We start from the raw sequence: 144,179 nt of genomic DNA, 5'->3' as shown, positions 1-144,179 counted from the left end.
AGTGGACAGCAAAGAAGATTACCTCAGATTAGAGGATCTTGATCAGATGGGCCAATGGGCTGAGGAGTAGCAGATAGAGTTTGATTTAGCTAAATGAAAGTTACTGCATTTTGGAAAAGGACAGCAGAGCAGAAATTATACACTTAATGGTAAGGTCCAGGGAGTGTTGCTGAACAAAGAGACCTTGAAGTGCACGTTCATAATTCCTTGAAAGTAGAGTTGTTGAGAGATAAGATAGTGAAGAAGGCATTTGGCATGCTTTCCTTTATTGGTCAGAGTATTGAGTACAGGAGTTGGGAGGTCATGTTGCAGCTGTACATGACATTGGTTAGGCTACATTTGGAATATTGCATGCAATTCTGGTCTCCTTCCTATTGGAAGGATGTTGTGAAACATGAAATGGTTGAGAAAAGATTTACAAGGACATTGCCAATGTTGGAGGATTTGAGCTGTAGGGAGAGGCTGAACAGGCTGGGGCTGTTTTCCCTGGACCATTGAATGCTGAGGGGTGACCTTATAGAAGTTTATAAAATCATGGAGCGCATGGATAGGATAAGTAGACAAAAGTATTTTCCCTGGGGTGAGGGAGTCCAGAACTAGAGGGCATAGTTTTAGGGTGAGAGGAGAAAGACATAAAAGGGAACTAAGGGGCAACTCTTTCATGCAGACGGTGGTGTATGCATGGAATGAGCTTCCAAAGGAGGTAGTGGAGGCTGGTACAAACCCCTACCTCAAATTCACCTGAACCATCTCGCAAACCTCCCTCCCCTTCCTGGACCTCTCCGTCACCATCTCTGGTGACTGACTAACCACGGACATCTACTACAAACCCACCGACTCCTACAGCTGCGTAGACTACACCTCCTTACCCCAACCTCCTTGAAAAACATCATCACATGTCCCCAATTCCTCCGCCTCCACTGCATCTATCCCAGGATGACCAAATCCACCATGGAAAATAAGATGGCCTCCTTCTTAAAAAATCGCAATTTCCCCTCCCACGTGGTCAATGATGACCTCCACTGTATCTCGTCTATTTCCCGCAGCACCGCCCTTGAACCCCACCCCTCCCAAAGCAAAAAGGACAGAACACCCATCGTCCTCACCTTCCATCCCACCAACCTCCGTATACATCACATAATCTTCTGCCACTTCTGCCACCCACTAACAGACCCCCACCAAAAGGGATATATTTCCCTCCCCACCCTTATCAGCATTTCGGAGAAACCATTCCTTCCATGACTCCTTTATCAGATCCATGTCACCCACCAGCCCACACCCCACTCCCAGCATCTTCCCCTGACACCTCAGGAAGTGCAAAATGTGTACCCACACCTCCCTCCTCACCTCTGTCCAAGGTCCCAAAGGATCCTTCCACATCCATCAGAAATTTACCTGTACTTCCACAAATGTCACCTACTGTATCCGATGCTCTCGATGTGGTCTCCTCTGCATCGGGGACAGGATGCCAAGTTGATGACCATCTCAGAGAACATCTCTCGGGCACCCAAACCAATCAACCCCCCCACCCCATGGCTGAACACTTCAACTTCACCCTCACCACCAAAGACCTGCATGTCCTTGGCCTCCTTCATCCCCAAACCCTAACCACCTGTTGCCTGGAGGAAGAAAGCCTCATCTTGGGACCCTACAACTACACAGGATCAATGTGGATTTCAACAGTTTCCTTGTTTCCCCTCCCCCCACCTTATCCCAGTCCCAAGCCTCCAACTCAGCACCGCCCTCTTGACCTAGCTATTGTCTTTCCGATCTATCCGTTCCACCCTCCTCTCCGACCTATCACCTTCTCCCCCACCTCGCTCAACCTATTGCATTCTCAGCTGCCTTTCCCCCAAACCCACCCCCTCTCCGATTTATCTCTCAGCCCCTTGGCCCACACGCCTCATTTCTGATGAAAGGCTTATGCCCAAAACATTGATTCTCCTGCTCATCGGATGCTGCCTGACTTGCTGTGCTACTCCAGCACTACACCCTCAGCATTTAAAAGACATCTGGTTGGATATATGAATAGGAAGTGTTTAAGAGGGATACGGACCAAGTGCTGGCAGGTGGGACTAGATTAGGTTAGGTTATCTGGTCGGCATGGACGAGTTGAACCGAAGAGTCTGTTTCCGTGCTATACATCTCTATGACTCCAAAAGAGGTCTGTAGATGTTGATGCTGTTCATTGCATTTTACTTGAATTTGTTGTGCAGTATCGATAATAACCATGGAACATCTCGATGGGTGAGAAGTTCAGTATGATAAAAGAACATTGTTGTATTGGTTCATCCTATGGCTTACTGGAGGGAGATTCCTCAAATTAATTTGCCTCCTTGCCACAAGGTAGTCACACCTTGAGACTCCCCAGCATGCAGATCTCCTCTGAAATATAGGAAATGACTTTGAGCAGGCAGGGCAGGAGCGTAGCTCTGCTGTGTTTCAGAATTTCAACAGGCAGTCCATCTGCTTCGGAGGCTTTGCTGTTGAATGACTGTTTCAATTGCTCTTTACATAGAAACTTACAAATAAGAAGCAAGAGAAGGCCATTCAGCCACTTCAGCCTACCGTCCCAGTTCATAAGGTCACAGGTCATTTGATTGTGGCGCAACTCTACTTTCCAGTCTACTTTTAGACTCCTAATCAGTACTGCTCCTGTAGGCACTCACTTCCTGATGGTATCTATTACAGCCACATGTGACCAGCATTGAACTCACACTTCCATGAAATCTGTAATAAAAAGCTTTGCCATTGGGTGCAATTCCTTTGTTGTTAATCATTTTACAAGTTTACAGAGGCTGATTGACTGATATCTAACTGCATAAGTAGTTCATAAAACCATAAAGTCTTTAAAACTAAATCTCCAGTCCTTCTGCTGCATATACTGGAATTCTCTGCTCTTGAGTACATTTAAATACTCACCATTCTTACCTTGTGTATTGAGCAACAATGCCCAATGCTGCTCCTGAAATGTGTGAGGTACAATGCTAATCACCAACAGGTTGTCATTGGGGTAGTCTGATGCTTTTTTTTCTCTTTTTTTGACTGTATCTAAGGTTCTACTTGATTTACAGTAAAGTAATGTATCTTAATGAGAAGAGGCAAACAAGGTTTAGCCTGTTGCATGATAGCAATCAAACACAAGTTACCTAAAGTGGATCAGTTAGCTCAGTTGCCTGGACATCTGGTTTGCAATGCAGAACAATGCCAACATCACAGATTCAATTCCTGTGGTCATCATAAAGATCCCATCTTCTCAGCATTGCCTTTCACCTGAGGTGTGGTACTCTCAGATTAATCCACCACCAGTTATTTCTCTCTGTTGAGAACGAAGGCCTATGGTCTACTGGGGCTACAGCAACTGTACATTAGTGAGTTAGAAATTGTTACTGTGGCCGTAAGGGGCTCCACTGATAAAGGTCTTCACTCCACAAAATCTGAAGCTGTTCTGCTTTTACCCACCCAAGTCCTAATGACATAACCTAGTTGAGTACATTGTAATGCAATTAACTTTACACCTTTCAAACCCATTACCTCATCCAGCATTAATTCAAAGCAAAATCCCCAGTGTTGGCCTCACTGATATCTGATTGTTGTATGATTTGATTGGCCTTCCCTGAAAGAGGACATGCAATCTCTTCAGCTGGCTGCTCATGCCTTTGCTATTCAGCAAGATCCTGCCCAATCTTCTATGATACGTTTGCTTTATTCATATGTCCTCCACATAAAATGTGACATTGACATGTACTTTGTGAGTGATTTACTGAGAACATAATTAGCTGCAGTGTGTATCGTAGGGTTTCTGATGGCTTCTTTGTTTCGACTGAACTGGTTGTTCTGTCAGCTATAGACAAACTTATTGTCCCGATGAAACCTGTGCTTCGATAGTTCACGGTTATCTGTAAATGTTAGAAGAAATATAAAACCCACAGAGGAAAAGGGAATTCAGATTTCGAAGATCAGCATTTTAATTAAAACCAAGTCTGCATTGAGAATGTGGCCAATCTAATTAAACTCATTATAGAAAAAAAAAGTTGGCAATGCGACAGCCATTCGTATCACTTTCTACTGAGGCTCCTCTTTGGTCCTGTGTTAGACGTGTAGCATTGCTGTTTGCAATAACACAACAGTTCATCAGGAACATGTTTACTATATTGTTCCAAATAGTGCATTTGGCAGTCTTGTCCTATATTTCTTCATATCAACTACTTAAAGGCAATGGGCAGAGTCTTACCTTTGTTTGATTAAGTACTGGTTACATCAAGTTTTTGGATGGTTTTTGACTGTGAGGCTTAGTACGTTTTCTCACTATTATCTTACCAAATTCATCTCATTAACTACCTACCCACCACTAAAGCATACCTGTCATCTGATTCTAGCCTTATCTTTGCACATGGTGTGCCCAGAACAACTCACCACTGTCAGAATGTCTTGAATTAACCCACATCCTTGGCACTAGTGCCATCCTTTGTGGACTTGGACAAGCTCTGTCAGTGTGGAGCTGCTCTGCACGATTCGTGATCCTTGCTCCAGAGATGACAGATTTGGTTCCCTGCTTTGTAGGCATTGTGATACATAGGGAGAAGTCTTCTCCACCAGAACTAACAGAGGAGGCTACCCATCAAACCATCCAAGCCTGGTCCAATATTGCCTAGGAGAAATTGAGGTCTGCAGATGCTGGAGAACAGAGCTGAAAAATGTGTTGCTGGAAAAGCGCAGCAGGTCAGGCAGCATCCAAGGAGTAGGAGAATTGACGTTTTGGGCATAAGCCCGAAGAAGGGCTTATGTCCGAAACGTCGATTCTCCTGCTCCTTGGATGCTGCCTGACCTGCTGCGCTTTTCCAGCAACACATTTTTCAGCTCTGATCCAATATTGCCACCTAGCTCAGTGCAGTCTCGAACGTATGAAGACTGTCAGCATAAGTAGTACCACTTTCTCTCTGCTACCTCACACGCACTCGATCTCTGCTACTCTACTCACCTCCCACCAAGACTGATGCTCTATTATTCTCAGTATTTCTTGCGACATCTTCCCTCACTTGCTTTCAGCCACCCCATCCCCAATGCCACTAGTCCTAGCTGCTCTCTGTGCTCAATCAGGCACTACTCCACCTGCACCAACAGTAACAGGAATGCCACCCACTTTCATCTTCCTTAATACCTGACTCTTTATCTCATTCCGGGAGGGAAACAGCCCAACAATTGGGGAGAAAGAGTCAAGACTGATGGTGGGTGACCTATATGGGAACTTCATTCCTTATGTGGAGAGCTTCCTGGCTCTGACTGACCCAAGCAGTTGACTGTGCGTGTGTTCAAGACCTTGGACTGGTATTTGTGGCTGCTCTTGACTTGGTACGTCAGCCAAAGTGAAGATCCTTTGATCTGAATTTGCCAGGTACCTGATCTTACTTCCAAGTTGAGATTTCTTGATGTTTAGCTTGTCTGGTATGTTTGGTAAGATAGGAAGCTGAATATTAACAAGACAAGTTGCGGCATTAATAAGGCATCCAATAGATCATAAGTTGAATTCATAACAACTCCTTGAATTTTATGGGCTTCTATGTGATCCACTTCCTTTTAAAATTCAGTGAATATATTCCTAACCAGTCCAATCCTTTTCATCTGTCAGTCCTGTCATCACATGAAGCAGTCTGGTAAATCTCTATTGCTTTCCATTCATAGCCAGAACATCCTTCCTTGTATAAGGACACCAAAGCAGCACATAATATTCAAGGTATATTTAGGTAGACTCACCACTGCCTATACAATTGCAGTAAGTCATTCCTGTTCCTGTACTCAAATCCACTCTGTAAGAAGGCCAACATACCATTTGACTTCTTCACTACCTGCTTAACCTGCATGCTTACTTTCAGTGACTGGTGTACAAGGATAACCAGGTCTTGTTGTACCTCCCCCTTTCCTAATCTATCATCCTTCAGATAATAATCTGCCCTTCCCACTTTTGCTAACAAAGTAGATAGCCTCATAATTATCCACATTATCCATCATCTCCCATGTACACTCACTGTAGCATCTCTGTATCCTCTTCACAGTTCACCCTTTCATCTGAAAACATGGAGATATTCCATTCAGTTCCCTCACCTAAATTCTGAATATATATTGAGAATAGCTTGGATCCAAGCACTGATCCCACTGGTCACTGACTGTCAGTCAGAAAAAGATGAATGAATTCCTCCTCTGTGTCCCGTCTGCATCCAGTTGTCTATTTGGTTCTCTATTCCCAAACAACCAGTTCTCAACACATTGCATTGTGTGCAAAACTAATTATTTCCACTATGTTATTTGGCGTCACACCTATGTGTCATTAATATAATTTTCTATTCCTTTCCCGCCTGTTGCAATGCACAGAATTACCCTCCTTTGCAAATGATATGCGAAGGGACCCTGCTCCTGATGAGAGGCTTTGCTCCATAAAGTAAGCCAATGGCCCTGGACATTTGGTTGGTTGATCCTGGGGAGAATGGTTTTTGGATGAGTCAGGTATATCAAGGATCTTAAATAAAGCAAAGAACCGTGCATGCTGGAGATCTGAAACAAATAAAAAGGGATTTACTGGAGAAGCTTGGCAGCATCTGAAGAGAGAAAACAGTGTTAACATTTCGAGTCCAGCGATCCTTCTACAGAACTGATAGCAACTAGGAAAAGGTTTCCACCTCTCCATCTGTCTGATCACTTCTTCACTCTTACCCCATTAAATGCCAACTTTCCTTAGCTTCTATCTCCCTGTGCATCTGAACAAAGTCCCCCATCACCAAGATCTCAGGGCTGTCTCTTGCTGGTGTTCAGAAGATGTCTGGTCTCCATAGTCCTCCGATTACAAGTTGACTGGGGAGTTCCTCCCTCAAACATTTGTGGAGCTGTTTGTGTGTCTTCCCTTATGAGCCAACTGAGATCTCCACATCTGTGCTGCTGGGGCTTCCAGGAGGCAGAATAGACAATGGTTTCTTCAATGTGTCTGCAATATTATCCAGGGAAACTCTTCTCTGGAGGAGATAAGGTGATTCAACATTGCAGCCATTGGTTAGTTATAGCGTTAGATGCTTGGTTAATGTGACCATTGCAGTGAATGACACATGTTACTAACTGGGTTGTTGAGGCATGGATGTCACTGCATTCCTACTGAAGCAGTCCCTGACATCTCCTGCAAAGAACAAATTCTTTCATGACCACATGATGAAGGAGCAGCGCTCCAAAAGCTAGTGCTTCCAAATAAACCTGTTGGACTATAACTTGGTGTTGTGTGATTTTAATTTTGTACACCCCAGTCCAATGCCAGCATCTTCACATCATTCTTTGGAGAGGGTGAGGATCTGGATACCCTGGATATCTCTGCCTGTGGGGTATTGTTCAGTCTGGTATGGGCTATCTTCTCCTGAAATTACCAAGAGACACCAATTGAACAAGGTGCAACTGGGTGGCTCAGCTATTAATACTTAATTTCAGCATAAAATCCTTAATTGAATGCTTGCAAAATTGCTTTGACTTCTCTTTTGATTCACTAACTTTAAGTATGTGTGAACTGTGCAAAAATATCTCAAGCTCCTCCCATTCCTACCGTGCATTCTTAGATCTTATGTTGACTGGTTTGAGGACAATAATAGCTCATGTCAATTTGTTTTTACTTCTTCATCCTCAATCCTCCACCAATAATTGAAACTTAATCCCTTCCTACCCTCTCCAATCACCCTCCCCAACATTCCAAATTCTCTGGAGATGATCTTCTTGTTTTCTCTGGTGTGCCCTGTGCCATGCTTCAATCTTCCTCTGTTATTTATTGTATTCATGAATTCCCTTGATCTTCCTGAACTCTTCCAGAGCCCATGCCCTCTAGCTCCCCATTCCCATCGGTAGTGGTCCCCCACTCCTACAAATCACCCGTTCCATGATTCTCACCAGTGTATCTACTGAACTCACTCTGTTTCCTATTCTCAAAAGACAGCACCCACTCACTGTGATTCACTTTTCTTCCTTACAGTTGTCTACCTCCATTCCCCAGAATCCTTTCAGTATTCCAAACAATCCTTTAAGTTTTATTCCTGGCCGTACCATGCAACCTTCCCAACTTTATCTATGAGTTTTGTTTTGAGCCGTTTCTGTGTTGAGCCCCTCACAACTGGCCAGTGCTACCACTTAGCTTGGGCAGATTGAGTGGGCTGGACATTTTGAGTCCTTTATTCTGTGAGCAGGAAACAACATCAGCACATTACAAGACCAATTCTGAATGAGCCTTCCCATGAGCTGTATGGCCTGGACAGTCTGCACCCATCCACTCTATTAGTTCAAGTAAAGAATTGCCTTGATTATGAAGGACCCAGGCTAATGAAGAATTGTGTACTTAGGAGAGCTTCCAAGAAAAGAGTCTGCCTCATCAGGTACATTTGTGAACATGCATTTTTCTCATTTAGTTGAATAAAATTGCGATGATCACTATAATTCCATTGAGTAGAATGTTAATGAGCATTCATGGCATGCTAATGAAAGCAAAAAAGTTTCCCAGACATCATAGCTGAGATGGCTAACCTGCCTGAAAGGTTGTAAGAACCATTCAATTAAGTTTCCTACTGCCTTTCTAAACATTGCCCAAAGATTCCACTCCAGTTTGTTCATACATATCTAACACCTTACCCAAAGGTGATTTTCAAATATATCATGCATTTATTTTGAGTTACTTCACTGAAGGATTTGTTTCTACTCATGATTGAACTGTAACTATACATATTGGTGTACTGCTGATTTACCAACAGCTTCTTTCAAAAGTCTCTGCCATTTGAGTGATTATTGGTAACATAAATGCAGTGCAGCCCTAGCTTCTCCATGGCCCCCTAAAATCTTTTCAAAATTGTGAACTCCACCCGTTTGCTTTCTCTGTTTTGCATTTCCACTAGAATATGCTCTTTTTCCTACCTTGGTGATCATTCAATAAGCAATTACATTATGGCTTATCTTTTGGGAATGAAAATGTTTTGTATTTCTATGTGCGCCTAACTTGTGATGTATGGTTTCCTTTAGGGTGATAGCAAGTCATTAAATCTCTTAGAACAGTACTTTTCTGTCAGGACTCGCCCCCTTAGACTTGGAAGAAGTATTCTAACAGGATATAAAAGCTGTACTATCACCACTTGCAAAGAATAAAGTTTTAGACCATTGTTTTATACATGCTAAAAGCAATCTTACATGATTGCTGAAAAGGAAGGTTATGCAATCTTATTAACTTCTCCTGGTTTCTTTCATCCACTATGACACAATGAACCTGTTTTGTAACGTATGGTCTAAGAAAAATATTACAGAAGTTGCAATTCAATGATAAATGGTTCAGTGCGCAATGTACGCACCCACTGTTTTGGTATTTGTCTAGATAATGTTTCCAAGTTTGTAGTTTTCTGCGATTTGGACAGGTTTAGGAATACAATGTTCCTTTCATTTGATGACAGTTATTTTGAATTGTACATTTTTTGCCCTGTTGGCAACAAGAAGATTGGTTGGCATGTCATATGCTTCTGGGCCAAATCCTCTCTAGAAAAATTGCTTGTTGCACTCAGGAATTTCCTAATTCTGATTCTAAAAGTTTTCACTTTTATCTTTGAGTTCTGATATTTTACTAACTGTGAAAAACATATCAGTTCTTTCGAGTAACTTTTTAACCTCACATTACCCTGACCACCATCTCACCTAAATATGGAGACACATTGCATTGATCTTCACCTACAACTGTGATACCTGAATCCAGTGATTACATCTTAATGATGCCCACCTTGCTCCTTTATACCCTCTTATGTTGTTTTGCATACCCCTAAATGCCTTGAGTTTCCACCATCACTGTTCTTATCCCTACTCTACAAATCCCTCAGCTTTCTGTCCTCAGCCTTGACTCCTCCACCTCCTCTGCTCCTGCTATTCCTACAGGACCCACTTTGAAAAAATCAACAGATGGACCCACAGGATTATATTTACCCCTGACCTGTGAGTGACCTTAAACCCAACATATGACAGCTGACCTCTGTGTTACATCTCCCTAATTGCAATTCCCCTGAATGCTTGTGTTGACATGGCAGCACTGTTGAACACACCCCATACTTTACTGGGGCGGATGCCCTGACTGTGAGCCTCCAAATGGATGACTGATTGTGATGAAGCCCCTGGGCAATGAACGGGCTTTGCCTATTACAGATGGTACAGGGACCCACTGACCGACTACAGCCTCAGAATGAGGACTAGCCTCCACCGATGTCCTACATGGCCATTGGATGAATGAATGTGCAGTGTATTTGTTGTGCAGAAAGCTAACACATGCTGTAAATGTTAGATTGATGTCTTGGTTTGACCTACACTGACATGTCAGCCTCTCAACCCTAGCCAGGACCCCGATGAGAAGCAGCCTGCTGAGCATGGTGGAAGTAACAACACACTAACACACATGTTACCAACACACTACCAACACACATGGCAAAGTAATACAAAAAGCATGGATGATGTGAATGGACAGGTCGGTGCTAAGTGAGTGAGCTAATGAGTACCCTTTGATGCAGCCTGCTCCAATCCATGAGCCAGATGCTTGTCCATGTAGGTAAGGTGATCCTGCTGCAGTATTTCAATGCAATTTTCTGGTGCACCCTGCAATGCAAGTCTGTGTTTTGTAACCAGCCTGCAAGTCTATCAAGGTGGTGTCTTGATGTCTATGATGGGTTGACAGATCCCAAGTGCCAATAATGGGGATGAAGGGTCTGTGCAGCTGGGACTGTAATTTGCTCATGTGCAACATGGAATCCATTTGGAGAAAGAGGTGAGCTGAATCTACCAGTAATATACCCTGATTTCCATTTCAAATTTTCTTAACATCTAGTTTCTTTGGCTTGTTTGGTAAGATAGCAAGCTGAATATTGAGTAAGTCAAGCTGTTAACAAAATATTTCACAAGTTATAATTTCCCTTAATTGGCAACTCATGGCTACATAGCCCACAATCTGTGATTAGTTTGGAAAAATAGAAGTGGGAGGCTAAAGCTGTGGTTAATTCAGAGAAACAGAGCAAAACTCATTTCTTGTTTAAATGATCTGCTTTGCCTTGAATGGAGTTAGGCTACTTTAGTATTATTACATTGGATTCACTCAGACAAGTGTAGAGCATTTCATCAAACTGCTGACTTGTTCCTTGTTGATGGTGGTCTTACCCTGAGAAGTTAGGAGGTAAATTATTCATCGTAGAATTTTCAGGTCTTATCTACTCTTGTAGCCTTTAAATAAATTACCCTTATTAAGTTTCTGATCAATGCTGACCATTAGGAGATAGTAATAGTAATGTCACAGAACATCAAGTGTTGTTGGTTATATTTTTTTAAATGGTCATTGCCTGACACTTATGTTACAGCAATGTCACTCACCAATTATCAGTCCAAACCTGAATGTTGTCCGGTTCTTTCTGCAGATGGACATGGACTGCTTTGCTCTCAGAGAAACTGTGCATCAAACTGAACACAGTAGTCCCCAGTGAACGTTCCTACTTCTGACCTTATGGTGGAGGGCAAAACATTAATGAAACTGTAGAATATGCTTAAAAATGATAGCTATTCATTTTATGTCTTTGATTTCTTATGCCATAACTAAATAGGATATGTGACAACCTATTTGGTATAATTTCAAAAGGCATAAAATGAATTACTGACATAGGTTTTGGGTAAGCCTCTATTATGTGTATGGGAATGCAAGCTTGTATAGTCGCTATTAATAAGTGTTAGTTCCATTTAGAGTGAAGGGTGGCATGGTGGCTCAGTGGTTAGCACTGCTGCTTCACAGCACCAGGGTCCCAGGTTTGATTCCAGCCTCAGATGACTGTCTGTGTGGGGTTTGTACATTCTCCCTGTGTCTGTGTGGGTTTCCTCCCACAGTCCAAAGATGTGCAGGCCAGGTGAATTGGCCATGCTAAATTTTCCTGTACACACTTAACAAATTTCTCTCCATCTAAACCCTTATCACTATGGCAGTACCAGCCTATGTTTGGAAAGTTAAAATCCTCTACCAGAACCACCCTATTTTTCTTACAGATAACTGAGATCTCCTTGCAAATTTGTTTCTCAAGTTCTCTCTGACTATTAGGGGATTTATAATACAATCCCAATAAGATAATCATCCCTTTCTTATTTTGCAGTTCCACCCAAATAACTTCCCTGGATGGATTTCCGGAAATATACTGTCACAGTACAGCTGTAATGCTATCCCTTATCAAAAACATCATTCCACCTCCACTTTTGCCTCCCTTTTTGTCCATCCTGTAGCATTTGTAACCTGGAACATTAAGTTGCCAATCCTGTCCAGCGTGAGCCATGTTTCTGTAATTGCTATGATATCCCAGTCCCATGCTCCTAACCATGCCCTGAGTTCATCTGCCTTCCCTGTCAGGCCTCTTGCATTGAAATAAATAGTTTAATTGATCATCCTACCGTGTTCTCTGCTTTGTCCCTGCCTGCCCTGTTAGACTTGCTTATTTTCTCAATGTACCAGTCTCAGATTGATCTCTTTTCTTATTATCACCTTGCATCCCACCACCAAACACCTCCCCCCCCCCGCACCCGTTTAAATCCTCTAGAGCAGCTCTAGTAAATCTCCCTGACACTATATTAGACCCCTTCTAATTCAGGTGCAATCCGTCCTTCTTGTACAAGTCACTTCTATTCCTGAAGAGATTCCAAAAATGTGAATCCTTCTTCCAGCTCCTCAGCCATGCATTCATCTGCTCTATCCTCCTATTCCTGCCCTCACAAGCTCGTAGCACCGGGAGTAATCTAGACATTGCTACTCACGAGGACCTCCTTTTTAAATTCCTGCCTCTCTATATTCTCTCTTCAGAATCTCATCCTTTTCCCTTCCTATGTCATTGGTTCCAATTTGTACAATGATGGTATACGACTTTACTGAAACATACTTTGCATATATTGAATACATCATCTCATCATGGAATTCTCAATTTAGAAAAATAACATTAATTTTGCTAAGAGGAGACACAAAGTTGACACCTTTTGCCTTGTACTCTTCAGGTTTCAGAAGCAAGAAACAACCATTAGGTTGCTATCACCAGATCAAAAGGTGTGCTGTCTGCCACACAAACGAGTAGTTTAATATATGGGTTTCAGTGATGTTATGATGCCAGACATGTAGATTATATGTCCCAAAGAATGGCAGACCATTGTCAAACAACATGGCCTGTTAAAGATTCACAGCAGAAAGCATATTGGTCATGTTTAACCAGCTTATGTTTACATGCCTCTGAACCCCATGCCTGACATTGGATATAATGCTGCTGACTGGGCAACAGTGGCTATGTAATCCAGACACCATCACCCAATGTAAGATTATCAGTTGGCCTTGAGGTCTGATGCATTTGTGCATGTTAAATATAAGGTTCTGTTTTATGTAGACAAAAGGATTTAATGCATGTATTGCAACTTATTCTTGAAAACGAGTTCACATGGACTGCCGATTTCTTCTGCATTTCTATGGCAACACCCTGACCAGGTATAGTCTACCTCTCAAGTTTGATTTCTTTATTCTAGTTCTGTTAAATACAAGATGAAAAGCTTTGACTTGGGTTCGTTTTCAGGAATGGTTAGGTTCCGTACTACCAAACAATAATTAAACATCGACATGTCCAAATGGGCATGTCTAAGTAGGGAGCGACTTTCCTTTCTGGCAATTTAATTAGAATGTTATTTTTGGAGGTGTGCATTCATAAGTTAGCTGCATAAATTTTATGATACAATAGACATAACAATCTTTGTAGCAATATATGCATAGGCTTTATTCCAGATATACCATAATAAAGTTTTTTTATTCAACTTTTCAATGTTTACACTGATTTGAAGCAGTTTTCCTTTTTTATTCAAGAACACTTGTGACATTAAAACATGAATGCAAGGTACATAGTAAATCAATCATCAGTACACATTTTAAAGGACATCCATTTTGGTAGCTTTCTCCTAATCACATGATTTCACCTCATTTAGTTTAAAGCTGGATGTATGAATTCATGAGAGCACTTTAATACATTGTTTTATACTTTGGTTTCAAGATTGTATTATAAGTTAGCTTGCTTAGAAATAAAAGAAATACTACCTTTTTCAAATACATTCAGGCTTTTATATCAGTTGAAGTGCTGGTTCAGTATATTGGGGTCATAGCAATAAATATAATCACTAATCCACAACTGTAACATTCATTGCTATTTCAGGAGGAACTGCAATTTACAAAATATTTCCTTCACCCCAAAAATCTCACATTCTACCATTTATTTGCCCACTTAAATATTTGTACAAGCTTTAGAGCCAACAGTTCTGCTTCAAACACCATAATTACTAAATTCATTTTGTTAATTTGAATTTCAATACAGAAAATCTTCATTGAAAATTAAATATTATATACAGCAATCTGATTAAAAATCATTCAAAGTACAAAAAGCATATTATTTTAAATAATTAATTCAATTAAATCTTACAATAAAAACAAAAAAAGAAAATCACAGCATTACATGACACAAATTCAATCTGCACTGTTGTCAAATCATTCATGATGATCACTAGAATTATAGAATTGATGATGATAAACTGACTAAGACAAAATATTGACCTCCTGTTAGAAGACCTCATGTCTCCCTCCCAAGGCAATAAGCGAAGTTTTCCCAATTCTACGTTTCGAGGTCGACTGGAAGTGAAATCTGAACTTAGCAATTTGGACCAGCTATGTGACACATTCCTGTCTTCAAATGATCTTGCTGGAGGTAGGGTGAAAGGCAACTGCAGACAGCCAACTAGGCCCATAATGGGTCAATTGGAAGAAATGTAATGGCGCCCTGGACACTTACCAAGACAAATGGCTGCTTTGCAGAAGTCAAAGTCTGGACTTTGTCTCAGTGAAAGCCCTTTGACAATGAACCCCTGACAGTAATGCTCATGAAAAAAACATCAATGTTGAGAGAACCATCATTTGAGGCAACTTGATGGCATCCAGCCTGATTCAACTGCTCCCATATCTCTTGGTATGGCTCCGGACTGGGCAGCAGGCTTCCTTCTTCGCTGGTTTGCACATCATGCTTAATTTGATGGGGTTCTTAGAAATGGCATTTTAATTGATTGCCTCCAGGATTTGAGCAAACAATGTCAAGCCATGACTACTTTTCAACTCCCAGCCTAAAAATGTCATAAATGAAATGACACGTCTGAAAAAAGCAACATGTTTATCACAAGTTGTCACATTACTATTAAGATTCAGAGTATGATTGACATATAGCCTCTCGGACTGCTTTCCATCCTCAGTTTTGTTTGAGAAAATGAGGTAATACAATGAAAATATTGATGCAGTACTTATTGCTCCCTTACCTGTGATATCTGGGTAATCCTTATTTTGATGGGAGCTTTTATATGACTGAGAAAGGTGCCTGTGGAAAACAGGGAGGTAGGGTCTCCTTCGTCAATATGAATTGTGATGTTACAACACACATCGGATCTAATGCAATGTTGAACTATGCACCGGACAGAATGCAAGCTGCACAAGCCCTGCCCAGCACTACTATATGTACAAAGACTGAACAAATGTTCTCAAAAGTTAAGTTAGTGCTTACTTTTGAGTTCCATTTCAGACTAGTGCTCTTCCAGTAGCAGGAGACTTAAAATAGTTCATTAATGATTTACAGCAAGAGGACTATGGTAACACTTCCTTGTTTTAGGTTGTGCCCTATTTTCCCATTTTTAATAATGTAAGAGTGAAGGAATGGCTAGAGCTCACAAGGTTGAGCGAAGCTGCCACACTAAATAAATAACACACTTGAAAGCGACAGTGCAGTAGTACTGACTACTGAGTTAATGAGCAAGGCACTAATCAATTCTTGTTTCTTGAGTGTACACTCCCAGGAATTTGGTGAACTTTGTCCAAAAAAGCTATAGGCATCCTTATGGAGATGTGATTGCTCGGTGCTGATGAAGCATCAATGTTGTCTGTAACCTTTCCAAGCCGAGATATTACTCAAGTTCTGATCTAGGGTGAAATGGGATGCTTGAGAAGAGCTGCTGGTCAGATCTTCGAGGCCAGCAAACAACCTCACTTCTGACCATGTAAACATGAAAGATTGTTAATGAAGTAGCAGAAAATGTTTGGTCAGAGGATGTTATTCTGAAGAACATCTGAAATCATGTCCTAGGACTGCAATAAATGGCCTTTTATGATCCTACTCATTATCTGGCAGAGTACAACCTCAACAACTCATCCATTAATTCACTGAATTTTGTCATGTATCTTTGGTGCTATAAATGGTGAAATGCTGCCTTATTTAGTGGAGTAATGCTCATCTCTCACCTGGCATTCCAATTTGGTATCCATGGTGTTGAAAAAGAGTTAGAGCACAGTGATTGTGGCAGACCCTAATTGAGATACAGTGGACATTCTATGGTAACTTCACAGTAATGCTGGTGCCATCTGCCATCATTTTGTTAATTGTTAGGAAGAGACTGATAGGAAGGTCATTGGTAGGCTTGAATGTGTCTTGAGATTTATAGATTTAAATATTAAATAAATTTTCACATTGTGTACAGCTGCAGATGCTGTGCCTGGATAGGAATAACTTGATAGGGGACCAATTAGTTTCAGTACAATATGTCTACAGTATTACAGCCTCAACATTATTGTACATATAAGACAAAATTTTGTCACTTGCTATTAAAAGTTTATTGATGGGTATGTTCACTGTGTCCAACTCAACATGGCCTGGAATGAATTTTCTCAATCTTTCACACTTCATTAATTATGAAACTGAGCTCTTGGATACATTTCTCGAAGAATCACGTGGCTGGAGAGATCTGATTGTTTGCCGCTGGCCAGTGATTCCAGTGTACATGTCTCTGGTGCCATATTCAATGCCCAGCTGCACTCCACTTCTCATGCTGCAAGCTAGGAATGGCTCCTCACACAGTGTTATTCAATTACCAATATTGAAGACATGTCTCTGAAGCAAGACAAGCTAGCTCCCTGCTTCATGGACAGTGTCCTGGAGGTGTTGGTGAATGGGGTGGTGGTGACGTGTGCAATTTTTCTCACTCTCAAATATCACAGGAGGCCATACCACTAAAGCAAGCCTGCCAGAACATAGATTACAACACAGGTCAATGCCTTATCTTGAATGAAATTCAATGCCTAGTAAAGCAGAAATAAGATAAATAATCTTCCACACTCCACAAGACTAAGTGTCACCATCTTCTCCCTGCTAGCTCACAGTCACGGGGCCATATCCAATCTAAATCTGGCAGTACTTATGCCTCTTACCAATGCTCAAAGACAGCAGGTCTCAGTATTGCATGCATCATATCCTCTCAATTGCTGTCACCCACTTCATCCTCTAGAATAACTAAAGCTACCTGGCCTCTGTGCTTCCTTTCTAATCACTGGGGACCTCACCAGCTATCCTGCTCACGCATGATCACTAATTGCATCTGCATCCACTTTCATCTATCTAATCCCTCGTTTTGTCTCATTGCAGGAAATTTTGGCCTAACCTCTGGCCTGATGTCATAACAGTTCTCCAACTTGACTCAAGTGTGAGCCCAAAGTTGAAAACTATGGTGCTGGAAAAGCACAGCAGGTCAGGCAGCATCCAAGGAGCAGGAGAATCGATGTTTAAGGCATAAGCCCTTCTGTGAGCCCAGATGTTGCACTTGATCTGCAAGACTAAGTGTGGCCAAATCTCGAGACTGCAAGCACACAGAACCACAGGTCTGATAAGACCAAGCACCTAACTGACCATGGTCCCATAGTGTAAACAGATTGACTGACTGCAGTGTCCCTTCATCACATTAGGTCCTTTGACTTTCACACATAACCATTTACTTGAAACACATACAGTTTTAGGCACTGAAGCTGCTTGCACATGCTGTAACTTTGATATTGATGCAGCACGGTACTGCACGATGCAGCACTGTACTGTCCATCTCTCTCTGACTAATAGATTGACTTTTCACTGCCCCTCAACCCCATGCCTACAACCATCACAAACTGCCTGCCTCTCCCTCTAAGTGAAAAAGCATTGCATGTCACTGAGGCTGGCAGCCTGGACTGAGCACTAAAGACCTCGTGTAACCTATAAGTTAATTGAAGTAAGAAACATACATTTAAAAAAAAATGAGCCACACAGGCAGTCTCCAAGTAAGTGCTACAATGAGTGAGCTATTAGAAGGTAACCTAAGAGCAATAAGTCTGTGTCCAAACAAAAGCAACCAGTATAGATGCACAAAATACATGTCTGTTCCTATCCACAAAGTGATGTGGTAGAAGCATGCAAGCTATAAGTGCTGCAAAGAAAATGTTGAAGGCCTAAAAACAGACACAATGGATGGATTGCCAAACCTATCTTACAAGGAGGATGGTGGCCATGAAACATGAAGGAACATCTGAAGACACAGTTCAATAATGGCCAGGACAATCTTTTAGACAGCTGCAGCCACTAAGTGACTGGTGTCTTTTACCTCTCTGGAATTTGAATCATCTAATTTTACAGTAGAAGAAAGGACAATTAGAAGTGGCCTATAAGTAAGATAAGTTGTGGTTTTAATAAGATGTAAATGTTTGGAAATAAGGTCATTACTGTTCAAAAACAATATTCTAAAATTACAATTTAGGGTTTGAGGGGAAAATTGGGAATTTTTTCTTGACATTGAGTCTGAGTGTTCATTCATATCATTTTTTTTCCATCTTTCTCATCATTACACTCACCATATTATAGAAGGAAAGTTTTGTCCATGGTGTTTCTCATCAACTACTTCCTGAGTTATGCAATAAATCAACCTGGCTGAACAAAGGTCTGAAATCAATATTGAATCCTTGCAGTGTCAAACATATCTGACTGGAGATCACTGTTTCCCCTACATTGGTTTTGTGAATGCCACTGATGAGACAAGACGTACCATGGGGCAGTAACAAAGGAGAATCGAATATAAACTGAAAGGTAGGATTCTATGAATATTATAACATTAGGCTGCAGCTTCATTCATTTTAGATGATTATAAAATTTCCCAAAATAGGCTTCACTTTCTAATTAAGTGATGAGGAATTTGTAAGACCAACTGGTTGGAAATATCTGAATATTATTTGTGCTTTGTCAGTAAGTCTGCTTTATATTTGCAGTTTTACACTGCTGCCTTGCAACTGAGTAACTAATTACCCCACTTCAGGAACTATATGGAGTAGGCCCATTTGACTAGCAAATTCATGAAAGAATGCTGGAAATGCAGTTCTTTATTAAATGGAAATTATAATCTCAGGGTTATTAGTGCAGTATCATGACCATAAAGCAATGCACAAGGCTACCACTGTCTTTAAAAATGTTGTAAATCTCTTCTGATAGGGAGTAGCTATACAGGGAATAATGGAAGCAGACATTCACTGTCAAGTTCACCTCCTGTAAGGCCCTTCTCTCAAAACCAAAAGAAAACAGGATGAACTGTGCCAAATATCAGACAGTGACATTTCAAATGATAAATCTTTAGTAACCCGCCCTCAATCTCCCTCAATTTGTATACTGTTTATAGGTATTAGGTGCTAAGATTCCTCAGAGTTCATTATGAATATATATTAAAGAAGTGCTGAACAAAATTTAGCTGATTCTCTGTAGAATTATATCTTGGACAGAAGTGCAGTTTCAGGGCTATGCTAGTTTATAAATCTATCACGGAGAAAAAATATAGCCACAGAAGTGAATTCATTATTGTTATGTACTGTAATTTTAATTGCAATTTTAAATAAATATACAACAGAAATGTTTTAATTCTACTTTCCCTATCTTTATCCCATTCTATTCTTTCCTAATTCTTATTTCCTGCCTTTATTACTTTAAGTTGTACATTACCATTTTGTTAACACAATCCAACCTTCTCTTTTAGATGTTTTTATAATTTAAAAAAGAACTTTGAATGTTTTACTTGTCATATTTGTTTGTCTTACTTCTTTCTCCTGACTGTCAAGAATCCTTTTGATTTTACAGCCAATTGAAAATATAAAGTCTAACACACGTCAAAGCAAATTGAATGGCCATTACAATTGACTGTCCTGAGACAGTCCATAACTCATGTGTCACATGATAAGGATTAATTTGAAACACGCTACTGTAAATAATAAGTAAACACACAATGATGGAGAAACTCAGTAGTTCGAGCAGCAGCAGTGGAGAGAGAAACAGAATTAACATTTTGACTTTGGTTTGAAGAAATCATATCTGACTTAAAAACATTAACTCTTGTTTTCTCTCTCCCCAGATACCACCAGACATGCCGACTTTTTCCAGCATTACTTGTGTTTGCTTCAGATTTTCAGCACCATCAGTATTTTGCCTTCATTCCACTATCGTGAATAATATTGCCAACAGCAATAGAATATTTAGTTCAGTACAGGCTGTTAACGTTAATATTGTGAACAAAGGAAATAGGAGTGTGGAAGTATATAAGTTTGAGTATGCTCTGTCATTTAACTAGTGAAGGGTTGATGCTGAAAGTCAAAGCCGCTTTCTCACACTATTCCCATGATATATTTGATATCCGGAAACTTGTCAATCTCTGTACTGAATATAACTAATGGTTTGGGGTCCACAGCCCTCTGGTGTACAGAATTTCAAAGACCCAATATTATTTGAATGAAGAAATTTTCCCTTATCTCAGTCTTACGTGGCCTCCCTCTTATTCTGAGACTGTGTCCACTGGCTCTATAACTCTCCCACCCCAGAGAAACATCCTTCCTGTTCTACCTTGTCAAGCCCGGAAAGACTTCAGTGAGATCATCTCTCATTTTTCTAAACTCTTCAAGAATATTGGCTCAGTCTCCTCAATCTTTCAGCCCAGACACCCTGAACCACATCCATTTTGTTTTTAATTGAGAAATCAAGATGAAAGATCAATGTCTGTATTACAGGACAAGGTTGAACAGTATGAAAAAGTCGACTAGGTAAAACAGCAAGAATGATTAGGTCAACACAAATCACTAATTTCATAAGCCTAAAGATTTGTAAGAGGAAAGAATGACTAATGAAAGAAAGATATTCAATCTAAACTCATTGTTAATTTTTTTTTGCTTAGAATGGTACTAATGCTGAATGATGCCAATTTCCCTGATTCACCAGGTACAGAGGAACTTTGATTATCCAAAGAACACAGGCAGGGAGTATTTCATTTGAATAAATGAATGCCAGATAATTGAATACTGGATAACACAGTTTAGTCAAGCAGTGGGTCCTTGCAATCTTGTTTGGATAATCGAATGCTGGACAATCAAGGTTCCTCTGTAACTTGAAGCCTGGTAGTTTGTTGAAGTTAATCCACCTAACATATAGCAAAAGTATTGCCCTTGACCTTAAGAAGCCCATGATCACATGAGATTTATTTCAACACAACAAAACAAACTACAGTAATACAATAAACCTGCAATTCATACAGAATGCCGTACCATACACCAAACCAAATTTCTAAAATCACTTTTGAAGTGCTTTGAATTATGCTAAAGATCAACAGTAGAGAACACAGCTATAGGCTAATCTCTTGTTTGAAATATTAGCATATGGGAGAAAAGTATATTGTTTCTCAGTTGTCAAGAGCTGTAATGAACAGGCGATACAGAAAATGCTGAAAAGTAAGAAGAATGGAATGAAGGGATTTGACTCACAGTAAGAGTGCAATTCATCAAACTAATGTCAAATTCGATGTAAACACACACAATTATCAATGATACACACTAAATTCCTGATGTTCAAATATAATTATATGAGAGCTGTAATCATGGGATGGCTTATTCTAAACTACATACTGCTTTGAAGATCAGGGAATGTGAAATGAGGTTTCAGTTGAGAAACTTCTTCTTGAACTAGAAATCTAAGGAAATTTCTCTAGCCACTTGATTGTTCAGAATTTAAATAATACTGAAAAAAGTTTGTGAGAAGATTTGTAGCTCGGGTGCTCGTTGTTGTGGTTCTGTTCGCCGAGCTGGGATTTTGTGTTGTAGACATTTCATCCCCTGTCTAGGTGACATCCTCAGTGCTTGGGAGCCTCCTGTGAAGCGCTTCTGTGATGTTTCCTCCTGCATTTATAGTGATTTGTATCTGCCACTTCCGGTTGTCAGTTCCAGCTGTCCGCTGCAGTGGCCGGTATATTGGGTCCAAGTCGATGTGCTTATTGATTGAATCTGTGGATGAATGCCATGCCTCTATGAATTCCCTGGCTGTTCTCTGTTTGGCTTGTCCTATAACAGTAGTGTTGTCCCAGTCAAATTCATGTTGCTTGTCATCTGAGTATGTGGCTACTAAGGATAGCTGGTCGTGTCGTTTCATGGCTAGTTGGTGTTCATGGATGCGGATCGTTAGCTGTCTTCCTGTTTGTCCTATGTAGTGTTTTGTGCAATCCTTGCATGGGATTTTGTACACTATATTGGTTTGTACACTACAATGATTACCTTTGTAATCATTAAAAACACAGAAATAGAGAACACACACCGGATCATCAACACCACACTCATAGGAATCCGATTCACTAGAGAGGAAGAAAATGACAACCAACTCCCATTCCTAGATGTGATGTACAGAGAACACCGAACGGAAAATTCACCACAAAGGTATACAGGAAAGCCACACACACAGACCAAGTCCTGAACTACGAAAGCAACCACCCCAACAATCACAAAAGAAGTTGCATCAAGACACTATTCAAAAGGGCCACAACACACTGCAGTACACCAGAACTGCAAAAAGAGGAAGAAAAGCACCTATACAATGTATTTGTCAAAAACGGATACCTCCGCAATTTCATCAACAGATGCTTAAGGGAAAGACAACAGAATAAGGACATGCCACAACCCAAAGGACTAGCCACACTACCATACATCAAGAGCATTTCCAAACTGACAGCCAGACTACTGCGATCACTAGGACTCATAACAGCACACAAACCAACAGCCGCTCTCAGACAACAACTCACCAGGATGAAGGACCCGATACCCAGCATGAGCAAAACCAATGTAGTGTACAAAATCCCATGCAAGGACTGCACAAAACACTACATAGGACAAACAGGAAGACAGCTAATGATCCAGATCCATGAACACCAACTAGCCACGAAACGACACGATCAGCTATCCTTAGTAGCCACACACTCAGATGACAAGCAACATGAATTTGACTGGGACAACACTACTATTATAGGACAAGCCAAACAGAGAACAGCCAGGGAATTCATAGAGGCATGGCACTCATCCATAGATTCAATCAATAAGCACATCGACCTGGACCCAATATACCGGCCACTGCAGCGGACAGCTGGAACTGACAACAGAAGTGGCAGATACAAATCACTATAAATGCCGGGGGAAACATCACAGAAGCGCTTCACAGGAGGCTCTCAAGCACTGAGGATGTCACCTAGACAGAGGACGAAACGTCTACAACACAAATTCCCAGCTCGGCGAACAGAACCACAACAATACTGAAAAAAGTCATATGTTGCCAAAGCTTTTCATCTTGCGATCATCAGGACAAACACAATAATGCTAAACTTTTGTTACAGATATTTAATATTCTTGCATTCGTACTGATGAGTACAAGATGAAAAGCTTTACCAGGTGTCTTTCATTTCAGCGTTGTAATTCTATACTCAAAGAGTGGTCAGAATATAAAACCTACTAACAAAGGGAATATGTCAGTGAATAGCATAGATGTATTTAAGTGGAGCCTAGATTAGTGTATGAGGGAGAAAGAAATAAAATATTTTTTCAATAGGTTGAGATGAAGTAGAATGGAGGATGGTTTAAATAGAGTATAAACACTAAAATTGATGATGGGGGGGGGGGTGTTCAATGGTCTATTTCTGTGTAGCTATTTCTATGCAAACTGGGTGTGCTATGTTCTTTCAGTATAATGTATTTTAAAAATGAGAACAGAAGATTAAGCTGCATGACAGTAAATTATTTTAACCACAGGTGTTAATATGCAATTGTTTGCATAACTTTTCCACTGGGTAAGTACTCTTTTACTTCCAGAGTTACATGAAACTGAGTCCAAATACCCTATATGCAAATAAATTGTAATTATTAAATTTGAATTGAGCCAGATTACAATTGAGGCTCACATTTCCAGACAATATTGGGTGCCATTAAGTTAGTTTGCTGAATATAATATTGATGTTTTTGAAAATAAGTGGCTTTAAACTAGTTCTTTTTTACAACCTATATAATTTAAAAAGCAATAATGCAAATTTGCATTTAGTCCTGCTGAATAATAATAATGACTTGGCCTGAAGTTTTCTCCTTTAAATATTCAATGTTATTTTAATTTGGCAAGGAAGTGCACATACATACTGTTCATTGAACACAGAGGCAGTGCTTTTAAAAAACTAGTCTTCTACTACATAAAGAACTTAATCTAGCATGTAGCCTGGTACATTTATGAGCCATCAACCAGTACCAGCCTGGCAAATTTGGTGGACTTACTCTTTTAAGGAAACTGAGGAATGTGATTGTTTTTCTCCATAATTATCGATCTGCAATTTAAATTCAGTAGCAGGATGAATTGGGGTACTCCTAATACTCAATGTGAGGTGTTTTACAAATCTCACATTCAATCTCGACTTACCAGTAAAGGCGGGACAACAAATGAACAGTTGTCCCAGTACCCAAGAAACAGGATGTCCACTTAATAATTACATGGGGCTCCGACTCTCACGCATTGTGGGTTTAACATGGATGGGCAGATTTTCTAGGCCTCAAGGGAAATGAGGTCAAGGAAATTGCCATTACAAAATAGCTTGTGGGTAGAGGAGCAGGAATGCTTTCTCTTGGCTTAGATTTTGCTCAGCATTATACTCCTACATTCAATATCAAGCCTGAATGCTTCTAACATACATGTTTTATAATGTGTTTGTAGATCACTAAGTTATGAAGAAAAACAGGCAGTCTCCCATTCTGTTTAGAGAACTGAGAATTCCCAAATTGAGATATTTCTTTAGGAAGATCATGCCTCAGTATAACTTAAAAGATTGCTAATAGCTTTATGTCTTAGATGCTCCTCTAAACATTGCAGTGCAATTCCATCGACTTCTGTGTCAAACTTATTGGCAAATAGGTGATGTTGCTGCAACATCCATTTCAGATCCCCTGCTCCAAATACACATACTGAACGGACATGTGCCCCAGTGCAAGGTGGATAAGGTGCTCCTTTGGAAATATCACCCTCAAGATAACTCCATTTTACTAGCCTTGCTAAAGAGTTCATGTCGGAGGTATCGTATTTATTATTAACAGGGACTGATCCAGGCATATCAGGCATTCTTTGCAGTGTTGCCCACATGTGTTCATCTGGACTGAAAGTATCCTTTTCCCATTCAATAAACTTTTGTATTTTAGGGCTTCTAAATAAATATTCCACAAAACGTCTACTGACAATGAAGTAGGCACTTCCTGAAAACATTGGTGTTTCAATTGGTGGAGCATTTTTATTCGTCTCTGTGTCCTTTAATTTCCCATTCACCACCTTAAAACTGTGTTTCCATCTCTTCTCTTTATGTGGTGCAGTCTTCTCTGTTTCTAAGCTGTTTGCCCCTTTTAAAGCCTTGAGTTTTTCCACCATTTCCAAATTGGTTTTTAAGGGAAAATCCATGCCACAAAGATTGATCAAGTATTTCCATGTTGAATTCTTTTGAAGTAGATCTTTCATGCAATTTACATCGGCCTGAACCCTGCTCCAGGATGCATAGGTTACATTTTCAAGCTGGCTGGCAACAAAAACATTGTCAAAGCAGGAGGCTATGCCCCTGACTGCATCCAAGAAAGTTGGAGATGACTTTTTATCAACGTGAATACAATAAAAATTTTGAGGTGCATATATCAGGCGTAAAAGTTTTCCAAACATGTCAATCCTGTGATGGATTACTATTGAATATGCTAATGGAAATTCTTCTTCCTCTTTGCTAAGTGGAAATGTGATATACCTTTGTAATCTGGTGAAGTTGGAGCAATGTTTGGTCATGTCTATGTAATCTTTCTCATTCAGCACAAGACGTTTTTTGTATATAACTGAGAGTGTCTGAAGTTTAGCCAGTTTTATTGACTCTTCATCTCCATTGATAACACCAGTGCAATTTACATAATATCTGGGGTCCTCTTCAACAAGCTCCAAATTTTGGTGCTCATTCACAGGACTCTTGTCACGTCTTATAAGAAATAGTAAGGTTATTGAACAGAAAATTCCTGTCAGCACCCATCGAAATTGCCTGTATCTAAAATATCGCAGTCTTCGGCACAACATTTCTGATTGCTTAATGTATCAAATTTTATTTCCTGCTCATCATCAGTTTCCTTTCCACTTAGCCAATGAAGCCTTCGCTGTAGAACATCATCTTCAATCTCAGATGTATTGATTCACATGAGACAGACTGAGACAACTATAAGAAAATACAAAGAAAAAGACAATCAATTGTATGTTCAATAAATAAGTGAAACTGAATTGTTGGGAATTCTAAAACTCTCTACACTGTAAAACATACACTGTAATTCTGACATTGAAAACATAAATAAAATGCTTTGAGAGAATTAAACACAATCAATAAGATAAACACTTTAACAATCCGATTACGTTTATAGCTCTAAGACTATTTTAATTCCTTGTTGTGATATAAAAATGAATAAGTATCTGTAACATTCCCATTGAGAATAAATATAAAATAACAAGTACAACAATAAAGTGACAAGTAAACTTAAACCTTCAAATAGTATCCAACCCTCAAAAAATTGTGAAGAACATTTTCAGCTTTGACTGCTTCAGGCTTGAGCTCTTCTATAGATACAAAGACATTCTTGATATACTTTTGAAGATAGATACTCAGAATGTAATTTTAATTATTAGGCAAAAACATGATGGATAGAACTAATTCTGAGTGTTACTCAGATAACATGAACAGTTGCTGCCTGTGGTGGTTCCCAATGCTATGTGACATTGTGGAAAAAATGTATTTATGTTTAATTTTGTAGGTTTCAGGCCACTCACTCCCACCATTCCAATTTTTTTTCAGTTCTGAAGAAGTCATACCAGGTTCAAAACATTAACTCTGTTTCTCCCTCCACTTATTACCAGACATCCATTTTCTCTATGTTTGATTCCAATTAAATATTGTGTTCTAAAGAAATATTCATTTAAAATGTATTGGATGAGGACAGCAAGTCTTACATGAAACAATGACAATGACTTAGATTATAAATTATTTCCACGTTGTGATGTGGATACACATTGCACTCCAATGAAATGGAGATGCATGGTCTATGAATTCCCAGCAGAGACAATGATTTTCCCAGAGACGTAAACAATTTCCTTATCACTTTGTCAAAAATACTTCCAATGGTCTACAGACTTGCCTCCTTCCTCAACACGTGATAAACGTAAGTTCAATGCATTTCCCCAATTCGGATTTCTACAACATTTTCATTCTCTTCATTATGCTTAATGTATATCTAAATGCCATTCTGAATTACTTTAACATTAATGAATATTGCATCATTAACATTCAAGAATTTGAGATTGTTTTCCTTAAAAGAGCAATTGTTTGTGTTAAAATGTTTGATCCAATTCTTTCATCAAATACTATGAAGTCAGATTGCATATTCACAATGAGCCTACTTCTGTGTTTTCCACAGAATCTTTCCACAGAATTCCACAATATCTTTAAGGTCAGATTAAGGATTAAAACTCAGGTACATTAACATGGCCTTCTTGAAATTTTACTACTCTTCAACTGCACAATACACACAGAGATTTAACTGATTGCTAATTATTAGGAACATCGGAATACCATCGCAGTACATTGTGTTCGAGAAGTATAAATCACTCAGAAATACATCTGAAAGTGGTGTTATTTGCATAACTGAGATTAACAAAAAGAGAAAGTGCTAGAAAGATTCAGCAGATTTGGCAGTTTCTGTAGACAGAGAAATGTTCATAAGTCCAATATTACACCTCTTCAGAACTTTTTCACTGAGCATGCCTATATGCTGAAAGTAAACAGCTCTCAATTGGCACATACAGAACAGTGGACAGCCATCCCTCAATTTAAGTTTGAAATCTACTCAGGTGTATATACGTTTCTGCTCTGGCTCTTTGATAGAATTTCTACAGCGTGGAATCAAGCCATTCAGCCCATTGAGTCTACACCAACCCTCCGTAGAGCATCTCTTCTATACCCACTCTCTACCCTAAATCTGCAATTTCCCATGGTTAATCTACCTAGCCTACATCTCCCTGTACACTATGGGCAATGTAGTATGACAAATCCACCTAACCTGCAGATCTTTGGACTGTGAGAGGAAATCAGAGCACCCGGAGGAAACCCACGCAGTTGGGGGACTGGAAAGCAGGGTTTGCTTCCTTTTATTTCCTTCTCTACTGCAGCTCAACAATGTCATTTAAGATAGGGAGGACTTAATGGATACATATTGATCGAGAGCTTGATTGAATTCATAGAATCCCTACAATGTGGAAACAGGCCCTCTGAAGAGTATCCCACCCATCCATTCCCCAACCCTGCTATCCTATATTTACCCCAACTAATACATCTAACCTAAACATCCCTGAACACTATGGGCAATTCAGCATGGCCAATTCACCTAACCTGCACATCTTTTTGATTGTGGGAGGAAACTGGAGCACCCAGTGGAAACCCACGCAGACACGGGAACAATGTGCAAGCTTCACACAGACAGACAGTTGCCTGAAGCTGGAATCAAACCAGGATCCCTGGTGCTGTGAGGCAGCAGTGCTAACCAGTGAGCCACCATGCCGCCTCAATTGAAGAATTGAATTGAATCAGGTCCTCCACTGATGTCAATTTTACCATGCTTCATGTATAATAAGATCAACCGCAGCAGGAAATGCCACCCTGACCCACTTGCCACATTCCCATCTACCATTTCAGTCACCTGCCCCATCCACTTGCCAGCCCACCTACCTGGCAGTTACCCACATATAACCCCATCTCACTCATCTGCCCCATTCATCTGTTACCTCACTCAACTGCCAACTACTCACTTACCATCTCACCAACCTGCCATCTCTGGGACTAGAGGGCTTGGGTTATAAGGAGAGACTGGATAGGTTGGGGCCAAGATGGAAGGGATGGAGTCGAGAGAGGACAAGATGTGTTTATCCTCTTGACTCCATCCTCTTCCCTTGGTTCAGTCACTTCCCACCTCTATGGGCAGCACGGTGGCACAGTGGTTAGCACTGCTGTCTCATAGCGCCTGAGACCCGGGTTCAATTCCCGATTCAGGCGACTGACTGTGTGGAGTTTGCACGTTCTCCCCGTGTCTGTGTGGGTTTCCTCTGGGTGCTCCGGGTTCCTCCCACAGTCCAAAGATGTGCGGGTCAGGTGAATTGGCCATGCTAAATTGCCCGTAGTGTTAGGCAAGGGGTAAATGTAGGGGTATGGGTGGGTTGCGCTTCGGCGGGTCGGTGTGGACTTGTTGGGCCGAAGGGCCTGTTTCCACCCTGTAAGTAATCTAATCTAATCTATATCTGTGACATCAACCACACCTGCCACCTCTTCAATAACTTCCAGTTCCCCAGACCCCTGTGCTTTATGGATGTGCAGTCCTTATACATGTCCACACCCTATAAGGATGGCCTCCAGGCCCTCAGCTTCTTCCTCTCCAACAGACCTTTCCAGGCCCCCCTCCACCAATACCCTCCTCCACCTTGTCGAACTAGTCCTCACCCTTAATAACTTTTCCTTTAACTCTGCCCATTTCTTCCAAATCCAGGGGTGGCCATGGGCATTCGGATGGGGCCCAGCCACACTTGTCTCTTTGTCAGCTGTGTCGAACAGTTCCTCTTCAGTACCTACACAGGCCCTGTGCCCCAACTCTTCTGCTGTTACATTAATGACTGCATCGGTGCAGCATCTTGCAGCCAGGCTGAACTGGAGCAGTTCATTGACTTCACCCACAACTTCACTTGTTCCATCTTGCACACCTCCCTCCCCTTTCTTGACCTCTCCATTTCCATCTTCAGCGACAGTCTACAGACAGACGTATACTATAAACTCACAGACTCTCACAACTATCGGGAGCACACTTCCTCTCACTCAGCATCTACAAGAATTCAATCCCATTCTCCCGAGGTCTCACCTCTGCCGTATCTGCTCAGACAAGGTGACATTCCACTCCCAAGCATCCCAGATGTCCACCTATTTTGAACAATATGCTCTGTCATCCAGACAGCCTTTTACCGCATCGCTTCCCCTCCTCGTTCCACTGTTCTAATCCCCCCACCTTCAAACGCAATAAAGACAGGATCCCTCACCTCCCACCCCACCAGTCTCCACATCCAATGCATCGTCCTTAAACAGCTCTGCTAACTCCAACTTAAACACATCAGCCATTGCTACTTGAAGACAGTGAGTTTGGTTTTACTGTTCGTTGCACTCTGCTCTGGCTTTCCAGTCTGCTGGCTATACCACTCCATTCCAGGTCTGCCAGCCATCATGCTCCGCAATGGTATGACAATACAGGGTGACTGCCATATCCATGGAGTTGGTTTCTACTTTTTCAGTTACCTGTGGTTTACTGCGGCCCGAACATATAGGGAACGTTCCAGAACCAAGGACCAGGCCCGAACATACAGGGAACGTTCCAGAACCAAGGACCAAGGGGTTTCCGGGAAGCTAAATTTCCCATTTAAATAATTGGTTTTGCTTCTAGCTGTGTATTTGGACTTCCGCAGTAGGTCTTGGAACTTATCCTCTGTGGTATGGGGGACTACTGTACCATTCTACTGTACCATTCTACTGTGGCAGGCAGAATGGAGACAGTTTGTTTGTCGATATATATTCAATCATGGACATAATTCTTTTTCTTTTTGTTGTTTATTACTTGATATGGAGATCTGACTCTTGTTTGTCCATTTTTTTGAATCATACCAATCATGAATTTCATCCCCTTGAAAACAATACCTTATCTATTGGTCGACCCCTAATTTCAGCTTAAAAAAAACTTCAAAATTTGACCGACACATGAATATATATGATAGTGCTCTAACAATAGGAACAGCATGCCTGCAAGTGCCCCTCAAGTGACACACCAAGCTGAACATTATTGCCATTCCCCCTTCATTTCTGGATTTCCAAACCCAACAGTATTGTGTGATTCAAGAGGAAAGCTTCCAGCTACCTTCTCAAGGACAATATGGGATGGTAATAAATTCCTGCCAAATAAGTGGCATTCATGTCTCATAAATGAATAAACCAAACTCACTGTCTTCAAGCAGTACTGGCTTATATGTTTACATTTAATAAAAACAAAAGATTTAAGTTCTAAGAAAAAGCAATTGGACCAGAAACATTAACTTTGATTTCTCTTCACAGATGCTGCCAGGCCTGCTGAGGTTTTTCAACAACTTCTGCTTTGGTTTATGTTTATGTATAAATAATTTGTGGCCTGTGAGCAATTAGCAAACCATCATATGTGTAAAAACAGTTGTTTTCAACTGCAAATGAATTTAGCAAATGTATTCTCTTAGCTTCATGACAAACTTGTTTGCACAGTGTCCTTTTCTCTTTCCCTCTGTAAATCAATTTTAATAGCTATTTTTCTTTGAAACTGGAAGGATCATTAAGTAGACCTCTCATTAAAAAGGTAACTATCACCTCCAATCATCTACAAATACTGCAGGATTTTGATAGTTATGAATCATTTTCATTTCTAAACCCAATTTGAAAAGTAGTCTCAGCCAATACTGCATTTTAACCTAAATCAATGTATTTCCAATACTTACACATGCTAGTCACTGATACATGCCAGTCACTGACAGTACGAAAAGGGAGGAGGTTGGTAAAGGAATGTACAGATTGCATTCCTAAGCACCAATAATCAGCAAGAGGATACATACTTTTCATGGGAGTCAATTCCATTCTCAGTGAAGGGAGAAGAGTTAAGTGACAAGCAGGGAAGAGGCTCCAGTCGAAAGAGCCAGCTAAGGTAATTTATTTTGATTCTTTTAAAACAGAAGCCTTCTGGTCAGCATCAATTGTCAAGTAGTGCTGTGGCACTAGAGCATTTCTCAGGCATTTCAGTCAAAATGTAATCATTTTTAAAGACATCATGAGCTCGTTAGTAAACTTTCAATGGACTTTGTGTTTTGAACCACATTGGGCTGTATTGCTTTCATCAGGCATATTGAAGATCTTAGAACTCCACATTTGATAACACAGGCATGCTTTAATATATCTGTTCCTAAGCATCACATTTGATATTCTAATCTATCCAAAATACAATATTTGTACCTTTATTTCTGTTTTATATTACCTTAGTTAGATAAACATGTTGAATGCTGTAAATAGTTCTGGCCTCCAAATTATCAGTAGGAGGTGAAGAAAGTGCAAGATATATAGAACATCTGCATAGAGCATACAGCATAGAACATAGAACATTACAGGCCCTTCAGCTCTTGGTATTGTGCCAACCGTTTATCCTATCCTAAGATCAAACTAACCGACATACCCACCATTTTACTACCATCCATGTGCTTATCCAAGAATGGCTAAAATATCTCTGATTCTACTATCTCTACTGGCAGTGCATTCCATGCACCCACCACTCTCTGTGTAAAGAACCTACTTCTGACATCTCCCAAAACCTTCCTCCAGTCACCTTAAAATGATGACCCCTTGTGATAGCCATTTCAGCCCTGGAAAAAAGTCTCTGGCTATCCACTCTATCCAAACCTCTCATCATGTTGCATACCTCTAACAAGTCACCTCTCATCCTTCTTCACTCCAAAAAGAAACCCCTAGCTCCTTCAACCATTTTTAATAAGGCATACCCTCCAATCCAGGCAGCATTCTAGCAAATCTCCTCTGCACCATCTCTAAGGCTTCCACATCCTTCCTATCATCAGGTGACAAGAACTGAACACAATATTCCAAGTGTAGTCTAACCAGGGCTATACAGAGCTGCAGCATAACTTCGCGGCTCTTAAACTCAATCCCCCGCTAATGAAAGCAACACACATATACCTTCTTAACAAACCCTTTCAGCTTGGGTGGCAACTGTGAGATATCTATGGATGTGGACCCCAAGATCCCCCTGTCCTTCCAATAACCCTGCCTTTAACCCTGTCATCTGCATTCAAATTCGATCTTCGATAATGAATCACTTCACTCTTTTCCAAGTTGAACACCATGTGCCACTTATCTCCCCAGCTCTGTATCCTGTCAATGTCCCATTGCAACCTACAACAGCCCTCCATACCTTCCATAACTCCACCAACCTTCATGTCATTGGCAAACTTACTAACACACCCTACCATTTCCTCATCCAAGTCTCTTATATAAATCATAAACAGCAGAGGTATTAGCACAGATCCCTGCAGAACACCGATCTCTACACTGAATATTTTTCATCCACTACCACCCTTTGGTCTTTTTGGGCCAGTCAATTCTGTATCTAGACAGTTATATTTCCCTGTACCCTATGCATTCTTACTTTCTAAATGAGCTTATGATGGAGAACCTTATCAAACACCTTGCTAAAATCCATATACACCACATCTACTGCTCTACCTTCGTCAATGTGTTTTGTCACATCCTTAAAAGATTCAATAAGGCTTGTGAGGCATGACTTGCCCTTCACAAAGCGACTTCTAATTAAACTATGCTTTTCCAAATAATCATCAGTCCTGACCCTCAGAATCCTCGCCAATAATTTGCCCACTGCCAATGTAAGACTGACTGGTCTGCAATTCCCAGGATTACCCCTTTTCCCTTATCTTAAACAAGGGAATAACATTTGCCACTCTCTAATCATCTGGTACTACTCCAGTGGACATTGAGGACACAAAAATCATCACCAAAGGCACAGTATCTCTTCCCTCACTTCTCGTAGTAACCTTGGGTATATCTCATCTGCCTCAGAGGACTTACCTATCCTCATGTTTTTCAAAATTTCCAGCACATCATTCTTCTTATCAACAACCTATTCAAGCATATTAGCCTGCTTCACGCTGTTCTCACAAATGACTAGGTTCCCTTTCACTAATGAATACTTGAAGCAAATCAATCATTAAGGAGCTCCCCTACTTCCTCTGACTCCAGGCACAAGTTCCCTCCACTATTCATGATCAGCCCTATCTTCACTCTGCCCATCCTCTTGTTCCTCATATAAATGTAGAACACCTTGGGGTTTTCCGTAATACTACCTGCCAAGACTTTTTCATGCCCCTTCTAGCTCTCCTAAGTCCATTGTTCAGTTCCTTCCTGGCTACCTTGTAACCTCTAGAGCCGTGTCTGATCCCTGCTTCCTCAATCTCAAGTAAGCTTCCTTCTTTCTCTTGACTAGGTGGTCCCAATCTCTTGTGATCCATGGTTCCTTCATCCTACCATCCCTTGCCTCAGTGGGACAAACCTATTCAGCACTCACAGCAAGTGCTCCCTAAACAACTTCCACATTTCCCTGAGAATGTCTGCTCCCAATTTATGCTCAACAGTTCCTGCCTAATAGTACCATCATTCCCTCTGTCCCAATTAAATATTTTCCCATACCGCCTGATGCTACCTCTCTCCAAGACTATTGTAAAGGTCAGGGAGTTGTGACCACTATCACTGAAATGCTCTCCCACTGAGAGATCTGACACCTAACCTGGTTCATTGCCAAGCACCAAATCCAATATGGCCTCCCCTCTAGTCGGCCTATCTACACATGGAGTCAGGAATCATTACTAGACACATCTGACAAAATCTGCTCAATTCAAACTACTTGCACTAAGGAGGTGCCAGTCAATATTAGGGAAGTTGAAGTCACCCATTAAAGCAACTCTGTTACTTCTGCACCTTTCCCAAATCTGTCTCCTGCTCTGCTCAGTGTCTCTATTGCTACTGGGACGTCTATAGAAAATTTCCAATAAGGTGATTGCTCCTTTTCTGTTTCTGAGTTCCACCCATACTGACTCAGTAGACAAACCATCCTCTATGACCTCCCTTTCTGCAGCTGTGAAACTACCCTGATTAGCAATGCCACTGTCCCACCTCTTTTACCTCTCTCCCTATTTCTTTTGAAATGTCTAAAGCCTGGAACATCCCAACAACCATTCCTGCCCCTGTGATAGCCAAGTCTTGAAATGGCCACAACATTGTAATTCCAAGTACTGATCCATGCTTTAGGTTCATCCCCCTTATTCCTGACACTGCTTGTGTTAAAATAGACACACTTCAACCAATCACACTGACTGCAACTTTGCCCTATCAACTGTCTATCCTTCCTCAGAGACTCTCTGTATGCTGTTTCTGGCTGTTCACCAGCTACCCCATCCTCTGATCTGTAGCTCCAGTTCTCATTCCCCTGCCAAACTAGTTTAAACCCTCCTGAAGTGGTCTAGCAAACCTCCTGCCCAAGATAATGGTACCCAGTATATTTGTTACAATCTTACAGTGCTGAGATAGTTATCAGGAAAATTAAAAGCTGTGCAGTCTTTCTTGAAAATGTTGGATATTTTAAAAAAAAACTCATGTTTTTTATAGCTTTTGTGTGACCATCAGGTTTCTTCAAGCACTTTACTGCCAATGAAGAGGATTCATAGAGAAGCTGCAGGACAGAAAGTCGGCTTCATCCTGTCACATCATTGCTAACATTCTCCTGGCTTTTTTCCCAAAGCCGTGCACATTGTGGCTTTTCAGGTAATGATCTGATTCCCTTTGATTGCCTCGATTGACCTGACCTCTACCATACCCTCAGGTGGTAGTTTCTAAATCCTAAGCATTCTTTGTGTGAATTCTTTTCTTCATTTGCCAACATTGATTAATTTACCTATTAGCTTGAATCTGTACCCTCTGATTCTTGACCCTTCACTAATGGGACCAATTTTTCTGTATCTACCTGGTCTAAAACACTCATGATTTTGAATATTTCTATCAAATCTCCTCTGAACTTTCTCTAAGGAGAATATTCTAATCCATCCATGTAGCTAAACTTCCTCATCCCTCGAAATATCCTGGTGAATCTTTTCTACGGTCTCTCCTTCCTAAAATATGTTGGCCAAAACTAGATGCAATTCTACAAATGAAGTCAAATCAGTATATTCTATAGATTTAATAAAAGTTTTTTTTTATTTTTACTCTGCCTCAAGTTGCCATTTGATTTATTAACCGCATTCTCAACCTGTCCTGTCGCTTTCAACAATTTATGCGGATATAAATTCTGATTCTTTTGTTCCTACACCTGATTTATAATTATACTTTTTACTTTGCATTGTCTCTCTGCATTCTTCCTACCAAAATGGGGGTTGCTTTGTAATGTTGGTTTGTAATGCAAAGTAATGTCAACAGTGTGGGTTTAATTCCTATGCCAGCTGAAGTTACCATGAAGAACTCAACCTCTCATCTCGTATGAGATGTGCTGATCGTTAGGTTAAAGTCACTATCAGACTTTTCTCCCAATTGAAAGAGTAGCCCTAGGGTCTCGAGAAACTATGGTGACTTTACCTCCCAAATTAATTGCTTTATGCCTCCCTTCATTACATTTAATCTGATACTTGTCTAATCTTTCTATTACCTTGTCTACTTTCATTAGAATTTTGACATCATCGCCCTGGTGATTCACAGCACTTGCACATTTTATATCATCACAGTTTTGATACTGTCCCCTATAAATCAAGGTCTGGTACATGACTAAGTAAGAAGGAAGAGCAGCTGTCCTAAGTCTCATGGGAACTCCAGATAGACCTTTCTCTAGTTTGAAAAGGAACTCTTCACTACTACTATGTGTTCATAGTCAATTCTATATGCCTGTTACTCCTGGTCTTTGTAGTCTATAAACTCTAACCTTTCATATTCAGATAATCACTGTTATTTTGTGATAACCAATGCAGTGGAATTGATAAATAACAAACTCCCACAAGCAGCAATCTATTTTATGTCATGCCAATTGTGAAGTAATCATTAGCGGAACCTAACAGTTCATTTTTTGAAATACCATGGGATTATTTACATCTATCTGATGCAGATAGATAAGGCCTTGATTTAGTATCTCACCTGAAATGGTGTTTTGTCATTGCAGTACCAACAGAGGTCTTTGTGCTCAAGACTTGAACTCCGTACCTTGTAATTCTGAGACAAAACTGGAACCTACTGAGCCAAGGCTGACAATGATTTTGATGGGTGACCTTTAAGTCCAAGGAAGGAATTTATCGGCTAAACACAGGCATTTGTTGCTAAGTATAAGTTAAACCCAAAGTAGAAGTCATAAAAATAAGATCCTATCCTCAAGTTACCTCCCTGAAGGCAGGTTTTGATGGTTAATCAATAAACCATGGAGAGGTTGAAGAGGCAAGCCAATGTGTACCTCAGCCAGAATGGGGATCAAACCCGATGCTTTTGGCATGAATTTTAATCTACATGCCATGTGTCTATTCTTAGATAACCAGCCTTGATACAACTCACAAATGTATGATAGTAACACATAAACTCATGACGGAAGTAAGGAGAACCTCTACGCTTAGACACAGTGGTTACACTTTGAAATTTGCTTTCATAGAAAACAGTTGAATGGAATACCATTATATATTCAATGAAAAGCTGAAAATATATTAGCGAGAAAGTAATAGAGATATATATTGTTGACTTCAGACAAAGAGAGGTAGGAAAAGGCTTATGTGGAGCATGGAACTGTTGGACTAATAATCTGTTTCTGTGCTGTAATGCCTTGTAATATTTTTCAACATACTCAGTCACTTTCAAACAAAGTGATAGATTTCACAGGAAACAGTTACCACAATCCGATGACCTTTTCTGATGAATGCTTTTTTAGGGTTTCATCAACAAATAGTACAGTTATAGCTGTTGCAACAATGACTACTTTCAATTTCACGCTTTACCAAACAATATGTGTGTGGTTATCAAAGCCATGTAATGAAAGTAGCAATTTATAACTTCTCAATTCAAAAATGGAGCATGACAGAAATCAGAGAATTATCTGCTAGTTAGCTTGTCATCTGTCATGGAGTAGGTGTTAGAATCAACCATTCAGGAGGTTACAGCTGAGAACCTAGCAAAGTTTGAAGTTAGTGAGAAGACTCAGCATGTTTTTTAATGAAAGAAAAATCATGTTTGCCCAGTTTACTGGAGTTCTTTGAAGGGATAACATATGTTTTGGATAAAGGGAATCTTGTAGATGTACTACTCTTGAACTTCCAAAGCAATTGACAAAGTGCCACACAAAGGTTACTGTGCAGAGAAGTAGCTCATGGTTGGAGGTAACATATCAGCATGGATAGAAGATTGGCTGGCTGGCAGAAAACAGACAGTATGCTTAAATGGGTTTTTTTTTACAATTGGGAGGTCGTGACTTCTTTAGCTTCATGTTGGACTCAATATTTAACTCAATTTTTTTTCTTTCCATAGATGCAGCCAGATTTGGTCTGTTTCTTCTGAAATTTCTGTTTTTCATTCAGATCTTCAGCATTTCAGCATTTGCAATATTTTGTATTTATTTCAGGTTAGAATGTATGTTGGGTGGATGACATAGGAGGTTGCAGACAGTTATAGATAGATTATGTTAGTGGGCAAAGATCTGTCAGATTAAATATAAGGCGCAATATGTAAAGTTCATTTTAGCAAAATGAATAAAACAGCAGAGCATTATAGAAACAGAGAACTGTTGTGGTTCTGCTCGCCGAGCTGGAAGTTTTTGCTGCAAACGTTTCGTTCCCTGGCTAGGGAACATCATCAGTGCTGTTGGAGCCTCGTGTGAAGCGCTGCTTTGATGTTTCTTCCGGTATTTATATTGGTTTGTTCTTGCCGCTTCCGGGTATCAGTTTCAGCTGCAGTGATTTGTATGTGGGGTCCAGGTCGATGTGTCTGTTGATGGATGTTCTTGCCGTTTCCGGGTGTCAGTTTCAGCTGTAGTGGTTTGTATATGGTGTCCAGGTCAATGTGTCTGTTGATGGAGTTTGGGGATGAATGCCATGCTTCTAGGAATTCTCTGGCTGTTCTCTGTCTGGCTTGTCCTATGATAGTGGTGTTTTCCCAGTCAAATTCATGTTGCTGGTTGTCTGAGACTCAGACTGCTGCACTTAGACAACCAGCAACATGAATTTGACTGGGAAAACACCACTATCATAGGACAAGCCAGACAGAGAACAGCCAGAGAATTCCTAGAAGCATGGCATTCATCCCCAAACTCCATCAACAGACACATTGACCTGGACACCATATACAAACCACTACAGCTGAAACTGACACCCGGAAACGGCAAGAACATCCATCAACAGACACATCGACCTGGACCCCACATACAAATCACTGCAGCTGAAACTGACACCCGGAAGCGGCAAGAACAACCCAATATAAATACCGGAAGAAACATCAAAGCAGCGCTTCACACGAGGCTCCAACAGCACTGATGATGTTCCCTAGCCAGGGAACGAAACGTTTGCAGCAAAAACTTCCAGCTCGGCGAGCAGAACCACAACAACGGATACCCGAGCTACAAATCTTCAATCAGATTTTAAACAGAGAACTACTGTTGAATTCTGAGCTGCAGAGGAATCTAGGTGTTTCTACAGCATGAGTCACAAAAATTAGTGTACAGGGTAGAGCAAGTACTTAGGAGGCCAATGAATTATTATTTTTTATTGAAAGAAGAATCGAACATTGGTGTTAATCCTCAGTTATACACAGCATTGGTCAGACCAAAGCTGGAGAGGGTGTGCAGCTTTGGCCTCCATATTTAATGAAGGATGTAATGGCGCAGTGGAACCTTGACTGGGAGGCACAGGTTCAAGTCCCACCTGCTGCAGAAGTGCTTAATAACGTCTCTAAGCTGGTTGATTGGGAAAATAGATTAAGGTAGGATGCAAATGTGTTAGACATGGTTCTCAAGTGTTTTACTTGATTTATACTTGAATGAGTAGGTTATCCATGAGAATAGGTTGGACAGTTTGGGCTTATTTCCATTGGAATTTAGAAGAGTGAGAACTCACTTGGTTGAAACATATAAGATCCTTAATAATCTTGACAAGGCAGACGTGGAAAGGACGTTTGCTCTTGTGGGTGAGACTAGAACAAGGAAATACTATTCAAAAATTACAAGTTGCCCTTTAGAGGTTGTGTGACTTTGTAACTGTCTGCCCCATATTGAAATGGAGGCAGAGACTGAGAGATTCTTGATAGGTAAGTGAATCAAAGATTATCAAAGGGGTAGATTGACAAGTAGAATCAGAAGCAAACTGATCAGCCATGATCTTGTTGACAGCAAAACAGGCTCAATGGGCCAAATGGTGTTCTGAAGTTCAAGTTTGTATCACCATAGTATATACCCTCTGTGGTGATTACTAGCAATCTGTTCAAGTTTTATTTTGGGTACCTACTGCATATAATTTAATAGCATTATATTACTGCAGTTTGTAAATGATATTGAAGCATATGTGAAATGAAAGTGATCTTTTGAGACAGATCACAAGATAGATGTTATAAACCATTGCTCTTATTAATGGGTCTCACGTATTGCAAGTGTACAATGAGAACTTGGTGCAGAGGTCCTCTGGGCTTTTACTGCCTGTTGATATGTTTGGAGCACAATTCTGGAATGAATTTAAGCTGGCACAGGACAAAATTCCACAACAAAACAAACACAAGCCCCAAACTACAACAGGACCTCCAGAACAGAATTTCAACAAAATGTTCAGTGTAAACTTTGGGTACAAAGGGATATTTCTGTGATTTTCTGTTTCCTGCTTGTGGACGGAGTCTGAGATGGTGCCTGCCTCTGAATCATAATTTTTAACAGAGCAGTATTCTAGTTGGAAATGCAAAGTTTACCCAAATACTCACTTTGCCCGAGGGTGCTCTTCAGACCTCAGGAATAAACATGATCTCCAAGAGCGTGGCACATAAACTCAATTATTGCTGGATTCTTCCAAACACATTCTGATCTTTCTCTTCAATAATAGAGCCATTTCTTAATGACTGATTGCATATTCAATACAAGTTAAATGTTTTCAGATTTAATGCCGGACCTGCAAAACTTTAAGTCTATTTACTTTGTGAAAGTATTTTACATATTTCCACTCCTGTCTATTTTATGCCATTATCATCCTTGGGCTTTTTTTTTCATTCAGCTTTAATAAAGAATTGTATTAAAAACATTAATCTTGCTTTCCCTTTCATGTCCTAACTCATCCGTTAAACACCCTGCAGTTTAATGAACATTTTTAACTGAAAAATACTACATTTATTTGAATAGCATTATTAGAGATGACAACAACAGGAGTCAAATAGGGTGACAAAGTTAAAAACAGCCTGGTTGAACCAGTGACAAAATGGTTGAGGAGGGTATACAATTCACAACAGAGACTGAAGTTAAAGGCCATTATCTTCGCCGTGTTTAATAGATGGAAATTTTGGCTCATTCATAGTAAGAGCTGAAAATGTGTTGCTGGAAAAGCACAGCAGGTCAGGCAGCATCCAAGGAGCAGGAGAATCGACGTTTCGGGCATGAGCCCTTCTTCAGGAATGAGGAAAGTGTGTCCAGCAGGCTAAGATAAAAGGTAGGGAGGAGGGACTTGGGGGAGGGGCATTGGAAATGCGATAGGTGGAAGGAGGCCAAGGTGAGGGTGATAGGCCGGAGTGAGGGTGGGGGCGGAGAGGTCAGGAAGAAGACTGCAGGTTAGGAAGGTGGTGCTGAGTTCGAGGGATTTGACTGAGACAAGGTGGGGGGAGGGGAAATGAGGAAACTGGAGAAATCTGAGTTCGTCCCTTGTGGTTGGAGGGTTCCTAGGCGGAAGATGAGGCGCTCTTCCTCCAGCCGTTGTGTTGCTATGGTCTGGCAATGGAGGAGTCCATTGAGCCACAGGATGGTTGGGTTAGTTGGTCTGGGTGTCCGAGAGGTGTTCTCTGAAACGTTCCGCAAGTAGGCGGCCTGTCTCCCCAATATAGAGGAGGCCACATCGGGTGCAGCAGATGCAGTAAATGATGTGTGTGGAGGTGCAGGTGAATTTGTGGTGGATATGGAAGGATCCCTTGGAGCCTTGGAGGGAAGTAAGGGCTTATGCCCGAAATGTCGAATTTCCTATTCCTTGGATGCTGCCTGACCTGCTGCGCTTTTCCAGCAACACATTTTCAGCTCTGATACTCCAGCATCTGCAGACCTCACTTTCTCCTCCAGCCTTGGAGGGAATTAAGGGGGGAGGTGTGGGCGCAAGTTTTGCAATTCTTGCGGTTGCAGGGGAAGGTGCCGGGAGTGGAGGTTGGGTTGGTGGGGGGTATGGACCTGACGAGGGAGTCACGGAGGGAGTAGTCTTTTTGGAATGCTGGTAGGGGAGGGAAGGGAAATATATCTCTGGTGGTGGGGTCCGTTTGGAGGTGGCGGAAATGATGATGGATGATACGGTGTATATGGAGGTTGGTGGGGTGGTAGGTGAGGACCAGTGGGGTTCTGACCTGGTGGCGATTGGAGGGGCGGGGCTCAAGGGCGGAGGAGCGGGAAGTGGAGGAGATGCAGTGGAGAGCATCATCGATCACGTCTGGGGGGAAATTGCGGTCTTTGAAGAAGGAGGCCATCTGGGCTGTATGGTATTGGAACTGGTCCTCCTGGGAGCAGATGCGGCAGAGACGAAGGAATTGGGAATGTGGGATGGCATTTTTACAGGGGGCAGGATGGGAGGAGGTGTAGTCTAGGTAGCTGTGGGAGTCGGTCGGTTTATAGTAAATGTCCGTGTTGATTCGGTCGCCCAAGATAGAAATGGAAAGGGGAGGGAGGAGTCTGAGACGGTCCAGGTAAATTTGAGGTCGGGGTGGAAGGTGTTGGTAAAGTGGATGAACTGTTCAACCTCCTCGTGGGAGCACTAGGCAGCGCCGATACAGTCATCGATGTAGCGGAGGAAAATGTGGCAGGTTGTGCAAATGTAGCTGCGGAAGATGCTCTGTTCCACATATCCTACGAAGAGGCAGGCATAGCTGGGGCCCATGCGGGTGCCCACGGCTACTCCTTTGGTTGGAGGAAATGGGAAGATTGGAAAGAGAAGTTGTTCAGGGTGAGGACCAGTTCAGTCAGTCGAAGGAGGGTGTCAGTGGAAGGGTACTGGTTGGTACGGTGGGAAAGGAAGAAGCGGAGGGCTCTGAGACCTTTGTGATGGGGGATGGAGGTGTACAGGGACTGGATGTCCTTGATGAAGATAAGGCATTGGGGACCAGGGAAGCAAAAATCATAGAGGAGGTGGAGGGCTGAACCTCATTCATACTAGGAGTCAACAAGCATTTGGAAAAGTCAAGAGAGGTGATTAATTGCTAGAGATGATGAGGTAGTAGAGCCTAATGCCAGGAACATATATATGAAAGCTAACCTGATATATATGGATCATGTCAATAAGAACTCGTACATGAGAAAAAGAAATGGCATAATTAAATCAGAATTGCTGGAATAGTTCAGCAGGTCTGGCAGCATCTGTGAAGCGAAATCAGTTTTAACATTTCGGGTCCAGTGACCCTTCCTCAGAACTGATGAAGTGTCACTGGGCCCAAAATGTTAACTCTGACTTCTCTTCACAGATGCTGCCAGACCTGCTGAACTTTTCCAGCAATTCCTGTTTTGGTCTCTGATTTAAAGCATCCGCAGTTCTTTCCGTGTTTATTTGGTATAATTATATCTTTGGGAGAACCCAGACAAAATGGTGCAGGTGAAAGGAAGAAATGTCAATGCTAGAGACACTATATGACTGGCATGTTCTTGAACTGAGGGCTATTAAAGTGTGTGATGTTTCACCACAGGTGTTGATTGAGAGAAAATCTAGAACACAATAAAAGATAAGACAGTATGGACACCAAACAATTAACACTTCATACAAGAGTTCCAAGCAAGATTCACTCGTCAAAATATTAACTCTGGTTTTCCCTCCACAAATGCTAAGGCAGTAAAGTTTGCATTATCAGGAAGGAGAGATCACATTCACAATGAGGCACAACATGAGTGAATATATGTATTTCTGGGATATTGGAGCAGTATGGGAATTCTGTGCAGAGGGCGAGAGATGCTTTTTGCCTGCTTTTTAGGTTCATAGACCGTAAGTTTTTTTTTAACATGATAAGTTGGAAGCCCAGGATCAGGGGCCCAGCATAATACACAGGAAAACAGTACATTCATTGGTTGGTAATAACTGCTAAATTGACTATCATCATAAGACCATAAAATCCTAAGACATAGGAGCAGAAATTAGGCCATTCAGCCCATTGAGTCTGCTTTGACACTCAATCATGGCTGATGAGTTTCTCAATCATATTCCCTTGCTTTCTCCCTGTCACCCTTGATCCACTTTACAATCAAGAACCGATCTATCTCCGTCTTAAATTTACTCAATGACCTTGCCTCCACTTCTGTGGTAGTGAATTCCATAGATTTACCACTCTCTGGCTGAAGAAGTTTCTCCTCATCTCCATTCTAAAAGGACTTCCCTTTTCCCTAAGGCTGTGTGCTCAGGTCCTAGTCTCCACTACCAATGGAAGCAGATTCCCAATATCCACACTGTCTAGGACATTCAGTATTCTGTAAGCTTCAATTAGATCACCCTCCCCATCCTTCTAAACTCCATTGAGTATAAATCCAGAGTACTCAAATGTTCATCATATGTTAAGCTGTTCATTCCTGGGAATATTCTCGTGATTCTCCTCTGAATGCACTCCAGGGCCAGTACATCCTTCCTGAGATATGGAGCCCAACACTGCGCACAATACTCGAAATGTGGCCTGACCAGAACCTTATAGAGCCTTGGAAGTACATCCTTGCTTTTATATTCAAGTCCTCTTGAAATAAATGCCATCACTGCATTTGCGTTCCTAACTAATAACTCAACCTGTAAGTTTACCTTGAGAGAATCCTGGACTAGAACTTCCAAGTCTCTTTGCACTTCAGACTTTTAAATTTTCACCCCATTTAGAAAATAGTCCATGCCACGAATCTTCTGACCAAGGTGCATGACTTCACACTTTCCCATGTTGTACTCCATCTGCCACTCCTTTGCCCACTCTCCTAACCTGTCCAAATCCTTCTGCAGGAACCCCGCCTCCTCTATACTACCTATCCCTCTACTTATTTTTATATCATTTGCAAAGGTAATCATGTGTTATTTTAAAAGAGTTTTTTTTAGGAGAGATGTTTTACTGTTTAAAAACTAAGAGACCAGTAGCAGGTAAAAAACAAAATAAATTGAGAACTAAGTAAATACAACAGGATCAGACGATGTGTTGTATAATATGGGAGCTACTGAATCTCATTGTATTTCATAGTAATTACATTTGGGGCAAGCTTTGGTTGCATATGGAACCCCAGCTCTGAGCTGGTGTCTAAACTTTGAACATTGCATCATCTCAGGGAGGGGAGAATTATGTGGATGCAGTGTTTCATGAGGAAGTGACATCCTTTAGATTAGATACCTTATATTCTGTCAGTGTGCACACAGGGGGAAGGATGTGACCACGAGCGAGGCAGTTAGAGGGTACCAGGAGCAAGGCAGGCAGAGGATACCAGAAGTCTCAGCTATTCAGCTTGTTTAACAGGTTTGAGATCCTTGCTCCCTGTATGGAAGAGAGTGCAGGCTGCAGGGAAGATGAGTAAACTAACCATAGCACCATGGTCCAGGGTGAAATTCAAGAGTGAGAAGAAAAGAGCAATGTAGTTGTAATCAGTGATAGTATAATTAGGGAGTAGCTACTGTTCTCTGTGGTCAGGATTGTGAGTCCCAAAGGCTGTGTTGGCTGCCTGATGCCCTGGTTCATGATGTCTCATCTGGGAACTTGAAGTGTGAGGAGAATGATCCAGTTGGCATGGTTGATATAGGTACCAATTGTATAGGTAGAAAGAGGAAAGTGGTTCTGCTGAGGCAGTATGAGCAGCTAGGAGCTAAATTAGAAAACAGAAATAATAAAGTTAATAATCTCTGGAATACTACCTACACCATGGGTTAATTGGCATATGATCAACAAGATTGAAGAAAGCTGAAACAAATGTTGCAAAGATTGCTGTGGGTTCAAATTCATGGGACATTGGCACCAGTACTGGGAAAAGAAGGCACTGTTCCAATGTCATGGGCTCCCCCTGAATCATGCTTGGGCCAAAGTCCCGTGAATTGCATAATTACACTATGGATAAGGTTTTAAACTAAACAGTTGGCAGGGTGGTGTTCAGTTGCATGTAAAATTAGAAAGTTAAAGGTAAATGAGAACGTAAGACTGCAGATTATGATGAGGCTGATTGTCTACAGAAAACAAAAAGGTCCAAATGTGTGAATATCATATTATATACCAAGGAAAAATCAAAGTGTAGGGAATTGGATGATAGAATAAACTTAAAAGCTTTGCATCTTAATACACTAAGAATTTGGAATAAGGTTAATTAACTAACAGTGTAAATCAAGGTAAATTGATATGATCTCATAGCCATTACAGAAACATGATTACAAGGCAATCAAAACTGGGAACATTACATTCAGGGATATTTGACCTGTCGGAGAGACAGGACAGATGGATAAGTGGTCATGTAGCATTATTAATGAGATATTAAATGAGGACAATTGTGAGAAATGATCTAGTTTTGGATGATGTAGAATCCACTTGGGTGGAGATAAAAAACAGCAAAGAAAAGGCAACATTGGTAGGTGTAATGTACAGAACTAGGAGAAAGTGAGGACTGCAGATGCTGGAGATCAGAGCTTAAAAATGTGTCGATTCTCCTGTTCCTTTGATGCTGCCTGACCTGCTGCACTTTTCCAGGAAGGGCTTATGCCAAAACATCGATTCTCCTGTTCTTTTGATGCTGTCTGACCTGCTGCGCTTTTCCAGCAACACATTTTTAAGTAATGTACAGAACCCCAAACAGTAGGCACACTATAGAAAAGCTATAAATCAACATATCAGAACAAGTAAAAAGAATAGAGCAATAATTATGGATGACTTTAATCTTCATGTTGATTGGATTAATTAATTTAGAAAGGGTAGCTATGACAAAAAATTCATGGAGTACAATAGGGATAGTTTCTTAGAGCAATAGGTCATGGAATCAACTCGGGAGCATGTTATCTTGGAACTGGTAATGAGTAATGACCTCAGAGCAAAATATCGTTTGGGAAATACAGAGGAGCCACAATTAAGCGAAAGACACAGGCGGACAATATTTCGTTCAATTAATCGAATTCTGGATAATTGAATGCCGGATAACATACCTTAGCCAAGCTTCAGATCATTGCGATCTTGCCAGATCAACCGATATTAGGATAATTGAATGCTCGATCATTGAGGTTCCTCTGTAGTGATCTTAACATGATAAATTTGAATATTCAGTTTCAAATGTGAGGAACGTGAGTCAAAAACAAATGTGTTTCACAGAAATGAAGGGAATTACAATGAAATGATCATAGAGCTGACAAAAGTGAATTAGGCCAGTAGAGTAGAATTGAATGGCTTTCATTATCACATGCACATGAATGAATGCGGTGAAAATAGATTAGCTAGAATGACAGTTAGATATGACTATAGGAGATATAGTTAGTAAGTTTGCAGGTGACACCGAAATTGGAGGTGAAGTGGACAGTGAAGAAGGTTACCTCAGATTACAAAGGGATCTTGATCAGATAGGTCAATGGGCTGAGGAGTGGCAGATGGAGTGTAATTTAGATAAATGCAAGGTGCTGCATTTTGGAAAAGCAAGGGGATCTTCGAGTGCAGGTTCAAAGCTCCTTGAAAGTGGAGTCGCAGGTAGATAGGATAGTGAAGAAGGTGTTTGGTATGCTTTCCTTTATTGGTCAGACTATTGACTATAGGAGTTGGGAGATCATGTTAGGACATTGGTTAGGCCACTTCTGGAATTTTGTGTGCAATTCTGGTCTCCCTCCTACTAGAAGAATGTTGTAAAACTTGAAAGGGTGTTGCCTGGATTGGAGGATTTGAGCTATAGGGAGAGGTTGAACAGGCTGGGGCTGTTTTCCATGAAGCATCAGAGACTGACAGGTGACCTTATAGCGGTTTATAAAATAATAAGGGGCATGGATAGGGTAAATAGACAAAGTCTTTTCCCTGGAGTGGGGGAGTCCAAAGCTAGAGGGCATAGATTTAGGGTGAGAGGGGAAAGATATAAAAGGCTCCTAAGGGGCAACCTTTTCACGCAGAGGGTGGTGCATGTATGAAATGAGATGTCAGAGGAAGTGGTGGAGTCTGGTACAATTGCAACATTTAAAAGGCATCTTGATGGATACATGAAGAGGAAGGATTTGGAGGGATATGGGCCAAGTGCTGGCAAATGGGATGAGATTAGGTTGGGATATCTGGTCAGCATTGACGAGTTGGACCAAAGGGTCTGTTTCCATGCTATGACTCTATGACTCTATAACTCTATGATAGTAGTCAAGCAGTAGCAGATATTTAAGAAGGTAAGTAATGATTCTCAGCAAAAAATACATCCAATTAATAAGTAAAGATTCTAAGAGAGAAATAAACCAACCATGGCTAGCCAAGGAAGTTAATGAGAATATTAGTTTCAAAGAAAAAGCATATAAGGGGATAAATTCAGAATCTAGCAAAGGAGGACTAAGAGGATAGTAAAAATAGAGAAAATAAAATTTTGGGGGCAAACTATGAGAAATGTAGAAACTTATAAGCACTTCTGTAAATTTATAAAAAAGGAACAGAGAGGTCAAAGTGAACACAGGTCCTTCAGAAGATAAACCCAGGGAATTTGTATGGGAACAAGGAAATGGGACAGGAGTTAAACAAGTACTTTGCATTAGTGCTTATGGTGAGAGATGACTTGAACGTTCCATTAAAAGTAAAGAATACAGGGGAGGAATTAAGTAGCATCACCATCACTAAAGAAATCGACAAACTAATGATGCTAAAGGCAGATAAATCCCCTGGCCATGCCGGCTTGCATCCTTGGATCCTAGAAAAAGTAGCTATCACGATAGTGAATGCAATGGTTATAGTTTTCCAAACTTCCTTGGATGCTGGAGAAGTGCCAAAGGACTGGAAAACTACTAATATGACATCCCTATTCAACAAGAAATGGAGACAAAAAGTGGCATCTAAAGAACCATCTGTGTTGGAAACGTATTGGGATTGATTAATAAGAAAGTAATAGCAGAACATTTGGAAAAACACAATCTAATCAAGCAGATTCAGCATGGCCTCAAGAAAGGGAAATCATTTCTGATTAACTTATTAGCGTTTTTTTGAAGAAATTTCAACCAGGGTGGCTAGAGGGAAAGTTGTTAATTTTGGATGGGAGAACAGAATATTATTTAAATGTAGCAAAACTGCAGAAAGCTGCAACACACAGGAATTGGGGGAATTTGTACATGAAACACAGAAAACTAGTTCAAAATGTATCAGATGATCAAGAAGGCTAATGGAATGTTGGTACTTATTTTAAGGAGGTTAGATAGTAACAATAGCAAAGTCCTACTGCAATTGTACAAAATGCTGGTGAGACCATATCTAGAGAGCAATTTCGAGAGTCCCCTTATTTAAGGAAAGATATCATTCAAGTGGAAGCAGCTCAGGGACAGTTCACTAGGGTGATCCTTTGATCGTCTTATCACCAAAGGCTAAACAGTCTGGGAATCTACTCACTGGAGCTCGGAAGAATGAAAGGTAATCTCATTGAAAAATATAGGATTCTTAAAGGATGTGACATGGTAAATGTTGAGAGGAAATTTCTGCTCATGGGAGAGTTTGGGCCAAAGGGCATAGTCTCAGAATAAAGGGTGCCAATTTACGGTGATATGACGAGGAATTTCTTCTCTGAGAGGGTTGAGTGTCTTTGGAACTCCTTACCATAGACAGTTGTGAGGGCAGAGTCCTTGTGTTTACTTAAAGCTGCGCAAAAAAAGATTTTTGATCAGTACAGAAATCAAGGAAACCATGGGGGAAGGGCAGGAAAGTGGATATGATGAATGTCAGATCAGTCACAATCCTATTGAATGGTGAGTGAGGTTTTAGGTGTTTGTGGTCTAACATACGTAAGGCATGCCTTGGCCGTCCAAGGTCAGCCACACCGATTGGAGAGAACATGTTTGCTAATTTTAGTTCGTCACTTTTGGACACTATCTTAAGCAAGGACATTGATAAACTGGTATCCCTCCATTGTTTTGTGTTTAAAATTGTTGCAAGCTAATATTCTCTTTCAATTTGTATCCACCTACATGTTTGCAAGCATGCCTGCTTTGAGAATTATGCCCTCTCCCCTACTAATGGCATCCATGAGTGTGTGAAATAATTGCCACTGTTGGTTTAACTTTATAATACTTCTGTTACAATTTTTACAAGTCAGAGTTCACCAATAGAAGAATAGGAAACATAAAATAATGTTGTGTTAGGGAGGAATATGCCATTCAGCCCTTTCAGCCTGCCCCACCATTCAATAGGATTGTGGCTGATTCTCTATCTCAGTGCCATATTACAATTTCTCCCATACCTCTTTTACTTTTAAAAACTAGAGTTTTGCTTGTCTCTTTCTGTGGTAGAGAATTCCACTGGTTCAATACACTCTGAGAGAAGAAACTTCTCCTTCTATCAGTTCTAACTGGTCTCCCCCATATCCTGAGACAATGTCTCAGGAAAATAAACTACCACTGTTTAAAAAAAAGGGTAAAAGTTAAATCATAGTCAGCTTACGGACGGTTGGTAAATATATGAAGAAAGATTCACTTTGAAACTCACACTCTATCTATAACAAGAGTTATAACATTCACACAAAAGTTCTGTCAAAAATGGACAGGAGTGGAGGGAACATCCCCTAATTACTATGCTTTTGCAACGTTATAAACATATGGGAACATATTCTTTATTTGCTAGCAGCAGAATGTTTGTGCACCATGGTAAGTTCAATTCTAGAAACTTTTCATCCATGGTTACAATGTAACAAGAAATGTCCCATAGTCAAGTGAGATTTTCTGTGTTGTAACAAAACTTGTACTAAGGGCAATTTCGCAATCTTCCTAAACCTAGTGACCGCATCGCTCTCATCCCAAAGTTGTTTAACCTTTTGCTTTTTTTTAACCGAGACTTACATTCACTAATCTTTGTAAATTAGCTACTTGCTTTTTTATACTAAATTCTGAAGTACCAATACTACAACCATGCCAGAAGGACAGCCACAATTCCAACAGGCAGCTGGACATCACTTTGTCAAAGGCAATTAAGACTTGGTAATATGAGATGCCCACATTTAATTAACAACTAAAATCGAAGATCTTTGACTTTTGGGGTTAACTAATACTGTCTTTGGCAGATGGGATTAACTCGGTCTAGATCTTTCAATCCATAAACTGTTGGTTCATGAGTCACTGAAAGCTGAACTGCATCCAAAATTTGTATACTAGGTGACAGTCATTCCAAGTCTTTATCACCTTATTGTATTATTTGCTTAATTTAACCTTAAAAAAACTGAGCTTCTTAAACCTAACTAACAGAAATAAAGCTTGAAACTTAATGAGCTTTGGATTAGACAGTTTAAATTCCCATGGCTAATTCCCTTTTGTCCAATTAGTTGGCCCAACTGTACCAAGAATCGGATAGTCCTTACATATTTTGCCAAGAGATTTCCCTCATGTTCTCCCAATCTCTCTTTGTATTCCTCTTGCCTCCACATTAAAGGAAGTCAAACCAAAGTGGTTGCATATTGTTTGCCTGCAGCCTCAAAACACCCCAAAGCCATTATTAAGCTTGCCTGGCTCAGGTATCATAAAGCATCAGTGCTATCAATGTCACACTGAGATTACTTTCAATTTAGAAAGTGTTACAATGGTCTCATGAGAACAGTGACTGAATATAATTGTTCACATTTCCATCTCTCTCACACCTTCCACCTTTCTCTCACTGGTCTCAATAATCTTTCAGCATCTGAGATCAAGGCCATACTGCACAGCATACTTTCTAATTCGAGCACATTTTACACTCTTTGCAATGCACACTAGCTCTATTTTCTTTTTATACCATAATACAAAACAACTCTTTCTATTACTCCTTCCTCTTTACATATGAACACAAAGATTAGGAACAGGAGTAACTCATTCAACCTTTGAGCCTGTTTCATCACTTAATAAGCTCATGACTGATCTGATTGTAACCTTAAATCTGCATTCTCTGATTTACTTGCAGCCCCTTCCTCATGAAGAATCTATCTGTCTGTGCATTAAAAATATTCAAGGATTCTGCTTCCATAACCTTTTCAGGAAGAGAATTCTAAAAACTCCTGGAGAAAAGAAAATCTCCTCATTTCTGTTGTTTAAATGGGTGCTCTAGTTTTTAAACAGTGACCCCTAGTTCTAGGTTCTATCCTCCCTACAGCTCCCCAATCAAGACTGTTGAGAATCTTACACATTCAACATGTTTGCCTTTCCATTTACATTCCCCCTAGTGTGATTCCATCTTTTTTTCTTCTTCCTTTCAACATTTGCATGAGTAAGCCATAGATATCTCCATTTACCTTTTCAGAGCTTCTCAACAATTCTCCTACACTTCCCTCAAAACAAAATACCAAGCAAAGGAAGATAAGCTTAGGAAAAAGTATCCAGCATCAGAAGCCTCATCCAAGTAGATCAGAGGAGATTAGAGCCCTGGCATAACTACGAATATCAGAAAAGACATGTCAGACAAATTATCTTATCAGGTGTCTGCATATTATTTTTAATGATTAAATTAAATCACCTTTGTCACATTCCAAACTTTAATCAGCAGTATGATTTATAGCATTGTCAGTCTGTCATTGGTATTGAATTTGGGTCAATGATTTAAATATACTTAAAAGAAGAATGGAAAATAAGTCTGCTAATATCCTATGACAAACAACTACTCATTAAACCTCCCACAGATAATATCTGTGCTGCTCAGGTGTATGCAGTGCAGAGGGATATAATGACTGTCTCATTTGATTCCCAGTTAGCATCAATTTTTTTTAGATTACTGATCATGTGAGAAATGTTCAGAGATTTTATTGTGCTAAAGGCTTTAATTAATGCAAATAATTGCTGATGATTCTGCTGCTGCTCTTTCCATTACATTTTTCTTCATCTAAATTGAGTAAGTAATAATTACTTCCATGTTCTATACAAGAATATAACTAAGGTCATAGGTAATAGAACATGTGAAAGAAGCAAACTGGAAACTTTCTAGTAAACTAGATGATCCATTGACACACAAAAGTATCCCTTTAAATCTAATTTGATTGACATAGAAAAATCATTCTCAGAGGATTTTGCAGTTTTAATATAAAATTGAAGTCGTAATTGTATCATAGGATGTATTTTAAACTGTAATTTAAACTCTACTCCAGAACTTGAATTGAAAAGAGACATATATATTGCCAAAGCTTTCATCTGACACTGATTATGACCAACACAAGAATGCCAAATTTACAATAAATACAACAACTTTAACACACAAAAAAGGATGCTGATTAGTTAGCAAGTTGACTCTGATTAGCTGAGGCATTGCCATGGAAAAAGCAATGCGGAAGTTTAAGTTCTCCTAGCCCCTGGGGAATTCAAAAACATCTCAAGCCTTGAACATAATCCTACTGCTTGTGGAGAATGGCTTCCCATGTATAGAACATGTTTTATTAACTGGCACCTATGAAAATCGGAGTATGCCAGTTGATCAAATATTCCAGTTGATTAAGAGGTCTATAATTAATGTAAAAACACATACTAAGTAATAGAAATGTAATGCAGAGGATATACACATCACTGTTTGAACATTGCAGAGATTGTGATAATACAATAAATTTTTGGCATTTGAGATATATAATTTTTGCTGGTTTCCAAGAGTGTCAGTTCATAATGTGCCAGTTAAATTAAAGTTTACTGTATATTATTTGTTGCAAGTATAAATGAGTTACTTTATGAACTTGACTGATTTTCTTAAATATCTATATATTAACACAAAAGCAAATGCTGTCCAATCACAGAAACACAATGAATAGTCAGTGTTTTGCTCTGGGTTTTACTAAGAAAGATTGGTTGAGTATGGTTTGTACTCTACCTATGATGAATATATGGATGTGATCTATATGGACGTCAGTAAGGCGTTCAACAAGGTTCCCCATGGGAGACTGATTAGCAAGGTTAGATCTCATGGAATACAGGGAGAACTAGCCATTTGGATACAGAACTGGCTCAAAGGTAGAAGACAGAGGGTGGTGGAGGAGGGTTGTTTTTCAGACTGGAGGCCTGTGACCAGTGGAGTGCCACAAGGATCGGTGCTGGGCCCTTTACTTTTTGTCATTTACACAAATGATTTGGATGCGAGCATAAGAGATACAGTTAGTAAGTTTGCAGATGACACCAAAATTGGAGGTGTAGTGGACAGCAAAGAAGGTTACTTCAGATTACAACAGGATCTTGACCCGATGGGCCAATGGGCTGAGAAGTGGCAGATGGAGTTTAATTCAGATAAATGTGAGGTGCTGTATTTTGAGAAAGCAAATCTTAGCAGGACTTATACACTTAATGGTAAGGTCCTAGGGAGTGTTGCTGAACAAAGATACCTTGGAGTACAGGTTCACAGCTCCTTGAAAGTGGAGTCGCAGGTAGATAGGATAGTGAAGAAGATGTTTGGTATGCTTTCCTTTATTGGTCAGAGTATTGAGTACAGGAGTTGGGAGGTCATGTTGCGGCTGTACAGGACATTGGTTAGGCCACTGTTGGAATATTGCTTGCAATTCTGATCTCCTTCCTATCCGAAAGATGTTGTGAAACATGAAAGGGTTCAGAAAAGATTTACAAGGATGTTGCCAGAGTTGGAGGATTTGAGCTATGGGGAGAGGCTGAACAGACTGGGGCTGTTTTCCCTGGAGCGTCGGAGGCTGAGGGGTGATCTTATAGAGGTATACAAAATTATGAGGGGCATGGATAGGATAAATAGACAAAATCTTTTCCCTGGGGTGGGGGAGTCCAGAACTAGAGGACACAGGTTTAGGGTGAGAGGGGAAAGATATAAAAGCTAAGAGGCAACATTTTCACGCAGAGGATGGTACATGTATGGAATGAGCTGCAGAGGAAGTGGTGGAGGCTGGTACAATTGCAACATTTAAAAGGCATTTGGATGGGTATATGAATAGGAAAGGTTTAGAGGGATTGGGCTGTGTGCTGGCAGGTGGGACTAGATTGGGTTGGGATAACTGGTCGACATGGACAGGTTAGACCGAAGGGTCTTTTTCCATGCTGTACTTCTCTATGACACTATGACTCTAACATCTAAGGGAGTATAACATAGCCATTCAATGGGATGTATGGCTTATGTTTGAAGTTTGGTATTGTTGCATTTTTCCCCATAAATGCATGCCAAAAAATTTGGCAATATGTTACTCTTTTCAGCAAGATCCTCGTTAATATATTCATGAAGTCCCTGCCTACTCTTGACATGTGCTAGTCCAGATCAAGAAAAATTAAGATGAACTTGGAAAGGAAAGTATTGGAAATGCATCCAACTTTGTGATTGCTATTTCAATGACTTGCCTTCTTACTAGAAAATCAGGGCTTAAGCTTTTGAGCAGATATTGACTTTGCAATTTTGTAAAAACATTTAGCGTCACTCCATATATTTACTTTGATTTTAATTCATTTACTTCTCTGTATTTCACTGACATCCCTATTTTCATATTATAATTTGAACATGTGCAAATATCAAGACATTTACCCACTTTTAAAAAATGGGTCACATTCGACAGAATAACAAATAGGAGCTTGCTTTGTTTATGTGGAAAAGTAATCCATTATTCATAACAAATGACTGCCTTGGGACTTGGGTTTTAAATGTCATTTGCCTTTTGGCAGAAACACTTCTGCACCTTACAAACTGTATTCACTTTGAAAGCTGAATGTTAAATAGATTTATGACTGACTGAACAATACTGCTGGCACCAAAGAAATAAAGGCATGATTGTGTGAATTTTGAGTATGTTGTACAGTTTAACACGGAGAAGGCAGTGACATAGCAGTATTGTCACTGTAGCAGTAATCCAGAGACCTAGGCTCATGATCCAAGAATGTTGTTTCAAATCCAAGTGTAGCAGTGAATTTTAAATTCAATCAAGAAATCTAGAATTATTGGCATAGTCTAACAATGATAATGCTAATGATCAATTGTTAAAAGCTGGTCTGGTTCACTAATGACCTTCAGGGAAGCAAAATTCACCTGACTTGGCCTATATGTGATTCCACATCCCGTCTGAAATAGCCTGGCAAACCTCTCGGTTATACCTAAACATGATAAAGTCCAATAAAAGAAATGAAACTGGACAGACCATCTAGCACCAACATCAGAAGTGACAAGGAGGTGCCAGTGTTAGACTGGGGTGGATAAAATTAAAAATCACACACCACTGGGTTATAGTCCAAAGGGTTTATTTGGAAGCGGCGCTCTGAAATCTAGTACTTTCAAATAAACCTATTGGACTATAACCTGGTGTTGAATGATTTTTAACTTTATCAGCAATGACAGCAGCAAACTGTTGACCCTCCAACATCCTCCAGATTAGTATCTTATGCCAAAGTGGGAGAGCTGTCTCATAGATTCATCAAGTAGCAGTCTGGCATGGGCATACTCATGGAATAATATCTTAGACATTACAATCACAATTCCTGGAAAAATCCTCTCCCACAAACAGGATAGACACACTAGAGGTGGAGGCACAGAGATAAACAGTAAGGAGGGAGCTTCCCAGGAAATCCTTAACATTGACTGCAGATGGCATAAGATTTCATGGCATTAGGTCAAACATGGACAAGGAAACCTACTGCTGATACCTTGTAACTACATGCCCTCAGCTGATGAGTCAGTACTCCTCCAAGTTGAACACAACTTTGCAGGATGTACTAAGGGCAGCAAGAGCACAAAACATACTCTGGGTGGGGGTCCATCACCAACAATTACTTGGTAGTGAAATTACTCCACAGAGGCTAGTATCACATTACCAAGTTGCCCTTTATTTATGTGCAGAGAGTCCTTGACACTGATCCAGCTCCCTCACAGCCAGCTCTCAGAGCTAACAGAACCTCAGACACTCTTGTTCCTATCTGTAAGCCAGGGCTCCCTGAATGGACCAAGGTTAACAGCCCCAACTTATATTCTATGAAGGCCACTTGGCTACTTCATTAAAATCATTACAGGTAGCACCAATACTGACCAAGTTCTAAAGGATAAAACTGTCAATTTGGGCCTGCAGCCTGTGGTAAAGGAACCAACAACAAAAAGAGGAAAGTACACTTAACCTCATCCTTACCAATCTATTTATAGAAAATACATCTGTCCTTGAATATTTTGGCAGGAGTGACCACTATGCAGTCCTTGTGGATTGAAGTTCTGCCTTCACTTTGAAGATAGCCACCATCATGTTGTAGGCACTACCACCATGTTGAAATGGTAGAGTTCAAACAGATCAAGCAACTGAAGACAAGGCATCCGTGAGATGCTGTAGGTCATCAGCAGCAGAATTATAATCAACAAGATCTATAACCTGCAATTATCACCAAGGTGATCAATCCTCATACAATGAAGGGTGCAACAGAAACAATATTAGGTATTCCAAAAATGAGGTGTCAATATGGTCATGCCACAGAACAGGACTAATTGCATGCCAAACAGTATAAGCAGCATGCAATACGCAGAGCTCAGCAACACCACAACAAATGGATCAGATCTAAGCTTAGCAGTACTGCCACATGCAGTCATAAATAGTTATGGAAAGTTACCTAACTCACTGTAGGAAGAGCTGAAAATGTGTTGCTGGTTAAAGCGCAGCCTTCCTGATGAAGGGCTTGTGCCCGAAACGTCAAATTTCCTGTTCCTTGGATGCTGCCTGACCTGCTGCGCTTTAACCAGCAACACATTTTCAGCTCTTCCTACAGTGAGTTAGGTAACTTTCCATAACTATTTATGACTGCATGTGGCAGTACTGCTAAGCTTAGATCTGATCCATTTGTTGTGGTGTTGCTGAGCTCTGCGTATTGCATGCTGCTTATACTGTTTGGCATGCAATTAGTCCTGTTCTGTGGCATGACCATATTGACACCTCATTTTTGGAATACCTAATATTGTTTCTGTTGCACCCTTCATTGTATGAGGATTGATCACCTTGGTGATAATTGCAGGTTATAGATTTTGTTGATTATAATTCTGCTGCTGATGACCTACAGCACCTCACGGATGCCTTGTGAGGATGGGAATATTAATTGAGGCTCTTCCTACAGTGAGTAAAAAGTGAGGTCTGCAGATGCTGGAGATCAGAGCTGAAAATGTGTTGCAATAGATCTGAAGATATACTTCCAAACTAGGCAAGCTGTGCTAGTACAACCCTGGCATTCACCCCGTAATATGGAAAATTGCCCAAGTATACTTGTCCACAAAAAGCATGATAAATCAACCCGGCCAATTACTGCTCCAAAGTGACAGAATACTCAACCAGAAGATACTTACTGATGTTCAACTTGGACTCCACCAGACCCACTCGGCCATGACATCAATACAATCTTGGCCCAAACATGAATAAATGAGCTGAACTCAAGAGGGTCACTGTCCTTAGCACAAAAACATTATTTAACTGAGCGTGGCATCAAGAAACCCTAACAAAACTGGACTCAATAGAAATTCGGGGGAAGCTGTTCCACTAGTTGGAGTTATACCAACTACAATTCAAACTCATTATACTTGTTGGATATCAATCATAGAACATAGAACATAGAACATAGAAAAATACATATTGGTCATTGCTGGAGATCCTCAGAATAGTTTCCTGGGCCAACCACCTTTTGTTGTTTTATCAATGCCTTATATTGTCATGAAAATCTTCAAGCAGATAATAGTACTCTTGTTACACATACAGCACTCTTATTACTAGCAGTGCAAGGGACACGTCTTTAAAGGGTCAAAGGTTGCCCTTGCCTAGAAAGTCTGCCTTTTGGCGGTTACAAATGTCAATTTCCTCTCAGTAGTGAATACTGAAGAAAAGTACTCACTAAGGATTCCCCCTACCTCCTTTGACTCCAGGCATAGGTTCCCTCCACTGTCTCTGATCGGTCCTACCCTCACTCTGCCCATCTGCTTATTCCTCACATAAGTGTAGAATGCCTTAGGATTTTCCTTAATCCTACCCATTAAAGCTTTTTCATGCCCCCTTCTAGCACTCCTAAATCCATTCTTCAGTTCCTTCTTGGCTACGATGTAGCCCTATAGAACCCTGTCTGACCCTTGAGTGGGAGGTTTGCCTGAGCTCTTCAGGAGGTTTTAAACTAGTTTGTCAGGGGGGTTGAAACCAGAGGAAAGTATCTGAGGATGGAGTAGCTAGTGAACAGGGAGATACAGCATGCAGAGATTCTGTGAAAAGGGATAGACAGTTGATAGGGCAAAGTTGTTGTCAGTGTGATGGGTTGAAGTGTGTCTATGATAACGCAAGAAGTATCAGGAATAGGGGTGATGAATATAGAGTGTGGAGCAGTATTTGGAACTATGATGTTGTAACTATTACAGAGACTTGGAAACAAAAGGGCAGGAATGGTTGTTGGATGTTATATAAATGACGAAGAGCAGTGGACCCAGCACTGATCCTGCGGCACACCATTGGTCACAAGCCTCCAATCTGAAAGGCAACCCTCCACCCTCTGTCTTCTACCTTTAAGCCAGTTCCGTATCCAACTGGCTAGTTCTCCTTGTATTCCATGAGATCTAACCTTGCTAACCAGTCTACCTGATCTACTTCAATATCACTTTCCCACACTATCTCCACAACCATTTATGATAGTAGTCTTCAGAATTTAATTGACTTCTATCTTTAACAAGTTTACTGATTGAATTTCTCCAGCCACCTGGAGTAGAGTATTCCAAAGTCTCTTCATCCTCTGAGTGAAGAAATCCTTCTCATCTCAGTTTAAACTGATTCCTATGCCTTATGCTAAGATTATATCCCCTGATTTTAGATTCACAAATTGGGGAAACATCTAATCCATATTTATCCTTTAATGTCAGAAGTTTCAATGAGGTCACCCCACTTTCTTCAAAGCTGAAAATGTGTTGCTGGTTAAAGCACAGCAGCTTAAACCACTTTCTTCAAACTCAATATTACATATCCAGACTCCTCAATGTATCTGCATAAAACAATCTTAACATCTCAGGGAATAATCTGGTGAACCTCTCTTACATTCTCCCTATGGCCAGTATATTCCTACTTACATTAAAGGACCAAACTTTACACAATATTCTAGGTGAGGTGTCAACAAGTCTCTATTCAACTGCAATAAGTCATTTTCAGTCATGTACATAAATTCCCTTGTGGATGAAGGCAGACATACTACTTGCCTTCCTAATTGCTTGCTGCATTGTGTGCGAGCTTTTAGTGACTCATGAACAAGGACACTCAGTTCCCTCTGGACATCTGCATCTTCCAACCTCCCATATTTAAAAAATATTACATTTTTCTGTTCTTTCATTTTAAAGTGATTGGCTTAATCTTTTATCACATTTTGTTCCATCTGTTATGTTCTCTCCTATTCACTTCGTTTGTCCAAGTCTTCTTGAAGCATCCTTGCATCTCCCAGACATTAACATTCCTGCCCAAAAGCTTCATCAAGTTTGTTCAACATGGTTTCCCTTTCAGCTCCATATTGGCTCTGCCAAACGTTACCAGCTTTTTCTAAATGTGCATTGTCTCCTATCAACTTAATCAAACATGAGGTTAACCCTGATTACTTCCTTTATTGATGTCCACATGCCCTCCTTATCTTCTCCTCCAACTCCGTTTCCTTAATCCAATGCAGATTGACTTGAATGGATTTGGTTTAGCCATTCACTGGGGGAGGCGATGGCCTAGTGGTATTATTGCTGGACTGTTAATCCAGAGACCCAGGTAACAGCCTGGGGAGCTGGGTTCAAATCCTGCCATGGCAGATGGTGGAATGTGAATTCAATAAATATATGGAATTAAGAGTGTAATGATGATCATGAATCAATTGTCAGGAAAAGAAACCCATCTGGTTCACTAACATCCTTCAGGGGAGGAAACTGCCATCCTTACTTAAGCTGGCCTAAATGTGACTCATAACAATTAGGGAACGGCAATAAATGCTGGTCTGGCCAGTGATGACCCCATCCCCTGATTGAATTAAAAATTTACGTAAAGATATATTCAGATCCTCATTGTTCTAGGATCATTATGTACTGCACAGATAATGCCCAGCTTCTTATGTTGACTGAAAACTGGCTTTTTCACCCTCACCCCCAACAACAGACACCTTGATGACCCTGTCAAATTACTGATAGGTCAGGAAACAGGTTTGATTCTGGAAAGTCTAAAATTCAGAGTTCAAACATGCCATGATTAGCATCTTAACAACCTCAGCTACTTTCTAATTTGTTAAATAGTAGATAGAAGGGACTTCTATTAACTTTAATCACAGTTTTTCTTTCCTGGGACACGGCTATTACTGGCAAGGTCAATACTTATTGCCCAGCCCAATTAAAGTGATGATAAGCTATTACTTGAACCACTGCACTCTATGTGGTGTAGAATACCCAAAGTGATTTTAGGAAGTGAGTATCAGCATTTTATCTTGGGGAAAATCAGGACAAGACAAGATCATGTTAGGATCCTAATCCAAATGTTGTTCTAATCCCTTTAGAGAACAATAACATGTTCTAGAGATCATAAATTTGAGCCTCCAACTGATGATATGACAAGATTTCGCATTTTGAAATTCAGTTCAGTAAATAGCACTATTAACTAAACACATTTTTTATTGGAAACTTGTTTCAGGAAGGTGGAAAGAGAGAAATCTGAAACTTTTTTGTAAAATAAAAATATACATAACTTTTTTTTACAAAGTAGATTCTGGCTGGATTGTAAGATGGCTGTTATTAACACAGAACAGTCAAATTGACTGCTTTTGGAATTATCGGGTAAAAAAATGAGGTCTGCAGATGCTGGAGATCACAGCTGAAAATGTGTTGCTGGTTAAAGCACAGCAGGTTAGGCAGCATCCAAGGAATAGGAAATTCGACGTTTCGGGCATAAGCCCTTCAGCAGCATCCAAGGAATAGGAAATTCGACATTTCGGGCCCGAAACGTCGAATTTCCTATTCCTTGGATGCTGCCTAACCTGCTGTGCTTTAACCAGCAACACATTTTCAGCTGCTTTTGGAATTATTCAATAATTACCAGCACAAAAACAAAATCAGCACCTCCAGCCAAATTAAGACAAAGGACTAATAAATGCAATCTCCACTCAGCTAGTTTTGAACAAAGGAAACCATCAAAACCCATTCTGGCATGACTTGGTACAAAAGCCTCTACAGTTACTACAAAACCACAACAGTTTCAGACAAGAGAATATCATGACCACCTGATTGGCTAAGTGGCTTAGCCTGAATCCCAGTCACATGACTGAATCTGTTGGTTTGTTTGAATCATCTTTAATTCTATAGCTTTGACCTTTGTTTCTTCAGTCAGCTTCCAACACCTGAATAGTAAGCAGCTCCAAGTTTAGCTAAACACCTGTCTCCAATATCAAATTCTCTGAAACGTCTGATTTCTGAAAAGAAACTGGTGTCTCACCTGCAAAGTGAAAAATTCCCAGCTAATGGGCTCTGCACTCATCTCAGCAAATCGTATAAATCTGAGCTCCTGCAAAAGTGACTTCAGTGCACAGTGAACTGAAACAACCAACCAGACATCACTTACTGGACACTTTCATTCATTTGACCTAATTCCAGTATCTTTGAACTTAAGAAATTTGCAAATTGTTACTTCTCTCCATTTCTTTCTCTTTCTTACTTAGAAGTGTGTGCATGAGAATGTGTCCAATTTTAATGTAACAATAAACCCTACTTTGTTTTAACTTTAAAGCCCTGAAACCTACCTTTCTAGCTCATCTTCCTAAGATTTTCATAAAATCTATCCTTGGCCGTCTCTTCTAATATCATCTCATGGGGTCACTGTCAACCTTTTATAAATTATGCCTATGTAGCCTTTTGGGATGTGTGTAACATTAAAAATACTTCATATATTTATTGTCATTGTTTCAAAGTTCAACTCCTTTGAGAATAGCGCCACCATCTTGAAGGGATCTTATCCATTTAAGACAATACAATCTGAGTGTTCAAATTTACTTCCCCTACTCTGCTATATTTCAAGCCACCTGGGAGGTCTCATTCTTACTTCCTGCCTAGAGGAACTTGTGCTGGGACCGTCAGAAGCAGAAACAGCACTTGAACTCTACATCTAGTAACCCATCTTCTGTCTCCTCATAGTCTGTCCACCATCTAAAACACACATGTCAGGATTGTGATGGAATACTGTCTACTTTCCTGGATTGGTGCAGCTCCAACAACAATCAAGAAGCTTGATGTTGTGAAAGAAAAGCAAACTGGCCCAGTTGATTAGAATTCCATTCACCCCCTTCAACATTCACTCCCTTCATCAGGGATACATAATGGCAGTGTGCACCATCTATAAGAGGAATGTTCAATAGTCAGACCATGGATCACAATATGGCCTGCCAAATATCCTTTCCAGCCAACCACTGCGGTTCTTAATAGAGGAACTAAAAGCCCTGAAAGTAGCATTTAAGACTGTAAATAGGGGTGCCCTGGTGTGAGGTGGGCTTCATGAATGAGGAGGAGAAAAGGAGTGTGGGAGAGAGAGAGATGGTGAGGTAAAGTGAAGGTATATATGAGTAAAGGAATGCATGAGTGAGGAAGGGACCATGACTGAGGAAGTGACTGGGTAAGAGAGTGTATGTGCATGAACCCTGACAGTGAGGCAAACATACACCACCTTTCACTTCTATCTTCATAAATCTATCCACAAAGCAAGCTACAAGAGGAATAAAACCCAGACTGGGAATAATCCATTTTTATGTGAATCCCCTGAGGCCTACTCGGTGTGTATACTAACAAAGGAATGAAATGTCAGTGTTCATTAAACCCATCTGAGCTTGGCAACCATTTCCACCTTTCCCAGATGATCCACACTTGGGGCCTAGTCTCATCTTCCTCTTGCTCTGCTTTTTAACTAAAAAGGCCAAAAGGTGGTTTTATTAATTAGCTCAACTGTTTGGCCCTTTTTAATGATCATTTTTATTGAATTAAGCTTTTTTTCATACTTGCTCATGCAATTTGTGTGTCACTAGTCAGACACATTTATTGCCCATCCTTAATTTCCCCAGAGGGCAATTAAGAGCCACCCACATTGCTGTGGGTCTGTCGTCACATGTAGGCCAGACCAGGTAAGGATGGCACACTTTTTATTTGTAAATGGATTCAATTTTCACCATCTGCCATGGTGGGATTTGAACCCGTGTCCCGAGGACATTACCTGGGTTTCTGGATTAATAAGTCAAGAGTGTGGTGGGAGAAAAGCACAGCAGGTCAGGCAGCAGCTGAGGAGAAGGAAAATCAGGCATAAGCCCTTCATTATGAAGGGCTTTCTGGATTAATAAGCCAGTGATAATATCACCAAGCCAATCACCTCCCCCTCAGCTGTTGATTGATTCCTTAGGAATTACTTATCACAAAATTTAATCTCTTCTGTTGAAATTTGTTCAATAGCGCCCTGAAGAAGAGGAAAATTGAAATCTGGCTCTCTGAGTGAAAAGGGTGGGCTACTGTGATCTACAAGATGCACTGGGCAATTCACCAATACTTGTTGGATAGCACCTCTACCATCAAGGAGTTGCATTGTAACTTCATCACCTGCAAGTTCCTCTCTAAACCACAAACCTGGAACCATATCACTGTCCTTTCAGCGTCATTGGGTCAAAAACCTGGAATGTCCATCTTTCCAGCACTGCAGGTGCACCTACACCAAATGGACTGCAGTGGTTCATGAAGCCAGCTCACCAGCACCTTTGCAAAGACAATACATGACGCCCAGTCAATATCCCAACCCATGAACAAATAATTTTTAAAAACTGAAATGTGGTACAAATAAAGGATCTCCTCAATGCACCTTGTAAGAGAAAAAACTTCAAAAAGGTTGAACACAGGACAACCAGTTGAGAGACCAAACCTAGATTATCTGATTGGAATTAGAGTGAAGGACAAGCCAGTTTCACCAGCATAAATGGCACCCTCAATATATTTTCCTTTCTCAATGTTTATAGGCAACAGCTAAAGGCCTCATGAAATCTGAAGGAGCAGGCATAATCATAATATGTTGTATGGTGTAAATAAATCAGGCAGAGATCCCTCATGTTCTCAGATTTTAAAATGAAACTGTAAACAGCAGTCTGCATTGTTACCCTTAACATTAAAATTAGTAAATCACAAAGGCATCAGGTAGTTAAAAGGATGAGAAACCAAGGAAGGAAATTGCAAAGGAACTAGCAATGCTTGGTTAATAACCTCAGTTGTAAATTCTTCATTTAAAAATAAGTTGGAATGGTGAAATATAAGTTGGCTGAATTTATACTGCCAACTGTAGCTGGGAGAAATACAGAATACTGATGAAGTATGAATGTCTTGGAGTTTGTGGGGATTACCAAAATTGGATGGTGTAAAGCAGTTAAAAGGGCCTGATAGAGTCATAGAGTCATAGAGATGCACAGCATGGAAACAGATCTGTCGGTCCAACCCGTCCATGCCGACCAGATATCCCAACCCAATCTAGTCCCACCTGCCAGCACCTGGCCCATATCCCTCCAACCCTTCTATTCATATACCCATCCAAATGTCTTTTAAATGTTGCAATTGTACCAGCCTCCACCACTTCCTCTGGCAGCTCATTCCATATGCGTACCACCCTCTGCATGAAAATGTTGCCCCTTAGGTCCCTTTTATATCTTTCCCCTCTCACCCTAAACCTATGCCCTCTAGTTCTGGAATCCCACACCCCAAGGAAAGGACTTTGTCTATTTATCTTATCCATGCCCCTCATAATTTTGTAAACCTCTATAAGGTCACCGCCCGGCCTCTGATGCTCCAGGGAAAACAGCCCCAGCCTGTTCAGCCTTTCCCTATAGCTCAAATCCTCCAACCCTGGCAACATCTTTATAAATCTGTTCTGTGCCCTTTCAAGTTTCACAACATCTTTCCAATAGGAAGGAGACCAGAATTGCATGCAATATTCCAACAGTGGCCTAATCAATCTCCTGTACAGCCGCAACATGACCTCCCAACTCCTGTACTCAGTACTCTGACCAATAAAGAAAAGCATACCAAACACCTTCTTCACTATCCTATCTACCTGCGACTCTACTTTCAAGTTACTATGAACCTTCATTCCAAGGTCTCTTTGTTCAGCAACACTCCCTAGGACCTTACCAGGTCATTCCTGCTAAGATTTGCTTTCTCAAAATGCAGCACCTCGCATTTATCTAAATTAAACTCCATCTGCCACTTCTCAGCGCATTGGCCCATCTGGTCCAGATCTTGTGGTAATCTAAGGTAACCTTCTTTGCTGTCCGATACGTCTCCAATTTTGGTGCCATCTGCAAACTTACCTCTTATGCTCATATTCTAATCATTTATATATAAATGATGAAAAGTAGGGGACCTAGCACCGATCCTTGTGTCACTCCACTGGTCACAGGCCTCCAGTCTGAAAAACAACCCTCCACCAGCACCCTCTGTCTTCTACTTTTGAGCCAGTTCTGTATCCAAATGGCTAGTTCTTCCTGTATTCCATGAGATCTAACTTTGCTAACCAGTCTCCCATGGGGAACCTTGTTGACGCCTGACTGAAGTCCATATAGATCATGTTCACTGCTCTGCCCTCATCGATCCTCTTTGTTACTTCTTGAAAATTCTCAATCATGTTTGTGAGACATGATTTCCCATGCACAAAGCCATGTTGACTATCCCTAATCAGTCCTCGTCTTTCCAAATACATGTACATCCTGTCCGTCAAGATTCCATCCAACAAATTGCCCACCACTGACCCTAGGCTCACTGGTCTATCCCTGGCTTGTCCTTGCCATGCCTTCTTAACAGTGGCACCACATTAGCCAAACTCCAGTTTTCCGGCACCTCACCTGTGACCATCGATGATACAAATATCTCAGCAAGAGGCCCAGTAATTACTTCCATAGCTTTCCACAGAGTTCTAGGGTACACCTGATCAGGTCCTGGGGATTTATTCATCTTTAACCGTTTCAAGACATCCAGCACTTCCTCCTCCGTAATATGGATATTTTTCAAGATGTCACCATCTATTCCCTACAGTCTGTATCTTCTGTGTCCTTTTCCACAATAAGCACTGCTGAAACATACTCGTTTAGTATCTCTCCCATTTTCTGCGGCTTCACACAAAGGCCGCCTTGCTGATCTTTGAGCGGCGCTATTCTCTTCCTGGTTATCCTTTTGTCCTTAATGTATTTGCACAAACCCTTTGAATTCTCCTTAAGTCTATTTGCCAAAGCTATCTCATGTCCCCTTTTTGCCCTCCTGATTTCCCTCTTAAGTATACTCCTATTGCCTTTATACTCTTCTAAGGATTCACTTGAGCTATTCTGTCTATACCTGACATATGCTTCCTTCTTTTTCTTAACCCAACCCTCAATTTCTTTAGTCATCCAGCATTCCCTACCAGCCTTTCCTTTCACCCTAACATGAATATACTTTCTCTGGATTCTCATTATCTCATTTCTGAAGGCTTCCCATTTTCCAGCCATTCCAGAACATCTGCCCCCAATTAGCTTCTGAAAGCTTTTGCCTAATTCCGTCAAAATTGGCCTTTCTCCAATTTAGAACTCCAACTTTTACTTCTGGTCTATCCTTTTCCATCACTATTTTAAATCGAATAAAATTATGGTCGCTGGCCCCAAAGTGCTCCCCCACTGACACCTCAGTCACCTCCCCGTCTTATTTCCAAGAGTAGGTCAAGTTTTGCACCATATCTAGTTGGGACATCCGTATACTGAATCAGAAAATTTTCTTGTACACACTTTACAAATTCCTCTCCATCTAAGCCCTTAACACAATGGCAGTCCCAGTCTACGTTTGGAAAGTTAAAATCCCCTACCATAACCACCCTATTATTCCTACAGGTAGCTGAGATCTCCTTACAAGTTTGTTTCTCAATTTCCCTCTGGCTATTAGGGGGTCTATAATACATTCCCAATAAGGTGATCATTCCTTTCTTATTTCTCTGTTCCATCCAAAATAACTTCCCTGGATGTATTTCAAGCAATCCCTTACCAAAAATTACCACTCCCCCTCCTCTCTTACCTCCCTTTCTATCCTTCCTGTAGCATTTGTATCCTGGAACATTAACCTGTCAGTCTTGCCCATCCCTGAGCCATGTTTTCGTTATTGCTATGATATCCCAGTCCTATGCTCTTAACCATGCCCTGAGTTCATCTGCCTTCCCTGTTAGGCCCCTTGTATTGAAATAAATGCAATTTAATTTATTAGTCCTACCTTGTCGCTGCCTGCCCTGACTGTTTGACTCTCTTCTGTTCTCAGCTGTACCCGTCTCAGAATGATCTCTTTCCTCACGGGGTAGACCATTTAGGACAGAGATGAGGAGAAACTTCTTCACCCAGAGAGTTGTGGCTGTGTGGAATGCTCTTCACCAGACGACAGTGGAGGCCCAGTCTCTGGATTCATTTTAGAAAGAGTTGGATAGAGCTCTCAAGGATTGTGGAATCAAGGATTATGGAGATAAGGTAGGAACAGGATACTGATTAAGGATGATCAGCCTTGATCATATTGAATGGTGGTGCAGGTTCGAAGGGCAGAATTGCCTACTCCTGCACCTATCGTCTATTGTCTAACTATCTCCCTGGGTCCCACCTCACCAGCCCCACCACCCCTCCCCCCCACCCCACCCCCAACCCCACCTTACTAGTTTAAATCCTCCTGAGCTGCTCTAGCAAATCTCCCTGCCAGTATATTAGTCCCCTTCCAATCCGTCCTTTTTGTACAGGTCACTTCTACCCCAAAAGAGATTCTAATGATCCAAAAATATGAATCCTTCTCCTATGCACCAGCTCCTCAGCCATGCATTCGTCTGCTCTATCCTCCTATTCCTGCCCTCACTAGCTCGTAGCACTGGGAGTAATCTAGATATTACTACTCTCAAGGACCTCCTTTTTAAGTTCCTGCCTAACTCTCTGTAATCTCCCTTCAGAATCTCAACCTTTCCCCTTCTTATGTCATTGGTTCCATTATGTACAATGACCTCTTTGAAGGGCTTAGGCCCGAAATGTTGATCCTCCTGCTCCTAGGATCCTTCAGTACCACACTGTCGACTCCTCGCCAGCATCTGCACTTTTTCCTCACTTTTTCCCTAAAGCAGTGAAGTACAACGGTACAAATTTTACATTTTTGAGGATGATGCACTATGAACAAGTATAAGAAGAGAAACAGTAATTACTGCAGGAACAAGTACGAGACGCAGCGTTTTAAATGAGCTGAAAAGTAAAGAAGAGGAAGTCCACTAGAAGCATATCAGCATAATGAACGCTTTCGATGACAAGCACATTTCTGTGCCATTTTGAGTTTAACAAATAAAATGGGTGTACACCATTATTGTGCAAGAGACAAAGTCAAAATCCTGAGAGCAAGTTTAAGAGGATACTAAATTGTTTTCAATCTTGGAAAATCCAAGAGAGTCAGGGGAACAGATAGGGATGCAGTCACAAGATAGAATTTATGTTTGGGTGGTAGCAGCAAAACTGTCTCCAAATAAGAGCTGCAGATGCAGGCAAAGGGACCCTGTCTGATAATTTGGAGATGTCTATCTTGCTCAACTTAGATATGTTTTGCAATTAGGTGGCAGGGCTCACTGATCTCACTGATAACATTAAGTTTTCTTTCTGTCAGACCAATGTCAAGACAGGAACATTGATGCTGTCTGTCAGATGAACCATGATCCAGCAACTTCTACTTGGAATATCTTGTATGGTGCTTCTGATTCATCTTGAAATCTGAAGTATATTTTCAACAAATAAGTGCTCAACTATACTACTGGGATGTGAATGGAATTCTTTATTCTGATACTCAACTCACAACTTGGGAAAGAATGGAAGTCTTGAGCCATTGCCACTGAAATATAAACCTGAGACTCTGGGCCATCAGGTGGTGAGAAGGTAGGGGGTAAGCCTGGAAGATTAGGACTGAAACATAGTGCCTTCCCATCTCCACGCAAGTAAGGCCCAGGGTAGGAAAACTCAGGCTGCCCACCTCCACTTTAAGATTCTTTGTGATCAAGTAACAATTACTCAGGAGCACAGACATGAGCTACTCATACGACCCAATTCCCAATCTCCACTGACAGCAGCCACTGTCTTCTCTATAGCGATACCAAAGTTCGGAGCTTGCAGCCTCGATTGGTGTCAGTTCCAGGAAGACAGAAAGTTGTATCCCGGGATCCTCAATCAGGAGGAAGGCCCGCTATGTCCATTTAGCTGCTTGACGGGCAGATGATCTAGTGGCTTTCTTTCCGGGCATCAGTGAGAGTGTCTCAGTGCTTTTGCAGGCAGTGATCGAGACATTGGTGCAGGAGCTTCCTCCTTTATCTCATGAAAGTCATGTAGAGAATTAATCTTCTGGATCAGGTCATGTTGGAACGATGAATTGGCTTTATATAAAGGGAAAGCTGCAATTTCCAGAAAAATTCTGAAGTTGGCAAAATTACCCCCCGATTTTGAGAATGCTGTCATTCTGCAAAAGTATAGCTGTCTGCTATGCTACTGTTGATTGACCACAAAGGGGAAACTGAAATTGCTTTCTCTGAAAACTGTAAAGAAGTAACGTGCATTCTTGCATCCGGACTGCTGCATGATAGCAACCTCGTAGAATTTAGTGGTGCATATCCACAATTGACATCACAAGCTGACCACAATTTTCAAGTCTCAAATGTCAGAAAATTTTGAGTAGTCCACCCTCAAGTCCTTAAATGTTCATCCATCTGACAAAGCTTTACATCAGTAGTTTAGTCAAGTAAAACTATTCCTTTCATGCCAGAAACGTAAACTAACATCACCATATGTCAACTAACTCTGTAAGTTGCAAGATAAGCATATGATTGCGATGAATTAATTCTGGTATTAGCAGAATTTTACCTCTCACCCATTAATTTTCATACCCTTTGCTAAAATTAAATTATTACAGTCGGTTATGTTATAGTACGTGTTTCTTCAACACGAATTGGTTTTAAGGCGATTGAAGAACTTAGACCATTATCTGTCGAGTGCAAATTTTCCTTACCTGTATTGGGTATAATGTGATTCTGGCCCCATTAGTTTAAATGGCACAGCTATTGCACAATTTTCTTATTACGTGAGATCACAAGAGAACAGAATTATCACATTGTATGAGAACCGACTGTATAATCTCTTCTTGACCTCTCTGTACTTCCTATCCATCTTAGCTCCAGATCTCTCAGCCTCATCTGCTATCAGTGCTGCCTGCTAGATTGCTTTTTTAACTGAAATTTAATATCCAGAATTAATAAAAACTAGTTGGGGCACTAAGATGAAAGTAAAAGTGAGTAGAAGCCTAAAAACAGCAGCAGGGTAATAACTAGTTTAGAAATATGAGATCAGCCAGAAGGAAACTGTGAGGCAGTCTTAAATTAATTTGGAATGTGTATAAGTGCACATGACTTGGTCAATAAAGTTGATTGTTGCAGTTGCAAATCATCATGGATAAGTTAAGGGAAGGTCATATTTGATTAACGTGGATGGAATTTTCTGTGGAGGAATAGCATACACGTATTTAAATGACAGCGTTCAGAAGGTTCTATAGATAGAAAATGGGCGGCATGGTGGCACAGTGGTTAGCACTGCTGCCTCACAGCACCAGAGATTCGGTTTCAATTCCCGCCTCAGGCGATTGACTGTGTGGAGTTTGCACATTCTCCCCGTGTCTGCGTGGGTTTCCTCCGGGTGCTCCGGTTTCCTCCCACAGACCAAAAATGTGCAGGTTAGGTGAATTGTCCATGCTAAATTGCACGTAGTGTTAGGTGGAGGGATAATTGTAGGGGAATGGGTCTGGGTGGGTTGCGCTTCGGCGGGTCGGTGTGGACTTGTTGGGCCGAAGGGCCTGTTTCCACACTGTAAGTAATCTAATCTAAAAGCAATGGCACATGGGATCTAAGAAAACGTGGGAGGTTGTATCTTGAGTGCAGTATGTTAGAAGTTATGGACAGCAAGACTAACCTGAACAATTCTGCAGTAGATGGCTCTGTCTGAAATCTGTCCAGCTCAGAATCATGAGCTGGAGTGTAAATTTGAGACACTGGCACATCACAGAAAGGAAGCAGTACCTGGATAGTTTCTTCAGTCACACTCTTATGTAAAGGTGAAGTTCAGTGCTGGTGAAGTCATGTGTATGCAACCAATAGCTCCGTGCACTCAAGTTCCTCCTTGCCACTTTTTAAAAGAAGAGAATACAGTCCTCTCACCAACTGTATGAAGCTTGTGTGACCTCGTGAGAGCAGCAACAGACGATAAACTGTGAGACGTTTACCGTGCTGTCTGTTCTTGGCTGGAATATCCCACTGGCACCAAAATTCAAAATCACTGTAACCTTAGCAGCCACTAGCAGTGCCATTCTTTCCCTGCATGAGGCTGCAGGTCAAGTTCTAAGAGGTGGCACAGTTCCAGCTGTGACCATCTTAATGGTGAAATGCAGACACTAACCACATTATTCCAGGTTTAGGTATACTTAGAGAAGTGCTTCTTAAAAATTTTAAAGGATAAATCTTCCTTTTGAGTCTCTTTCTCTTACTGAGATCATCTGTCTTCACGGTTCTTTTTGCTCCATTTCCCTCATTCTGCAATCTTATCTACAAATATAGCTCTCGTGACTCGGAATTTGTATACTCAGGGGCCATTCAGAATAATATAATCCTTCCAAATGCTCACAAAATAAATTACGGATTTTAACAACTTTTCAGAACTCTTGCAAAGAGCTTCCAATTTATATACCTTTGAGAGAAGGGGATTAACGACTCATTGTTTTTTTTCTCTTCAAATGAAGTTTCCTGAAGGGTGTGCGCATATTTGCTGATATGCTTGAGATCCTCACGCATACAGTAAGATACAGAGGAGTCACTGGTTGGTAGTTAGCAGTTACCTCACAGATAACTGAAATGCCTGTTAGGAAACAGATAACACTATCAACTGGAATATCTGGCTTCCGATGTGAATGAAGATACCATGAGTGCTATCCAATAATGTAGCAAGTGTCTATCAGAAGCACACATTCTGCAATTTGCATCGTGACAATCAACTATACTAATTCTCATCTGCTTGTTTACAAATCAGAAACGTATTGTTTCAGCAATGCAAAAATCTGCATTCTTGAATAAAAATAACTTAATGCATTCAAGAAGAAACTAGTTAAATACATAATAGAAAAATGTTACGTTAGTAGGGTGAGTTGAGGAAACTGCCAGGAGTGATTTTCAAGTGTTAATACATTAGTGATTGCTAGGCAAAATAGCCTGTTCCTGTGCTGTTCACTCTATTTGTAAACACCAAATTCCAGCATCTTTCTTTCTGCTTAAGAGCCCCAGCCCAAAAAACCCCGGGTTTTTGTTTTTTGACAGCTGATTAACTAACTTCATCTTTGTTACTTACTGTCCCTGCCATGAGCAAAATGCTGCCTGAGTGATTATAAGGTAAATAATTTCAGTCTAAATGAGCTCATATTTATGCAACAAATGTAATTTCCATTAGTGTTCAATGGAATTAATAGGAATCATGGAAGAAAATAAGCTTATTTTGTGTCCCAGTGTAGTGAAATATGCTGTAATGTCATCATTCTGTTTTTTTTGTATTTTACATTGTCTGACACATCCATTGTCTCTTCTCTGAAGGCTTGTAAATTAATTGTGACGTTTTCACTATTGATCACAAATATTACCCATGCCATTTTAAATGCAATTATGGTAAAACCCTAACTAGTCAAATCCCAGGTGATTTTCCTGCAAATTAAATTAGACAAAAGAACTGCAGATGCTGGAATCCAAAATAGATAGGCAGGAGGTTGGAAGAACACAGCAGGCCAGGCAGCAGCAAGGAGGTGCAGGTGCCCAATCCAGAAGAAAGATTACACCCAAAGCGTCAACCCCAGTCCTAAAGAAGGTTTACATCCGAAACATCAACGTCTCCACCTTCTGATGCTGTCTGGCCTGCTGTGTTCTTCCAGCCTCCTGTGGTCTATTTTAAAATTTGAATGAAGCTTTGAAATTGCCAAGGAGGTGCTGATGTAATCTGATTTGCATACATGCATATAGCTTGATAAACGATCTAAGAAAAATCCCAAATGGAAACAGCAAATAGATGAGAGATGTCTTTATTGCCAATATATTCATGCTCTACAATGTCAGGAGTTAATTCATTAAAGTTTCAGTAATCTTGCTGTTTAGCCTGTTGCCTTGGATGAGAACAATAGCATTCACCATGTCACCAATGCAGTCAAGCATGATTTTGTTTTAGTTCTTTTGTGTGAAGTGTGATATCACAGGATATTTCTATTGCCTTTGCAGCTATGGTGAGTGAAACAAGTGGGTGTATGGATGGGCATTCATCGGGCTCCCAACTCAGCAACTCCCAACTCCCAACTCATTTTTACACACAATTTAACATCCCCTTAATTGACCAATTACATTCTGATTTCAAGACTTAGCAACACAACAGACTAATTCTGTTGTAGCAATATAACATTTCATCAGTAGATCACCTGCCTTAAGCTCTTGTGACATCAGTTGAGTATGGTTTAGAACTTCAGGATTAGCTGTCGTACTTTTTCACTTGACTGGAACCAGATGCTGTTAGCACTAGCTTGTGAGCATGCTTAGTTGGCCTACTTTTCTGTCCCCATTTTGAGCCCTCACATAATATGAGCCTTATCATCTAGTTCCTTGGCTTCATCCTGCTCACCTCATCTTCAGAATCATGTGTAGCTGTAGTGTGTTTGAATCCAACAGTTGGCATGTGTGGTTTCCATCACCATCTTCCACTTCTTCTTCATTATGATCATGACCTCCAGAAAAGATGGGTTGTACTTCTGCTTCCTATGAACTTCCTCGATATGCTGAGAAATCAGTTACCATCAGCCTCTTTTTCACCCTCTTAATCGCTCCTGTTCCATTGGCTGCAGTCTGCCCATGGTGCTAGGAGGCAAGAATGCCAGCTTGACGCTCTTGAGACCAGCAATGTTGCGGTATGAGTGGCAGTCGTCTACAATCATAACAATCTTCCATGTCTTTCATTAATGTCTTTTGTCCTATTTCATGATCCCTACCTCAAAAATCATGGAGATCATCAGATGGTTTTAACAACCTGGTCGTACTTGTGCAGGGCTTTGACATTTACAAAGTAATGTGGCATTTGAACTTCACTTTCACAAGAAGTGGAAGCCTTTTGGTGCCATCCAGGTTGGCACATGTCACAGAAGTGACAAGTGTCTTTCTACTCTTTCCACCGTTTTACATTTCATTTTAAAATGGAAATGTGGTCTGACCAATAAACCTTTTAAATAGTCCTATTACTTCGATATTAGCAATGTCTTTTGGTACATACTCATTCAAAACATGGGCAAGATCACTTTGAAACCAATCATCACTTACTGCAAAATAAAAACCAAAAAAACTGTGGATGCTGTAAATCAGAAACAAAAACAGAAATTGCTGGAAAAGCTCAGTAGATCTGGCAGCATCTGGCAGAACCAGTTCTGAGGAAGGGTCACTCAACCCAAAATGTTAATTCTGATTTCTCTCCACAGATGCTGCCACACCTGCTGAACTTTTTCCAGAAATTTCTGTTTTTGTTTCATCTCGTATTGCTGCTGGGTGTGGAGGCTTTGTATGTCCTTTCACTTGAACATCTCAATGTGAAATGATGGCTTGCTAATAAGGTCTGGATTTAATGCTCTTGTGTGTCTTAATTCAACACTTATTACACACCTTATTCATGGAATAAGTTTAAACAAGTCTGGGAAATCTAGAGTTACCAGTTTGAAATTTGGGCTAATCGCAAGCAGAATTTAATATTTGCTATTCTTTGAACAAGAATGGCTGAGAACTTTGATGAAACTGAAACATCAGGTTCCCCAAATTTAACTCATTGCAATTGTACCACTTAACCTTTTAAACTATTATGACATATAAGGAGAACTAAAGTGGTAATACAACATTCTTAGCTTTTGCTCTCATTTTAATTCCTTTCCTTTGTTTAGAGATTGTTGCTATGAGAATTGAGTGTTTTTGTTTACTTTGTAGTTATGGAGTCAGGAATATCTAAAGGGATAATGAAAATATTTATTAAATGTTTCATTATTTGGGATTTTTGGTTTCTGCAGCTTTCTTTTGCCTTACGAAGAAGAGAATAACTGATGATAAAGATAATTAAGCCCTCAGTGGGTTGAGTATTCATTTGTGGATCCTCATCTGGACATCAAGAGGCAATGCTGATTGGAAACAAACTTTTAAACTCAGAGAGTTTGAGACATTTGAGCAGGTCAGCAATTATGTAGCTGTTTCTCCGTTCCTCATTAGAACGGAGGGTAGGCTTGCAAGACTGCATTTGCCCAATAGAGAGCTTGGCAGACACATTGTTGGAGATGGAAACTGCTGATGTAGGCAGGTAAAGGAGAGAATACATCAAGATGGAGGTGACATTGAAGATTTTTCAAAACTTTTTAAAAGTAGACATATTGCAACTGCAATATGTGCACCAAAGTATGTTGGCTTCAGATGGAAGTGGGTGGAGGCTTAAATAATGCTAAATCACTCATACTCACCCTTGGGTGGCCATCTCAATGCATTGTCCATGCTTTGGATCCCATGGATGTCCAATAGGTATGTGTGCAAAATTCAGAACATTGGCCTGAAATCGGCTCTTAAATTGCCCCAATTTACTACCTGTCACTTACAGAGAGATAGTTCTCACCAAGCCTTCCCCAATCCTGTTTCTACTAAAATGGTCCAGGACAAAACTTGACTTATTCTTGGGAAATAAGGCAGGGCAGGTGACTGAGGTGTCAGTGGAGGAGCACTTTGGGGCCAGTGACCATAATTCTATTCGTTATAAAATAGTGATGGAAAAGGATAGACCAGGTCTAAAAGTTGAAGTTCTAAATTGGAGAAAGGCCAATTTTGACGGTATTAGGCAAGGACTTTCGAAAGCTGATTGGAGGCAGATGTTCGCAGGTAAAGGGACGGCTGGAAAATGAGAAGCCTTCAGAAATGAGATAACGAGAATCTAGAGAAAGTATATTCCTGTTAGGTTGAAAGGGAAGGCTGGTAGGTATAGGGAATGCCAGACGACTAAAGAAATTGAGGGTTTGGTTAAGAAAAGAAAGGAAGCATATGTCAGGTATAGACAGGATAGATCGAGTGAATCTTTAGAAGAGTATAAAGGAAGTAGGAGTATACTTAAGAGGGAAATCAGGAGGGCAAAAAGCGGACATGAGATAGCTCTGGCAAATAGATTTAAGGAGAATCCAAAGGGCTTTTACAAATATATTAAGGACAAAAGGGTAACTAGGGAGAGAATAGAGCCCCTCAAAGATCAGCAAGGCAGCCTTTGTGTGGAGCCACAGAAAATAGGGAAGATACTAAATTAATATTTTGCATCAGTATTTACTCTGGAAAAGGATATGGAAGATATAGACTAAATGGAAATAGATGGTGACATCTTGCAAAATGTCCAGATTACAGAGGAGGAAGTGCTGGATTTCTTGAAACGGTTAAAGGTAGATAAATCCCAGGACCTGATCAGGTGTACCCGAGAACTCTGTGGGAAGCTGGAGAAGTGATTGCTGGGCCACTTGCTGAGATATTTGCATCATCGATAGTCACAGGTGAGGTGCTGGAAGACTAGACATTGGCAAACGTGGTGCCACTGTGTAAGAAGGGCGGTAAAGACAAGCCAGGGAACTATAGACTGGTGCGCCTGACCTCATTGGTGGGCAAGTTGTTGGAGGGAATCCTGAGGGACAGGATGTACATGTATTAGAAAGGCAAGGATTGATTATGGATAGTCAACATGGCTTTGTGCGTGGGAAATCATGTCTCACAAACTTGATTGAGTTTTTGAAGAGGTAACAAAGAAGATTGACGAGGGCAAAGTAGTAGATGTGATCTATATTGACTTCAGTAAGGTATTCGACAAGGTTCCCCATGGGAGACTGATAAGCAAGGTTAGATCTCATGGAATATAGGGAGAACTAGCCATTTGGATACAGAACTGGCTCAAAGGTAGAAGACAGAGGGTGGTGGTGGAGGATTGTTTTTCAGACTGGAAGCCTGTGACCAGTGGAGTGCCACAAGGATCGGTGCTGGGTCCTCTACTTTTTGTCAGTTACATGAATGATTTAGATGCGAGCATAAGAGGTACAGTTAGTAAGTTTGCAGATGACACCTAAATTGGAGGTGTAGTGGACAGTGAAGAGGATTACCTTAGATTACAACAGGATCTGGACCAGATGGGCCAATGGGCTGAGAAGTAGCAGATGGAGTTTAATTCAGATAAATGCGAGGTGCTGCATTTTGGGAAAGCAAATCTTAGCAGGACTTATACACTTAATGGTAAGGTCCTAGGGAGTGTTGCTGAACAAAGAGACCTAGGAGTACAGGTTCATAGTTCCTTGAAAGTGGAGTCGCAGGTAGATAGGATAGTGAGGAAGGCGTTTGGTATGTTTTCCTTTATTGGTCAGTGTATTGAGTACAGGAGTTAGGAGGTCATGTTGCAGCTCTACAGACATTGGTTAGGCCACTGTTGGAATATTGCGTGCAATTCTGGTCTCCTTCCTGTCGGAATGATGTTGTGATACTTGAAAGGGTTCAGAAAAGATTTACAAGGATGTTACCAGGGTTGGAGGATTTGAGCTAAAGGCAGAGGCTGAACAGGCTGGGGCTGTTCTCCCTGGAGCATTGGAGGCTGAGGGGTGACGTTATACAGGTTTACAAAATTATGAGGGGCATGGATAGGATAAATAGAAAACATCTTTTCCCTGGGATGTGGGAGTCCAGAACTAGAGGGCATAAGTTTAGGGTGAGAGGGGAAAGATATAAAAGAGACCTATGGGGCAACTCTTTCACACAGAGAGGGGTACATGTATGGAATGAGCTGCCAGAGGAAGTGGTGGAGACTGATACAACTGCAACATTTAAAATGCATTTGGATGGGTATATGAATAGGAAGGATTTGGAGGGATATGGGCCAAGTGCTGGCAGGTGGGACTCAATTAGGTTGGGATATCTGGTCAGCATGGACAGGTTGGACCGAAGGGTCTGTTTTCATGCTGTACATCTCTATGACCACATTGCTCTTTGACAGGAAACTTCACAGCAATGGGCACACTATTCACTAACGCCAATTTTCCAGCCCTCCAAAACATTTCAAAAATTCTGTCTACTATCTCGGCACTACATTCATATTACTTTTAAAATGTTGTAGAAAATGTATTTCCCCAGGATTTCAGCGGAAGTTCAAGGGCATTTCTCTTTAGCTATTGATGCCGTGATGACAAAGAGGAAGATGTTTTAAGGAAATTCAACACCATAATCTTTGCTTCATTTACTGTTTGAACATTTTTATAATCTGACATATGAAAACAATTCAATTTCCCAGCTGCTTCTTATACTGATAATTTTGCATCTATACCCCTTATTCTCCTGTTACCAAGCAATGGAAATTATCTTATTATATGCTGAGCTATTTCAACTGTTACATGTGCCCATTTTTGCTGAAGGTCATTTAGTAGTTATTTCAGAAGTTAAAAAAAGGTTAATGTAAAACCCACACTTTAAATCAGAGAGGGAGGATATTTAATTTCATGAAAAAAAAGATACAATTGTACTTTCTCGTAATTCTGTCCAATAATTTGTTTAGTAAGTTCTGCCATGATAATGAGATTCCAATTATACATAGAGTTATTGACCAAATGTAGATGACTCTATGGGCTCCCCATTACAATAGTAAGACTTAAAGGTTTGTAAGAGCTAACCTTCCATTAATGTGCATGTCATTGGTCATGCACAGACCATAGCATGCCATGATACCTTCATCCTGAGGCAGTCTGGTATTATCACAATCTTCAAACCTACAAAAAGAACCTGAGAATGACTGCTGGAGACATGGGAGATGCATGGGAGCTGATAATCTACCTCCACCACTCGACTATTCCAAGATCACAGAGCTATTATAAAAGCTACAGTCACCAGAAATATCACGCAGCGGACCATCAGCATTATAAAACAATGCTTTGATTATGCTTGGACCATATGGGAGAGGTCAATGGGAGGGAAACCCTCCAGTAAATGGCAGACTACGTCTCCAAGTTTTTGGCAATCTGTTGAAACCTCCTCAAGCCATCATGGGAATGCAGACTTTGCCATTAGGCATTCAAAGATCACCTTGGTAGAAGGAGGACAATGAAGAGTAAAAAGCAGGGAAGAGGCAGCTGGCACTCCAAGTAAGCTGTTTGTGAATGCCTGATTAGACTGCACTGCATTTGTGGAAACATCCCTTCACTAATATGCCACTGAAAAAAGGGTGAGACTAGGAGGAATTTCTATTCTCAGAGGTTGTGAGTCTTTAGGAAATCATGCCAGAGTGTTGTAGGGGCACAGTCCTGTGTTTAATTAAAGCTAAGATAGATAGATTCTTAATCAGTAGGGGAATCATGGGTTATGGAGGAAGGGCAGAAACATGGATGTTAGCAATGTCAGAGCAGCCTTGACCCTATTTCTTACGGTCTTATGTTCTCTGCCATGTTATCATCCATATGACCCACAGCATTTTCTTTGTCAAGATCCTGCAAGAAATAACCTTTCCTGAACATCTTTAGCTAAAACCACATCATGTAAACAAACAAATAAGAATTTTTCATTCTTGTGCACTCCATTAGCCTAGGAGCTTTTGTCTGGTCCAATGATTGTATGTAGTGATATTTCGGTGGTAGCAGCAGAGCTGACAGAAGGCTGCAGACCTTCACGGGGGAGGTTGCAGGATGACTCCGCAGGATGCTCTCAAGCAGCTTCGGGCCTAGGAGTGGGCAACAAATGGTGGTCTGCCCAGGACACCCACATCCCATGAATGAATAAATTAAACTCTGCACCATCTAGGATGGACAGTCATAGTCTGCTGACAGCCAATACAAAGGCATTGGCAGAATGTCCACAATCTTAGTGAACACTCAGAGGGCACATTGCTTGACTTTAGAGTGCAGAGATTCGCAAACTTTCTGGCTCAAACTTTGGGCCTGAATGGCACCAATTGTGAATCTCATGATTTCTGACTGAACCCTTGCAGCACTGAGACAGTGGATGGCTGCTGTGAAAGTTGAGTCAGCAGCCCTCAAGTCCTGCATTCTGCTGGTGCTCAAATGCTATCATGGAGTTAGTCACCTATTCCACAATGGTAAAGATAGACTCCAAGCTCTCCAAACAGCCCTGAGCCAGAATCTTCCCCTGTATAAGATAATGCCTTTGAAGGGGTTAATGCACATGTTACATTGGCTCCACCCATTCTTCTACTGCTATACATTCTGTGAGTGGAGTCAAAGCACTCTACTCTACAGATACTTCTGTATCTGCTCCTTAAGGTGCTCGTAATTATGCTTGATCAAATATAGTTTTACTATTGCTTTCAAGTACTAAATCTTCTTGTTAACTCAAGCAGTACCATGGCTGTGGATAATTTATAATAATGTATCCTCTAACACTAACCATGAGAAAGGCAAGGACAAAGCAAGATTGGCGGCAGTGAACCCTCTGAAAAGCTCTTTTTCACTGAACACATACTGTTAAAGCTGGCAAGTACCACAATGGTGCCAGTAGTGGTCATCTGGGCGAATACAACATTCTCTATGCCTCTAGGCAGTAACAAGAGGCTGTTTGGGAGGCCTGTCAATGCACCAAGCATTTCAGCATACATTGTGATAAATCTTACCCCATCAAAGTCCTAATCTGTGTTGATTGTAGCAGAATCCATCTAGGACCATGGCCTCTGGTGAGCTCGTGTGCAAGCAATCATTTTGCCATCACCAAGCCCACTCCCAACCACAACCACACCCACACCCCACTGGTAAAAGTCAAGCTCTTACTGATCAAAATTTACATGAACTGTAGGGAGTCAAATTACACATGAGAAATATTTTTGAGGAGTGGAATGATCCATTTTTCCTCAACATCAAATTTGCATAATTGTTTGAGTTGTCTGATCACTTTTTAAAGACAATAAGGAGGCAAGCAATATTTCAGTTTTAGAATGAGAGAAAGAAAGGTTAAAAAGTTCTATAACAATTAATCAATTGCATTGAGCTTTGCATTAAGAAGCAGGCTGAAATAAAAGTGACTGTCACCATATCAGAAAAGGACTGGGAGTCAGGGGGCGGGCTGAATGAAAGTCTGTTTGCTCAGAAACAGGGCTAGTGAAGATGGCTGAATCATGAAGGAGGATTCACTGGAGTCCGAAGAAGTCTGAAACATCATAATGGCACCTAAAACAGGAGTGCCATGTCTTGCCCACTCTCCTGGACCCCTTCAACAAAATCAGTTAAATGGGGGCTACCTCCTGAGACTCCAGTTGAATGATGAGGTGGAGGAAATCCATGAGCGCAACGATGGGAATAGTAACTATTGCAAATGTCTATGAACATATTACTGATGGAAGTTCCTTCCATATTTTAGCTCCTTAGAGTCATAGAGTCATAGAGATGTACAGCATGGAAACAGACCCTTCGGTCCAACCTGTCCATGCCTAACAAGATATCCCAACCCAATCTAGTCCCACCTGCCAGCACCCAGCCCATATCCCTCCAAACCCTTCCTATTCATATACCCATCCAAATGCCTCTTAAATGTCGCAACTGTACGAACCTCCACCACATCATCTGGCAGCTCATTCCATACACGTACCACCCTCTGCGTGAAAACGTTGCCCTTTAGGTCTCTTTTATATCTTTCCCCTCTCACCTTAAATCTATACCCTCTAGTTCTGGACTCCCCCACCCCAGGGAAAAGACTTTGCCTATTTATTCTATCTATGCCCCTTGTAATTTTGTAAACCTCTATAAGGTCACCCCTCAGCCTCCGACGCTTAAGGGAAAACAGCCCCAACCTGTTCAGCCTCTCCCTGCAGCTCAGATCTTCCAACCCTGGCAACATGCTTGTAAATCTTTTCTGAACCCTTTCAAGTTTCACAACATCTTTCCGATAGGAAGGAGACCAGAATTGCACGCAATATTCCAAAAGTGGCCTAACCAATGTCCTGTACAACCGCAACATGACCTCCCAACTTCTGTACTCAATATTCTGGCCAATAAAGGAAAGCATACCAAATGCCTTCTTCACTATCCTATCCACCTGCAACTCCACTTTTCAAGGAGCTGTGAACCTGTACTCCGAGGTGTCTTTGTTCAGCAACACTCCCTAGGACCTTACTATTAAGTGTATAAGTCCTGCTAAGATTTGCTTTCCCAAAATGCAGCACCTCATATTTATCTGCCCTTGTTGGCATTCTGCATCCAAAAGTTGCCTTGAAGATGTTGTTAGTTTTTCCAGTTACATGACACACATTCTATTTCCATTCAAGTTCCCAAATCAGAAATCTATTAGACTATTGTCATATAACATGCAAAACACACTTTTCTATCCCTCAGATATTAGAGTAAACTTGAACATGAAATATAACAAAAAATGAGGAATATTTTAGCCAAAATTTGACATTTGCACACTATCAACTATTACTTTAGTATGGATAGTAACTTGAAGCAGAAGTTCGGCTGAGGGAACAGCATAATGAGTGGAAAGCAATAGTTGCATGGTCACACATATGCAGTTGCACTTCAAGCCAGAAAACCATATGATCATGATGTGGGAGTTGAGAAAGGACATAAAGCAGAAACATACTGTTATCCTGAATGTCCTCGGTCACACCGAATGCAGTTGACCTTTCAGCAGGGCTCAAATGATGTCTGTCCTTTGCTGCTCTGCTGACTTTTATTTCATACCGCCTAGTCCTATGAAGAAGAGGGCAGAATTTTAATAATTGCATTGGGTAACGTACCTGCCATGTAACAAAAGATGGCACATGAAATAGAATTTAATGTTCACTGTAGGAAGAGTTTTGATGGAGAATGTCCTGAAGACTGGTTGGAGCTCCAGCATGACCATACACAGGACACAGTGAGGGCTTCCCATGGAATCAAATCTGTTACAGGGTAGGGATCCCACACTAGTGAATCAGAGGCTGACAGCTCTCTGGTACTGGCAATTCCATTGGGAGCTGTAGTCACTGTGGTATGTCATTCAGGCCTTTGGAGGGTTGTCAGTTAGTTCAGTTGGCTGGATGGCTGGTTTGCAATACAGAGTGACACCAATACTGTGGCTTCAATTCTCTTACTGACTAAGGTCACCATGAAAGTCCTGCCTTCACAACTACGGCCCTTGCGTGAGATGTAGTTTCCCTCAGGTTAAATCTCCAACCTATCACCTTTACCCCCACCTCCATCCACCTATTGACTCTCAGCTATCTTGTCCCCAGACCCACCCCCCTCCCATTTAGCTGTCCACCCCCAAGGCTCCCAGCCTCATTCCTGATGCAGAGCTTTGGCCCAAAATGTCGATTCTCTTGCTCCTCTGATGCTGCCTGACCTGCTTTGCTTTCCCAGCAACACACTCTTGACTTAAATCACTACCTATCAATCGTCTCTCTCTAATGACAGAGCAGCCACATGCTCCTCTGGAACTCTAGTGACTTCACCTCTGCCTTAACCAGACATAGACACTGGAGCCATGAGAGAAAGCTAAGTGGAGCAGGATGTGAGAGGGATTACTAGGAAGGCTCAGGGAGGTTTTTCTGTGGGCTTCCTCCTCCTGAGGTCGGGACTCTGGCACAAAGTGCCTGAAACAAAGGGGCCAAAGACAAGTCAGACAGGATTGCTTTGTGGTTGTCCCAGTAGAATTCCAATGGCGCCGGCATAAGGCCCTTAATTGGCTCTGAGGTAACTACTTAAGGGACTCAATTGGCCTCCAGGGAGCATTGCTACATACCCTCTACAGTTTCTGCTTGGATCTTACTCGGGCAATGTAAGATCCACAAGGTACCTTTGGATTAGATCCAGTAGAATACTTTATCTCCTCAAAGCATACCCTATCTATCCAAGCAAATCCATATGGTTTAGATCTGCTGTTATCTGAATTAATGCGCACACTTCAGGTTTCAGACACCTTCCTCATTAGAATCATTAGAATCATAGAAGAATTGAAATAGTCAATGATTGAAATGACTAGCTGCTTCCATAACAGTCCACATATGAATCCTAAGGTGACTCTGTTGCTATACCATTTCAGGGGGATGGGAGGAGATGGCATAGTGGTATTATCACCTGGCTACTAACCTAGAGACCCAAGTTATATTCTGGGAACTGGATGCAAATCCTACCATGGTAGACGGTGGAATTTGAATTCAATAAAAATCTGGAATTAACAGTCTAATGATTACCATTGTCGATTGTCAAGAAAAAAAACCATCTGGTTCACTAATGTCTTTCAGGGAAGGAAATTGCCATCCCTGCCTGGTCTGGCTTACATATGATTCCAGACCCAGAATAATGTGGTTGATTCTCTGTGGCCAGTTACGGATGGGAAAATAATGCTGGTCTCACCTGTGACACCCTTATCCTGTGAACGAATAATGAAAAAAAGGGAGATGCTATGCCTGGGGACAAGACTAAGACTTTCTGTGGACTTGGTTATTTTTGCCACTTCAGAGGGATGCTACAACTGGATCTATTATGAGATGAAAGATCCTGTAGGAGACTCCCAAATGAAAGATGGGAGAAAGCAAAAAAATCTAAAGCATTAAATGTGAACAATGAGACCCTGACGCATACCATGCATACCAACAATGTTTTACTATTTACTGAAACATGTGCCTGGGAATCTGAATTTACTGCCAGGGATTTCACTGTGCAATTGGGAGAATGCCTTAAAAAGTCACCTCTGCTGCGTAGGCTTTTCTAGCATTTGCAAACTCAGCAGTGACCGGAAGCTGGAAGTTACTGAATCAACAGTGTTTTCCTCAGCTCCCCTTGTAATTCAGAAAGAGCAGGCGTTTTTCCTAACATCAAAAAAAACAAACGATCCTCCACATTCCTGATCAATTACTTGCTTTTGTTCCCACCTTAACCTTATAACTTCTCTTCCTCCCACAACTTTGACAACAGACCGTATTCCCTCCTAATAATAAACACACGCTTCACTGGTTACCCACTTGCTAGTCACCAACTTCAACGGTTCCCTGCAACATCATTTTGACATTGAAGGTCTCTCTCAGTAGTTGGCCAGTTTAATTGGCTTTTGGGAAACAAGATCATAAAACATAGGAGCAAAAGTTAGGCCATTCAGCCCATTGAATCTGCTCCACCATTCAATCATGGCAAATAAGTTTCTCAAGCCCACTCTCCCGCTTTCTCCCCGTAACCTTTGATCCTATTGATAATCAAGAACTCTGTCTTAAATATAGTCAATGACCTGGCCTCCACAGCCTTCTGCAGCAATGAATTCCATAGGTTGACCACTCTGACTGAATAGGTTTCTCATCACCTCTGTTCTAAAAGGTCTTCCCTTTACCTTAAGACTGTGCCATCAGGTTCTAGTCCCTCCTGTTAATGAAAACATCTTCCCAACTTGCACTCTATCCAGGCTGTTCAGTATTCTATAAGTTTCAATTAGATCCCCCCGCCTCCACCATCCTTCTCAAATTCATTGACTATAGACCCAGAGTCCTCAAACGTAAATGTCAAGCCTTTAATTCCTCGGATCATTCTTGTGAACCTCCTCTGGACCTGCTCCAGAGCCAGTACATCCTTCCTGTGGTATGGGGCCCAAAATTGCTCACAATACTCTCAATGTGGTCTGACCAGAGCCTTTTAGAGCCCCAGATGCACATCCTTGCTTTTACATTCTAGTCCTCTCAAAATAAGTGCCAACATTCTATTTGCCTTCCTAACTGCCAACTCAACCTGCAAGTTTATCTTAAAAGAATCCTGAAACAAAATAAAGAGTTATCTTGGCAGGATTTCCAGTCCTCTCACCAGGATAGATTCTTCAACCATTTCAGCCTCACCCACAACATGAATTGAAGTATTGGTGAATGCCAATATTTAATCATTGATATAAGGTCATCAATTTGAAATGGCAATTATTTCTCACCACAAAGACGCGTCCATGACTCCTTGTGCGTTTTTATTTTCTGTCTTTATTTTAAGTCCCAAAGTGGGGCTTGAATATTAATGAGGAATTAGTCCTACAGTTATGTCATGGCCAGATGGTCTGTTCGAGGATGAATGAACAGTGACATAATACAGTGAAGCACATTTAATATAACTTAAAAGGCAATGTGTTAAATAGAAACCAAGTTTTGAAAGATATGTGTCCTAAAATGATGCAAAGCACTAATTGGTATTGTTTCAAAACTGTAGTAATTTGTAATATTTCAGCATTTATTACACAATCTGATGTTCTATTTCAAAAGGCGAAAATTACTTTCCACCTAATACTATATGCCTTCATCTTATGTTACAATTAGCTTTACTCCTTTTTTCTTCAGGTCGGATCACCTATAGCATACTCTGAATTCCTGTCAATATAGAGGGAAAAGAGAATGAAACCGACAGCAATTGCGCAGAACATACAATACCAAGAAAGTGTAGCGCACTGTCCGGACAACACTGGAGGACCCTCTCACACAGCTCCAAGCTGTGAATCACAATTTTAGCAGCCCCATCGTTTGCTCCACCGTGGCCCTGATCATTGCTTATGCACCAAATTGTCAAAGGTGCCACGCTGCCTGAGTGGTTAACACAAAGGACTATGCCAGCTCTTCTGTAAACCTCTTCCTGTCTCACACCCACCTCAACTAATTCACACATGATACTTACATGATATATGAAGCAGCGTTCAGTTGTCCCCTCAATGGCTAAGGTCTAGCAGATTCCATGCTTTCACTTATAAAAGTGACACAGACTCTGCTCACCCTGTGCATTTTCTGAGCCATTTTTCTTTTGCACTGGGCATTGAGAGAATGAAAAGTGATGGCTAGGAATGTAGCTCGCGATGGTCACCATCAGCGACAGGGTCTCTCTGGGGTGAGGTAGCTGCCCCCGACCCACTTCCCCACCACCTGCCGCCCTGGTCCAAAGTTTCCATGACCCCCTTCCTGTTGCATTACCTCGACATCTGATTTCCACACACCCTCCCAATGGAGAGACCAAGCATATCAAATGTCACCTCCAACAGACTTCCTGCTCCCCCATATCCCAGCATTACCCATTACTCAAAACTCCCACTGTGGATGGCATGGTGGTGCCACTGTCTATAACCACTCCCCCCCCCCACCCCCATCGGCTACCACGCCTTCAACTGTTGTTTCACATCCCATCATACATCTGCACTGTCCCCCTGTCACTAATCTTGTTCTCATCTCCACATGTTCCTCTGTTTCCCACACAGCCAGCCCTGATCCCCTGGCTCTAATACATGAGAATGGAATGAATATGAGCAGCAGTCAGCCATTTGGTCCTTCAGGTCAGGCCCACCATTCAACAAGATCATAGCTGAATTGCCCAGGCCTTATTTCTTCTTCTCTGGCAGCTCCCAGTCGTCAAATATCTGCCTACAGTTTACAAAATACCATGCAAGGACTGCACAAAACACTATATAGGACAAACAGGAAGACAGCTAACAATCCGCATACATGAACATCAACTAGCTACGAAACGACACGACCAGCTATCCCTAGTAGCCACACACGCAGACAACAAGCAACATGAATTCGACTGGGACAACACCACTATCATAGGGCAAGCCAGACAGAGAACAGCCAGGGAATTCCTAGAGGCATGGCATTCATCCACAAACTCCATCAACAAACACATCGACCTGGACCCAATATACCAACCACTACAGCGGACAGCTGAAACTGACACCCGGAAGCGGCAAGGACAGACCACTATAAATACCGGAAGAAACATCAAAGAAGCGCTTCGCAGGAGGCTCCAGAGCACTGATGATGTCGCCTAGCCAGGGGACGAAACGTTTGCAACAAAAACTTCCAGCTCGGCGAACAGAACCACAACAATATCTGCCTACCTCCACCTTAAATATTTCAATTATCTAGTCTCTGCAACTGTATGATGGACAGAATTCCAAACATTTTTGGCTCTATCACTCAGGCCAGTGTTCTTCCTGTTTTCCCAATAGGTCCCCTTTGCAACCTCACACCAATCAATGGATTGACACCCAGGGTTGTATTTACCCAAGTTCTCGAACCCCTATTGACAAGCAGACCCTAGATATAAAATCATGGGGTCATAGAGATGTACAGCACAGAAACAGATCCTTCAGACCAACTCGTTCATGCCAACCAGATATCCCAACTTAATCTAGTCCCATTTGCCAGCACTTGGTCCATGTCCCTCCAAAACTTTCCTATTCATATACCCATCCAGATGCTTTTTAAATGTTGTAACTGTACCAGCCTCCACCACTTCCTCTGGCAATTCATTCCATACATGCACCATCCTCTGTGTGAAAAGGTTGCCCCTTAGGCCTCTTTTAAATTTTGCCCATCCCACCCTAAACCTATACCCTCTAGTTCTGGACTACCCAACCCCAGGGAAAAGACCTTGTCTTTTTATCTGATCCATGCCCCTCATGATTTTATAAACCTCAAAAAGGTCATCTTTCATGCTTCCGACACTCCAGGGAAAACTGCCAGAGCTTAATCAGCATCTCCCTATAGCTCAAATCCTCTAACCCTGGCAACTTCCTTGTAAATCTGTTATGAGCCCTTTCAAGTTTCACAACATTCTTCCGATAGGAAGGAGATCAGAATTGCACACAATATTCCAAAAGTGGCCTAATCAATGTCCTGTACAGCTGCAACATGACCTCCCAACTCCTGTACTCAATACTCTGACCAATAAAGGAAAGCATACCATACACCTTTTTCACTATCCTATCTACCTGCGACTCTACTTTCAAGGAACTATGAACCTACACTCCAAGGTTTCTTTGTTCAGTAATGCTCCCTAGGACCTTACCATTAAGTGTAGAAGTCCTGTTCAGATTTGCTTTCCCAAAATGCAGCACCTTGCATTTATCTAAATTAAACTCCATCTGCCACTCCTCAGCCCATTGAACCATCCTGTCAAGATGCTGTTGTAATCTGAGGTGACCTTCTTCGCTGTCCACTACACTCCAATTTGGTATCATCTGCAAACTTACTAACTGTACCTCTTATGCTCACATCCAAATCATTTATGTGAATGACAAACAGTGGTGGACTCAGCACCAATCCTTGTGACATTCCTCTCAACTCCTATACTCAATGCACTGACCAAAAAAGACAAGCACACCAAATGCCTTCTTTATTACCCAGTCTACTTGCAAATCCACTATCAAGGAACTATGAACCTATACTCCAAGGTCTCTTTGTTCCGCAACACTCCCAAAACCTTACCATTATGGACAAGTACAGAACCGCCCTGGTCCTCACCTTCCACCCCACCAACCTCTGCATAAATTGCATTATTCGCTGACCTTTCTGGCACTTACAAATGGACCCCACCACCAGAGATATACTTCCCTCCCCACCCCATCCACTTTCCACAAAGAGGAGTCCCTCTGCAACTAGCTGGTCAGGTCCATGTTCCCCAACAACCCACCCTCCTCTCCCAGCACCTGCCCCTGCTGCCTCAGGAATTGCAAAGTCTGCACCCACACCTACCCCTTCACCTCCATCCAAAGCCCAAAGGAGCCTTCCACATCTATCAAAGTTTCACTGCACTTTCACACATGTCATTTATTGTATCCTTTGCTCCTGACGTGGTCTCCTCTACACTGGGGAGACTGGATGCCGTCTCGCACAGCGCTTTAGGGAACAATAGACAATAGGTGCATTCTGCCCTTCGAGCCTGCACCACCATTCAATATGATCATGGCTGATCATCCTTAATCAGTATCCTGTTCCTGCCCTATCTCCATAACCCTTGATTCCACTATCCTTGAGAGCTCTATCCAACTCTTTCTTAAATGAATCCAGAGACTGAGCCTCCACTGCCCTCTGGAACATCTCCGGGACACCTGCACCAATCAATCCCACTGACCCATGGCCGAACATTTCAACTCCCCCTCCCACTTTGCCGAGGACATGCAGGTCCTGGGCCTTCTGCATCACCACTCCCTTACCGCCCAATGCCTGGAGGAAGAATGCTTTATCTTCCACCTTGTGACCCTTCAAACCCAGGGCATCAATGTGGACTTCACCAGTTTTCTCATTTCCCCTCCCCCCAACTTGCCCCAGTTCCAACCTTCCAGCTCAGCACTGCCCTCATGACCTGTCCCACCTATCAATCTTCCTTCCCACCTATCTGCTCCACCCTCCTCTCTGACCTATCACCTTTACCCCATCTCCATCCTCCTATTGGACTCATAGCTACCTTCTCCCCAGCCCCACATCCCTCCCATTTATCTCTCCAGCCCTGAGGCTCCCAGCTTCATTCCTGATGAAGGGCTCCAGCCCAAAACATCGGTTTTCCTACTCCTTGATGCTGCCTGACCTGCTGTGCTTTTCCAGCAACACACTCTCGACTCTGATCTCCAGCATCTGCAGCCCTCACTTTCTCCTTTCCATTAAGTATCTAAGTCCTCCTCTGATTTAGGTTTGCAAAATGCAACACCTCACATTTATCTAAATTAAAATCCATCTACCATTCCTCAGTCGATTAGCCCATCTGATTAAGATCCCACTGTACTCTGAAGTAACCTTCTTCGCTGTTCACTGCATCTCCAATTTTGGTGTCAACTGCAAACCTACTAACTCTACCTCCTTTGTTCGCATCCAAATCATTTATATAAATGAGAAAAAGCAGTAACTAGCTAAACCCCTGATTGCTCTGTTTGCAGCTTCCTATCTGACAGTACACCTCTTCCCCTGACTGTTGGTGCTGGCCTCACAGCACAGATGCCAGCCCACTTCGTGGACTGCAGGGGGGAAATCTCCTGACAGTGAGCTGCTCAAGCTGATAACTGACTGTGACCAAGTCTGTGGACTATGCCCCTGACTAATGATCCCAGAATCCCTACAGATGGCTGCTCCTTTTGACTGGCTATTTGGTGGAATAAATATGCTGTGTGTTTGACGTACAGGCAGCTGGGACATGCTGTGAATTTTAGATTAATATCTTGTTATACTGTACAACAAGTTGTCAACAACAGCCCTGCTGCTTCTAACCCGTCCTTAACCCCAGGACAGTTTGCAACCAAAAAGGCAAGCAGCTGTCCACGTATCTGTGCAAAAGAGCATGTCAATCTGTATTTGGTTCTGGCTGAAGCATCAACTTGCTAACAGGCAAGGCATGGATGCTCAAAACATGCAAGTAGTCCTGTTGTAGTCTTTGTAATTGTCAATGCATCTTGCATTGTAAGTCTATGCCTCCTAAATGGTCTACAAGTGGATCAGAGAGAAGCCATGTTGATCGTGAAGTGTGACAACCATGATAGCACCTTTAGTCATCCCGAGCGCTGTAATTTTCTCCTATACCTCTCTGCGTTCCTTCCTCCTCTGTTTGGAGACCACCTCTGTAACGCTGGTGAACCCTGCTAGGTCTATGTTTAATGCACCTAAAATAATTTTCATGTTACAGATAATCATGTTTTGCAAAGACATTAACTAACCATTTTCCAAATGTTCTCTGTCTCCCTTGTTATTGAGCGATAGGCCAATTAGGACTTCAGCAGAGGCGATTTTTATTGGCTGAAGCTCGTTGAGGGCTAGCTTTCAACGTTGCTAAGGAAGCATTTGTAGCTTGGCAATAAATTGGATTGCACAGATGAAAAACAAGCACAACTGAATTTTAAAAAATAAATATTAATGTATCTAGAACTTCTCTGGATTATCATAATCATAGAATTTCACATTGGATAAACAAAAAAGTTTGAGGTTAATAATAGAGTCCATTATCTGGATAAGAGCATCTAGAACTTTGCTTTTATGGATGTTTTATGCATTAGTCAAATTGTTATACTATCAAATAGGCAACCTAATTGCAAGAATGTGATATTTCCTTTACGGTCATTAAATGTGGCTTTCTTATCAACTGCTAATGCGTAAATGTTAGCTTGAATTTATGATCAAACAAAAAAACGAACAAAAAAACTGGATGACTGGTGATACAAAGAAAATGATTGACTCACTGCATTTCAGAAATTATATGTTCACTAACACATGGTGATATGTTTTCATACATCAATTATTACCTATTCTGTGTTCTTCATAATTACATTGGTTTGCACTCATTTCTGTATATAGTGAAGGGATAGTTCCAATGCTGAATAGTTAAAGGTTTACATGTGAATGAAATTGTTTGCATTTGATAATTTATTTTTATCTAACCTGCAATTTGATTAATAATAGAATATGATAACTTTGGCCATAATTGTATGATGACATTTGACTTGGAAGACAAATAGTAGAGAAAATTTTAATTTCCTCAGGTATATGGAATCTGTAATTGTTTTTCAGAATACTTGGAAATTACATTTATGAATATGCATCAATTAAAAGGGATGCATTTAATTTTCTAAGCTATAAAGAAAATCTGGCCCATGTCACCTGTCACCTCTTGATCCAGAAGCACTAACAGGAAAGAAGTTAAGAAAGAAAATGTGTGGCTGTAAGATATGAAGGGAAGCTGCACGCAGAGAACAACTACAAGCTGAGAAATTGGATTTTGAAAGAAATCAGACTAGAGATACAAACGCAGAAAGAAAGTAGACAGACAGAAAGACCAAATAAAGTCCTGAGAGAAGACAAAGCAAATCATTTTCAAGGCGCAGTCATTATGTTTTGTTTGGCAGAGGAGAAGGTGTTCTTGCAGGTATTGTGTCACCTGACTAAAAATGTCTAAAACCTGGAAAACTGTGTTAATGGCTCAGTCATTACTGTTATCCCAGAAACGGCCAAACCATGAACTGGAAAAATATTGATTTTTTTTGGTTGAAAAGGAATTCTAGAAAGCTATATGATCATGATTATTACATTCATAAAACTCAAAGGTGAAATACTCTTCTGCCCTAATCTAGATAAAACAAGCACAGTCTGTTTTGGAAAGGTATGGCTACAGTTGTAACAATTATGCAGGTGCTGATGTAACTGCTTGTAATTACACGGCATATCTTTACTATATCTACCATTTAAAATGAAACATGCTTTTTCCATTTACAAAATCATTTGTCTGTGAGTTAATGAATTCAAGTTAATGTGCATTGGTTCTAATTCATGTTAATGTAGAAGCAATGTAATTTGGAATTGTGTTCCTGATGTCTTAATTTAGAAGCCATTCAATAAACCTGGGGGTTTAGTTGTGAATTTTTAATGGGGTTTGTAACAATTGTTCCATAGTATCTACAGTTCAGAAACAGGCCATTTAACCTAACAGGTCCACAATGATGCTTATACTGCTCTCTACACCCTTCTTCATCTAACGTCATCAACATGTCCAGCTGTTTCTTTCCCCCTTCTTCTTAGCTACCCTTAAGTACATCAACATTGCGAAAACTACTATTTGTGCTGTTTCGCATTATAATTATTCTTTGCCATTCTCCTAGCTTTGTTTTATTTACTCGTGGAACCTGGGCATCACAGACTGGGTCAGCATTTATTGTCCCTCCCTAGTTGCCCTTGAGAAAGTATGGTAAGTTGTTTAAACCTACCATACGATTGGGGAGAGAGTTCCTGGATTTTGACTAAAGATACTGAAGGAACTGCAATATGTTTCCAAATCAGGATGACAAGTGGCTTGGAGGGGAGCTTGCATGTTATGGCATTCTAAATATCTGCTGCCCATGTCCTTTTAAATGGAAGTTGTCATAGGTTTTGATGATGTTGTCTAAGGATCTATTGTGAATTTCTGCAGAGTATCTTGTATATCCTACATACTACTACTGAGTGTCAGTAGTGAAAGGACTAGGAGTTTGTGGATTGGGGCCAAGTGAGCGGGCTGTTCTATCCTGGATAGCATCAAGCTTCGTCATTATTGTTATAGCTATACTCATCCAGGCAAGTGGGGAATATTCATCCCATTGTACTCCTGGTTCGTTCTTTGTAGACAATGTTACATTTATTTATTAGTTTTGGTCTTACCCCCAAGTGAAAATATATTTTCTAAATATACCCTACAAAACCCAGTGTCACAGTATTGAACACATAAAACAAAGATGGAAACTGGAACTGTAGTATATCCCATTGGTACCTAAACTCGATTCTGCATGAGGTTAATAGATGTTCTTTGATAATCAAATTCTATTCTTCCAGAAATTGATTCCAGTTCTTATTTCAAACCAGCCTTGCTACTTTTAATCACTTATATCTCTTTCAGATATTTAGTTTACTTTTATTTTCCTCCATCACAGTAACTAACACAATACATGTATATAATGTATATTATCATTTACGAAGCCCATATTTCTCTTAATCATTCTCCTTATCATAGCATTGCTGCAAAAGCTTCTTTTGATCATTTTTTAATGCCTTACCAGGCTCCATTTTAAGTTTTATTATCTGTTGTGCCACTTTTTATCTGACATACCAAGAAGAATAGTCCAAGTCTGTTCAGCCTCTTCCTTTAGCTCAAACCCTCCAACCTACCTTTCATCAGGATTTACCTGTTTTTGCATTCTTGTGTGTACTGTATTCGTATTCAGCTTTATGTGGTTTATTCAACCAAAGGAATTTGTTTTGATGAGTAAAGCTCTTGTTTGACTTGCACTATATATTTAGTTCTCTTCTTTAAATACCACACCTTCCACTGATATTCTATTTGCTTCACTAACAATAGACAGTCTCTGTCTCACTGTATTGAATCAACCTCATTTAAATCAAGCATGTTAGCAGCTGTTCTGGGTTCCTCCCTTTCAAAAACAACAGTTAACTCAGGGAACTCCTGTAGTGTAGTGATAGTGTCCCTATCCCTGGACTGAGAAACTTGGTTTCAAATCCCACCTGATCCAAAAGTCATAGAGTCAGAGAAATGTACAGACTGGAAACAGACCCTTTGGTCCAATTTGCCCATGCTGACCAGATATCCTAGACTAATCTGAATCCAATTGGCCCATATCCCTCTAAATCCTTCCTTTTCATATACCCATTCAGATGTCTTTTAAATGTTGTCACTGTACCAGCCTCCATCACATTCTCTGGCAGATCATTCCATACAAGCACGACCCTCTGTACTAAAAAGTTGCCTCATTGGGTCCCTTTTAAATCTTTCCTCTCTCATTTTAAATCTAATTTTGGACTCCCCTACCCTTGGGAAAAATCTTGAATATTCACTCTGACCGTGCCTCTCATGGTTTTATAATCATCTGTAAGGTCAGCCCTCAGCCTCCAACACTCCGGGGAAAATAGCTTAAACTCTCCAACCCTGGGAATGTCCTTATAAATCTTTTCTGAACCCTTTCAAGTTTCACAACATATTTCCTATAACAGGGAAAGCAGACTTGAACAGAGTATTACAAAAGTGGTCTAACCAATGTCCTGTACAGCCGCAACATGACCTCCCAACTCTATACTCAGTGTACTGACCAATAAAGGAAGAATGTTAGAACTGCAGATGCTAGAGATTAGAGTCAAAAAATGTGGTGCTGGAAAAGCACAGCAGGTCAGGCAGCATCCGAGGAGCAGAAGAGTCAACATTTTGAGCATAAACCCTTCATCAGGAATGTGAGGGAAGCAGGGAGTCAATGTTTCAAGCATAAGATCTTCAACAGGAATGTGGGGGAACAGGAGAGTCGAAGAGTTAACGTTTGAAATGTCGACTCTCCTGCTCCTCAGATGCTACCTGACCAGCTGTGCTTTTCCAACACCACACTGCTTGACTACTGATCAATAAAGGTAAACATACCAAACACCTTCTTCACTATCCTGTCTACCTGCGTCTCCAGTTTCAAGGAGCTATGTACTTGCACTCTAAGCTCTTTTTGTTCGGCAACACTCCCCAGAATCTCCCCAGTAAGTATTTAAGTCCTGCTCTGATTTGACTTTCCAAAATGCAGCACCTCACATTTATCTAAATTAAATTCCATCTAGCACTCCTTGATGCACTGGCCCATCTAATCAAGGTCCTGTTGTACTCTGAGATAACCTTATTTGCTGCCCATTATACCTCCAATATTGGTGTCCACTGCAAACTTACTAACCACACCTCCTATATTCACATCCAGATCATTTATATAAATAACAAAATCCAGCGGATCCAGCACCAATCTTTGCAGCACACCACAGGTTACAGGCCTCCAGTCCAAAAGCAACAGTCTACCACCACCCTTTGTCTCTTACCTTCAGTCCAAGTGGCTACCTCTCCCTGTATTCCATGTGATCCAACTTTGCCTAGCTGTCTACCATGCAGAACCCTGTCAAACTCCTTATTGATGTCCATATGACAACTTCCACTACTCTGTCTTCATCAATCCCCTCTTTCGCTTCTTCAAAAAATTCATGTGTTATAATATCTTTAAATAGGTTAAATCAGGGGAAAATAACAATGAACTCTATGTTGTGGTTTTGGTTGCACGTCAGCCCTACACTTCTGATCTTCGGGCATCAGGTGTGGAGGGATCTTGGCAGATTGAATAACCTTCTTGTGGTTCTAGCTGTGAATAGGCCCAGAGAGCAGGCTATGGAGGGGGTCTGCCCCACTTTGATATGCCTTGGCATCGTTGGAGACTGAGCACATGGAGTGCATCAATGTTCTTAATCTGTTCAGAGAGAGGTTGGCATCAGAGGATACAGTGCTTTATGTCCACCTCACTGCATCTGTAATTTAGCCTCTTCTCTCTCTCCCTAAACTTTCCCCTCTCTTCACTTTCGATGTTTTGCATTGCCCATAATGCGCTTTGCGTGTAAATATTGAATCAGCTACATGGGTGTTTTGACTGGTGGTGAATAATAGTTAAAAAAAACAAAAAATCACAATGCATCTGGTGGTGGGAAGTTCACTCAGTTGTGTATGAAAATTCTTCTGAATAGAAAAAGAAACTCAATAATGACATGACCATGATTAGATATGTGCATTTAACATTAGGCAGTTAACTAAAACTGCCTCATTGCTTATTGTTAATTTTATGGCATCAATAGTATGACCTCTCCTCTTGATTCCAGTATATCTTTTGAAATAAACTATTCTGACAGTGAAGAAATCAGCGAGCTTCCTCATATGAGCTCATCAATTTATTCTAATATATAAGGGAGCTAAAATTCCCCAATAAAACTAGTTTGTTATTTCTAACCGCATGTTTATTCTCTTCATTAATGTATTCTATCACTTCACAGCTATAATCAGAAAGACAATGGGCACTCACTACAGCCTTATGTTAATAGCAGACCCTTTTAGGCTATTTCTAATCAACATGTGTAATTACACAACTCTGGAGCATGTGGAACTTGAAGTCACAGGGAAGGGTACTACCATGGTTCCACTTGAAAGCCTTTTACCTTTGTTTTTTGATATTTTAATTGAATACTGCTGGCCTGACATCAGCCATTTCAACATATTCTCTCAATGAGCAACTTCCCTTTCAACTTTTCTCACTTTCTCCGAATGGAAATATATTGCCACAGGTAACACATGAGTTCCAGCGTGTCTTTATGACTAGATTAGATTACTTACAGTGTGGAAACAGGCCCTTTGGCCCAACAAGCCCACACCAACCCTCCGAAGAGCAACCCACCCAGACCCATTCCCTACATTTTCCCCTTCACCTAACACTACAGGCAATTTAGCAAGGCCAATTCACCTAACCTGCACATCTTTGGACTGTATGACAAAACCCACGCAGACACAAGGAGAATGTGCAAACTCCACACAGACAGTTGCCTGAGGCAGGAATTGAACCCGGGTCTCTGGTGCTGTGAGACAGCAGTGCTAACCATTGTGCCACCATGCCTCCCTATCTGAAATATGTGGATCATTCCCTTTTCCTATCCTACTCAAACCAAACCTTAGATTGATAACTATTTCAGTGCTGCTTTCTGCTCAAATCCTGAATGGAAAACCTTCAACATTTTTTTTCCAATTTCCAAGCTTCTCTCATCTTCCATGTCCAACTTTTCCCCTTGTTGACTTCACTGTCTCCATTTCTTGGGGTAGATTATTCACAACCATTCGATATAAGTCCATTGACTCTTACACATTTCTCAGCTATACTTCCTCACATCAACACTATGTAAGGATTTTCTTCCATTCTCTAAGTTTCTACATCTTCATTGTATCTATTCCAATAATGCAATCTTCCAAACAGCAGTATTTGATATGTCTGCATTTAATCTCAGCTGAGGATTCCCACCTACCATGTGTCTGGCCCATTCCCACATTTATGCTCTCATCCTTCCTCCTCCTTCCCACAGCCATGAAAGAGTTAATCCTGTCCCACCTTCTGTCCTACCAACTTCCATTTCAACAGATTATTCTTCATTATTTTCACGACCTCCAACACGATGCACACACCAATTGCAGCTGCCCTTCTCCCCTCATCATTCGAAAAGGACAGTTCCATCTGGGACACCACGTTCCACATCTCTATAATCCCCAATACTCCAAGTTCATCTAAAGGCATTTTTTCATGCAAACACATAAGATGTTACACCATTTTATCATCTCTCATCTCACCATCCAAGGTCTACTAAACACTAATTGGGCCGGAGTTGCAATTTCATGAGGATTGGCCCGTTGCCCTTGTATTTTACAAAATAATGGTAAATTCCACCTTCCTGAGAGGAGATTCTGAACAGGTCAGCAAACAAGAATGCAGAGCTTTACTTCTATTCTAACAGTTCTTTGGCAGTGCAGAACTGTCAGGGGAAGGCAAACCACATACTGTTCTCACAGCAGTCAGCAGCCATATTCTGAAACTTGAAGTTCCTGATAGGCACTTTGACAACGCAAAAATATGTGAAGTTGGGTGCTTCAGAGGTGGCTATTGGTATTGGAATCCAAAGTCTAAATCTTTTTTTGCTGTGTAAGTTCCTATAATAGGGGGCCTGCGGCTTATTGATCATGCATGGAGAAATCTTCTCAGGATGTTTGAAATGAAGTCCCAAAAATATTAATTGTTATGCAAATTGTAGATGGGGCTTCCAGAAACTGGCTTTGACTCTGAACCTTTACAATGTGTTCAGTCGATTTCTCAAGTAATAAAATTAAGAATGAGATGTGGGATGTAAAAAACAATTAAGGCATCAGCAAATAAAATAAAATTTGCAAATCATAAATATTAGATACATTCAGAACGTGGCATTGTGCATTAAAATTACTGATCTACAATAATTTGGTAGAACTTTTCCAGCCCCTGAGCAGCATGGGTGTTGGCAAGTCAATTAAAACAAAAATAAGGTTGACAGAAATGAGTTTCTCAAAGACAACAGGAATTACTCCTATTCTCCAAAACATTGATTTAGCATGCAATTATTTCCAAATTTTACCTCTTTTATGTGGATATGCATTTTTCCATGTAGCAGATAGAAACTACATGGCAACAATTCCTGAAATGAGAGAGCAGGTACCTGATGACTTCAGATCTCTGCTTGTGCCTCTAGTTCTCCATCAGTCACCAACATCTTGCTGCATGCCCAATGAGCAGCAACTACCAACAACCCCCCATGCACAAGATTGACATCAGGAAGTACCAACCTCTCTGCTTGCTCATGGCACATCTTTAGTCAACTTATAATACAGTTCTGCACTTCAAAGCTGCATTTTGGAGTGCACCCGCACCTATCATTTTATAATGCTGATGCCAGGACACTGCACACAGGCATCTTCTGGACTAGCATCTCAGGGATCATTGCTTGTTCTCTTAGCATTCATACACTTAGTGCCTGTTTGGATGCTCACACCATGCCTGCTATTCCTTAACATTTTGCACATTGCCCTTAAGGGTGCACAGTACCTCTGTCTTGCCTTGCTTTTTACTTCAGAGAAAAAGTCAGGCACTTTCTTGTGGTTGCCAGCAGTAATCAGATAAGGGGGTGAACACTATTGTTGGCTGGCACTATGTTACATGTCTCAATTTCATGTCTGCACCACGTGTCAGCAGCATACTAGGCTAACAAGGAAGGGACAGAGTTAACAGGCATTAGTAAACAGCAGCAAATAGAATCAAAAACATTATAAAAATAAAAAGTTGATGACTCTTAAAAAATGCAGTATTCTGAACAGCATAAATGAGAAAATCAAAGTTGGAAACTAAATATTTAGGATGTGATGATTGAGACCAGGTTTACCTTGCCAACTATGAAATGATTGACTGGGTTTGTTTACCTGGGACAATCAGGAACGCCTTGGCTGACCAATATAACCAAGAGATTAGAATTTCCGTAGTTTAGAGAACTGACTTCGAGCTGGCTGTGTACAGCCAGTGTACTGTGCACTTGTGAATAAAGGGTGACTGGTGATGGGACCTGGGTATGTGACTTTTCAAAACGATCATCTGGAAACAAAGAATGGTGGGATAGTTTTGTTAGTATGAGATAGAATGTGTATGATAGCAAGACATGATCTTGAGCTGAATGATGTTGAATCTATATTGGTGGAGGTAAGAAATTACAAGGGGAAGAAAACATTGACAAGAGTGGTCTTGAGGTAACCACAACCTGAGTGGATAGAGTGAGTGTCTTTTTCCCTGTCAGAGCATTCAGGTTTTACCTGTGAGTGATGTGAGGGCCTTTGGGTAATTGCATTAATAAGACACTTTCATAGTACAGGTTATCTTTAATCATAGCATCCTACATTTGAAATAGAACATCCAACTGTATGGGATACACGTCCTGGCACAAGCAATTTTAATCATTTCATTAGTTAATTCAGATTGGTCATAATCATTTCTGTGAAGCAGAAATAATCACGGGCCCCTAAAAGTAGCACCTGTAGAGCACAATTCACAAACTTAATCCATGATCTCATAGGTTTCACAAGGGCACAGAGCTGATTTCTTCTCACCTTGAACTGCAGATGTTCACTAACATGCCCTTACATGCAATATTGGGTTAGAACAAAAAAAAACTGCAAGTTGGAAGGGAAATTATTTAAAATCAGAGAACACAATGTTGAGTGCTCTGGACTGTACGTGGCCTGGGCAGTAGGTGAGATGTTTCTCCTCCAATTTACCGTCTGATTTACTGTGACAATGGAGAAAGCCAAGGATGGTCATGTCAGAGAGGGAATGGGAAGGGGAATTAAAATAACTGGTGACACAGGAGGCTGGAAGAACACAGTGAGCCAGGCGGCATCAGGAGGTGAAGAAGTCAACATTTTGTGTGTAACCCTTCTTCAGGACTCAGGGCGGTGAAAGGGAGCTGCAAATAAGGGCGTGGTGGGGAGGGGGTGAGGGGGAGTGGTGGTGGTGGTCCAGCCGAGTGGTGAAATAGGGTTACATGAACACAGATAGAGGGTAGGAGCTGGTTGGTCAATGGGAGAAATGAGAAACTCCCATCCCTGACTCCCTTCCCAGACCCTCTCCCTCGTTTCCATTTCTCTGATCGATCCTTCCTTCCAGCTATCAACTGGATTCATTCCTCACGTTGACCAACTAGGTCATTCCCACTACCTATTGTTCACCTATTGTGACCTCACCACCCTGCCCCACACTCCCCGCCCACCTCTTTACCTGTAGCTCCCCTTACACCCATACCCAGTCGGAAAAAAGGATTACACCTGAAACATTGACTTCTCCACCTTCTGATGTTGCCTGCTTGCTCTGTTCTTCCAGCCTCCTATGTCACTGCCCATTTTGATTCCCATTCCCTTTCTGTCTCTGACATGACCATCTTGGGCCTCCTCCATTGCCACAGTGAATCAGACTGTAAATTGGAGGACCAACACCTCATTTTCTGCATTGATTTCTCCAATTTCAAATAACCTCCTTTTCCATCCCCAAATCACTTCCCTGACCCTCCCCCTCCCTTCCATTCCTCTGATCAATCCTCCCTACCAGCCAGCAACCAGATTCATTCCTCCCATCGACCAACCAGGTTTTACCCTATACCTGTGTTCACTTATTCCTACCTTACCACTCTGCTCCCTCTCCTCCATCACCAACCCGCCCCCCCCCACCCCCACCCTCTTTATCTGCAGCTCCCCTTACATCTATCCTCAGTCCTAAAGAGGTGTTACACCCGAAATGTTGACTTCTCCACCTCCTGATGCTGCATGGCTTGCTGTGTTCTTCCAACCATTCTGTTTGCCTACCTCATATGCAATATTGTCTTTTTTGCTGACATGAGCTGGAGGGCAAGGTATCAGTGATCTTACAGCACTTAACAACCTTCTATTTTATTTGTTTGTCATAGCATGTGCTACATTCATCTGAATAAAGTTCCAGTGACATGATCCAAGTATCCAGGTACAGATTCTCTTTGTCAGAGCCTCCATGTCCCCATTTGAAAGAACATGCTAAACTGACATTTGTGAATGATGTAAATTCGGACTGATTATGTTACATTGGAGAGGGTGCAGAAAAGATTTAAAAGGATGTTACCAATACTGAAGGGTTTGGTTTGTAAGAAGAGGCTGGATAGACTGTGACTTTTTTCCCTGGAGCTAGGAGCATTATAAACCTTTATGAAGGTTTATAAAATCGTGACAAGCATAGCTAACGTGAATATCAAAGGTTTTTTCCTGGAGTGGGGCAGTTCAAAACCAGAGAGTATATCTTTAAGGTGAGAGGGGAAAGGTTTATAATGGTTCTGAGGGGAAACTTCTTCTCACAGAGGGTGGTTTGAATATAGAATGAACTGCCAGAGATGCAGGTACAATTACAACATTTAAAAGACATTCGGACAGGTACATGAATTGGAAAGGTTTAGAGTGATATGGGCCAATTGCAAGCAAATGGGACTAGCTTAGTTTGGTAAACCTGGTCGCTATGGGTAGATTGGACCACAGGGTCTATTCCTGTCAAAGAGTCATAGATGATTCTATGATTTGTCATGTTTTTTTATGGTCCCCCCCCACACAGGCATGACTGATGGATCCAGCCACACGTGCTATATTGTCACTGTAGCTGCACTGCAACTAAAGCACAGAAAATGAGGAGCAACAGATGCTCCAGCAGGTCCAAGAGCAGCAGCAACCTCCAATGCTTTGCGAACAGCCTTCACGTGAAGAGTTCATTGGTAAAGGACCCCTCAGGGTGTGCACAATGTCAGAATCCTCAATGCCATTTCCTGCAAGTTAGTGAGAGGCAGTGTTGGCACAGACTGAGGATACCCTGACACTGCCACATAACAATACCAACTTCTGAAGTGGACTCACCAAAGTAGCGTGTTGAAATCGAGTCTTGCTATTCCCAGAATAGTCACAAAAGCTAAAGATTTCATATAAAGAACACAAAATTTCCAAATTTACCTATATTTCGAGATTCAGGTTAACAGAAAACATTAACCAGATTTCTGCATATAACAATGACTACTGTTTAGTACAACCATAGAATCCTTGCAGTGAGACAGAAACTATTCAGCATATTGAATCTGCACAGACCCATCAAGCAGCATCTCACCCCGATCCACACCCTCTGACTATCCCAATAACCACATTTATCCCACCTAGCCTGCACACCCCTGGACATTACCTGGTCAATTCCATCTAAATTGCACATCTTTGGAACATGGGAGGAAAGCCCAGCATCCAGAGGAAACTCACACAGATGCTGGGAGAAAATGCAAACTACACGGACAGTTAGCCAAGGCTGGAATTGAACCTGGGTCCCTAACACTGTGTGGCAGCAGTGTTAACCACTGAGCCACTCAATAAATAGATTTTAGTTGCAGGTAACCAATAATGAGCAGTTGTCATTTTTCATGGCAGAGAAAAGGACACCTATTGGATGTCTAAAGGCCTCTGGCTATCTTGCTCCCATATACAAGCTGTTCAGTGACCTGGGAGCCAATATAGTTGTTGGTAAACAAAACATGTTTCCATCAACAACTGTTCTCCACTCCATAGATCAATCAGCTGTATATTGATGGCCAAAACTACTTTGTACACACTCTTGGCAACACTCCACCTGTTGTAACTGGTGTCACTGATGGAACAAACAACAATGTAAACAATATTTACTCTAAGTGTTCAAAAAAAGTGCAGCAATTCCTCCATTGTCCTTGATTTTTTTTAAAAAACATCCCTTTTCACATTTCAGTCCACAATCAAAAGTACAGAAAAATAAAAAGTTAGTCTTTATACCTGCGACATGAAGGAGTGGGTGGCCATCCTATCCAGTTGCCAAGGTGACAGCTGCACTGAAATATTTATGTAAGTGGCTGCTTCAAAGTTTCCACTGGAAACCTTTGTGGGTTTTTCAAACCTCAACCCATAAATGTAACAATGCTGTTATTGGTGCAAATTGTGATGGTCACACTGCCTCATCTCATTTCCACACAATGAGGTCCATGCTGCAACCCAGGCTTTGACATCATATAGCTTGCCCCAGTGCAGGGTGCTTTAGTCTGTGTACATGTTGCACTGAGAGTACCAGATCAAAATGCAACTGACTTTGTGGACAGTAAAGGACTTCACTTCATCAATGTACAAGTCAACTGTGATCATGTGATCATCTTAAAAGTCTGTGCAAAGTTGCCATGATGTTTAAGTTTTTGAGAATTTTCATGATCCCACATCATTTCAAGGTCCTAATGCTTTACAAGGATGGTTACAGGGACCCTCAGTGACCATTGCTGATGACTCCAGTATCCATCCCTGAATGAGGCCAAAAGTAGATATGATGCAGCTCATTCTTTCATTAGGGATACCATGAAACAGGGAATTGGCTTGGTACAGGTGGAGTTCTGATACTAGGAAAGCTCTTGGGGCTTGCAGTATAGCCTAGACAGGTGGTGCTGCATAATTCTAGCATGCTGTGCTCTATACAACTGGAACAGGCAAAGAGGGGATATGATGGAGCTAGGAGAGTGGAAGCACTCTTCTGAGGAGGAGTAGGATGAGGAAACTCAGCAGATGGAGTACTCTACTGTAGGATATTCTACAGTATCATAGAATATCCTTTAACAAAGCATGCAGGACTTAATTGACACCCATTTGAAAAAGATGTGAGTTGGGTGAAATGATCGTCCATTGAATATAAATTCATTGCAATGCAAAAGGCAAGCATTCACAAAGGCAAAAACAGCTTCTGTACACTTGCTTTAGTTTTGCTTTGGCTATTGCTAAATAAATCCAGTTGAATGATTCCTGTCTGTGATGGTCCCATGTTGAAGAATGAGAAATTAATAGCCTACACGGAGCATTGGGGTAAAAGCAGCACTCCCTCAGACATGATTCTAAAATGGAAGTGACCCTAAGGACTAGTAATCGGTGTACTTTGTTTCTTAAATAGGATTGCATTTCCAAACGTACACTTGCATTTGCGAGGAAGGCTCAGCTGTGTCACATCGAAAGCAGTAGTTTTTGGTTCCTCTCCTGCCTGATGAAGGGCAGTTATTGATCTGGCAGACAGGGGGCTTCTAAAAATGGTGTCAGCACCAGGAATATAGTGAGGTCCCAGCTGTGGCAATTATTTGTGCCTCTAATGAGAGGGAAAATTGGACTAGTGGGATGCCACAGAGGCACAGTGCATAGGTCAGGAGAATGGGATTTGGAGAATAGCCGGAGAAATGTCACTAGGTGTCAGAGATAAACTGTCCATGAGACTCACCAAAATTAATAGTTACTTTGTGGTAAAATTCAACCCATTAATTCTCTTTCTCTCTTCACCGATGCTGACTGACCTACTCATTATTTACAACATTTACCCTTTTTATCCCAACGCCTGAAGTAATTTTGCTTTGGTTTTACTGAGTCCTTGCCATGGCTGTTGATACCAAGCCAGCACCAACACGAAATGGTCCATAATTTCCCACCTGCTGATATTTGAACCATACTGGGACCTGCTTTGCCAAGAGATGTTTACTGTTCAGCAATTTTCAGAATGTCTACCATGTGTAATGTTGTCACACTGCACATTGCCCACTTGAGTAAACTTGAATGATGCAGTCATTTCAAACACACCCAAGAACTCACAATGCTGCTTTCCGAGTTGGATTGCATCCAATGATGTTAGCAGCTTTTCGCTTTGGAATGAAGATCATTAACCCGACATCTGGCAAAACTCAGTGATTTGTATCAATCTGCTGATTCGTTTAAAGAAACTTAAAGCAGGCCTTTGCACCAGTTATTTCTTTCCGACACTCCTTGAGTGTTTGTTTATCACAAAAGCTTTGATTTCATATAAATAAGTTAAATGTTTCATTGCCTTGATACATTTATTTTAACAGTCAAGTTTTTAATTTAAAAATGAAATTAGAGTAGTTGGGATCAGCATTTAAAGGAATATTTCTCAGCAAAGATACAGCTGAAAGGACATTGCAATATTTGCTTTACTCATGATCTGTAACACTACTTTAAATCTTTGGAAGAGACAAGCTACAGGCAGAATTTTATCGATACAAACGTAGATTTCAGTTCTGAATAACTTGAAATATTAACTCTGTTTCTCTCTCCACATATGCTATCGGACCTGCTGAGTTATAGAGTCAGAGACATAGAGATGTACAGCACAAAAACAGATCCCTTAATCCAATTCATTCATGCTGACGAGATATCCTAAATTAATCTAGTCCCATTTACCAGCACGTGGCACATATCCCTCTAAACCCTTCCTATTCATTTATCCATCCAGATGCCTTTTAAATGTTGTTATTGTACCAGCCTCCACTACTTCCTCTGGCAGCTTTCACCAGCATTTTCTGTGATTTTTTTCAGATTTCTGGCATCCACAGTATTTTACTTTCACTCGAATTTTTCTGATTGCAGATTTTACTGTCCCGCCACTGGAAAAATCAGCCAAGAACTTGCATCCCTCTTCTCCACTCCTGACGGATACCCTCAGTTGTATGGAACATTAATTGAATGGGGCAGGACTTCCACCAGATTTCTGAAACAAGTTCCATCTCCAAGAGCTGCCAGCCCACCTGATAGATCAGCAGGTCTCTTGTCTCAGCACTGCCAGGTGGAGTAATGCCCACTGCAAGGACAACATTAAGACATGGCAAAGAACAGCCAGGATCCACAGGCAAAGGTGAATACTGTGGAACCTTTGGCAGGGCCAGGATAGGATAAGGGCAAGGGGAAGATTGTCAGAGGCCAGGTTCCAAAAGGCCAAGTGGAGAAGGTAAGTGGAGGGAATGTGGAAAGGAATTCAATCAAGAAAGAGGAAGAGTAAATCAGGGCACTAGTTTAGAAAACTGTAATTGGAGATATTTTTAATTAAGCTGTTTTAAAATGACACATAAATGGAGTAGGTGGGACTTGAACCAAGCCTTCTGGCTCAGAAGAACCCAAAAGTGCATTTGCAGTTTTAGTATATTGGCTGTCTTTTCATAGCCATATAACCTCTACCTCTGCTGTAAGTGCTGTGGTGCAGTGTGTGGGAGCCAATACGTTTACATCACCTGAAATAGCATCATGAGATTCCACCACGCTAAACTTGCTAAGATTCTCTGACTCATTCCCTCGACTCCTACTGCACATCTAGACATTGTGGCCAGGTAGAGCCAACAAAGAGTTTTATGTCTGAATTTGTGACAGGATTATAGGACTTAGGGCTAACCCATTTGTTGTAGGATTGATTAGCTCCATCACATGCTGCATTTTCTGTTCACAAAATCCTGTGTTTTCACTGTACCAGTTTGGTAACTCATATTTTGATATGTCCAGTGCTGTTTTTGGCATGTTTCTTGTACCCTCATTATTGAGATTAAATGTGAAAGTTTATTAGGGGTAAGCAGGAATATGGAGTAAGCAGACCAGTAACAATATTATGAAATGACAGAGCAGGCTTGGGTGTCTGAATGACCTACTACAGCCCTGATTTCATGCATTTGTATCTATGTATAGTGGTATGTATGCACAGTGGTTAGCACTGCTGCCTCACAGCACCATAGACCTGGATTTGATTCCAGCCTTGATGACTGTCTGTGTGGATTTTGTACACGCTCTCTTGTCTACATGGATTTCCACTAGGTGCTCCAGTTTTCCCCCACTCCAAAGATGTGCAGATTAGGCAGACTGGCCATGTTAAATTGCTGCATAGTGTTTGGAGAATATGCAGGCCGTATGGGTTACCTACGATAAGTGTGGAGTTACAGAGATAACAGGGGATGCTCTTTGGAGGGTTAGGGTGGACTTGATGGGTTGAATGGCCTCTATCTGCACTGTAGGGATTCTACGTGTGTATGTTGAAGATGACTTCATAGGATCAACTCGTCATTGTCATCTCCAGAGTCTTAGTAGATGTTAGGTGGTCTCTTTGTTTTTCTTTTTTATTTGACTTTTGTGATCTGGTCTGATACAACTGAGATGCTTGTTAGACCATTTCAGATGGTAAATCAGAATTAACCAGATGGCAATGAGTCTGGTAGCACATACAGGCCAGACTGGAGGTTTTCTCGCCTAAAGGATATATGTGAACCAGATGGGTTTTTAAAATCATCCAGCAATATGATAATCATTATTGCTGAATCTAGAATTTTATTAATTCATTGTATTTAAATTCACTAGATCAAATGTCTCTCAATAATAACACTGTAAATACACCACATGGACAGCAACAGTTCAATGAAGTGATTCTTTCTCTAAGGCAATTAGGGATAGACAATAAATATAATTCTTTCCAGCTACACTCTTTTCTAATCTAAAAGTCTAATCTACACTCACATACCAACAACAAAGAATCAAGCAAAAATTTATATTAATATAAATAAAGCATCCCAGTTCAGAATCACAGAACTCTGACAGCACACTAAGATGTCTTTCATTCCATCATGTCGACACTGACCCTCTGAATCAGAAATTGACTATTTCTTCTCCCTGTAATGCTACATGTTCGTCCTTTTCAGATAGCTGTCTAATTCCCTCTTCAGTACCTCAAATAAATTTCGTATACTCCACGCTCTGGAAATGCAGTTTTTAACCACATGAAAAAAATCCTTATATTGATGCATTTTCAAATTGCTTTACATCTGTCTATGTTGTCCTCATGATTTTGAATATTATGACCAAACCTCCTCTCAGTTATCTCCTCTGTAAGAAAAGTAGTCCTAACTTCTCAAACTTATCTTTGTAACTGAATTTCCTCATCCTTTGAACGATTCTCTTGAACTTTTTCTTCACTTTTTCTAATGCCATCAAATCTTTCCCACAGTACAGTACGCAGAATGGAATGCACCACTTAAGTTGAGGCCTAACTATTGTTTTGCACAAGTTCAAAGTAACATCTTTGCCCTTGTACTTTATGCCTTTATTACTAAGGCCAAGGATACAATGACCTAGAACATTCCTGTACGGTCTGGTAATATTTTCAAAACATGTCCATTTATCTTTCTCTGATTTATGCAGCCAAGCTTCAAATCCAGATACTCTCAGAGTCTTGACACAACATAATGGAGATGAAACCATGTTTTCCTCACATGATGCCAGAGGTACTGGAGTCCCCTTACGTGTAGCAGCAAACAATATAGAGATTAACTGAGAATGGTGTGTATAATAAAACTTCTGTAGTTATTATGTAGCTTGTTGTTCTTTTTAAACATTTAATAATATTATTATTGCTTAATTGTATGTACAATTATTTTTAATTTAAATTTAAATTCTAAATGTCTTTTTATTTAATAATTCTAAGTGCAATTTATTTTTCTTTTTTGTTCGAACATTCAATATTATTTGATGATCTCTAGTGAGTGATTGTGGATAAGTGAGTAAGTGATGAGGGTGGTAGGTGAGCTGGGTGGCAAAGTTTTAAGTGACAGGGTTACTGTGAGGACTGTGTCTTTTCTCACTTTGTTAAAAATTGTGGACAGAAATGAGAAAGAGCCATTTTAAAATTAGTGTTTTGAAAGAATGGCTGCATATTTTGAAAAGCAAGTAAGCTAATACATGTGGCAAGCTCATCAATAGCTGTTTGAACAAGCAACAATTAAAGTGGTTGATGAACAGGAGCAGAGAGTTGCGTACAGATATAGTTGGGTGGCATGAAGGAGTTGATTGGTTTAGGGACGAGTAACCAATTATTGATGACGCAAGTCTTCTGTCTGCCAACAACCGTGCAATTGGTTCTCAGGTAGCTGAACAGCTTGAGGTTGGGAGCAAGATATTGAAAAGCGCTTTGGTCTGTGCAGTCAAACTTGAAGAAAACCAATGAATCTTGCCCTCAGTGATTGCTATAAACATGATATTAATTGATACATCAGAGACAGTTTGCTAAAGAAGCAGCCATCCCATGTCTCTTATAAATCAGTGGAAACATTTGGAAGAGGAAAGCCAAGAATAAACTTTCAGATTAGCACAACTCAACACAATCTGAGGACAAAGACTACTGAATTGTCTTTCCAGATTTTCCCCTCGATCTATCGGTCTGTTTATGTGTGTGTAAAGGAGAGTTTATAAAGGCATTACAATTTTATGTTAAGTGCTGATTGCCATAATTGACTACTTGTAGCTTGTACCTAATTATTTGTAATAAATAGCAATTTCTGTTAAGTGCAGAAACCTGGTCCACAGGCTGAAAATCAGATAAATTAGAAAATATTGTACACTTATTTTAAAAATTTTAACTTCTGTGACAACTCTGTGAACAATAGGGTTTGATTTCCAGTTCCTTATACCAGTGAGCCATGGCATTGGGAGGTGGGAGGAGGATAAGATGGCAGGATAAGTGGATGAAGGCCACAGTTTGGCAAGCCCAGATATGGAGGGAAGCGGGGGAGCTTTCAGGTCTGAAGGCCAGGTTTTGGGAGTGTGTAGGTTTGGAGTTTTGGTTCAGTATGAGTTAAACTTCGATTGTCCTTTAACTTCTTGTCTATTGCTCTCACTACTTCCAAGATAATCTTTCCCATGAAATGTATCTCCTGCTTTCTGAAGTCTATTTCAACAAAACATTCCTTTTTGTCTCCTTTGACATTGTTGACTACTCCATCCCCTCTAAAGTCTCTCCAATGTCATTGAGCTGGATAGGATAGCACTCAGTTGCTTATACTATATCTCTTATCAGAGCCACAGAGTTACCTGTAATGGCTTCTCTTCTCATTCCAGCACTGTTACTTCTAATGTCCCCAAAGGATCTATCTTGGGCAGCCTGCTGTTTCCCATCTACATGCTACCCCTCATTACTATGTTGCTCAACCTTTCCACTCACCCTGAACTGTAAGACTTGTTGACTGATATCCAGTACTGACAAATAGAAACTTTCTCCAAATAAATATTGAAAGGACCAAAAGCACTGGCTTCAGATCCTACTACGAACTCCATTCCCTAGCTATTGACTCTGTCCCTTTTCCTAGCAATTATCTGAGCCTGAATCAGGCGATGAGCAAACCTGGTGTCATATTTGACCTTGGAATGTACCTCATGCTGTGCATTTGCACCAGCACTGGGACAGCTACTTCCACTGTGAGATAAGCTGAAGAAGAGGTCTCTTGAAATTAAAGTAGATGAACAGAGCTTAGATTTCAGGGTGGGATTTCTGTGAGATGACCATCAAATGTCAACAACTGAAGGAAAAACTTAGCAAGAATATCCACTAGATGGATAATGGCAAGAAAGCTGTGGAAAGTTTTAGGTCAATGATTTCTCGATAAAATGCATTGTGGATGTCTATAATGTGTTGCGATTTCATAGTCATACAGCATGAAATCTGACTTTTCATTCTAGCCAGTCCATGCTGGACATAATTCCAAACTAAATGAATCCCACTCGCCTGCTCCTGGCCCATATCCTTCCAATCTTTCTTATTCGTGTATTTATCTAAGTGTTTTTTAAACATGGTAACTGTGTCCATATTCACCACTCCCTTAGAAGTTCATTTCACTCCCTCCATATAAAAACCTTGCCCCCTCATGTCTTTTTTAAATCTCTCTACTCTCACCTTAAAAAATGCCACTTAAACTTGAAATTTCCCATCCAAGGGAAAAGACACCTACCATTAGCCCTACATATACCTCTCATGATTTTATAAATGTATGTAAGGCCACCTCTCAACCTCCTACACGCCGGTGAAAAAAACATTCTAGCCTATCCAGCCTTTCTTCATAACATTTCCTTGTCTAAATATGATCCTGAAAAGACTTTGATAAAGTGATGGGGGATTACCAGACAGTTGGCTGTTAGTGGTAAAGAAAATAATTCCCTTAAACCATATCTGTTGATTCAAACTTTTAAAACTAATAGCATAAATGCACATGCCTCACAGGAATTTTGACATTGAAAAGCACACATTGACTAATGGGAATCATGCATGACAGGAAATGGTTTATTATACAAAATCAACTGACCTTTGGTGCTGGCTCAATGGGCTTTATCACATCCCTGATAAATGTTCTCAGTTCTAAGAGGTACAATGTGTTGATTTACGTAATTAACTGCCAAACCCATTCTGATGCAGGCAACACAGCAACTTCACACTAACCTTAAGGATTTCCATGATGCGGAGGTGCCGGTGTCGGACTGGGGTGGACAGAGTTAAAAATCACACAACGCCAGAGTATAGTCCAACAGATTTACTTGGAAATACTAGCTTACAGAGTGCTGCTCCTTCAATATTAATGATTTCAGCATCCGTCTACCACTAACTGTACTTTTGGTTAGCTGGATTCATCAGCAGAGAGCTAACACCATCAATAATAATCACCTATCAAGATATAAAGGACTGAAATAAAAACAGAAAGTCCTGAAGAAACTCAGCAACATCTGTTGTAGATTGAACATTCAAGACAATATGACCCTCCTAATTTTGCAAAATACTGCAAACACAATGTCTTTCCTGCTCTTTTTTAACATGAACTGCTGGTTTTGAAGCAGAAGTTCTGCTGGATGTTGGAGTCTCTTTTGAGGAGCTCAGTGAAAGTCAGGACAAAGGTTACAACAACTGGGCTTCAACACTTTGTAAAAACATGAACCATGCCTCTCAGCTTGTGCCTGTGGTGAGATGACCCATACATCTGTAACAACTAATGGTGTTAAACAAGGATATATCATGACTCCCTAACTCTTTAATTTCTTCTTTGCATCAATGCTTAACAAAGCCAGAGACACTTCTGCAGATACCTACATTAGGTTCCACTCAGGGAAGCTCTTCAATTTTTCTGAACGATTTCACCCAAGTCACAGGGCCTAAAATCAGAGAGCTTCTGTATAAAGATTAATGTGCCCTAACTGCCCATAACAAGGATGTTATTCAGATTATGGCAAACAAATTCTTGAGCGCTGCCAAAAGCTTTGGTCCCCAAGGCAGTGTCTCTAAAACCAAGATTATCTGTTTCGGTGAGTACCAGCTACATGTTATGAAGCACCAGGCATAACTATTGATAGCATTAGTCTCACATTGTAGAAAAATTCTCATTCTTTCCACTGTGCACCTTAGGGATGCTACTGTTGATAACAGTATTAGCCATGTATCCAGAAAGTAAGTTTGGCCTAAGGCTGACTTCATAATCAAGTCTAGAAGCAACATGACATTAAACTGAAGACTAAAATCAAACTCTATCCAGCCATTTTCCTGACCGTCCACTAAATGCTTCAGAATCATGTATCTGCTATAAACTCCACATGAAGGTTGGGGAACACTTTTCACCAAGAACATCTGAAGTCCATCATAAGAATTAATGACAGGACCAACAAAGTCCATCATTGTCCTGTGGTAAACAGCATAGAGACCACCAAATAAATACATTATCTCAATTGGTTATGTCTCTAACATGGATGACTGCAATATCCCAACCATCTCTTTAAAGGAAATACCTTGAGGTAAATAATTTCATGTTGGTCAGCAAAAACAATACAAGGACACTCTAAAAGAGAGCCTTACAAACACCTGTGCTTCAGATTACCTCTTTTGAGAAAACACCAGCCAGCCAACCCTTGCGGAGATTAGCACTGAAATTTGGTTCAGCATGCTTCGAGGAACCTCTGCATTAAATTTGCAGCATCCAAGGTGCCCAGGGGTCAGTTAGAGGTGGCACAGGTTGAGTGTGTTCTCCAATTACTAATAACAATATGAACCATCAATTTTGTTGACACTGATAACAATCTCACTTCAGCCTCTACAGTCATGAGTGAACCCACATAAGATAAATAGAAGGCATCATCATGGCCCAGTGATTAACACTGCTGCCTCACAGTGCTTGGGGCCTGAATTCAATTCCACCCTCAGGTGACTGGCTGTGTGGAGTTTGCACATTTGCCTGATGTCTGCATGGGTTTCCTCTGGGTACTCCGATTTCCTCCCACACTGCAGAAAAGTGGAGGTTAGATAATTTGGCCAAGCTAAATTGCCCATCCTGTGCAGCGATATGCAGGCTAGTTGGATGAGCCACAGGAAATGCAGAATTACAGGGATAGGGTGTGAGTGGGGATGGGTCCGCGAGGGATACTCTTCACAGGGTCAGTATGGACTCAATGAGCTGAATGGCCTTCTATTTATCTTATGTGGGTTCACTCATGACTGTAGAGGCTGAAGTGAGATTGTTATCAGTGTCAACAAAATTGATGGTTCATATTGTGATTAGTAATTGGAGGAATTCTATGAAATCACCTCCAAATTGGAAATACTCAAATGACAAAGATTCTACTGCTAAGAATGGGACTGTCTGAAAGGGTTATAGCAATGTAAACAACTTACAAACAAAAGTAAAAGGCTTCTGCAGTAAAATTTCATCCAAAAATACTGCATCAGTGTCAGGCACAGCTTCCAGAAATGGCGCAACGATTCCAAAGCTACTATTTAAATAAAGTCGTATCAGCATGGTCATTATTTTTGGATTTTTGCTGCTTCTATATTTATTGCAGACTACTGTTACTCCTTCACACAGCGATGGAGATCATGTTGACTTATGCATTACAGTTTAGTGGTAAACAGATGATGAGAGATTTCCATGAACAGTTTGAGGGTTATTGAATCAATAACTGTTTCCTACTGCAGAACAAAGAAATCAACCAACTTCCCCAGGCCATGTGATTAATCCAAATAAAAAGCCATTATCCTTCATACCTACACTATCTGCATTATTCCTTCACTGATTAGTAATGGTGCTGCCTTTTGACATAGCAGCATGCACACTTTCACAAAGTGTGGCACATTTAAACAAACATATAGACCACAGAAATGTAAGTTGCAGCTTCGAGCTGGTTAAAATAGATTTCAGACTCTCTAAATTTTATCAATAGAGGACTGTTTTTCAAAGGTTCCAGAAAGCTTAAAATATGTCTTTAAAAATATTTTCTTGTCCTATAATATCAAATTACGGTTGTTAATGATGGTCAGGCAACACCAACAACTTTAGATAACAACTGAAAACATGGAAACATGGAAAAATGATAAAAGGAAACTAAATATTGTGATTTACTTAGTTTATGAAATTAAGTTACAACACTGCAAACATATTTTTTTGTTCTCTTCTTTGGATACTCACTATTGTCCATCTACATATGTGACCTTAATGGTGCTTGACTCAAAAGTTCATATTGCCATTCTGTCCTGCCACATTGCACAGGAGATGATGATATGTCCCATAATATAAGGTCAAGAAGATCAATTTGCAGTCAATAGCTTCAATATTAGGCATTTGTGTAATAACACATAAGGAATCAGATTTTAGACCCAATTTCTAAATTGGATGTCTGTAAGGCTAGTGGATGTCAAAATCTTGAATTCTGGAATAATCCCACTGATTTGGAAGTTAGTAAATAAAGCCCTTTATTCAATGAGGATAGTTAGCCTGACATCAGTCATCAGGAAAACACTTGGATCAATTACTAATAAAGTGGTCATGGAGCACTTCAAAAATCATGGCATAAGTTGGCAGAGTCAATTAGATTTTATGAAAGGGAAATAGTGTTTAACAAATCAATTTAAGTTTTTGAGTATACAGCTAGCAGGGGAGATACACAGAGAGATTGTCAATGTGAAGCCTTTAGAATTGTTAAAAAGCATTTTGAAATACAAAAGGCTGGTCCATAAAGTAAGATATTATGGGATGGTGATGATTTATTAGCAAAGTTATAAAACTAGCACAAAAAGAAAACAGAGAGCAGATACATGTGTCATTTTCAACTTGTCAGCTGTTACAAGGCAGAGATTTAAAAAGGATCAGTGCTCCAGCCTATGTACTTATAATTTATAAAATCACAGAATTGCATTATTCCTACAATGTTTGTGCCAGCTCTCCAAATCTGCAATTCACTTAGTTCCACTCTCCACCCTTGTCTCCTCAAAACTGCACATTCTTCATTTTCAGCTCACACTTTCTTTTGAATGTTGCCATTGAACCCATCTCCACCACAATCTCAGGCAGCACATTTTAGGTCTTAACCACATGCTGCACGAAAATGCTTTTACTCATTACATCATTGCTTCTTTTATCCATTTCTTTACATCTGTGCCCTTTCATTCTGGATTCCTGCATGAATATAAACAGTTTCTCCCCACCGATTTTGTCAATCTCTCATAATTTTGAAAACCTTTAACAAATCCCCACTCAGCTTTCTTATTTCTGTGGAAAATAGTTTCAAATTCTTCAGTCTATTTTGAAAATTGAAGTTCCTCATCCGGGAATCGCCCTAATGAATATTTTCTGCACTTTCTCGAATACCTTCACATTTATCCTGACAGTGAAATTCCAGACTTAATGTAGTACTCCAGTTGAGGCAGAAATGTATTTCATCATTCCTTATTTAGTCTCGTACTCCTACCCCATTCATAAAGCCTGAAACACTGTTTGCTTTGTTAACTGCACTCTCCATCTGTCCTGCCACATTCAATGCTGAAAATGTGTTGCTGGAAAAGCGCAGCAGGTCAGGCAGCATCCAAGGAACAGGAGATTCGACGTTTCGGGCATAAGCCCTTCTTCAGGAATGAGGAAAGTGTGTCCAGCAGGCTAAGATAAAAGGTCGGGAGGAGGGACTTGGGGGAGGGGCGTTGGATCTCCAACGCCCCTCCCCCTGACCTTTTATCTTAGCCTCCTGGACACACTTTCCTCATTCCTGAAGAAGGGCTTATGCCCGAAATGTCGAATCTCCTGTTCCTTGGATGCTGCCTGACCTGTTGTGCTTTTCCAGCAACACATTTTCAGCTCTGATCTCCAGCATCTGCAGACCTCACTTTCTCCTGACACATTCAATGACTATTACATATATACACCTAGCTTCCCCTGCTCCTGCATTCTGTTTAGCATTGCATCCTTTATTTTATATTCTCTCTCTCTATGTATATTCTTTCTAAAAGAATCACTGAATTGTTGTCGTGCAAAAGAAGGCCTCTCAGCCCATCATGTTTGCATTTCTGTTACCTATGCTGATTTCCTGCATTTTCCCCAGATTACTGCACACAAGGTCTTTTACAATGCAAAATGGAAGGGCTGACTGGACCTGCAATTTCAGCATGCCCCAGAATGCCGAGTACAAGAGAAGATGATAATGTGACCATTCAGTAAGAGTAAACATAAAACACTTTCTTTCACTGTAAAGAAATGTCCCTAACTCCCCTGCAACTATCAAAGCATGTCAACAAAGAGGTGTGTTGCTGCATATAGTCTTCTGACAAAGCCTATTTGATATTAAAGGATCCATGCTTACTTTTGCTAGTCTCTTCCAATTAAAAGACATGTACTAGTTGCTGGGGGTTTTCTTACTTCTCTCTAGCTAACTCTCATTCTTTTGCATTTGATCAATTTTTTAGTAATATTATAAATCGAATAATGAACACCTCCAACTTAAATTAATGACAATTCAGCCAGATCTAAATAATCAGCTTAGTACCTTGTCTTCATTGGGGCACATAGTCACAGAAATATTGCTTATTAGCTTTTTGAGCTAATATAACCCCTTAAAACACCCCTTGTTTCAGTGCTACAAGTTTTAAAGGTGGGCATGTATGAATCAAAAACTGCAGGCCTTCTAAGTGCAGTGTATTTACCTATTTTTAGACACAATATGTGCTTTAATTCTCAAACCATATCTCATTGCCAAAATGTTTGTTGATGCACTGAAACTGCTCTATGATAAACAAGCAGACACTTATCTATAAATTCTTAAATCAGCCAGTAGAATTCTTTAAATGACCAAGATGCATTAGGCTTTAACAAATCAAAAAGCTTGATGTGTTTATTTTGACTAAATATTTAACAGTAAAAAAGTAGTTCTCTTAACCCCATCACCTCTCAAATACATCCTACTCCCTTTCTGTATTGTGTAAAATTCAACTTTTGAGTAACTTGTGAAATAGAATATTTTAAAGATTTTCAGAATGCTTTATGGTGTTTCTTCCAAACAAAAGACATGTAAATAATACTCCAACTGTCAACACAGGATATAATACTCTTCTGACAGGAGGCTTTGTTCCTATTTATAGTGAATATTTTCCAACACCTGGGGATGGTTTACAAGGCTGCAAAGTAAATTCAACAGTATGTCTTACAACACCAACCTATTTGGGCAACAGTGTCCTACAGAGTCGTTTGTACCATTTGACATTATATCTGTGATTTTTCCAACAGTTGGTTCATATTCAAATTCCATTCAAGCTGATGTAGTGATTATTTCAAAGTTTCCTTTTGTCGTGGGCCAAACCAAATTCCCTCAAAATATAACAAAGGCATAACCTAGACCCTACCTTTTTATTTTATTTAAAGGAAGTGTAAGGTGCTACATTCCAAATGTGATTCAGTTGGTCCACCGTTGGGCTTTAAGCAAAACATGCTTTATTCTTGCAACACAGTGAAAATACAAACAAAAAAAAAGAATTGGCATAACTTTAACTTCATTAAAATACTTATGTATTATTTTATTATTATATATTACTAATCAGCAACTGTTCCAATATAGCAGCATCCCATAATCACATACTTGGGCAAAGGCGAATTCAGCAAAGCAATTTCCTTGTGCGTTATTTCCTTTCCAGTCCGGGAGAAAAGAACTCTGAAACAAACAATATAGTAGCAAAGGGGGACTCAAGCTGTTTTTCTGCAGCAGAGAGAGATCTACATCAATCAGCTTCAACAGCCATCTCCAAACCCCAACTGAAAGCAAAACTAAAACTCTAGGTCTGTGTGAGTCTGACTCCACCTACTCAAAAAAGCTCTAGGAGCTCAAAGCTGTTTACCCATTGCTTCTGAAGCAAACATTCCAACACCACTGTGGTAATACCTCTTTGCAGAGAAACAGCACAGAACAAGTCTCTCTTAAAGGCACAGTACCATCACAGTTTATTCATTAGGGGGTCACCTATTGGTATCTTACTTTTATGAAAAAGCTATGCAAATTATAGTGAGTTGAGCCAAACCATCCTCAGACCTGTTTTTCATTGTTTGAACTCTGTGGACAATGGAGCTAAATAGCATTACTTGAAATAAGGATTTGTTGTGACTGTTAGAGTGGTATCAGGAAGAATTCTATCATGGTGGCTTACCTTACCAGAGTGGTACCACAGATTTCTAATATGAAGTGGAGAGAACGAGAGACATTCTGCAACCCCAGGAGAAAGAGAACTTGCCAGCTTGTTTGAATAAAATCTTCATGGAAAAAAAATCATGATGGGTGGCACTGTGGCACAATGGCCTGTTGCCTCACAGTGCCAGGGACCCGGGTTCAATTCTCACCTCAGGCAACTGTTTGTGTGGAGTCTCCCCGTGTCTGCGTGGGTTTGCTCTGGTTTCCTCCCACAGTCCAAAAATGTGCAGGTTAGGTGAATTGGCCATGCTAAATTGTCCATAGTATTAGGTGAAGGGGTAAACGTAGGGGTTTGGGTCTGGGTGGGTTGCTCTTCCGAGGGTCGGTGTGGACTTGTTGGGCCAAAGGGCCTGTTTCCACACTGTAAGTAATCTAATCTAAAAACAAATAATGTTGACCATCATGGGACAGAGCATTGCTGAGATTAGAGTCACTAGTGACACTGCATGGCTCGATGATGGGGGCATTTGCATTCTTAATCTTCCTTCTGTCTTTTAGATTCTCCTTTATCCCACAATTTTGGGAATAACAATCTGCTGGTGGCATACATGTAGACTTCTTACTTCATCCCTGGCCCAATCCTTTTTCAAAAGCCAGTGCATCTCTGATCAGTACAAGAAAATGCAAACATTGAAGATGAACAGAAACCATCAGTTGATCTTACCCTCGTGGCCACTGTGACAAAAGGTGAAAGGTATAGTGCACAGCTAAGAAGGTTACCTTAGAATACAACGGGATCTTGAACAGATGAGCCAATGGATCAAGGAGTGGCAGATGGGGTTTAATTTAGATAAATGTGAGGTGCTGCATTTTGGAAAGGCAAATCATGGCAGGACTTATATTGGTAAGGTCCTGGGGAGTGTTGCTGAACAAAGAGATCTTGGAATGCAGGTTCATAGTTCCATGAAATTACAGTCGCAGGTAGACAAGATAGTAAACAATGCGTTTGGTACACTTGCCTTTATTGGTCAGTGCATCAAGTATAGAATTTGGGAGGTCATGTTGTGGCTGCACAAGACATTGGTTAGGCCATTTTTGGAATATTGTATGCAAATCTGGCCTCCATCCTGTAGGAAAAATGAAATTTGAAAGTGTTCAGAAAAGATTCATAAGGATGTTGCCAGGGTTGGAGGGCATGAGGTATTGGGAGAGGTTGATTAAACTGGGGCTGTTTTCCCTGGAGAATGGAAGGCTGAGGGGTGAACTGATAGAGGTTTACAAAATCATGAGGGGCACGGATAGGGCAAATAGACCAGTTTTTTTCTGGGGTGAGGGAATCCAAAACTAGAGGGGATAGGTTTAGAGTGAGATGGGAAAAATTTAGAAGAGACCTAAGGGGCAACATTTTCACACAGAAGGTGTAAAGAATGAGCTGCCAGTGGAAGTGGTGGAGGCTGGTACAACTACAACATTTACAAAGCATGGATAGGAAGGGTTTAGATGGATACGGGCCAAGTGCTGGCAAACAGGACTAGATTAGTTTAGGATATCTGGTTGGCATGGACGAGTTGGACCAAAGAATCTGTTTCTATACTGTACATCTCTATGATGCTATGACTCTGTATAAAATATTTTGGAGTCTTGTGTTTTAAAACACAAGCAGACAGATATTAATTTGTTCTGAGAAATTTTATTTTTAAAATAAATTTGGAAAGTGACCTGAACATATCAGTTCTGAGAAGATATATGACAAGTGCCAAGCAGACCCCTGTGATGTTAATCAATAAGATATTTATATTGTTGTGTTTATGACAAGCAATGTAAACACTTTAAGGTAATTAATTTTTTCTGACTCTGAGTTGAGATAGAAGAATGATTTCTCTAAATTTATGTCTCGGAAACAGACAGTATTGGAAACAAGTTGAACTTTGTTGTGCTGCATGTATCAAGATTTTTGCAAATTGTCTTCTACATCATTTACTTAGTTTATTTATCTTTTTTTGTTTCAGAAACTTACATTCTGTTAATGAACATCTGCAACTTTGTCAGAATGAGTTTCAGTGGTTAAGCACCATGTTAACAAATCAACTATAAAAATTAATTTATGATTTATCAAGCTAGGTTCAATTCTGGGATCTGACTTTACAGTAGTACCATCAGATGGGATTATAACATCATCAACTCAGAGATTTAAACAAGATATACCTTTGGGTCATGAATGTAATTTATACAGATAAGATAAACAGCATTATAAACAAACAAAGCTACCATAGTACTGTCTGTTATGTAAATCACTCCCTGGTTTGCACAGAATTAGAATGTAACACATGAAACCTTTTCAGTCAAACCAGAAATGCAAAAGTTGTGAATCTATAGGAAAACCAGGGGGACTGCAACAATTGCAAAATTTATTACTCAGATCAAGGGAGAAGTGTTTGCCAGTGTTTCCCTTATCAAACTGCAAATCTTGGTTGAATGTATCTATCCCAAAACCCAGTGTAGTTTCAGAACTGGAAGATTTACAACTGACATGATTTCTCACTGAAGAGAAATGCCATGAAAAAAGAATATATCCGTAATAAACTATCTTCAATGTTCTTCCCAAGGTATTTGATCATGTGAGCAGGGATAACCAACTTAATATAGAGGCCCTTACTATTTAAGCTTTATGTTTCTCATTTTTTTTAGTTTGGAATTTTGAGATAAGGTGAAGAGTTGTACTTTGGAGAATCACTTTTTTTAAAGGAGAAATGAATAAAGGCAGATGTTTGCTGTTGGGAACTGATTTAGAAAATAATGCAATGTAATTACTGATCTAAGGGCACTGTAAATAAAGTGGCACTGAGTTGTTGCTCAGTTTAGGTTGACAGCTGGTTGGCTGTTGAATTGGCGAATCAAGGCAGGAGTGATTCCTCCTGGGTTTCAGTGGGAGGCAGTGTGATTTTTAAAAACATCCGGAGGCATTTGCTCAATTTGCTGGATGACTGACCCAGAATGATACCAATAGTGTGTGTTCAACTCCTGCATCAGCTGAGGTTACAATGAAGAATGCTCTTTCTCAACCTCACCCAAGGCATGATGACCCTCAGGTTTAACCACCATCGTTCCATTTTCTCTTTCTCTCTCTCTCTCCCTCTAATGACAGAGCAGCTCTTTGATCCATTATTTTACAAGCACCAGCAATCTGCCATTTGATGCTGAAATCAATATTCACACATCAAAAAAGTTGGAATTGTTGCGTCTAAGCTGAGGAAAGAAGTATGGAACAATAGCAACCTGACAGAGGAAACCAAATTTATGGATTTACCAAGCCTGCATCCTCAGTTCACTCAACACCAGTGAGCACTGGAGTAACATATATTGTCATAGAAAAAGCTAAACAGTTTCCACAATGCTGCTTCTATTGTGTATCCTCAATACTTTTGACAGGACTAGGTTATCAGCTCAGAGACTCTGTAGTCTCCTTATTCCATAAGCACACAGTTATTGCTAAGCCAGTGATGTTTGCTCTGTCAATTATATTCATCACATACATGACAAGCAAATGATGGAAGGGCATCTGTCTGATGAACTGGCCACTGAGTTACAATCTCCTGGAAATGGTAAGGTTCTGAAAAGGTGACACTAGCATTGACATTGACACTAGCATCTGGAAGATAGTCAAGTGACAATGGTGTCCTCTGGAGGCTGACTATTTGGAAGGACATAGGAAGAGGCGAGTCAAAAGGAGGGCCCACAGAGAATTGTTTTCAGCCCGCCATCTTCCTCTGCAGCAAATGCAGCAGAAACCGCCATGCAAGAATGGGGCTAATGAATCAGCTAACCAGTTGCCAAAAGAGTGAGGAGGAAGTGAAGGAAAAGGAGAGGAGACCACAGCATTGACTTATCTTTCTTGTTGACTGTACAATTAAATCATGAGTGACAAGAATAAGTTGAACAACAGCTCTCCATTCATCCATTCAATGCCTAACACAGCATTGACCACCCGAGCAAAAACTATTGTGTTGATGAGAATGAAAGCTGCCACTTTGGAAAGAAAAGGGGAACTGTATATGGTGTATATGATCGAAGGAAAGGATGGCACACACTTCAGCTCACTGGAGGATGGAACAGATACAAGTTCTGCTATGGATGACTCAGATAAAGACTTTAAAGTATCACAGTACAGAAGGCTGATAAATGGACATAAATAAAAAACACAACTTCCATTGGAAAACAAACAGCTTCATCAAAGGTCTCCCTGCTCTCTTGGAAATCCAGACTGCTAACTTTGTGGGTCTGGATATGAATAGTGAAGATAACTGCTTGGTAGCTATCACAGGTGCTACACAGATCACACCAATCCAACATGAAGGGAATGTTGGTGAATGTAGTTCAAGTTACAGTTGTCATTCATGATTAAACTGTACAGTCCTGGCAGGAAGGATGTGTCAATGCTATAAGCTACTTTCACCTTTTTCCATTTCTGCCTTACTTCCCAGCAGCCAGTTCTGTTCAGCATATTTTACTTGGTTCTCTTAGTCACATTTAATTCCTGTCTGACCAATGATCCCAATGAAATTATTTACCCAACAGAATATTTTCTGGTACATAAAAGGTGCTGTAAAACCACCCAGATTATTCTGAGTACACAATGACCTGGGTTATTGGTTTCTAGATCGTCAAATCAGGATCTTATACCAGGATCTCCCAGAAAATCCAACACAATTGAGCAAGCCTGAGGACTTTGAAGAAGCTTAATAAGGTTAAGCATTGGCAACAGTTAAAGTATAGAGTAAAGGAAATTGTATCTCAACTCTGTATATAGCTACTGAGCATGTGCAAAAGGAAACCATGTCATAGTGATACCAGATCACAGGGAACTGGGACCTTCTGTAATGCTCCAAGTAAGATGTCCTTTTTCATTATCATATATAATGTAATTACATTCAGTAAAACATGTTGCTGTTCACACACAAGAGTGTAGATCTCACATCACCACTGGAAGGAATTCATGAAATCAAGAAAAGTATGTAAATTATGAGAATAATAGTTATGGTTATAACATTAGCTATAGTATGGATAAAATGAAAAACATATTATATATAATAATATGTCTGTATAAGTTCAAACATTTTTTTCACCATGTTAAAGCTGTTATATTAAAGTATTTGTTGCTGTAGTCAGGGAAGGATAAAGTCCTGAAAGAATGGAGCTGAGGTTAAGGTAAACAAGTTTGCCTGGGTTTTGTAACCATCAGTAAAAGAATAGTGCTCTCCACTTACTTTACTGACAACTGCCTGCAGCTTCTCAGTGGAGACTGGCTGCCAGCAAACATTTGGTTCTGTGTGATATCATATCTAGTGGATTTGTGGCATCTGTGAGCAGAGTATTCAATAGTGTGGTCCTGCAACTAATCAAACTGAAAAATTGCCAGTGACACACACAGAGTCTTAACAAGGAAGTATGAAGTATAATGTTCAATTAATTGTAAAATCATGTACAGAAAATGAAATGAAGCGGAAGCAGGAAAATAGTGATTAGAAGTAAAGCCAAAACAAACAATTTGTAATTTTAACATCTTTCACATTAATTAAAATCTGAAGGAATAAGATTCCAGATTTATTAAATGAAATTTTTGGAGCCATTGAAGTTGTTTGACAGCAATTAGGTTTTTTTTATCATGCCATTAAAGATTTACTTAAACCTGAATGCATTCATGCTAACCTATTCTGCTATGTATAGTAACCTCACAACCCTAACATGGATTTCAATCTTTTTGATGAGAGACCAGTGTTGCAAAGCTTTTGGAGAAGTACAGCAAATTATACCACAACCTCTGCAGGTTTTCATGAGTATGTGCAAATGCTAGAACTGGCTTCGTGAATTACTGTAAAACATGCCATGCCTTGGCAGGTTTTAATATATAATGAAATATAAATCAACATTGATTAAATGGGGAACTGATGTGGTCAGGTTTTAATGTGACATATGTTCTACTTGGGTTGGAAATGTTATTTTCTAATTGTGATGTTGATTTTGCCCTTGTCCAAAAAACAGTTCAAATATTAAATCCAACAAAAGAGTGGAATTAAGAGTGTAATGATGACCACGAAACCATTGTCGATTTTCAGAAAATAAAACACACTGATTCTCTAATGTCCTTTTAGGAAAGAAATTTGCCGTCCTTAACTGTGGATCAGGCCAGACCACCTCATAACAGACACTAACTTTGCTAGTCATTTAAGCAGGTGTACAGTGGACATTCAGGGAGTGATGCAGCTGGCCCAACCACTTAGTTTTAAACAAAACAGAATTTATTTGCAAGATTACCAAATGAAGCATAAACAAAAGAGAACAGAATATAGAACAACTTAACCTATCCAAAAACCTAACAGATTATCCCAATTTAATGATGCTGTTCCAAATTCCTTCAACAATCCCCATAAGCACCCCTTGGCACAAAAGGTAAAATCAAACACAGGATCTTACAGGAGAGAAAGAGGGATGGCAGAGATTCAGCATGGAGCACTTTCATCCATGTAGCTGTTTTTAGACCAGCAGTTTCAAACCTGACTAACTTTTCTCTGAACAGCCAGACTGTTAAAACCTAAAACCAAACATTACAAAACCAAACCAGAGAAATGCTGATCTGGGAGAACTCGCCACTCCCCTTTCATTATTTAGGTGTTCTTTTTAATTTGAAAGCCTTTTTCCTGAGGCAGTATCTGTTACCAAAAATCAAATTAGCCTTAAAACCCATCCAAGCCAGACCTCTTGGCAACTCTGCCTCATACAACACTTTTGAGAAAAGCCAAGGGCAACATAACCTTGTTAAAGAAGCAGCATCATCACATCTGGTCTGGCCTACATGTAACTCCAGACTCACAGAATGTGGCTGACTCTTAACTGCCTTCTAGGGCAATTAAGGATGGGCAATAAATGCTGGCCTGGCCCGTGATGCCCACATCCCATACATAAATAAAGAAGAAGTCATTTTCTAATCACAAGTAAAACGTAAACATTGGTCATTGTAATAAAAGACTCATTCTGTGTCTGTCATTTGATAAGAGACTAAGTAGAAACATGCAATTGAATCCTGGATTATCTTTCCAAGTACTCATTTTATGTGTTTTCTCCCAGAAAGTCTCATCTTTATCTCAGTTCAATCTTCTTTGCAAATTAATATTGTCATAATGTTGGTCTTTTTTGCAATGTTATGATGCACTTGAGTATTTTTTCCTGAGAAGGGGTAATTGACCAGGCTCCAACGAGGTTGGATTTGCAAGGTTTATTGGGCCCTTTATGTTTACCCCTAACAGGTAATGCCTCCAGCCTAGGACGTTCATGTCTTTAAAAAACTGGTAAAATCAAAGGGGAGTGGCCAGCTAGCTATGTAGCTAGAGTCAGAGGGTCATAGCGATAATCAGCACAGAAACAGACCCTTCAGTCCAACTCGTCTCTGCTGTCAGATATCCCAACCCAGTCTAGTCCCACCTGGCAGCATCCAGCCCACATCCCTCCAAACCCTTCCAATTCATATCCCTATCCAGATGCCTTTTAAATGTTACAATTGTATTAGCTTTCGCCACTTCCTCTGGCTGCTCATTCCATACTCGTACCACTGTCTGCGTGAAAAAGTTGCCCCTTAGGTCCATTTTATATCTTTCCTCTCTCACTCTAAACCTATGCCCTCTAGTTCTGGACTCCTCCACCCCAGGGAAAATACTTTGTCTATTTATCCTATCCGTGCCCCTCATGATATTATAAACCTCTATAAGGTCACCCGTCAGCCTCTGACATTCCAGGGAAAACAGCCCCAGCTGATTCAACCTCTCCCTATCCTCCAACCCTAGCTCAAATCCTCCAACCCTGGCAACATCCTCGTAAATCTTTTCTGAACTCTTTCTAGTTTCACAACATCTTTCTGATAGGAAGGAGACTAGAATTGCATGCAATACTTCAAAAGTGGCCTAATAAAGTCCTGTACAGCCACAACATGACCTCCCAACTCTTGTATTCAATACTCTCACCAATAAAGGAAAGCATACCACATGCCTTCTTTACCATCCTATTTACCTGCAACTCTACTTTCAAGGAGTTATGAACCAGCACTCCAAAGTCTCTTTGTTCAGCAACACTCCCGAGGACCTTACCATTAAGTGTATAAGTCCTGCTAAGATTTGCTTTCCCAAAATTCAGCACCTCACAGATACCTAAGTTAAACACCATCAACCACTCCTCAGCCCATTGGCCCATCTAATCAAGATTCTATTGTAATCTGAGGTTACCTTCTTTGCTGTCCACTACATTTGCAAACTTACTAACTATACCTCTTATGCTCACATCCAAATCATCTATATAAATGACAAAAAGTAGGGGACCCCACTACTGATCCTTGTGGCACTCCACTGGTCACAGACCTCCAGTCTGAAAAACAACCCTCTGCCACCACCCTCCATCTTCTACCTTTGAACCAGTTCTGCATCCAAATGGCTAGTTCTTCCTGTATTCCATGAGATCTAACCTTGCTCACCAGTCTTCCATGAGGAACCTTGTTGAATGCCTTACTGAAATCCATATAGATCACGTCTACTGCTCTGGCCTCATCAATCCTCTTTGCTACTTCTTCAAAAAACTCAATCAAGTTTGTGAGACATGATTTCATGGCATAAAGCCATGTTGACTATCCTTAATCAGTCTTTGTCTATCCAAATACATGTACATCCTGTCCCTCAGGATTCCCTCCAACAACTTGCCCACCACCGACGTCAGGCTCACTCATCTATAATTCCCTGGCATGTCCTTATCACATTTATTAAACAGTGACACCATGTTACCCAACCTGTAGTCTCCTGGCACCTCACCTGTGACTATCAATGATACAAATATCCAGCAATCACTTCCGTGGCTTTCCACAGAGTTCTAGGGTACACCTGATAAGGTCCTGGGGATTTATCCACTTTTATGCGTTTCAAGACATCCAGCACTTTCTCCTCTGTAATATGGACATTTTTCAAGATGTCACCATCTATTTCCCTATATTGTATATCTTCCATATCCTTTTCCACAGTAAACACTGATGCAAAGTACTCATTTAGTATCTCCCCCATCTCCTGATGCTCCACATAAAGGTCACCTTTCTGATCTTTGAGGGGCACTATTCTCCCCCTAGTTACCCTTTTGCCCTTAATGTATTTGTAAAAACCCTTTGGATTCTCCTTAAGTCTATTTGCCAAAGCTATCCCATATTGCCTTTTTGTCTGCCTGATTTCCCTATTAAGTATACACCTACTGCCTTTATACTCTTCTAAGGATTCACTCGATCTATCCTGTCTATACCTGACATATGCTTCCTTATTTTTCTTAACCAAACCCTCAATTTCTCTAGTCATCCAGCATTCCCTACACTTACCAGCCTTTCCTCAGCCTATCAGGAATGTACTGTCTCTGGACTCTCGTTATCAAATTTCAGAAGGCTTCCCATTTTCCAGCAGTCCCTTTATCTGCCCCCAATCAGCTTTTGAAAGTTCATGCCTAATACTGTCAAAATTAGCCTTCCTCCAATGGAGACTGCATCCTAAATCACATTCTCCAAGAAAACTTTCAACTCCCCACGGGTTTCCTCGTCGATTAAGCCTGAGATGCACTTGACCCCGCCATGCTGAGCCAGGTGCTGGATGGCTGGGTTTGTGATTACCTGGATGTTATCACAGAGCACTTTGTGGCACCACTTTGATCCACCTTTCCCCAGGCCTTTGCCTCCTTTGCCTCTTCTAGACATCACGCCTCTTCACTAGCCTTCGTTTTGATTCAGTTCCGTAGCAGTGTGTGTGAAAAAAGACTGCTGGGGCAAGTCCAGCCAGGTACTCTCTCTGTCTCTGTCTCCCTCTCTCTCTCTCTCTCTTTCAAGACTGTAAGCCCTGGTTTGTTTCATTTTTACTCTTTGTGCTAAGGGATGTGTTTATTGGGACAGTTGCTATTATTTCCGAAATAATTAAGTCAGGATAGTCTGTCGGGTTTTTGGATAGGATAAGTTCTCCGGTATTCTATTTTCTGTTCTTTGTGTTTCAATCTGTAATTTTGTAAATAAATTCTGTTTGTTTAAAATTTGGCAATTAAATCAGCTAATTCACACCAGGAATATCCACTATACACTTACCAAAACAAATAGCAAAGGTTATGGTCTGGACTATCTGCTTAAAAATATTTTGAGGGGTCAGGCCTGGTCCTTAACATTTTATATATTACAAACAAAATTGGAAATGTATTTATTGTTAGGTAATTTACAGACAAGGTGGCCACTATATTAGAATTGTTAACATGTAATTTTCTTTTTAAAAGTGACTTTGTGGTAAAATGGTCAAAGAACTAAAATTAGGATGGTTGAGAGAAAACAAGGACAGAATGTGCTGCTTAGATAAAAAGTGGAGGATGACTCCCCAGTCTTCTGGACGTGCATAAATGATACATCCCTCAGCATGTGTTGTTTTGTGATAAAGTCATTGACATCTAGAGACTCAAGATTATTGTCGATTGCAGTGAAGAAACTGCAACATTATAAATTTTAAATCTAAAATTTATTAGATATAATGGTCTGAAAAAACTCAATCTTTTGCAACCTTGAAAGCTTAACAGATTCAGACCTGGTTATTATTTGGATGCAAGATTGCTTAAGAATACCAGGTACAATAGGCATCTAAACTATCACTCTCCATTTGTTTCCTTAAAGACTAGATTATAACATAGAAAATGGAAATACAGCCAGCATGTTTTAATAAAAGGAAAGAACGCTAAATGAAATTGCTGACAACAGTAAAAGATGCGATTTTAAAGGTATTATGTCATCTCTTATGCCACTACTATAGGGAATCAGAAGCAGTTGCAGTTAGTGCGTCAGAGAAAATTTGCAATACAAGATATAATAATATACCTAACATACATTTAGAAAGGCAGGATCAGGAAATTATCCTGGAAATTCAGCTCAGAGAAGATGGTTCAGGTCTGAAATAATTGCAGCATAAAGTTATTTAGAAGTTACAAAATATCATGTATATCTGACAATGGCTGCATTGACAAAAATATTGATTGGCACTGGAGCTTATTCCATGCAATTTTAATAAAATAATGGAATCTATGCAATAATTAATAAAGGCAGCACAGAAAAAAAAGCACTAAAAGAGAAAAAATATTCTAAAGAACAAAAGAGAGTCAAGATAAGTTAAAAAAAATGCTCAAGTATGTTTTCATCAATCTAAAAAGAATCACCATGAGTAGCAGATACAATGATTTAGATTGGTCTCATCTTCTCCACACTTGTAGAGGAAGATGCATGGTTTACGTGATACACTTGTTGAACATGTGTATAAATGTGACCCTACCTCTTAACTCAGCATCTGAAATTTTGGTTTTCTAAATTATATCAACTACCCTCATTGCACATTTTAGGAACAGTATCTTCTCTGTTATTTGGATAACAGGTGAAGAAATTGCAACATTATAAATTTTAAATCTAAAATTTAATAGCCACACTAGTCTGAAATAACTCTATCTTGTGCAACTTCGAAAGCTAAATAGGTTCAGACTTGCTTAGTATTTGGATGCAAAACTGCTTAAGAATACCAAGTGCAATAGGTAACTAAACTTAGGATCTTAAAAAAAGGTGACTGATGAGACATTAAGTGCATTGATGCTATTTTACAAAATTGTCTAGCTTCTGGAAAAGTTACTTCAGACAGGAATGGAGCAAATATAAGCCCACTTTTCAAGAAGGGAGACAGAAAAAGAAAATCCGGGGGACAGTTAGTTTGACAGCTGGCGTGAAGAAGATCTTAGAATTAATCAGTAAATAGATATGGACCATTCAGCATGATTTTGCTAAAACTGAATCATATTAAGCTAATTTACTTGGTGTTCATTAAGGACAAAGGGAAGCCTGTAAAAATGTTACAATTGAATTTTCAAAAGGCAATTGGTAAGTTGCCACATCAAAGATCATTGTAAAAACTAAAAACTCATGGTATCTGGAGCAATATTAGTTTGGATAAAATATTGTCTGGCTGGCAGAAAAGAATACTTTTTTTCTCATTCATTCATAGAATAAAGGTTTTGCTGGCTGTGCTAGAATTTATTATCCAGCTTGAATTGCTCTTAAAAAGGTGGTAGTAGCAGACTTCTTGAACTTCTGCAGTCTATTTGCAGTAGGAAGACCTACAATGCTGATAGGGAGTTCCAAATTTTGATCCAGCAACACTGAAGGAACAGTGACATATTTTCAAGTCAGCATGTTGAGTGGCTTAGAGGGGAACTTGTAGGTGGTGGTGTTACCTTGTCTCAGCTGCCCTTGTCCTTCTCAACAGTAATAGCAATGGTTTAGAAAGTGCTGTTTAAGATTTAATAAGCTTTGGTGAATTTCTACAATATATCTTATAGATAGTACACACTTCTGCTATTGTGTGTCACTGGTAGAGGGATGTGAATACTTGAGGATGTGTTGCCACAAGTATGTGTTGCCTGGATGTTGTCAAGCTTCTTGGTTGTTGTTGGAGCTGCATTCATCCAGGCAAATGGGCAGTCTTCCATCAGACCCCTGACATGTACTTAGTAGATCATGGACATGCTGTGTAGAATCAAGAAGTGAATTACTCACCACAGAATTCCCAAACTCTAATCTGCCATAGTACCATATTTAGCTAGTTCAGTTCAATTTCTGGTCAATGGTTACACAAGGATGTTGATAATCAGAATTCAGTAATGGTAATGTCATTGAATGTCAATGAGTGATGGTTAGATTGTCTCTTGTTGGAAGTATTCATTGCCTGGCACTTGGGTGGTGCAAATGTTATTTGTCACTTGTTAACCCAAGCCTGTATATTGCCCAGATGTTGCTGCAATATGCATAAATGGATCTTTTTCTGATTGAAAAGTGGAGTTCCATCAGATTCTGTCCTGGACCTCAGCTTTTTAAAAATATATTTCAATTATTTAGACAAGCGGAGAGCCATGGTAGCTATAAGAAAGATAAGAACGTATGTAGTAAAGAGGACGTAAGTAGGTTACAGGCAGACATAGACAGGACAAGTGTGTGTGAAGAGTTTTGCTGAAATGGTTGAATGGCTGAACAATTCTGAGCACAGAGATCTGGGTGCTTTTGTGTTATTGGACAGTGAATAAAGTTATTTAAGAAGGCTAATGAAATGTGATCCTTTTCTATGATTAGATTACATTACTTACAGTGTGGAAACAGGCCCTTCGGCCCAACAAGTCCACAATGACCTGCCAAAGCGCAACCTACCCAGACCCATTCCCCTTTATTTACCCGTTCACCTAACACTATGGGCAATTTAGCATGGCCAATTCACCTAACCTGCACATTTTTGGACTGTGGGAGGAAACCCACGCAGACACAGGGAGAATGTGCAAATTCCACACAGTCAGTCACCTGAGGCGGGAATTGAACCCAGGTCTCTGATGCTGTGAGATAGCAGTGCTAACCACTGTGCCACTGTGCCATCCATGATAGTCATTGAACATAAATATATAGATGTTAGACAGTTTTGCTTCTGTTATACATGGCAGTGAGGCAACCACACCTCAAGAACTGTGGAGTTTTGATATACTTGTGTAAGGAAGGATTGAAATTTATTGGAGATAATTTAAACAAGGTTACTAGCTTGATACTTGGAATGAGTGAGCTGTCTCATGAGGAAAAGTTGAACAGACTGATCTTTTTATCCATTGGAGTTTGGTGACTTGATTGAAGTACATTAGAAGTCAAGTAACAGCAAAATAGTGCAGTTGTTGGAAAGAAAAATAAAACGTGCTGGAGACATTCATCAACAACTGTGAAGAGAGAAACAGAGCTAATATTTCACATCCAATATGACTCCTCTTCAGAGCTCAGTTATGAAGTTCTTCTTCAGGACGTCTTCAGAGTTTTCTTCAAAATTCAGTTCTGAAGTTATTTTGGGATAGAAACATTAACTTTGCTTCTCTCTTCACGCATGCTACCAGATCTGCTAAGCATTTTCTGTTTTTGTTTAAAACATTTAAGATCCTGAACAGTCTTGACAAAGTGGGCATGAAAGGAAAGTTTCCTCTTGTGAGTAAGTCCAGAACTAAAGTCCTGTGTTTAAAGATTAGGTGACTTCCTTATATGACAGAGATGGAGAGGTTTTTTTCCCTATCAGAGGGTCATGTAATTTTATAACTCAGCCTCAGAAGGCAATGAATGTAGAATTGTTGAATATGTATAAGTCACTCACGGCAACATTGAGTACCACATCCTTGCAAGACACTATTTTCAATAATTTCCCTGACAGGCAGTGGCATCTCTTTTGTGTATGTGAAGAAATTTACAGCAAATTCAGCGACTAAACATGACTCATTCTTCACAAACTCTCAAAAGAGTATCTGTATTTGCATAACCTGACGTCTGATATTTATTATGCTGATAGCTAATTTTAGTATTTGATTATCTTTTCTCAAAGACCGCTTTTACTACGCGTAGTAATTTCCCGGTGTCAGATTTATTATTCCTGATCGCTTCCGTAAATAACTTGATATTTTCACCAGTAAATTCCTTTTATTTCAAGGAGACTTTGCTTCCTCTTACTGTCAGCAATGGAAAGGAACATGATTAATCATCATATTTCACGTAATTATTAATTAATCAATACTAGAATATGATTATTGGAAATAACGAGCCAGCTTTACGCCAATTTTGCAGGGAGATATCACTGAGAGACTTCTGTACTCTCCCTCGGACACTGCTACAGTGTACAAACACGATAATAAGCTTTGCTTCTCTGCCTTTTTTATCCTTAGCTGCTGGAATTATTTTATCACAATGTTTACATATCTATCGCATGTAAATTCAAGGACTTCAAGGCTCGATAGCTAACTTTAGACCCACCACGAACTGACAGGCAAGAGGGACAAAGGTTATGGTTGGGAAAAACTCAGCAGGTCCGGCAAGGTGAAAGGTCGACCCAAAAGGTTAACAGTGATTTCTCTCCATTCATGCTGCCAGACCTTCTGAGCTTTTCCAGCAATTTATGGGGTTTTTTTTGTTTCTGATTTTCAGCATCCACAGTTCTTTCGGTTTTTATTCCGATCGTTCACAATCGTATTTAATGGCAGGGCAGATTCTAAACGCTGTCCTCATGGACCTTGGACTTCATTCTGCTATAACCCTGAGCTTTACAGTAACCTGGACCATTACGGTTTTCTCCTAAATGCGTTTGAATTAATGACCACGATACACTCCCTATTTTGGGAAAGTGAACGAGTCTCTGCTGTAGTGTACTTTCGGCGGGAGAGGCTAATGGGCCGAAGGGCCTTTTAGATTAGACTTACAGTGTGGAAACAGGCCCTTCGGCCCAACAAGTCCACACCGACCCGCCGAAGCGAAACCCACCCATACCCCTACATTTACCCCTTACCTAACACTACGGGCAATTTAGCATGGCCAATTCACCTGACCCGCACATCTTTGGACTGTGGGAGGAAACCGGAGCACCCGGAGGAAACCCACGCAGACACGGGGAGAACGTGCAAACTCCACACAGTCTGTCACCTGAGTCGGGAATTGAACCCGGGTCTTCAGGCGCTGTGAGGCAGCAGTGCTAACCACTGTGCCACCGTGCCGCCCACGGCACTTCTATGAAATGCTTGAAAGGCAGAAGCGAATTGTGAACTATAATACCTATCATATATTTTTTTTTAAAAAAACTGCGTTTGGAGTTAAATTAGATCCTGGCAACTTCAATGCCCGGCTAAATATCGAGATGATGAAGCGAGCAGTGAGACCATGACAGGAAATGGAAGCGCTGTCCTGTGAAAGAAATCCAACCCGCCAGCGTACCCGACAAGCTGGAAATCAATAGCACAAAATGTGACACAACTTCGGGACGTCTTACACCCATCTACAGCAGAGGTCAGGAGTACATGGGAACAGTTAAAAGCAAACATCCACGCTTTTAATAATTGCCGATTCTACATGTATTTTCACATTGCTGTTAGCAGAAGAGTTTGAATTGATTGGCTTAATAGACTTTGCTTTATTATCCTGGCGTGACACTGTTGAAAGGATCTTCCTCGAATGCCCTTTGCCTTTAGATCTGAAACTGGTGTCTATTGTAAGACGGCTATTGTCCTTTGAACGTCATAACTGCTACCGACAGGCAAAGATTTTCATTCATCTCATCCATCTAGACACAGTATTTGTGTGATTCATTTCTAATAAAATTGAATTCTATTTGGTGACAAAATCCTCTTCCTTAAAACTCAATTTTTCTTGCTCCACTGTTCAGGCCACCAACAGAGTCAATACAGTTTAGTCAAACACAACGAGCTGCTTTAACAGTTTTGCAAGACATGAGCTAAATATCTAGGTAATTTATATTTCCTGCAACTCTGTTCAGCAGCTCTGTGTAATAAGTTCACTTTTAAAGAAACATGTCAAAATGGAACCAATGTCAGGAAATTGCATCAAAACACGTAGAACAAAGCATGCCTGTGTATTTTGTAAGCGTTTTTACTGTGCTCCTTGGATGCGAAGCTTAAACGTACAATGAAAACTGAATTTTTCAAGGAGGATTCGGATCTCAAGTTTCGGTAGCAACACGTAAAGTTTAAAAACCGATCTGAAAGAGTAAATCTAACTCACAGTCAAATCAATGCCCAGGCAATGTTGGAGCTCCTTGCATCTTCGCGGTCAGGTCGAGACAGCAGCAGCATGTTGTTCCGGTTGGCTTCTGTGTCAGGCTGTTGCCGAGAGCTGAGTGAAATGGACAGGCTGCGGCTGCGAAACTGACGAGCTGGGAGAATGGAGAACACTGGCTACGACATGACCTTGCATCTGCGACTGCTCTTTTATTGTAGGGCGTGGGGGTTCTTCGTTCCTCTTTGATAGGGCTCTTTTTTGCAGTTGTTTCCTAACCCAAGTCGACTGTCTGTTGAATTCTGGCTGAGTGACGGCGACCAGTCAGCGAAAACATATCCTCTTCTCACTTCATCACTGTCGCTGCGGTTCCCGTTGATTTCCATTGGCAGGTGTGGGCGCCCCCTACCGCCCTCAGACTCCTCACAGCAGCATCAGTAATGTAATTGCAGTGGAAATAAGAGAAGTTGCCATAGCACAATCCCGGTATCAACCATAAAGAGGAAGTCAGTTTCCCTTGATGACGATGAGTTAGCACAACCCACCTTGAGAAGCTCACAAATATACTATGACGCCTGATTTCGCATTTTACCTGACAGTGTTTGGCAAACAGAACAGCTAATTCAGAGCTGCACTGAGGAAAAATCTTTTCACCTTTGATCGTGATTGCAATAGGATTTTAGCATTGGCTGGGCCAAGCTGTATTTGCACTTTATGATGGTGCACGGCTGACTTTTGCAGCTTTGAGAAACTGTCCTCGACTGGTAGAGACAAATGGCAAAAGGACATTCTCTTCGAATTAATTCTAGCCGTTTCCTGAATTACAGCAAAAACTTGGCGCGATTGGACTGGGCTGCAGTCCTAGCTCAAATCAATGAATCTCCGAAGTTCACAGCATTTCCAACAATGTACATCACGCCCTGCCTTAGACAACAGATGGCAGCTTTTCAAACTGTAGCCATACAATCCAGATCAGAAAATAGTTCTCATTGTATTTATTCACCCAGTTGTTTCCAAGCCCTTCGACAACTTTATTTTCCATCATCCCGCTATTCAATTTAATTTTGCATGTTGACATTGTTTCTGCCTTCAACACTTATTTTGGAAGTGAATTGCACAACTCACAACTGTGGGTAAAGCTATATCTCCTGCCCTCTTCTAATTTTCTTACATATTATCACATGGGATTGGCTCTCCTAGACTCACCAACTATCAAAAACAGTTCGCTTGTACTTATGTGCCTCCTATCCGTTTCATCCTAAACTGACTATACCTAATCATCCTATTATTCATGCCAGTATGATGAGAAAGCTTACTTATTCCTGTTCCTACATTTAATCTCTTAGTAAGATCCATTTGATTGATGCTAGTGTAATTCATTCATCCATGGCAAATGTTAGCCCTAAAATGCATTAAGCAATTTTAATATATTTTTTTTAAAATACATCAAATCAATCACATAGAATTCATCAAGTCTCGCTTTATGTGTTTTTGTTCAAATACCCTGTGGTTAACAAATGTTCCTTATTTTATTTTCCATGTCCATACACAGAAATGTACCTATAAATTATATAAATTTATCATTAACACTGACATGTGGGAATGTTGGCACGCAGTTTAATATTACAAACTTGGTTATATATTATTCTGTAAATATTAGGGTCATTTTTGAGTGTCAATTGCAATCTTTTAGAATTGAAGATGACATCTGTTAGGCGATGTGTGTCATCAAATAACTGAGGAACACAACTTTGGATGCACGAGTTTCTCTGCAATAGGGGCATGTTGCTGTGTGCAGAAATGGAATTCAATGCTATAACTTGGTTTATGTTTCCTTCCTCTGCAGCCACTATTCCATCCCACAGTCCAGTCACTGAGCCACAGACAGGTTTAAGACTTGATGGATCAGAGATGGATCAGAATGCCAGGATGCTCTTCCAAGTCAATGGTGTCAATGCCTCTGTGTTTTAGGATGAGCTTGAGTATATCAATATATTTTTCCCACCTGCTAGACTTTGTGCATAGGCCAATACAGAGCTGAAAGATAAGAATCATCTAAAGTAGTTGGTTAATCAGGAACAGGGTCTTAATTGGGATAAATGCAGCTTCACGAAGGATGGTAGTGTTTTGGACCAGACCAAACCCCCTCAAAATATATTTAGAAGATAGTCTAGACCCTAACTTTTTCTTATTTCAGGGGTAACATCTTCAGTGGGCCTCACGCGAAGCACTGCTGATAAGTCCTGCTTTCTATTTATATGTTTGGATTTCTTTGGGTTGGTGATGTTATTTCCTGTGCTGATGTAATTTTCTGTGGTAAAGTCACTTCCTGTTCTTTTTCTCAGAGGTGGTAGATGGAGTCTAACTCGATGTGTTTGTTGATAGAGTTCGGGTTGAAATGCCATGCTTCTAGGAATTCTCGTGGTGTCTTTGTTTGGCTTGTCCGAGGATGGATGTGTTGTCCCAGTCGAAGTGGTGTCCTTCCTCATCCGTATGTGAGGATACTAGTGAGAGAAGGTCATGTTTTTTGTGGCTAATTGGTGTTCATGTATCCTGGTGACAAATTTTCTGCCTGTTTGTCCAATGTAGTGTTTGTTACAGTCACTGAACAGTATTTTGTAAATGACATTAGTTTTGCTTGTTGCATCCTAGAAGCATGACATTCCAACCGAATACATCGAGTTAGACCCCATCTAGCACCCCCTGAGAAAAAGAACACGAAGTGACTTCACCACAGGAAATGACATCACCAATCCAAACATATAAATAGAAAGCAGGACTAATTAACAGTGTTTCACCTGAGGCCCACTGAAGATGTTACCTAGTAGGGTGACGAAACGTCTGGAAATGAACTTTCCAGCTCAGCGAGCAAATCTACATCCAGAACCTCAACCTTAGCTACAAATCTTCTCAAAATTCGATAAGGTGTTGTGTTCCAGATGTAATTCGATTGGTCAATCTCCCAGATTTGAAGCAAAACAAGCTTTATTCGTACACAATAGTCAAAATAAACAGAAGAAAAAAATAAAGAAAAGAGTTGACTAAGCTTTAACCCAATTGGAAAGCCAACAGAATAGTAGATTATTTTGCTACTAAACAATAACTGTTCCAATACAGTCAACATCCCAAAAACACACCCTTGACAAAGGCAAATTCAGAAAACAGATTGTCTCACATGCAACTCCAGCAGCAGAAGGAAAAATATCAAGAGAAAACTCTGAGAGTGTAGCAGGGAAAAAAATAGACTGCAGTTTCCAAACCCTGCAGAGACCCCAGCAACAACTGCTACTGAAAAAAAAATCCCAGTTCTGTGGGAGCTGGTCCCACCCATTTAGGCTGCTTCAATTGTTCCTACTTTTTAAAAAACCAAGGCATCACAAACTACTTACTCTAATAGCTGTGCATAGATTGCTCAATCCTCTCTCTCAACTTTTCTTCGTTAAAAAAAGAACAAAATACACCCCCTAAAGTCACAGAATCATCACAGTAGCATTGATCCAGCAGTTCTGCTCTTTGATCCCCAGGACATGGCTATCACTGGTAGAAGATCTCAAGAATTTGACTGATTTTGGAAAATAAAGAGGGATTTCTTTCCTGTCCATTGCAAATTAGATACTGAGCCACATTGTCCTGCATAAACTTTCTCCTATTTCTGAAGAATTACTCCTGGTAACCCAGTGTGGCTTCTAAGACTTTGGGTTCAGGCAGATGCAAGAAAAATGTCTGAAGCAAAGTCTAGAATTGTTCTTCATGTTCATCAGCTAAGGTCTTTGATTCTCAAAATCGTGAAGCCATATCGATCAACTTCCAATGCTTTGGTTGCCCATTGTTGAAGTCTGCCACTATCCTGAGACTTCTGCTTGACAATATGATCACCATCACCCTGAAGGAAGGATCTGAAACTGACACCTGTTATACCCAGAATGGGAGGAAAGAAGGTTGTGTGACCACTCCCACCTTGTTCATACCTACCTGAGCATCATCATCCACCTCTTCCAACATGACCTACTACCCAGTGTCGTTATCTAACATCATCTGGATAGGAAGCTATTCAACCTTGGTTCAGGACAAAAACAAATCCTATCACCACGGACATGCACAATCTTCAGTAAGTGGATGATTGATACGTGGTGGCCCACTCCCAACAGAACATGAAAATGATGCTTGACTTTTTCAACATTTTATATATGATATTTGGCCAAGACAAAAGGTCCTCCAGCAATCTTCCAAACATCGGTTAAGCATACCCTGTACCACATGCATAGAGAGATTGGCTCTGGAGTACACACAGCTCTTCCCACATTTTAGCAGCAAACATACGCAAGGAGCTATCAATGAAGAAATCCAGCAGCAAGTCAACTGTGTCAGTGCTGACTTTTTCAAGCTGCAACAACATATTTGACAACAGGGACTTCTAGGAGTCCACAAGATAAGACTATTATGTTGATCACCCTCCTCTACTGCAGCAAAATTGGGACAATCTTCTAATGTCATAGATTTTAAGTGGAGGTGCATTATTATCAGAAACTAATATAATTAACAAATATGATATATTGCTGATATATGCAGTAATAATTAACATTTGGCATCAATCATACTTTATAGGGAATATTGCTACTGGGTTGGCATTATGCTGTATTTTGTATCCAAATACTAAAATGTATTATAAAAATGAACTGTCATAGAGTCATAGAGATGTACAGCATGGAAACAGACCTTTTGGTCCAACCCGTCCATGGCGACCAGATATCGAAACCCAATCTAGTCCCACCTGCCAGCACCTGGCCCATATCCTTCCAAACCCTTTCTATTCATGTACCCATCCAAATGTCCTTTAAATGTTACAATTCTACCAGCTTCCATCACATCCTCTGGCATCTCATTCCATACACGTCCCACCCTCTGTGTGAAAGGTTGCCCCTTAGGTCTCTTTTATATCTTTCTCCCTCACCCTAAACCTATGCCCTCTAGTTCTGGACTCCCCCACCCCAGGGAAAAGACTTTGTCTATTTATCCTATCCATGCCCCTCATAATTTTGTAAACCTTGATAAGGTCACCCCTCAGCCTCCACGCTCCACAGAAAACAGCCCCAGCCTGTTCAGCCTCTCCCTATAGTTCAAATCATCCAAACCTGGCAACATCCTTGTAAATCTTTTCTGAACCCCTTCAAGTTTCACAATATCTTTCCGATAGGCAGGAGACCGGAATTGCATGCAATATTCCAACAGTGGTCTAATTAATGTCCTATGCAGCCACAGCATGACATCTCAACTCCTGTACTCAATACTCTGACCAATAAAGTAATAAATTCACCTGCTGGTTTACATTTCATAGAAGCTGTCTGTTGTCAGTTGTTCATTGAAAATATCATGTTGAAACTGATAGGGCTGTAATCCTGAAACCCATTTATAATGATATGATGGTAATGCCAAGTATATGACTGTACGAAAATCAATGAACTAAACATTAATATTATAAAAAGTGAAGAGAAGGAGCAAGTAATTTATGTAATAGTCCTCAGTGTAAGGAGCCAAAAAATTCTCTATATAATACTAGATGACTAGATTTTATTATTTACAAAGGAAGTTGCAGAAAATTGTTTCTTTTATATTCCTATTCTAAGTAGGTTCTTTTTTATGTTTAGTTATAGAGTTTTCAAACACAGAAACCTAACAACAAAGTAGATTGGTCTGATTTCAACTTCAAAAACAATTTCAAAAGGTCCGATCTCTCTGTAAGAATTCATACTGGTTCTTTGATTTGTAGATGGTTCAACATGTGAGGAAAACTATTGTTCCTTTAAACTATAATTTTGTGTGTAGACTTTAGCTCATGTCAATCAAACATAAGAATGGTTTTAATTGATGGCAAGTGTTAAAATGGTTAACATAAAAGTGATAGAAGTGACTTTAGCCCTATTAATTTCAACATGATGTTTTCAATTAAAAACTGACAAGGGAACAGTTCTTGTGAAATACAAACCAGCAGGTGACTTCCTTTTAAAAAATTAAATAAGGACAGTTCATTTTTTGTAATACATTTTAGTACTTGCGTACAAAATACAGCAAAATGCCAATCAATAGCAATTTTCCCTATAAAGTATGATTGATGTCAAATTCAAACAATATACTATAGGAGAAAACCAGTCAAACATTTTGCAGTCTGGAATCATTCTGTTTAGCAATAATAAGTTTAGCAATAATAAACAGACTCTTAGAGTTCCTGCATTAAAAGGCTATTCAATATAGCTTACTTCCATTTCTATGGCTTTGGGTCTTACTTTGCTTTTCTTTGGTGACTTTAACCTAGAAGTTCTACCTTGAAATTCTGAAGAAAAATTATTTTACTTCTGAGTGTTGTTAGCACATTATAGTGTTCTTCTCCATTCATGAGACATGAACATATGAATATAACTCTAGGATTGTGAATTCCAGCGATACATGACCCTTTCTTTTATACCAGCCTCTCCTTAATCTAAAGCTATAATGTCTTGTTCTAGATTTCTCCATAAGGTGAAACATCCACTCTGCATTACTTTGTCAATCCCATTTGGCATCTTACATACCTAAATTTTTAGGCCTCCTATCACCCTTCTAAACTGTAGCATGTACAACCTAAATTACTCAATCTCTTCATTTAAAACAAGCATATCACCTCTGGAATTAATCTATTGAACATTCTCTGAACAACCTCCAGTGTAATTCTATCCTTCCCCAAGTAAGGGGACCAAAAATATATGCAATATTCCAGATGTATATCCCTTGTACAGTTGCAACAACACCTCTCTACTTTTATATTCCATTTCTTCAGAATAAATGCCAACATTCCATTTTCCCTCCTTATTATCTGTTGTTTCTGCATACTAGTTTTAGTATCTCACAGACAAGGACACCCAGATTCCTCTGTACCTAAGCATTGTGAAACTTCACTCCATTTAGGTAGTAAATTGTCTTTTTATTCTTCCAAACAAAATGGATAAGGGCACAAGTACATTCATGGCTGTAAATATGCGAAACAAAT

At 40.5% G+C, this 144,179-nt stretch overlaps 1 protein-coding gene across 3 annotated transcripts; it reads right to left on the bottom strand.

Annotated features, from left to right (window-relative positions):
• Window positions 1-24,076: 24,076 nt before the first annotated feature.
• On the bottom strand, window positions 24,077-137,590 carry LOC132823822 (beta-1,3-galactosyl-O-glycosyl-glycoprotein beta-1,6-N-acetylglucosaminyltransferase-like). Of its 3 annotated transcripts, XM_060837876.1 has the most exons (3): window positions 137,165-137,590; window positions 83,882-83,991; window positions 24,077-26,454 (listed from the first exon to the last, which is right to left on the bottom strand). In XM_060837876.1, the coding sequence occupies exon 3, from the start codon at window positions 26,316-26,318 to the stop codon at window positions 25,026-25,028; it is 1,293 nt and encodes a 430-aa protein (XP_060693859.1). In that variant the 5' UTR covers window positions 26,319-26,454; window positions 83,882-83,991; window positions 137,165-137,590; the 3' UTR covers window positions 24,077-25,025. The 3 variants fall into 3 exon arrangements, with proteins under 3 accessions (XP_060693859.1, XP_060693867.1, XP_060693869.1); XM_060837884.1 differs by lacking the exon at window positions 83,882-83,991; XM_060837886.1 differs by lacking the exons at window positions 83,882-83,991; window positions 137,165-137,590 and adding an exon at window positions 72,945-72,996.
• Window positions 137,591-144,179: the final 6,589 nt, after the last annotated feature.

This window comes from Hemiscyllium ocellatum, chromosome 2 (assembly GCF_020745735.1).
Source record: "Hemiscyllium ocellatum isolate sHemOce1 chromosome 2, sHemOce1.pat.X.cur, whole genome shotgun sequence".
NCBI classification, from domain to species: Eukaryota; Metazoa; Chordata; class Chondrichthyes; order Orectolobiformes; family Hemiscylliidae; genus Hemiscyllium; species Hemiscyllium ocellatum.
Note: the sequence above shows the minus strand (reverse complement) of the source record. Positions and strands in the feature narration are given on the sequence as shown.

Bases quoted from the DNA above. Each gene is read 5' to 3' on its own strand.
- LOC132823822 (XM_060837876.1), bottom strand. From the start codon at position 26,318: ATGTTGTGCCGAAGACTGCGATATTTTAGATACAGGCAATTTCGATGG.